Below are 104,985 nucleotides of genomic sequence, written 5' to 3'. Positions count from 1 at the left end.
TTTTCATCTTCAGCCTGTGTTGCCCTCTACTGGCTGAAAGTGAAACTGCAGCAAGAATATTTCTGAAGCGATTATCAAACAGTATAACATACATTTTAAATTGACTCTGATTGTTTTATCAAGATTACCATTCTGATAATAACACACAATCTTTTTGTTTAACCCTGCTGTTATGTTCGTTTTTTTCAGGAACATCCCGGAGGATGTTTAATTATCCAAAAGTGTCAGAAGCTAAAAAATCCCAATAAACATTGTTTATATTGCATTAATAACTCCATTACTAACCATTTCAATCAATATTTAGTGCAAGGGTGTTCTTTACCTGTCACAGACCATGGTTCAATGAGGATAATTCACTAATTTTTCTTTAAAAAATGCACTTTTTAATGTACATTGGAAAGACCTACATATAAAATACAATGGTTTTAGATGACTTTGAATTGTTGTTGTTGTTGTTTTTGTTCCGATTTTTAAACCTCGAAATAGGTCAGTTTGACCCACAACATAACAGGGGGATAAAAATGGGCTTCCATAGTTTTATTTTCTCATCACATAGATCTGCTGACGTGTCAGCACAGACGACTGAGGTATTTGACTCTGCTGCTGTCAGTGATTCCTCCTCATTGTCCAACTTGTCATATATAATTATGACTATAATTATAAAATTGAACCTTCTGAGCAGTGTCTTTTGTTAGCAGGCTGTGACACGATCGTCTGTTGGACGACTGTGGTCCCACCTGGTAAACTGTTAAACTGTAATTTTCCTTGTCCTGAATCAAAACTATTTAGATTTGATGAAGGGAAAGTCTGCTTTCAGTACAACCCACAATGCAAGATAGTGTGGCTTTTTTTGCTTTCACTCTGGTATTTTTGTCCTGTAGATGGTTGCCACTCCTGCCATTAAACAGGTTTGAGTGTCATCTCTAGTTTGTCAAGTCTGTCATAATGACATTGTTTGTGTGAATCTTATCTCAGCACTGGAACTTTTTAATAAGTAGCCTGTCGCCTTCAATTGAAACACATCAGTTTGTCCTTTTCAGGACATATTGGCAGCTGGACATGAACACTGTTGTGTTCTCCCTGCCATGAGAGATCTAGAGTTAGTGACACTCAATAAATTAAAACAAAGTTGACTTAATAAAATTCAAAAATATGTGTTAGCCTTGTTTAACGTCTCTGAATCACTGCCCACATGTCCAAATTGATTTGAGTGACAGGTACTCCAAATACTCCAAAATACTCCAAATAAAATGGCAATTCAGACTGATTGTGAGGCTGATTTATTTATTTCATATACAGGTGCATCTCAATGAATTAGAATATCATAGAAAAGTTTATTTATGTCAGTGATTCAATTCAAAAAGTGTAAATAACACATTATATAAATCCATTACACACAGAATGAAACATTTCATGTCCTAATTTATTTAATTTCTTCTAATTATAATGATTATGGCTTACATTTAATGAAGACCTAAAATTCAATGTCTCAAAAAATGTAATATCACAAAAGACCAATATTAAAAAGTATGTTTAATATGGAAATGTTGGCCTCTGAAAAGAACTCAATACTTGGTTGGGGCTATTTGACGTGAACTACTGGAAATTGACTTTTCCATGACGTTCTAATTTATTTAGATGCACCTGTAATTTTACAGCAACTACATTTCTATGGATTTCTCATAAACTGCAAAGAATTAAGCTTCTATTTGCAATTCATTTTTTATACAATGGAAATAAAACAATTAATTGTGTAGAATGTCAAAGAGAACTGATAAACATGACTTTACATTTATGTATTTAAAATAGAAATATGTTGCATGTAACTGGATGCATAACCTGTGTGTCAACTGGAGTATACTGCAGTAATCATTCCACAGCTCTCACTACAATGGCACTTAGCTTTCAGGTTTAAATTAAGGTATATTATTATTTGGAGCTTTGAAATCTAGTAACAGCCCCCCGACCCCCGTTTAATATTATTTTCCATAGGTTTGTTTTTTCATGCTCGCCAAACAAACAGAAGAAACAAACTTGAGAGTTGAGGTTTCAGACTTTGGTGATGTTCTTCACTATTAGACTGAAGTCCAGACCTGGTCGGAGCTGCTGGATTATACTGGAGAGCTGAAAGACACAAAACACATTAAACTCATCATATTCATGTCTGTTTTCACCCTGCAGTCACAGACGGATTATTAGATAATGGGCACCCTTTCTAACAAGACAGACAACATACCCAACATACCCGTCAGATTAAAAAAAATCTATTTTTAGTCATTTTGTTTGTTTCTTTGTCTTTGTTTTTTGGTACATTTGCTTCTATTTGTGGTAATTTAGTGATGGGTTTACTGTCTTCATATCAATTTCTACATCTCTAGTTATTTTGTGTCTTTTTGTGGTAATTTTATTGTAATTTTATGCACAGTGTCACCCATAAAGTTGGAATAAAATATATATTTCCATGAAGCAATTGTGACAATGTAAAATTAGAATAAAATATCTCTTGTCATGAAATGATTGTGACAATGTGATTCATTCTTGACAGATAGAGTGTATATCTTCTCAAAACGTTATTAATAAATCTCTTCCAAACATATCACAATGAAAATGAAACCACAACTAACAGAGGATTGTGTCTGAAAACAAAATGATTCCAACTTTATGGGTGACTGTGTATTTTTAGTCATTTTGCACCTCCTTACAGTTATTTTGTGATAATTTTGCGTCTTTGTGATTGTTTAGAATTTATTCTTAACTGTTATTTTGTGTCTCTTTCTAGTAACTTTTGTTTCCTGTAATCATTTGCATCGGTTTTTAGTGACTTTATGTTAATTTGTGTTTGCTTTGCATCTCTTTCAAGTCATTTTGACTCATTTGTTATCATTATGTTTATGTTTTTGGTCGGTGTGTCTCTCTCTTTTTTTACTTATTTAGCGGTCTGTTTGTTGTTGTTTTGCATCTCTGTAGCCATGATGGGTCACTTATAGAAGTTTTGTTTATTTTGTGGTCATTTAGCATTTCTTTGTGATAGTTTTTTTAATTTTTATAATAATATTGGCCCCCCTGGTGCCCAGTTGGCCTGCTTAGTAATCCGTCCGTGATGACAGTGTGTTATCAGATTGTGTTCTGCACAGATTATATCAGACAGCTCAATCAATGTTAAACTGGTTTTCTTAAAGACAGAATTAGACATAAATGGGAGACAGGGCTTTCTGTGCTGCTGCCCCACGGCTGTGGAACGCCATTCCTGGCACCCAAAGGGCACCACAGTCCACAGACACTTTTAAAAAAGGACTAAAAATCCTTTTTAGCAAAAGCTTTGGTTCCTCCCATCTAGATGGTTTTTAGATTATGTATGTATGTTTTCTGTTTTTAGCTGTTTTTTCCTTTTTTATCCTTTTTATAATTAGACTGTTATGCTTTTAACCTGTAGCAATTTCCTGTAATGTAAAGTGCATTACAAATAAAATGTATTATTATTATTGTTATTATTATTAAATGTAGATTTGTGGTCAGTGAGTTACCTCCTGCAGAATTGGACCTATTGTTGTTGCATTCAGCTCACGAGTGGACTGAACAGCTGTCAAGAGGATTGCCAAAGCTATGGTACATTTAAAAAGAAATCCATTAAAATCCTGTTAGACATCCAGTTGAATTGTATTGTGCGAGTTTAAAATGCACCGACCGTTGTCTGTTGGATCAGTTTCTGGCACGACTGATGTTGCCTGGACTGATGTTGCCTGGATTGATGGTGAAAAGGGGGTCGGTATCTCCGTGTTGGAGGAGGGAAAGGACGCTGGGGAGACATTACAATAAATTAGTCCACACTTTAAGTCTAGACGGTGGAACTCCTCACTACATACTTCAGCTTAATACATTTACTGGCATGACTTTAAATAGAGCAATGATTTCAGCCAGTATACTCACTTGTCTGTGCAGCACATGAGGCCAAATATCCTGCAAAAAGTATTAACAGCAGCATGTTGAAGCTTTGATCCACAGATAAGAGTGAACTCTGCTGTGGGAAAGTGTCCAATGAGTTCCCACAGTGTGTCTGCATACTTTTCTTCTGTACAAGGAAGTGTTGCATGATTCAGGGGTGTGGCTATAAACAACAATTGGTTGAGAAAGAGTGGGGTGGAGAAACTTAGGCACATTACAAAGGTCAATACAAAACCTGTCCTGTTCAATGAAACATGAGAAAGAAGCTCACCATGCTGAGTCTGTCAGGTATGTGGTCTCTCAGGTTGTGATTTGTCATTTTCTTTCTCGACAATATTTAAAGTTAAACATCCCCTAAAAATAAAACAAAAAACAACGCGTGCAGCACATTCTGATGCACTCAGATTTACTTTGCTATATTTTATTGAGATGTCTTTGTGTCAGTTATATTTCTAACCCAAAAACAGGAAAGAAAAAAAACAAGGATCTTCCTTTTTTTGTACTATAAAAAGGAAAAGGTTTTAGATTTTTCTCAAACTATATTCTATCTTCCTACACATTGACAGCAGATCTCATATTTTTGTGATAATCAAGTTTTCCTTTAGATCACATTTACATGAATAAATATAATAACTAAGTGGAATGAATCAAATAGATTTAAGGATAATACTAAAATGATCAATAACAGACTTTTTAATGCACTAAAATACATTAAGACACCAAAAACATCATGAACATATTTTTACAACTTTGAAAGCACATTTTAGAGTTGTATCCATTGTGTGATGAGACAGTTATTCTGTGCAACTATAACAAACTATAAGTAACTTGAATCCTCTTTCTATTGTTCTTTATCCACATCAGTAAATAAGGAACGATAATAAACCAGCCGTCACTATGGATTCTTTAACTTCCTGCTGCTGCTGTTGCTGCTGCTGCTGCTGCTGGCAGAGCTGGAGCGTCTGGAGGTGGTGAGAGGAGGGGAGGTCACGGTCAGATCCAAGCCCATTTGAACAGTCTTCATCAGGGGGGAGTGGAGTGCAGAGGTCCTGGGGCTGCTGCTGGCTGAGGATGCAGGAGACCTACAGCGCAGAGAGAGGACAACATAAAGATTTCATTTTCATTTATCCTCTATTTATTTTCTCGGGGAATCATTGAGGGCAACCCCTCATTTGCAATGATGTCGAGAGTACAGAGAAAACACAAAACAGAGTACAGAGAAAACACGAAACAGTACAGACAAAACACATGCAAAAACATTAAAAACTGTTACAGTGAAAAGCAGAGTTATTGATTATCATAGTTTTGAACTGGCCCATAGTTATAATTGTGTGGAGTTTGAGTGAATGTGGTAGGAGGGGTAGGACTAGATACGTTTTTTTACTTCCTCCTACCCCCTTTAAAGCATGTAGAAAGTGACTGTTTTTTTAATTTTTTTGCTTTTTTGTTTCGTTTTTTATTTATTCATCTAGTAATATTTAAACTTGTTTTTTTATTGCTTGCATGTTCGAAATAAAGACAATCAAATCAAATCACGAATGTTGTAAGATGTTCCAGATAGATGCAGCAGAAAAATTGAAAGCAGTTTTTCCAAATTCAGTATTAGTCCGGGGAACACTGAGCATTAAGCAATCGTAAGATACACAGGAAGAGCGGCATAATCGAGTCTCCGATCTTTAACATGACAAGTACACAGGGTGACATATTTTAAAGGTGTATTCATACAGATAAAGATTAGGAATACTTCTCAACCAGTGGAGAAAAACAGTGCAATGACAAGAGCAGTATTCAATTGTTTTCCTCATGCATGCTTTTGTGGTAGTCTAAATAGTTCAGAATCATGATCATCTGACAATACGCCTTCACTATTTCTCTAACCTCCACTGTCACCCTTTCTAGAGAAGAGGTTTTATTAAAAACACAGTGTGTAATTTCTGCCTTAAGGGGTCTCCCGTTCAAAACAATAACAAAAAGATGGATTTTTATGTCGCTGTAAAGTAGCATGGGAGTTGTTGTCTCCATTGTAAAACAACAACCATTGCAGACAAAAATGTATCTAACATGATTCAGGCAGAAATAATGTTTTTACGGACAAGGTAATGTTTTATTCTCTTTTATTTAGTCACATTTATTCACATTATGTCATTTAATTCTAATGAAATAGCCACACGTAGCATTGACTAACATGATGTTAACTTGAGAATTTACCATTTAATGAGTAAACCACCTACACAGCTGTCGTAGCTAACATTATGTAGTAAATTAAATTGTGGGGAAGCCCAGCACCGTCATCTTTGGGTCAGAACTATCATGCTAAAAATGACCTTATGTGTGAGTTGTTGTAACATTATAAGTTTAGTGTACGCGTTAGCTTTGTGGCTACCATGAGCCACTCATAGTAGCCCGTAGAAAGCTGGATCAATTATGAAATATCAAACAAATATTTTAAGTCTACTGGATTGCTGTGTTGCAAATGGCAGCAATAAACAAAAACAATTATGGTGTGTGGCAGAATAAATTATAAGAATAAATGCTGTTTTACTGTTACTATAATTATATATAGTATAATTATGTGACATTGTCATCAAAAAGTTCCAGCAACTAGAGGGGATAAATGTTATATGAATCCATTGATAGACGCCAAATTAAACACACCATTACCTTGAATAAATTCCAACATTTATCATAGGTCTGGTCATCTTTAGACATTTTAATGTGTAAATGTAAGATAATATATGTTTAACTTCTTTTAAATCACGTCTTAAAACCCACTTTTATCGACTTGCTTTTATGTGATGCTTTCTATTTTACTACTCCTTTTTACTTCTTCACTTTTTTATTTTTTATTCCTTTTACCTTTTATTTTATGTGTATCTGAGAATGTGTTGTGATTGTTCCTGCCCTGTCTGAAATTGTTTTTCTTTTAATGTAAGAATTGGTTTTAGCCTTATGACATCATTCTCGTTGTGATTAATTGCTCTCTGTCGAAGCACTTTGTAAGCTGCTGTTTGTAAAAGGTGCTATATAAATAAAGTTATTACTATCATTACAAGAATCAATGAAATGTGACCTGAGAGAGGCAGAGCTGCGGGAGGAGCTGGTCTTGGAGCTCCGATTGCTTGACGGAGTGGAAGACGGAGATGGAAGTGACATATTGGCCTGAGAGAAAAAAAAATGTTAAGACACATTTGTTTTTGTAACTCCATAAATCACATATATTACGGTAAAAGGGTCTGGGTATATTAATATATATAAGTATAATCTTGTTTCTTAAAGTAACCCCCTTTATCTGTTTTTTTCATACTGAGATATATTAGTTAATATAATTTAAACGAAACTTATATGTGATTGTGTACGTGTAAATGTGTATCGTGGATGTGTGACTGTTATGTTTTATGTTCAAAATGAGAAAATTAATAAAGAGAGTTGAAAAAAAAAATTACGGTAAAAGGAAGCCTATTTCTTAATTCCTAATTAATCCTCTAAATACAAATACAACACACTGCCAGTGTTTTGTTACCTGCAGGAAGTATTTGTCCAACACCGGTCTGAGCTCAGGTTTGTCCTCCATGGCCTCATTCAGCATCTTGTTGATACTCTTATTGAATTCTTTCAGCTCCCTCAGCTTGATGTCCTTCTCCTCAAAAGTCTCAGTTTGTGTGTTTTTTGCTGAGCGGATCTCTTTGGTCAGCTTAGAGCACTATAGGAGACACAGAGGCATTATGGTGACTGTTAATAAATGTTTGTTTTCAACATCCCTCACTACCGACTGCCAGTGTTTACAGAAAGTGGAACATCAAACCTGCTTAGTGGCTCTGTTAACCTTCTCCTGCTGGGAAGAGATTTCTTTGTTCAGTTTACTGATGAGTGACTGTTTGTGCTCTATCTTATCTTTCTCCACCTGTTCTTCTTGCAGCAGACTCTCCAGGGTATTGTTCATGTCCTGGAAATGGAAACGGAGAGCGGCACACAGACACAAATAAGCAAACAAAAGAAAGACACAGAGGTGGATCCATGCCAGGTCAACTTTACCGCATGACTTAAATAGAAAGAGTTGTTGAGTGAGTTTATTGGCGACTCAATACTCTCGCAGGGACGCAGCTAAATAATACAACAAACTACTTGTATTATATAGCAGAGTAGGACAGATGGGGATAAGAGAGCATGCTTTACATACTGTACATACTGAAAGAAGCAGAAAATGTCAAAGATTATTCCCAACAGTATACAGTGGAAAGGTAACGTGTTTTAAAAAGGCTTTGTTACAAGTAAAAGCCCTGTTGTATAGCCCCTTGTATAGTCAAGTATTTATATACATATATAATGCCGGTAATATATATATATATATAATTATTATACTGGTCTTATTATGAGTATTACTGTACTATTATCATATACTGTCTAGTCACAATTCTATTATTACCATCATATCATCAGTATAATTACCATCATCTTGCCACTGTACCTTACCTACCAGCTTATCTTTTTTTTTTACTTCTTAAGTGTCCTTGTTGTATTCTGTGTTTTTTTTCTGTTGTTGTTTTTATTTATTCTGCCTCAGTATTTTATTCTATTGTATTTTAGTGTACTTAAATAATTGATAATAGCCAAAATCATTATCAAGAAAACCATGGAAAATGGCTAGGTATCAGCTCTTAAATTAAACTCTTATGAGCTATTTTTTTTGTTATCATTATATTTGTCCCAACAAATGTACCTTTAGTTGAACCAGGCATTAAAATGAACAAGAAATTAGAGGAAACAAGGGTGGTCTAATATTTTTTTCCATGACTGTATATTCAGTCATTCTGAATTTGATTCATTCATTCTGTTTTAATTTATATTTATGCACAGCATCCCAACTTTTTGGAATCAGAACTGTAATAAATGCAGAGTAGACAAGAAATGTGGCATTGTCAACAACAGACAATAGCATGTTTAAACTGTAGGCCGACATCTGGATTAGTATCCTCAATATTGTAATTGGATATTTGACTGATTTGAGATGAGAAATTTAGTAAACAGGAACAAACTCTGATGAATTAAGAAAAACCTGTAAATCCTGTTGGAGCTCTTGGACTTGTCTTTTCTTATACTTCAGTGTTTCCTCAACTGCCCTCAACTGCTCTTCTAGCTTCAGTTTTTCCTGGTGCTCCGGACCTGAAAATAAAACACTGTGAATTACTTATCAATGATAGCTGCTCTATTGATTTTAGCAGACGACAATAAAAAACACACAAAACACTTCCTGCTGGTGATCCTAGATAAGATTGTGCTGCTGATTCATTATCATTCAGTCATACGTACTGGACTCGTTGACTTTGTTGAGGGATTTTCGAAATGCTGAGTTACTGTTGTTAAACAACTGGACGGTGTTCTCCAGAGCTCGATTCTCCAACTCTGTCTTGCGTATTTTAGCATCCAGAGAGTCTCCCTTCCGCTTGAGCTCCTCTTTCTCTTGTGCAGCCTGATGAAAAGCACACAGCAGTGATTCAAAGTGCTGGTGCACACTGCAGGAGCAAATCTAACCTTGTTAAACTTCAGCAAACTTTACAGGTGCATCTCAATACATTAGAATATGTCAAATAGCCCCAACCAAGTATTGAGTGCATAAAGATGGACATACTTTTCAGAGGCCAGCATTTCCATATTAAACACACTTTTTAAAATTGTCTTTTGTAATATTAATTTTTTTTGAGACACTTTATTTTAAGTCTTAATTAAATGTAAGCCATAATCATTAAAATGAGAAGACATTAAATAAATTAAGACATGAAATGTTTCATTCTGTGTGTAATGGATCTATATAATGTGTTATTTCCACTTTTTGCATTGAATTACTTACATAAATAAACTTTAATATGATATTCAAATTTATTGAGATGCACCTGTATATATATATGTAACAGGATGGTGCGTTTAAAGACCTCTAACCTTTGTGATGTAATAAGCCTGCGATTTCTCCTCTTCCCCGTCAGGAGCCGCCAGCGAAAGCATCACGATCTCGAAGCGTTTCTTCATCATGTCGATCTTGGACAGTTTCTCATTCAGTTCAGCACTGTCACAGAATTAATAGCTTAATAAAGTGATCTTTTTATTTATGTAAAGTCTCAAAGTCTCACAGTCATGCAAGAACAACTGATTGCAGCATTGTATCTATTTGACCATACAGACAGTACTCAGCCAGATGTGCAAAGGCAGCAAAAAAGTGAGATATGGGGTCACAGCTGTTTATTTTTTACCTGAGTTTCTGTCTCTCCTGCTCGCTGATTTTGAGCTGCTGGCTGAGCATTTCTCTGAAGACCTTGACCTCTTCCTCCCTGTCCTTTATGGCTTTCTGCAGCTCCAGCTTCCTTTTCTCCAGAGACAGCACATTGCCCTCCTTGTTGTACAGCAGATCCCTCTTACGTTTGACCTCTGACTTCAAGATGTTGTGATCCACCATGTTGTCCTAATGGAATCAACACAGTTCAGAGGTTTGTTCTGTGTGCAGATGGTGCTCATATTCAGATACATGGCATAATGTCTGCTGAATTATTGTGTAAAAAACACAGAAGTAGATGTAGCCTCCAAGTAGAAGTACCTTTCAGTTACACTCTCTCTAATGATGTTGCAATTCCTAAAGCCTGTGAATCTTGAGTTAAAAATGCCAAACATTTGCACATTCCTGCTTCTCATATGTGAATATTTTCTATTTTTCTATTTTCTATCCAAATAAACACCATTAGTAAATGATTACTAGAGACATTATTAACGACTTACTAATATATTAACTAATGTGTAACTTAATGCTGATTACTGCATACTTAATGATAACTAATTACATTATTCAACCTTTATTAATGCTTAATAATGTATTAACTAACTTTGAGTAGTAAGCATTAACTAACTGCTTATTAATACATTAACTAATGTGTTACCTAATGCTAACTAATACATAATAATGATTTTTCATGTATTATTAAACAGTTAATTAATTCTTAATAATGCACTAACTAACGTTAATTAAGGGACCCTTATTGTAAAGTGTTACCTAAATACCTTTCTAAGCTGAGATTACGTGTTGGGACTGTTGAGTGGGTCACCTGAAAACTGTGATGATATCTTAAAATTAAAATAAATATTACTTATTTTACTTATAACTAATATTTTTTTATCGTATAAGAAAAGAGAAGAATAAAAAATAACCTTTTACAAATAAGTGGCTGTGACTACTAAATGTTTTGTAATTTTACTTAATAAATTCCTTTTTCATTGTTTTTTCCATCTCTGACTTAAAAACAAACAATATATAATAATAACAAAGTGGACACTAGAAAAAAAAAACAACCATGCAGATCCAATAAAAAACTAGAAAATATTACTGCTTGGCAGTTACATTCCTTAGTTAATGACTTTTAATTCAAATTTCTGCAAACCAATTATTATTTCAGCGATATGAAGAATGACCTTCCAAAGTGAGATCTAACCTTGAATCAAATTTAGTGAAAAGAAACTCAATTTAAATGTTCTAGCATAGTTTGAACACAGAACCTCCACATGTTCATGACTCTGTTACCTGTTTCCTGAGCCTGAGACTCTTCAGCTCCTTTTCATTGGTGTTACCGAGAAGCAAGAGCTCCTCCACCTTCTCCGTCAGACCTCTCTTTTGGGTCGCTGACTTCTCCATGTCTTTCCTCAAATAGCGAATATCATCCTGTCGGAGACATAGATGCACATGAAATTGAGATATTTTGGTTGTACAGTGGGTGAAAATAGACAGACAGATAGACAGACAGACAGACAGACAGGCAGACATACAGATAGATAGATAGATAGATAGATAGATAGATAGATAGATAGATAGATAGATAGAACTTTATTAATAAGTTTATTTATTTATTTATTTATTTATTTATTGCAGCAGCACAACACCAATACAATTAAACAGAATAGAATAAAGTAAATAATATACAATATTGAAGAAATACTGTACGATATTGAGAAATACTGCACATATTGGGAAATACTATACAATATTGAAAAAATACTGTACGATATTGAGAAATACTGTACGATATTGGGAATACTGTATTATATTGAAAAAATACTGTACGATATTGAAAAAATTCTGTATGATATTAAAAAATACTGTAAGATATTGAGAAATACTGCACATATTGGGAAATACTATACAATATTGAAAAAATACTGTACAATATTGAAAAAATACTGTACGATATTGAGAAATACTGTACGATTTTAAGAAATACTGTACGATAGTGGGAAATACTGTACAATATTGAAAAAAATACTGTACAATATTGGTAAATACTGTACAATATTGAGAAATACTGTGTGATATTGGTAAATACTGTAGAATATTGAAAAAAATACTGTTAAATATTGAAAAAATACTGTACGATATTGAGAAATACTGTAAAGTATTGAAAAAATACTGTCAACATTGAAAAAATACTGTCAATATTGAGAAATACTGTACGATATTGAGAGAAATACTGTACGACATTGAATGCAGAGTAGTATGGTGACAAGCAATCATACTGACCTCAGACTCCCTGAGTGTGTTGGTAAGCTTGTTGGCCGTCTCCTTCTTCTCTTCCAGGGCTTTGGTCAGCTCAGAGATCTTTAAGTCGAGGATTTCTTTTTCATCTGAGTGAACGTCACCCTGCAGCTGTGCCAGTTTTCTACCCAGTTCAGCGATTTGGGTCTCCTATACAATGCAGAGAAATAAAAATGAAAATCAGAATGTTCTGGTATTGCTGAGTCTAGCAGCAGACTGAGGAATGCTGGGTAGTTTCATGGTAAATAGTCACAATTGTGTGTGTTTTATGGTGAGCGTGCCTGTGAACTCGCGATCAACTGCTGTCTCATCAATTCCTTCTCCATTTTTCTGAGCTGGCTCTCCAAGTTGTGGATGGTGGATTTATTCCTCGAAACCTGGGCGACAGAGTTCTTTTCTTTCGTCTTGAGGGCCTGCAAATGCTCTTTACGATGAAAAAGCTCCTCCCTGCAGTCACTTAGCTGGACATCCAACTCCTGAAGCAAAGAATAGGGTTTTAATGGTAAAACAGCACAAATTGTTTTGTTATATTTATAACAGATTCCTAAAACACGTTTTTATCCTTTTATCGTTTTTAGTCCTCTGAATTCTCTGAATTAGTTTTGAGTTTGTTTAGTTAGTAACACAGTATTTTATGGTCTCATCTTTGATTGATAGTCAATTCTAGTGGTTTTTTTAGGAAAAAATTATAATATCAAGGAAATATGTTTTTGCTTGCATATTTAGTGATTGTATAGTGTCTCTAGCTCACATCATGTACAGCGCTAACAATGCCATTTAAGTTAATATTGAAAAAGAAATATGCCTGTAAATTTTATAAATATGGCTATGAAATAAATCATAAATAAATAAATGAGGCAATACATATACAGATATATTATTTTCGTTTATTTCAGGAGACTTTTTATTACATAATTCCACTTTTATCTATTACAGGGGGACTTTTGTGTCAAAAAAGAAATTAATAAAAAGTTAAAATAATAAATAAAACTTACCTTAAATAAATAAATGTGATATTATAAAATAAAAGCACCTGAAATAAATATGGAATGATGAAATAAAAATCCCCAGTCATAAATATGTGTAATTATAAAATAGAAGCTTACTGAAATAAATAAATAAATAAGGAATATAAAGTAAAAGTCCCCTGAAAATAAAAGTAGTCCTTTCAAAAGTTCTATTATCGATAAAACTTTATTAAAATATATTAACTTATTTAAATATTGGTATTTATATTGATTTATACATAAATTGCTGTATTTATACATTTCAGCATGTATTTAATTGGAATAGATATTTATTTATTTATTTATTTGTTTGTTTGTTTAATTGCATTTCTTAACTAACAACCTCCACCAACCACAGGGTATAAAGTCCTGTATATTGCCTGAAAGGCGTGATCCAGGGTAATAATTTGTTAAGCAAATTTTAGTGGAGCTGTAAATTCATGACTACACCAACAAACAGAAGCTGTGTCCAAAAGCAATAATTAAAAGGTGCAAAATGGTGCTGGGTTAACAACTGGAGAGAAAAAAAAAGTCACAATGTGTACAACAATAGCAAATAAACAGCTTGAGGTCGAGGACTGTGAGGCTGCTCACCTTGATTTGCTGCTCTTCATCCTTGAGCAGGTTGTCCATCTGTGCAGCTCTCTCCTCCTCGGTGAGGGCAGTCTCCGTCACAACGCACAGCTTCTCTTCCAGCGCAACATTGTAGGCCCGGGCCTTTTTGAGTCTACAACACACACACATACAGACAGAGCTTGTGTACTAAAGCTCGAGTGGTAATTTAGAAACAGACGCATGTTCTCAGATTTCACTGACTTGTCATTGTTATCCTGGATGTCTTTCTTCAGTCTGGATATGTTAGATGTCTCAGAGTCCACGTCAGAGGTTGCTCTGTCCAGTGTTCCTTTGCAACTATCCAGCTGTGAGACACAAGAGATCAATTCGCTCACTTTTCAGCTATGCCCACAACCAAAATATTTGTGAACAGGGTTTTTTCCAGTGGAAAAAGTTTGGTAGTTTAAAAACTTTAAGAAGTTGACCTCATCCTTCAGTCTCCTGCAGTTATTCTCCTGCTCCTTCAAATCCTGCCGCAGCTTCACCGCCTGTCTGTTGGCCATGGTGATCTTCCTCTCACTCTCCTTGTTGTTGTTTCTCTGAGTGTCCAGCAAATGCTTTTTCTCTGTAACTGAGGCATTTCTTTCCCTGATGTTGTGGTTGGCTTGGGCAAGGTGCTGGATGATTAAAGAATCAAGACAGGAACACAAATACTTGTTACTTAGGTGTACCAATCAGGGTGAGTTCACATTCAGTTGGCTTTTATTGTTCAGAGGGTTATATGCTTTAGTTGGAGTCAGCATGTCTTTTATCAGCAGAGAGTCACTTTACCAGAGCACACTGCTGCATCTCAGCGTCTCGTTGCTTCATCTGCTTGATGGTGTTTTCCCACTGGTGGATGAGCTGCTGTGTCTCCAGATGGGCCTGCTGCAAGTTTTCTGTAGTTCTATCCAAAGCAATCTGTTGGGAAAGCAGAAGAAAGGTGTTTTCTCATAGACATTGTCACAATCAGATCTTAAAATATGCAATGGTGGAATGTAACTTAGTATATTCCACCACTGCAATAAAACTTGAGGTACTTGTACAGTATATTACTTAAGCACTTTTATTTTATTTTATTTTATTTCATTCATTACATTTGTTTGACAGCTTTAGTTAATTTTCAGATTACAGTTCTCCATACCCTTTTTGTACAGTAAAAAAAACATGTATCTCCAAATTTGATGATTTTGTGATAAACTGAAATGTTTCTTTGTGTGTTCCAAGAAATCTTCAACATCTTAAGCTCAATAAACTATTAAAAAACCCTTTTCATCAGCTGGAAAATGCATCATCACATAGTTGAAAACAGGGCTGTTTTTCTGAGCTCATGAAAGCTGATCTTTTAGACCAGCAATGCTCAACGTTTTGATGACTTTACTTACTGTAACAGCACTAAAACTGATGACAGAGACTTGTTAGGGTGGCACAGTTTGACGTACTACATGGCATATTAAATATAAGTCATTATACTATTGAAATGGACAGCAGAAGTCCAATATATAATGCAGGCATTTCATGCAATCAATGGCCACACAAAACAGTTCTGAAGGCCACCATTGGCCTGCAGGCTGCACTTTAAATAACCACGTTTTAGAGATATGTGTTTTTTTGCAGGACATCAATGTAAGAAACATGATGATCTTATAGAAGATTAATCTACCTAACAGTATATAAAGTACTCACACCTAATGCAACCTTAAACATCTACAGATCTATTTAAAAAAAAAGATATATACATTATATATTAATATTTATTTGAAAACTTCATATATAATAAGAACCACTGGTAAAGAATATCTACCCTACAATGAATACTTTTACTTGGATACTTATACATTTTGCTGATAATATTTACATATTTTTAATTAAATAGTGGAGACACAGTATTAGTGCTATTGCTTAAGTAATGTATCTGAATACCTATTCCATCACATAAACAGTCAGAATGTGCAGTGTTTTATTAAAGTACCTGTGCAGAAATAGTCTCAGTCAATTCTTTGTCAAGTACTTTGCGCTTCTCATTGGCCTCCAGTGTCTTCTTCTCTATAGCCAGAGTGAGTGACTATGTTGGGAGATATAAAGCTGTTAGCTCAGGATAGATTTCAACAATTAAGTTTGTTGAAAACAGAAAAGGCGTAGCAGCCTGTATATACCTATTTAATCCAACCCTTTTCTCCTCACCTTGATCCTCTGCTCATCTTGCTGCGCATACTTGATGATGGACATCGTGTCCTCGTCTTTGCGTGCAGACTCTTCTAAAAAGGCGTCCATGGTCTGCTGGTCCCAGTTCATCTGTTGCCTAAAGTCCTCTAGCTTCTGTTTAGCCTTGAAGATATGGTTCTGAGGGTGTGGATAAAGGGTTAAGTGCCACATTTTAACAACAACAGCTATAGTTGTTTCTATGGATGGTACAGACCTCTAGGATGTTCCTCCTCTCTGCTAAAGATCTATGGTCATTCTCCATCTTAGCCATCTCCTGTGCCAAGCGACCTGCCTCTCTTTCTGCCAGGGCGGTCAGGTGTTTTTCCAACTCTTCTTCTCTTTCCTTTGCCTTGCACAGAGCCTATGTGCAGAAAAAATCAAGGGAGAAATTAGTAACACATCCTGGCACTGTGACTATAGCCCAATTACCAGAAGAGATGCCTGTCTGACACAAAAAAAATATACAAGGTATTCTGATATACTTACCTCAGTAATGTCCAGCTCTTGTTTAGCATTTTTAAGGAATTCGGTCACTGACTGCTTATTATCCTTGTTTTTCTCAAGTTTGTGTTCCAGTTGCACCAACTCCGCCTCTTTTTTACGAATCTGTTGTTGAGGAAGTGATCAGATTAAAAGCACAACATATATGACATACAGTCTGAAGCATGTTTGTTCTTGGCTTGCATGGTTTGCCCACCACTACATGCTACAACTTACTTGTGACACACAAACAGATTCACCATTTACCTGAAACACTTTGCCAGCTGCCCATTGTTTTTTGATGTAAAACTTTTCAACGTGTGAACAAAGCTATTGGAGCCATGCACTCTAGATGCTTATAGTGTAATTATTATAATATGGTTGCAGTGTACAGCAATAGTTATGCAATAGTTCCTATGCATCCTATCCTAGTTCCCCATGTTATAATATTATCATCATGTATTTGTTGGTTATATTTGTTGGTTACAGTAATCTGGGTCCAGAAAGTAACTAATTTAAGTTATAGAATAAATGTAGTGCAGTGAAAAGTGCAATATTTCCCTCTGAATAGTAATAAAGTAGCACAAAAGGGAAATACTCAAGCAAAATTGCACTTGAGAAGATATATATGGTAACGGTCCCTAATTCAATTCAATTTAATTCAGTTTATTTACCAGATTCAGACAGGACAGATAAAAACAAACAAGAAAAAGAAGGAAAAAAACAAATACAATAATTAAAATACATATAGACATTTCAGCCAATGTACTCTCAGTCTGGATGTGTACCTGGAGCAGCTCACAAAGGGGTTTGAGAGTACCACCATGATACTGTTGGTGGACTCATCCAGACGTTGCATAAATTTAAACATCAAATTTCTTAAAATTGCTTTCAATGTGCTAACTCCTACAGATACAAACATTTGACGAGCACTCCCTCCTCTGGGAACCTTGAGTAAAATTCTCAGTGCATCATTGAAGGCAACTTGTAACTTCTGCATGCTGGATTTTTTGTAAGAAAACCACTTACGTGCTATGGAGTTTGCCTGTGCATGCACCTAACGATATATAACTTCCAATAAGTGTCACACACCCAACTAGTTTGTGCACATTAGGTTAACACACGGCACTATTAGTTACTCCGTTAATAAAATAAGCTGTATTAGCTGTGTTCACATTGCTAACACAAATCTTACACACTCACCTCTTCTATCAAAGCCTTGTTTTCAGCGTTAGGTTCGGGGATAGCAAAGCGCTCGTCCCAGCCCATGTCAGATAAAACTGTATTCATGATGCTCGACATTTCCCCTGGGCTGTTTGACTAAAGCTGTGAGAAGTAACAAAGTAATAACTGTTTCCGCTGCATTAAATTCACCTGCTAAGTTAATATCAGCTGTTCCTGTTGCTAACCGCTGTCTGTTGTCAGTCGCCCTTGGCAACGACGCCACCTGCCTTCTGATGTCGTCACCACAAGGAGGCGTTGACCCCCAGTAGGGAAAATACAGACCATCTCAATAAATTAAAATATCATGGAAAAGTCTATTTAAAGTCGAATAGCCCCAACCTAGTATTGGGTGCATATAAATGGACATACTTTTAAGAGGCCAACATTTCTATATTAAACATCGTCACCCTGTTAAAATAATCGCCTAACTATTTTTTTCAAGTTTTGCAGGAAACACAAAAAACTTCACCAAAAGTGTAACATAAGACATTTATTGATCATTTCACTTAAAAAGGATGTTACACAGGATGGCTATTGGCATAGTAATAACACTGTTTGTATGTAACTTAAGAGAAATAAATGACTTAGGCAATTTTTTTGAACATGCCTTTGTGACTTAAGCAAGATATGGTAACACTTTATTTTGAAGGTGTCTACATAAGAGTGACATGAACGTGTCGTAAACATGACATGGCAATTATCATGAGCATTAATGTTACTTCAAAGTGTCATTAATGTTCATGACACATCCCTTGTCATGTTTATGACACGCTTATGTCACTCTTATGTAGACACCTTCAAAATAAAATGTTACCAATATTAGTGTCAACAATAAAACACTGATAAACTAAACTGATAACTAAACAATCTCCCTCTAGCTCTTCTTTGCTGGGTTCTTATCTGATGCCTATGAATGTGGCAAATTGTCAAAGAAGTGATGATCTTAAAGGGGTAAAATCACATGATCTGATCAACTGAGGTTGTAGACGATTTTACCATAGGTGGCCGGCGATAATTTTAACACTGTGACGGTATCTTTCCCAAATTCAGTTGACCCCCAGTAGGGAAAATACAGACCATTTCAATAAATGAAAATATCATGGAAAAATCAATTTCAAGTCAAATAGCCCAAACCTAGTATAGGGTGCATATAAATGGACATACTTCCAAGAGGCCAATATTTCCATATTAAACTTACTTTTTAAAAATTGGTCTTTTGTAATATTCTATTTTTTTTGAGACACTGAATTTTAGGTCTTTATTAAACGTAAGCCATAATCATTATAATTACAAGAAATTGAATAAATTAAGACATGAAATGTTTCATTCTGTGTGTAATGGATCTATATAATGTGTTATTTCAACTTTTTGAATTGAATTACACACATAAATAAGCTTTTCTATATTTTAATTCAATGAGATGCACCTGTATATCTCAATACTTCCTCAAAAAAATAATAGAGCTATGCATGCCCTGTTTCAAAGAAATATTGTCTCTATTCCATATGTCATGCCATACTAGAATCGATTCATAAATTAGATCAATCAAATCAAAATTACTTTATTTATCCCCAAGGGGACATTCAGTTAGTCTGGTAACTCTGGAAAAATGAGACAGCCTGATGGTTGTAGGTAGATGTGTTGGAAGGTTTGGATGCTTCCTCATAAATACACGGTTGTTAAAACAGTTAATGGGGTGTCCTTTAAAATTATTCACAAATTGTATCCTGTCAATCACTACCTGCAGAAATATTTTGTTCTCTTTCTGTGATGACTGTGACTGTGATGATACTTTTTTTACATCTATTTTTGGCATTGTTTTCACACCCCACAATTATGGCAAGACCTTTTACAGTTTTTATCATCTACCATAGTTTAAAGACTTTAATTCATTATGGGGAAATGTGTTTGGTTTCTTTAAATACCCAAGATAAAAGTCACTACCCTACCCTATCTAAATGTATGCAAAGATGCAGTTTGTGTATTTTGTTATAAGGTATTTCCTAAAGAAAATAAAAACCTTTACAGACTTTTCCAAGTTAAAAGAGAGTTGTAATAATTAAGGGGGAATTAACTGCCAACCTTAAACAAGAGTTCCAATAAATTAAATGGTACTTTTATTGCAGTGATAGGATCTTCTATTTTTGATGGCCTTTTGACCAAATTGAACTCAAAACATCCTTCTAAACTATTAAAAGAACATACAACATTCACTAAAAATTAGAATAACTTATTTTTCTTTCCTTACACAGAAACACACAGAGGCCTGGCAGCTTAAAGATACCAAATTGAAACATTTATTTTATCTTTATACATTTGTGTTTAAACAAACAGCATTATGCTTAAAAAATTACAATCAATGTTTTATACTGACTTGTTGCACAAATGTATCATAAAACAAAAACAAAATCAGGAATGCACGCAAGAGTATTAAAATTCAATATTTAAAGAACATCCCCTGGCGAACCCTCGTGTTTAGATTACAATTCAAAAGTGTGTCTAACTGCTATTGAGCGGAGCCCAACCACGTCAATGAACCATGTGGGCCTAGAGGGTGACTCCTCTCTAATTGGCTTGAACGCACACAAAAACCCCAATACTTTAGATAAAAGTTCCAAACCACCACAAGTTGACCAACAAAGAGATATGCCTTTTTTATATATGTAAATACACACACACATATATAAAGTCTCTGCTGTGTAAAATATTTCAGTCCTGAGGGTTGAAAAGGCAACATAGTTCTCAGCTCAGTGCGGTCCCCTTGTCCTCTGCTCACTGCTCTCTCTGGTTTTTTTAGAAACCTCACATGGATGGTTCTTTAGGGAGAGCAGCCCTTAAACAGCCGTGCTTTTGGTCCCAATGTGTGGTCGTGCAAACTCCACAAAGTCATCAATAAGGACAGGCCATGCGCCTATTGAACGAAACAAGCAAAACTTTTTAAATGCATTGACATGATTATGGACTACAACTAGACTGAATTGTAATACTTTAAAATCATTCTGGACCTGTGTGAAGCAGGGTACAGGCACTTAATCTAATAGGGTGTGAAGGAAAAATGACACAATGATAAATAGGTTCATTTTCAGCTGAGTGTCTATACAAACCTTCCTCATCATAATTCGACATGTCATCTGTGATCATTGTGCTGAAGTCTAGTAAGAGGTTCCATGTGTCCTTAGGAATTGATCTTTTGTGGTGCTCCTGCAAAAAAGGAAAGCAAAGATGGAGGAAGCAGGTCAATGAGAAGTAATATGGTTTGCATTTTTAGAGTCATCTTGAGTGTAATTATCGACTTACAACTAAAAAATTGTTCCACAAGTCCAGGAACTTGAATCTTCCAGCTAGTACTAAATTCCAATATGCAATTGCCATTTCTAAATCTGTAAGAGAACCAGAAGTAGGTCAACATACATTCTACAAACAAACAGTTGACAATAATGATTATTAAAAGATTCTTACCCAAGCCTTTCTGTCCTGGATTCTTTGCAAAATTAAATGTAAACTGGTAAAAGTCCTTAAATTTCCCTTGGTCCTTTAACTCTTGCTCCATCTTTGGCAGCTGAGCTTTAAGCTTCTCTATGCTGTCACACCTACAGAAACACAGAGCACAGTGGGGTTTTTTTTGTTGGACAAAGAGGAATGTTTTATCAGAAGAGCGCATTAATCTTTCTTCAGTGTAAAACTAAGAAATGTATATGATGCATGTGCACATATAGAGGTAACATTATAGGTTTAACTTTAACAGAAAATTAAGTAATTGTGTTATCTTTGACATCTTCTAAACAAAGCCTAGAACCTCTACACCTAGAACCATACAGCACACACACACACACACACACACACACACAGTACAGTAACTCTGGAAGTTTGATGATGAAGTCGACCTTAGAAAAAACAGAGTTTCAGGATTGGTGGAACCATCTGAAAAAACATTCTCACCCCTGTTCTGCCATGCCCTCCATGAACTCCTGTTTTGAAAACTCGCACTGCGTGGCTGCCCTGAACTTCCAGGCTATGAGGAGGACACTTATACTGGCTGGGTCCAGAGCCAGGTCGTCACAGAACTGCTGGATCCCATCAATGCCAATCTTGTTGTCATCATGAGGATCTGAGAATTGGAATGTAAAGAGTGCTTTAATTCATTACTCATCAGCCTAAAGGAATAACACTAAATACTTGAAACGTTGCACTGTGTGATAAAATCTGTATCAAGCTGAAAATGACATTGACTGTGGGGCTTTATTCTCATACATTAAAAAGGTTTTCCATACCTCTATATCTGTTGTACAGCTGATCAAGCTTCTTTTTGTCTAAGGCCCCCTTTAGATTTGATACATAGAGCTCTGGATTTTGGAAAAACTTGTCAGTGGCAACATCTAGTTTCCAGTCATTCTGTGACAGACAGGTCAGTGCAGTCTTCTCATTGGACTGTGTGAAAATCATGAACTGACGAACTTTATCCTTCTGTGAGGACTTCAGCTTGTTCTGCACAAAGACACACAAAACACACACGAATAGACTAATGTGAGGGACACCAATAGCAAAATAAAATACAATATGAGCATATTGCAATATCCATTTTTAATCAGTCAAAAGAGGAATATTAAATTACCGGACTCTTACAATCCAAAATTCCCCCCAAATAACCCTGAAGTGAAGAGAACTAGCAATAGCATATCGTCACACTGTTGAAATAATCGCCCAATTCATTTTTTGTCAAAATATTTTTTTTTGCCTAAATCATCACCTACGTCAAAATAAATTGTGACTTGGGCATTTTTTTGAACATGCCTTTGTGACTTAAGAAAGATATGGTAAAACTTTATTTTGAAGGTGTCTACATAAGAGTGACATGAGAGTGTCATAAACATGACATGGGATGTGTCATGAACATTAATGACATTTTGAAGTAACATTAATGCTCATGATACTTGTCATGTCATGTTTCTGACAGGCTTGTGTGACTCTTATGTAGACACCTTCAAAATAAAGTGTTACCATATCTTGCTCAAGTCACAAAGGCATGTTAAAAAAAATTGCCTAAGTCATTTATCTCTCCTAAGTTACATCATTTACACATAGTGTTATTACTATGCCAATAGCCATCTTTTGTTACATCCTTTTTGAGTGAAATGATCAATAAATGTCATATGTTACACTTTTGGTGAAGTTTTTTGTGTTTCCTGCAAAACTTGAAAAAATGACTTAGGCGATTATTTTAACAGGGTGACGATCTGCTTTCTTGACAGCAGAGACCGAACTTGCTGTTGACTGGCTGGCTAACGTTAGCTGGCTAATACCTTTACATTTATGATAACACAGAACAAACAAGCTGGTCATTAAATCATATCGACACAATTGATAGCTTACGTAGCTGCAGTATGTGTAACGTTAAATATTTTTGTTGGTCAGTTGGCTAGCAAGCTTAGCTCGCTAACTAGGTGAACTGGCTAGTCCTACCGTGAGCTAGTTAGCTGATGCTAACGTCGCTAGCTACGTTTGTTTTCATTATATCAAGGGAGTATAAGGTCATCACTGTAGCTAACTGTCAATACTAATCACCCCAAAGTCATTTTTGATGTTTGCAAGCAGTGTTTACATGCGCATTGTGGCACAAGAATAAAAAATAGTTATTTCTTACCATGTTTGTCTTCGCCCGACTCCCTTTCCTCCCATCCAGCTGGATAATGCGAGTGAAGTTTTTCCGGTTGAAATCGCGTAAAAAGTTTTTTCCGGTTGAAGCATCAGTTATGAAAAATAAAAGTACAAAATGAGTCTCTACTTTATTATGCCATATCCCAACATGTTGCTTTGTTCATGTTTTTCATCACCTAACACATTATACGCATTTATCATAAAGTGAAAAAAAGTTCTCAGACGAATTTGGATATATTAACGGGTGAGCTTTTATTTTGAAGCAACTTTTCGGAAATGCCTCTAAAATCTATTAGAGTATCAACTCCATATGTAACAACCTATTAGAATAACCTTATTAATAACCTTAACTGGATAAAGATCTGGAATTTACCTGCTAGATATATAATCAATAATAAGGTTAAAGAAGTATCTTTTAAGATAATTCACAGAAATTACCCATCTAAAGTTTTTTTTTTTTTTTACAACGATTTAAGAAAGACATAGACTTAAACTGCTCTTTCTGTGAAGGACACCCTGAAGATATTTTTTATTTATTTATCTTGCCCTTTCTCAACTAAATTATGGCAAGATATTTGTAACCTGACTTCTTTTTCGATCGAACCTCATTTGTCCCTGTGCTTTGAACATATACTGTTTGGTTTCACTGACTTTCCTTTTGCAAAAGAAAAACAATACTATATCATAAAATCTCATGATGCAGTTATGAAAATATGAAACCTCAATGTCATATTTGGCTTTTTTGATCAAAAAAAGAAGGATGATGATGCATATTTTCTTATAAACTTAATTTTTCTTTTTGCCAAATAATTTTCCAAATAAAAAAACAAATGTCTTTTTGTTGAAGTCAGAGTTTGAACAGTATATCTCAACTCTCTCCTGTCTACAAAACAAAAAAGCTGTGAAGACATATGAGACATAAGACAACACATGCACTGTGCTTAATGTCTTTAACATGTAATCTTGCGTCTGTTTATTTTATTATTTATTTATTTGTTTTTGTTTTATTATTTTCCATTTAATTATTCTTCTATTTTATTTTTTAAATATTACTTAATTCTAATTATTTTTTTTGCATTGTTTATCTTTCCGTAACTCGTTTCTTCTTCTTTGTAACTGTGCATTGTATTGCTGTTTGATATAAATAAATAAAATAAAAAATAAATTAATAAAAAATGAAACCAAACAATATCTTAAGTCTATTCAGAAATCTACCCACATGAAAGCTATGTATGTATGAAAGCTCGCCTCTGTTGTTGAAACTCCCTGACGGCGTTTTGCTGGTGTATTGTCTTGTATTGCACCATGTTGCTTTAATAAAGTTTCAAAAAAAAAAAAAAAAAAAAAAAAAGAATAAGCTGCTTCCTGTCCGACCCGTCAGACGGCGATCCGGATGTTTAGAACTGTCCTAAAAAGATTGCAGAACAAATGGAAATCGTACAGACACAGGTTTGTACCTTGGGTCGTACTTAACCTGTCTAAAAATGAGAAAACTCTGCGGAAGGTGACGGAGCGCTCGGAAGACAAACTAGTCCCAGATGAGGAGGTATCAAAGAGCCTGCTGCTGCTCTTCAGAGCCTTGCTCAGGAGTCATGGGGCTAATCATGAGGAGCACCGAGTTGCTCAAACTGACCTCAGGAAGGTGCCAAGTAAAGAAGACCAGCGGGGAGAATATCCACCGAGTTCACAAAATGTCATGTTACAGTCTCTGGGATTCTGCATTGACAGGAAACCTAGCACTTTGCCCTTTGCAGGAACAGGAGTGTTTGTGACCGAAGGATTTGTACCCAAAGGAACTACAGTGGCCATGTACCCTGGCACAATCTATCAAGCTCATGAGCCTATTCTCCTCCAGTCCATCAGAAACCCTTTTGTATTCAGGTGTATTGATGGTGTCTTGATTGATGGAAATGACAAAGGCATCTCCAAAATGGTGTTCAAGTCATGCAGTGGTAGAGACAGAATAGGGCCATTTGTGATAAGTGACACCAGCTGGCTGACAGCAACTCCACAAAACCCACTTGCTGTTGGTCAGTATGTTAACAACTGCTCCAACGAGATGCCTGCCAACATGTGCTACCAGGAGTATGACGTGCCGTACACATTTCCCTTGGAGCTTTTCCAGTATCTGCCGAATGTCAACTACAGCAATGACACTCCAAGGCCTCTACGCTGTGTTGTCCTTGTGTCACTCAGAGACATTACAGCAGGGGAGGAACTCTTCTCCAACTACTACACCATTGTGCATTAGAGTCAAAGTATACTCCACTGTTCTGATTTGGTGTCCGAACTGAAGAAAAAGTACATTTTTCAAATTCAAGCAATATTGTAATGTGCGGCTTCCTAAAGAGAAACATATTTAAAAAAAAATATTTCCTTTTGTATAATAACCATTGCACTGGAATAAAGGTAAAATATATCTTACTGTAATAAACTGCTCTTATTTCACAGTGTTGAAGGGTGTCTCATTGATATACAGAAAGACCTTAGACCAGGGATGGGCAACTTAAATGCTGGAGGGGGCCACAGTTTTTCATGGACACTACCACAGGGCCACATATAGAACTGTGCATTTAACCAGATATGATGAAACTGCAATTTTAAATATGTTAACAGTGCAGTAACTTAACATATTTCATGCTTAAATGCATGTATAACAGTATAAATAGGAATACAAAAGGTTTGAAGCAAATAAAAAATAACCATTTACTGTGATTTCTGTGATTTATCAGTGCAAGAACAGCAGACCAACATTAATTGCAAGAAGTAATTTTGTGCATTTTTACACTGCACTTTTAAGATTTCATGCTCAAATGCATGTAGATGTACTGAGGGCCACTTCAAGTGAGGGTGCGGGCCGTATGCTGCCCCCGGGCCTCCAGTTGCCCATCCCTGTCTTAGACTAATTGGGTCAGGGAACCAGGCAACCTAGGATCTGCATGTTCCTCAGCATAGATGTTGCATTGGGATGTCCACACACGTCTTTGACTAGGGTGGCGCCAGTTGGCCACTGACTTATGCAGTATGGGAATATTAATATAAATGTCATGTCCCCACTAATCATATCTACTTTGAGCCTTTACCAACATAACAGTATATTTAATTTTCTTACATTCCTGTTAAATGATCCATTTGAAATGACAATTTAAGAGATAAATAGGTCTCTCACATTAAAGACTGAATTGAAACTAAAAACAGAATTTCAGGTTTACTTGTCAAACGGTTGCTTTGAGCTACATTACTGTCTTTGGAAAAATATCTGATCATTGTTTAAGATAATTGGTTGACAACTGCAGTAGGGATGTACCAATACCTACATCAGGTTGATACTTAGTCAAATAGATATCTTTGCTGATCTGGTCAATTCAATGCTTTTTTGCTATTATTCATGGCTGTACACAGAAGAGCATATCAATTTCTTGTACACAGCTCTCAACATGGCAGACCTGTTGCGAGTGTGACTTCATTGTCTGCTCAGGATGCCATTACTCCACTATCTTTCCATAGTAAATAGTTGATTACTGCTATATTAATACTCTGAATTAAGTTAGGAAAGTAATGTTTAAGTCAAGCCAGATGTTGCCTTACACATGACAGAATGTGAGGCATATAGCTTGTACATTAAACAGTGTTATTGGATCATACTCTGTTTCAGCTGATACAATGTCCAGGTATTGGGACTGAAAAAGTTGGCTCTGTGCATCCCTACACCCCAGGCCACTCCTTGGAGAAAAGGATAGGGCACAGTCACTTGCCTGAATTTGTGGATGTGTAACTCTACCTGTATGCAAATCCTTTACTCAAAGTTATATTCTGTGATTCAAGGTAAGTGTTTTTTGCAGTGTACACACACAGAATGAGCAGTTAGCAGACCATTAGAAGATATTCACAGAATTCGGCTAAAAGTGTAATGGATTAGAATGGCTAACTGCACATTTAAGAAAAAACAGCAATACTGCAGTTAAAGTACCCCTACAAGTAAAGGTTCTACATTAAAAATGTTACATGAGTAAAATTCAAAAGAGTTATCAGCAACATGTAGCCTACTAAAGTATCCAAAATTAAGAATCTGCATTATGCAGAATAACCATTTTTTAGAGTGATGTGTTACTTATCACAATTTAAAATCTATTTTATATGACTGGATTGTTCCAACTGATGTATTGATGCATAAGAAGCATGCTGTGAGTTGTGTGTGTTGCAGCAGAGCAACTGCTGGGTATGTTAATCTATAATGGTGCATGATGTTTTGGATAAAACCTTAGTAAGTACAATTAAAATCTAAATTGTACTAATGTGTTTATTTACATTCCACCACTGCCTTGTAGTGGAAAATTACCTGAGGACGGATCTGTGTACTCAGCAGAACTGGTCATAAAACTAATGTTGCTGTGGAGGGAGGGATAAAATGTTCAGATTCAAATCCTGAGTAATTCAGAAGCTGATTCTTAAATACAAAAAAACAAACTCCAAATGATGGCAACAGAGAAGAGACCCCAGACACACAAACGGCTGGAAGTTGGAGATCACAGGGCTGTACAAAAACAAATCGGTCATGTTTATTGGTCACAGTAGGTTAAATTTGCACATTCACTTCACATAATAAGAAAACAGAAAGAGTATAAGGCATCATGTTGGTTAATAGTGTAAGAGATCAATGTGAAAAAAAGAGGTGGAAGGAAAGCTGCAGAGAAAAAGCTAATGAGGCCAAGTTAGAGTTACACAAGTGAATAGCTCATGGAAGTTTACAGTATAATAATGAGTGTCAAAAAGCAAATCTTGCCTAATTTTTTTCACCATGAGGCCACATTAAGACTGGTGAGACAAGTTTGTCTGTCCAATCAGGTTTCTTGAGGGTGTGCCATGTGCAATGTCTCTCTCGGCTCCACACCCCAGTTACATATGTTAGGGATTGTGTACTTGAAAAGAACCAGTCCACAAATGTGATAAGCAGTTATGGATCATTGTTAGCTCACTCACTGCGATACCATATACCACAAAGAAGCTTGAATCACATAAAATATAATGCATGAACAAATAATCTATCACGGCTTTGACTGCTGCATTCCCTCCTATTAACTTCCTGTCAACAAAAAAGTGTCTTCGTGATGGAGATATCTTCTTTTTCAGACAGTAATTCTTTTCCTGATCATAACATAAAATGTATTTTAGAATCTCCATATCGTCACAATAATCACCTAAGTCATTTTCTGTCAAAATTGGGTTTTTTTGCCTAAATCATCTCCTCATGACGCCGGCCTACTTGTCATGTCATGTTTCTGACAGGTTTGTGTGACTCTTATGTAGACACCTTTGAAATAAAGTGTTACCATATCTTGCTTAAGTCACAAAGGCATGTTCAAAAAATGGCCTAGGTCATTTATTTCTCTTATTACATTATTGTTACATAATTTACACACAGTGGTATTACTATGCCAATAGCCATCCTTTGTTACATCCTTTTTGAGTGAAATGATCAATGAATGCCATATGTTACACTTTTGGTGAAGTTTTTTGTGTTTCCTGCAAAATTTGAAAAAAAAAATAGTTAGGCGATTATTTTAACAGGGTGACGATATGTTTTAATTTTGCTTTAATGTATTAATTATTTATTTCATCGGCCTCAGACGAACCCTCTCACGCCAAAAGATGTTGCACAACCTTGTGGACGAGTTTTGACCCGTCAGAGACGCTGTAGCAGCCCAAGCACTACTTATTACTGCAATATCCTGCCGCGGAGAAACATAGTCTGGATTCATTTTTAACATTTTAATCGGTTATTGAAATAAACATTTGTATACAGCAGATGGTGAATGCAATTTAGTGTGATTCAAAGATTAAGTCGGGCCATTGTGGCTATTTTGTGAACGAAAGCGAGAATTTTAAGTTGATCAGTGAAAATAGTCCGGCTGCATAAAGGCAGTTGGCAGCGCCAGCAGCGATCTTTCCAGTCCGCGCTGAAGTTGGGAACGGATCATGTCTAGCGATTCTGCTGATTACAACAGGTAAAACTCCTGCATTTTGGGTTTTTTTTAAACACAATGATCGATGTTTGCATGTGCTTTAGTAGCACTACGTCAGTGTGTACGCTGTATGATGACGAATTATTTATTATCGAGCTAGTTAGCGCTAGGCCCCGACCACTGTGAGGGCGATGGGGTTGCTACACCGCATGTCCGTGTTGCCGTTTCTAGCCAGTTGGATTAAAGGCACATTATCTGACTACAGGCTGATATGACATTTATGAAAGCCGGGCTGTATTCTGAAAACTAGTTTTTGCTGTCTTGGTCTCTGGTTGTGTTAGTCAAGCCAGGCTACAGTTCGGCCTAGTTCTCTCAGCAGAAGCCACCACAGGCCCAACTGTCCGACATATTGGCTCACGTTTTTTATGCTTAAATTGCCGTGAATCGCAGAGGGCTTGTGAGCCAGGCTGACACCTCTCCTGGTTACATAACCCGGCATTATTTGAGGGGCAGGTAACAGAGCCGTAGTCCGGAATCCGACACGTGCGCCCAGCGAAGCCCCGGCCTCTGTAACCAGATACTCTGGGCGTAACCCAGTGACGTAGTTTCTACGTTTCATCGTTGAAATTTACGCGAAATAGCAGAGTATTTACTTTTATTTATTTATTTATTTTTTGGTAGTACACCCCGTAGACACATTTTTGTGATGGTGATACACGGACGATATTTAGATTTCAGGGGGGGGGGGCACACAAGTATCTTTAATAAAACTCTTTCAGTTCACTGTTTTCTAGTAGTTCTTCTAGTTTTCTATTGTTACTTTTGGCTTGACCTTTTGTAAAGCATGTAGCCTTCAGCCTCATGTAGCTCCTTCTGCATCTCTACTATCCGCCACCTGACAAAAATATATTGATGCATAACATGGTGCCAAATTGTCACTGTTCTTCAACAATCATCAATTTTGACGATACAGTTATAGAGGAAAAAACTTTCACAATTATCATGAGTATGGATGTATAAAATCACATTTGTAATCTGAGGTTTCAGCTGTTTACCGCTTGGTCCTAGACCCTGACGCTTCTCTTTTGGACCGTAAAAATGGCAGAGGACAAAAACGACCGTTTGAGAAAGTGCAGGGGACATGGACATGCCCCCCCCCCAAAAAATTACTTCCGTGTGGTGATATTCAAAGTTCAAGTGAAACAAGACCTGTGTCCTTTTTTTGTACTCAGCTCAAAAGATAGAGACCATGGGGGGCCAGATGGAATGGAGCCTGATGGTGTCATCGAGGTAAGCACATGGCAAAGAAAAAATTCACAGCTAAAAATGCACATGTATCATTAATTTGTCTACAACAATCACAAGTCCTTTTTTTTTTGTAATTTCAGAGCAACTGGAACGAAATCACCGATAACTTTGATGATATGAACCTGAAGGAGACTCTTCTCAGGGGAATATACGCATATGGTTTTGAAAAACCATCTGCCATTCAACAAAGGGCCATCATACCTTGCATCAAAGGTACATCGAACATATTAAACTTCTAAGTTTTAAGATTGATTGTTTGAGTGAAGTGATGCTTTACCATCTTTCGGGACTTACCCATTAATGGGGATACCTTTTTTCTTACTGATCACTCAATACTGTCCACGCAACTATAATATTAAATAAAAGAATATTGGTAGCTGCAGCGAGGCAAATGAGCTCGACATATTCTTTAATTAATCATGATCTTAGAGTAAATGAGTTGGAAGAAATGTTTTCTTACTGTAAGTAATATTTGTCCCTTTAGGCTATGATGTCATTGCCCAGGCCCAGTCGGGCACTGGCAAGACGGCCACGTTTGCCATCTCTATCTTGCAGCAACTGGACATTGAGCTGAAGGAAACTCAGGCTCTGGTGCTGGCTCCTACAAGAGAGCTGGCTCAGCAGGTATGCTGTTTCTGAGGTCACTGTGACCTCAACAGTATGTCAGACCTAGACAGCATAATGAGGACACTGATTCAAATGCGAAGGTACCATTTTTTTCAAAATTTCTCAAATTCTGAAATTGTGAAGCACTTTTTTTTTTTTTTTTTAAGATTGGGTGCAGTCTTTGTCCATGGCTGCATCGGTCTGAAATCTGGCTTGATTTGAAATGATTGTGGTTAAACTCCCTGTTACTGTGGAAAACTGCGTGATATGATGGTAACCATCTTTCGGGACTGACTCTATTATGGAGATTTCTTATTCTACTGATCACACTTACCAGTTATTCCACACAGTGTTGAATTGTTCTTTCATCCAATCTGTAGCACTTTATCCTGAAGTTGGTGTTTTTTTTTTTTGTTTTTTTTTCCCCCTCCCCTTCGGTCTCCCCTCAGATCCAGAAGGTCATCCTGTCTCTGGGTGACTACATGGGGGCAGCCTGCCATGCCTGCATCGGAGGGACAAGTCTCCGTACAGAAATACAGAAGCTCCAGGCTGAGTCCCCTCACATAGTGGTGGGCACACCAGGCCGTGTGTTTGACATGCTGAACAGAGAACATCTGCGTAAGTATGACAGCCTGATTAACAGAAAAGCAATTTTTAAACTTGACTAAAATAAGATTGACCTAACGTCACACTTCTACACAGGTCCAACATACATCAAGATGTTTGTTCTGGATGAAGCTGACGAGATGTTGAGTCGTGGGTTCAAAGATCAGATCTATGAGATCTTCCAGAAGCAGAGCACAAACATTCAAGTAAGAAATTTTTTGGATACAAGCGCAACACTGATTTTTGAAGTATTTTATGGAACCCTTCTGCATGAACAGAAGTCTGCAGTAATTGTGTGATCCAGATCTGATCTGTTTCACGCAATAATGCTAGCAGATTATTGCGTGGAAGGAGATTATAATCCACTGTACTGAAAATGAGATGTGGTCGAACCTCTTTCTTAATGTTCATTGGCCTCTGTCTCAAGGTGCAGTGCCACATATGCACCTGCATTTAAAGTCTATTTTTTTTGTTTGTTTGTTTTTTTTTTTAGAAACGCTGCACCAGGGTTTGGCTTGATTTAGTCTCTTGGTTCTAATTTTTGTATGTTGTGTCTTCAGGTGGTCCTGCTCTCTGCCACCATGCCAGCAGAGGTGCTGGAGGTGACCAAGAAGTTCATGCGAGAGCCGATTCGCATCTTGGTGAAGAAAGAGGAGCTTACCCTCGAGGGTATCAAGCAGTTCTACATAAATGTGGAACGAGAGGTGGGCTTACTTATTCAGAACGCTACGCAACACTAGTCTGTAACATCAGCAAGCTGCTTCTCGCTGGCAGGAATGTCAAATGACTCTTCTCTTTAAAGCACCCTGCTAAAACTGCAGGAGCCAAGCCTCACAGGTTTAGCTCATGTGGCCGTGTAAGCATGGGTACACCAGGGAAGGAGATTAATTGCACAGAGTTGAAAATGAGACTTGGAGGGGACCTCTTTCTTAATGTCCAGTGTTCTTTGTCTCATGATTCTGTGTTACACATTAGCTGCTCCTTTTTTATTAAAAAAAATGCTTTGATAGATACTTTATAAGCATGCTTGCATTTTTAATAGCCAGGTCTTAACTTGTTTTAGTTGAAACTGCATTACTTAGAATAACATTTAGTCATTTGTTTCCAGGAGTGGAAGCTGGACACCCTGTGTGATCTGTATGAGACACTGACAATCACCCAGGCCGTCATCTTCCTCAACACCAGGAGAAAAGTCGACTGGTTGACTGAGAAGATGCATGCCAGAGACTTCACCGTCTCCGCTCTGGTACGTTCTGATCTCGGCCTGTTGGGCTCTACAACTTTTCTATTAGATCAGTACACTGTTTTGCTTGTCAGGGCTTATTAAGGCTGTGCATTTTGCTGACTAATATAATTCTGTTCACAGCACGGTGACATGGACCAGAAGGAGCGTGATGTCATTATGAGGGAGTTCAGGTCTGGCTCCAGCAGAGTGCTGATCACTACTGATCTTCTGGTTAGTATGAGCTCTAATGTGAAGTCACTATGTAAAATGTCCAAATGATCAGTTTTAAAGCCCAAATGTTTTTTAATCCTGCAACCGTCCTAAAATGGCCAAGCAGTCAAAACTTTGGGAGATTAGGGCTCGTTCTCCACAATGGATTCTTGTTCTGTAGAAGTCTGTTACTTTATATACGAGCGACAATAATTTGTGCACAATGACTGGCCACCTGTCTCAGACTTGAACATATTTGAGGCAAATTTATGATCTAGGGCTGTATAAATTCAATTTTTTATTTTTTTTTCTTAGGCTCGTGGGATTGACGTTCAGCAGGTTTCCCTGGTCATTAACTATGACCTTCCTACAAACCGAGAGAACTACATTCACAGGTAAGTCGCATCATATAATTGTACACTAGAATGTGCACCCTTGTCGCCTCTGACTCTAATGTGGCCTCTTTCTTTCTGTGCTCCAGAATTGGTCGTGGTGGCCGTTTTGGCAGAAAAGGAGTTGCTATCAACTTTGTCACCGAGGAAGACAAAAGGGTTCTTCGGGATATCGAGACGTTTTACAATACTACCGTGGAGGAGATGCCCATGAATGTGGCTGACCTGATTTGAGCCTTGAGGTTCATTTTTTTTTTTTAAACGCAGTGATAGCGATCGTCCACTTGCATTGTGCTTATATTATTCGAGGGGGAAAAAAAACTTCTCAATGCTAAACCTTGGATCAGAATTTTGGGTATGTGTTAAAAGCGAGGTGACTTCTTCTATGGTGGTCCCTCTTGGACAGTTGTAGATTCTAACCTCGACAGTTGGCTGGTTGGAGCTACAAAGCCATGGGGTCTGTAAACTTAAAGGTTCTTATCAGGTATTTCTTTCCATGTTCGATTAAGATGTGTGTATTCGATGTTCTCCACCATTTAGTAACTTACTTGTGGACTAAAAGGTATAAGTGCTGTATAAAGTCTGCAAATTATGTTATGCTAACATATGTGCGATGTATTGTGGGATTGCTTATTAGAGGCACTTATGTTTTATTGTAGATTCACTTGCTTTTTATTATCTTTTGTGAATGTGTTAATTTAAATGTATCATATTTTATATCCCACTTGCTCTATCAGAATTCCTCACTGGTTGGCTATATTTTGCTGACATGTGGTTTTACCCTTACCAGAGTATATTGCTATCCCCCACCCTAGACTACTTTTGAGAGTTCCTCCCCAGAATTGTATGAATGTCTTAATAAACTAAAATTACTGTAAGTAAACTTGCTTCATTTGTTATGTGTGTAAAGTATGTTATTTGGCGTAGTTTGTGTTTGGACTAACACTTGGTGAACCTGCTGGTTTAAAGATGGATGGTGCAATCTGCATGGAAAAGCCACCCACACTCACCCATGCCTTCATGGCTGTGTTAAAGCATGTATAGTGCTTGAGACAGCAGCGAGATTCATTGAGCAGAGTTATGGAAGACTTGTAACACAGCACCACCTGCTGGCTAACACTAAACTCACCTCAGAATAATGGGTCAAATTTAAACTATTGGGGAAAATGCAGACATTTTGTGGAGAAGGATCCATAACATGTCAGCATTTCTACATTCACCTCAGTGTGCCAAGTAATGTTTTGTTTTTTTTGGTTTAAAAATACTTGCATTTTGAATGTTTATGTAGGAGGCTGGTTCTATGTACAAATGTGACATTTTGATACTTAAAACTACCTTTTAATGTTACAACTTTCATATTAGATATGAAGGTAAATAAAAAGTACACCATGTACAGGTGCTGGAAAAGTGCTTTATTTTGGCTTCAGAGAGATTAGAGAAGGAAATATCTAGTTCCTAAAAATGTAAATTATCAGTTATTTTAATAGTTAACCTGGTATTGCCTGACTGTCAGTAAAACATGAAGCAGATTGTCTATTTTTGAAGCTATTTCATAATATAAACTTCTCTGAATATACACACTAAATATATTTTCCTAGTTGTGAGACTGAGAAACGCATAAAAATTTGGGCGGCTCCTCAATGTGATTTTTAAAAGGTCTCAGTGGGGGGAAAGTACTTAGATCTATTACTGATGAAACACAGTAATACCACAGTGTAGAAATACTGCTACAAGTAAAAGACCTGTGCAACATTTTTTTTACTCAATTACACTTGCTGGAAATCCTTAAAAGCAGCTCAACTTTCATGCGGTTTAGATTTGAAAAGTGCTTGAAACTGCACAAAATTTAGGCTATACATGATACCAAGTCTACTTACAAACATGACACTTTGTTAGGTCTTCCTTTGATTTGTCACCCAGTTGAAAGATTTGGTCACAAAATGTAATTTGGATTTATAGCACAATAACATATTTAATGTGATGAAGTGAAATTATCAGTGTACTGTATATAAAAATGTCATTTTCTACAGCTTTAAAGTGCTGGAAAAGCTTTGAAATGCCTAAAAGTGCTTTAGACTTAAGAAAAAGTGAAGTACAACAGGTAAAAGTATTCATTATGCAGATGTGGTGATAGCGAAGGCTTATTCAACCAAAGATTACATAAAAACTAAATTAATTTTTGAGTCTTGATTAATGCCTCAAAAGCGTAAGTTAGGACAGAAGTTGCATATTTTACAAGCAGTCAGTGTCTGTTAACACATACGGGCCACATATTTGTCATGTTGGTCTAAGCTCATGAGCATTGCTGTAATGCCATCACACAGTAACTGGGAAACTCAGCTGGCTGTGTGGAAATCATGCACATATTTAGTTTAATTTTTAGTTGAGTTTCAAATTCAATAATCACATTTCCTACAAAGGAGCAAGTCAAACTTCATAATTGTTTGTTTTTTTATCTTTCTCATTAGAAATACTTCGATAGCTTTGGCATGTTAATGTCTGTGGTATACATTTTGGCAACTGTAAAACTGTTTTCTTTGCAATTTGGAGGTTTAACCTCAGCTCTTATAAGTAAACAATAAACTGTCCATCCAAAATATAAACAAAAAGAATTAAGGAAAAAATGTCATGCAAAACAGTCTTCCTTTTACAGAGGTTATTACTGCTGTATTATTAGAGTTTTGTGTGCATTTTACAGTGGCATTATGTAAACATTATGTTAATAATGAACAAATATTGTTTTAGTTATGATTATGACTGATGTTGGTTAAAACATGTGTCTTTTGTGAAAGTGGAATAACAATATTAATACATAGTCATTTTATAGATTAAAGTTGTTTAAGGAGTACTTTAACCCTCCTGTTATGTTTGTTTCTCAGGAACAGCAATGATGTTCATGGGTCAATTTGAACCGGGGCATGTTTAATTATCCAAAAGTGTCAGAAACTAAAAACTCCCAATAAACATTGTTTATATTTCATTAATAACTCCATTACTAACCATTTCAATCAATATTTAGTGCTATGGTGTTCTTTACCTCTCACAGATCAATGATAATTCACTTGTTTTTCATTTAAAAAATGCATGTTAAAACTTTTTTTATGGAAAGACTTACATATACAATACAATAGTTTTACATGACATTTATTTTTTATTTTTATAAAGAAATACTTAGATTTTTTAACTTTAAAATGGGTCAATTTGACCCACAACAGAACAGGATTATTAAAATGCACTGTTGCTCATAAAGTTGGAATACATTTTTTAAACATCTTTCCATGAATTATTGTTATTTAATTATTCTTGTTTATCTAAACCTGATCTACAATTTCCTCATGGAAGCATTACCACTTTTGTCCACAGGGGTCACTACAATCAAAACAAAGATGAACTTCCATATAGTTGCTTTTGTGCCTTTTTAGAAAATTCATGTAAACATTGTAACACTTTGAAGTCTTTTTTTAAAATAGATGAGCTATTGTTTTTTGTTACCATATGGCTCAGTAGGTGCACTTCATGCATGTGGCATGTCAACCTTGTCTACACTATTATTTTGCAGAGGCACCTGTTTGGAAGTGAAAGATGAGCCTCATTGTTTTGAGAACCAAAGCCAACAGCTGGCTCTTCATGGACCAGCTCTCACTAATAATCACTCATAGTAAATCTAAAAATAATTAACCTGTCTCTGTCTTTTAGGTAAAAGAAGAAACAGCATATATTGTTTATGACATCAGATCCACTTTACCTTAACCTTTGTTGTCTTACCTTTTATGTATACACCACTTGTCCTAAGGGTTAAAAATCACCCACCTTCACTAAACCCCTTAAAGAAAACCAACAAGACCCAGCATTCGTGATATGCATGCACTTCAGGCTGTGCAATTGGGCAATCAGTTGAAAGGGGTGTGTTCAAAAATATAGCAGTGTCTGCCGTTGACTTTACAAACCATTTTGTGCAAACTTTCAAAAGCAATCCTGTGAATCACTAAACTAATATTCAGTTGTATGACCACAGTTTTTTTTTTTATAACTGCTTCACATCTGTGTGGCATGGAGTCAACCAACTTGTGGCCCCTTTCAGCTGTTATTCCACTCCAAGATTCTCTAACAACATTCCACAATTCATTTACATTTCTTGGTTTTGCTTCAGAAACAGCATTTTTGATGTCACCTCACAAATTCTCAGTTGGATTAAGGTCCAGGGATTGGGCTGGCCACTCCATAACGTCAATGTTGTTGGTTTGGAACCAATATTTTGCTGGTTTACTAGTATGTTTGGGGTCATTGTCTTGTTGAAACACCCATTTCAAGGGCATGTCCTCTTCAGCATAAGGCAACATGACCTCTTCAAGTATTTTGACATATGCAAACTGATCCATGATCCCTGGTATGTGATAAATAGGCCCAACACCATGAGTGAGGTCATGAATTTACTACTGTATATATATATATGTGTGTGAGTGTGTGTGTGTGTGTTTTCCCTCTTCACAGTGCAGAAAAACTTGATTTAATCAATGTAATCCACTTGTTTCAATTACAACACACCTGTCATAATTTGTTTACTGTTTTTCTAAAGAAGGGGTTTATTTGTATTATTTTTATTGCTTAAGGTACTGCACAGGTGTAAACATATTTTCCTACCAAGCATACATGTGTATGTGCGTCCATGCATGCTTGGTTTTTATGTTTTTTTTGTGGTCAAAAATGACCCCTAAAACAAGATTTGTACCCTGTTGGTGTACAGCTTTCATGGAAATATGAACAAAGGTAATCTTTTTCTTTTTCTCATGTTGGGGTCATTCTAGGAAAAGTCATCGAATTTCAAGTTGAAAAGAGATCTTAAAGGGGGTTTCCTCTGCTGTCAAACAGGTGGCGGGTCATTTTTGGCCCCTAAGACGACTCAAGGGTTGACACCAGCCCACAGTGAGTTTCAGCCGTTTAGTGAACAGATATAGGCAGCTGTTTGTATTTTTGGGCCCGTCTACATCCTTTGTGTGAATTATTCTTCTTTATGTGTTGCCTTGGAAACAGAGCAGCTGTTTGGAGAACAGCTAATCCAGGCAACATCACATTTCAGGATGAGGTGCCATAAATAAACATATTGACAATTTACAACAAGTCGAGAAGAAGTGAGGCGGGAGCGATGTTTCCGTGACCTTAAAGTGGAAACGTTTACTTAGTGATATTGGAAGAAAAGCGGATATTAGCCATGATGAGATTTGGTATTAAATAAATATTTCCAGAGGAAAACTGGCTGTTGCAGCAGTCTGAAATGGTAATTCATGTTCGGTTTCCCCCCCTGGCTTTTCATTTACACGAAAAATGACCACCAGTTTTATTTTTCTGAAGGTTTATGACATTTATCTGCTGTCTGTTGAGCCCTGACAGGGACCAGCCTCAGTTATTACTGAAAGTAGCGTGGCCAGATGCCTCCGTGGATCAGACACCCCTAGGACGATTTTTCTGGCCGATGCCGGGGGTATTTTTGGCTCAACGGATCACATGTCAGATGGAAAACTACATCAAAGTCACAGTGAGCAGTATTCCAGCACACACGCTCTGGCAGAGTCCATCCCTTCACTTGTGAAGATGTGTTTTGGCCGTACACTGTGGAGTACTTTCTTGCACGATGTTTTCACTTGTACTCTAATGAGCCCTGTGCAACAACTCCATCCGCTCTGCAAACTGTTGCTATGGAGAGGAAGGGCAAACACATTGATTCTTGTAGTACGTGGCGTCTTACACACAGTGGCGTCTTACCACTGCAAGGTACATAGGGTTAACTACAGGATGTGGACAGTGGTGAAAGCTTTAGTCATGACTGATCACAATCATTACCTTTAGGTGTCAGGGGAAACTCCATCTTTATGCACTCCACTATTGTTTACTGCAGCGTACTCTTAACTTTAACACTTATCTGCTCTACTCTACTGCCCTTACTTTTTAACTATGCAATGTTTGACTTGTGCTTTTAGTTATTTTATCTCTTTTCTTATCCTGCTGTATCTTATTTCTATTTCCATGTTTTAATTGACTGTTTTTACTGTTTTCAATTGTGTCTTGCTGTTTTAATGTTTACATAAAGCACTTTGAATTACCTTGTGTTGAATTGTGCTTTACAAATAAACTTGCCTTGCCTTTATGACGTTAATGTCTTATTGAATTATTAGAAATAAATAGTAATTTGATATTTTGGAGTCACTTTTTTATGATATAGTCATGGGAAAAATTATTAGACCACCCTTGTTTTCTTCAGTTTCTTTTCATTTTAATGCCTGATTCAACTAAAGGTCCATTTGTTTGGACAAATATGACAACAAAAATAGCTGATAAGAGTTTCATTTAAGAGCTGATATCTAGACATTTTTCATGGTTTTCTTGATGATTTTGGTTATTATCAAGAAAACCATGGAATATGGCTATGGTTTAATAATTTTTCCATGGCTGTATTTGTATTTTTTTGTTCACATAACGTATTGTATTACATCATAGATGTTAATTGTTATGCAATATTTTAGTGATTTTAGGGGAATAAACGTGTCCTGAAAGTCCTACAAAGTCTGAACCATCTGAGGAGCAAGTGAACGCACCATGATTCACTGCATAATTGTAACAAATTCCAGTCACACCTAATTGCATTAATTGGTTCCTTGTTGTAATTTTTTAGCCAAAGTAATGCAATGGTTGTTGTGAGTTTCTGGTGTCCTTAAAGTTGTAATGAAACAGTTGCACAGAGTTGCGCAGTCAATCATTGCTGTTTCCCAACAACCGTTTCCTGACCTCATGTTTCCAGGTCAACAAACTGCCATTTCTGATGACTACCACCTCTACGAATAATAAAAAACACTTTGACGTTCACTTGGTAGATTTATTTCATTAGAAAACCTTTTTTGTCCACAAATTTAATTACAAAAAGAAAGCGCTCATAACAAGAAAATATTCAATTTTTATAGCCCACACTTTGTTGCTCATCATAACATCACCATTATTTCCAGCACAGAAACTGTTTGAAAAGTCTCCCCAGTTACACATCTATTCTACTTCACTGTGAGGAATTTTGCACTTCATGACACAGAGACATTTTTAGATCTGACACATCACTGACCTGCGTATATTTTTATTACACATCAGGATCACCAAGATGTGTTACTTCTGCAATTTACTGTCAAGGTAATGAAACCGGTAAATGCCAGTGGGAGAAAAAAAAATGTTGGGGTTACAAAGTTGTGGCAACAGCAGTGGAAGTACTTTCTTAATCAACTGGCTGAGATGAAGAATAAATTAGTTGATCAATTAAAACCTCCATTTGTGAGCATGATGGGTTCGAGTTGGGACGACATGTAAACAGAATCTTTTCAGGACCTATTTGAACACATTCTGCTGTCAATGCAAAGCCAGTGTTATAACATCATTAACAGTGACGAACATGAAATGTCTGGACTCTGGAAACACAGAACATTCACTCCTTTGTTTTAACATGGGTGTCCGACTGAAAGGACTGAGGTAATATTGACATGATCCTCCTTTCATTATAACCTATGACACACTCCCTCGTCACACACACACAAACCTGATGTACTACAAAAATGCTGCTTTGCAAGGGTAGGTGTTAAAATAGTATGGTTGACAGAGTAGAGCTATTTTCACGGCTGTGCAGTAAAGCCTCCCTGTGAGTCCAGAGGTCTTCTGCTTCACCTGCGGGTGTGTCGCCGCCTTCCACAGGTCGTGAATGTCCTCCACGTGGCCGTGTGAGGTCATCATCTGGTCGTAGATGCACAAGTGATACGGCGCTTTGCCCTCACCTGAGAAATAGGCGTGCTCCTGTGGTGACACGCCAACAGCGTTGGCGCAGATGCCCATGAACACGTCGTCTATGTAAAGAGAGGCGTTCAGGGTCATCGTGGCTTGGTAGATTTTGTCCGCCACGTCCCTGGAGACGACGTACCCGGCCCCGGCGGTGTAGTCGGGGTACGACAACCACTGGTACATCTCGAAGGGCACGTAGTACTTGCTGTCTTTGCTTCGGATCGGCGGCGCCCCCCTGTGCACTCGGCCCACCCAGAAGTCGGTGGCGCCCCTGCTGCTCACGTCCTGGAGGTAGCTCACCAGGTTGGGCATGTGGACGAAGATGTCGTCGTCCGCGGTCATGAGGAAGCGAGCGTGTGCACAGCGGCTGTGCATCCAGTGGAACTGCAGGATCAGCTTCAGGGTCAGGTTGTGGAAGGAGTCCAAAAAGTCTTGTTGGATCAGATCGCCGTGGATGCGGTCCTCATTGATAAGCCTCTCCTGAACCCCGCCCCTCCTGCTCCGTGAGGACTCCTTTCTGGGCTGAGGCGCCCCTAAGGCGAACACCACCTTGACTGTCACTCCCAGGGCGTTCTGGATGTAGGTCTCATTGCCCCAGGTGGATCTGATGGCGTTTCGCCTCTCAATGTTCTCCGGGGACGTCTTGACGAAGAGGAGGAGGAGGACGTCCTCGCCGGCGCACTTGTCCGGGTGATCCAGCAGGTAGCGGAAGTTGCTGAAGCTTCTAGCCTGCTCACGAGGAATGGTGAGGCTCTTGTTGATGTAGGTAAAGCGGTTGACCAGGTAGCGGTAGGAGTAGGACTTGACGTGGCTGACGACGCTGTTGTCCAGCTGCTCCCAGCAAACCATCACCACCGACAGCACCAGGCAGGTGGTCATCAGCTGCACACACTGGCATTTTCGTATCCGGCGGAAATTCACAAACATCCTGGAAATCTTGTCACCCGGTGGCCCCCGTCTGGTTGGCGGTGAAGCAGCTGGTTGTCTGTGCGAAGGAGGAGGCGAGGTGGTTGAGGTTGTGGAGGGCGAGAGTGTTGTTCCGGTGCCTCAGAGCAGCATTTGGTGGGTCTTCCATCCTAGGTGGTCCACATTCAGCAGGAGGCATAGGCAGCGGCGGGAGTCACTGGGTCTGCTGGGAAACGTCCTCTAGTCGCCGCAGAATCACGCACACAGTCAGCCAACAGCTGGAGATTCATCTTGCAGCCATGAAACCGTGGTCCTAGAGTACTGAGAAGACAGAGCACACTTACTGCTGGGGCACAGTTTGAGGAATACTACAATTATAAGTGTTACTTTGCTTCCTTTGGTTTCAAAAGGAGGAAGTAAAAATGTTAAAATACCACATTTTCTCAATGTCCGCTGACCAATATATATCTTCCGTATCTGGAACCATTTTTTCTGTTCTAAGATGTTGGGCAACAGTGACCCAACATGAAACGGCAGATTATGTCCCCACAATTTGTTAAAAATGTTCTAAAAAATAGCTTGCACCAAGTAATCTTAACAAAATGAGAAGATTTGAGGTTTTATTTGCACAAAAAACAAGCAATGCAATGAACATATAGGAGAAACAAACGTGCACTGCAAGGCAAGCTAAAAAACAAAACAAAACAACAAATGAAGCTGAGCCCACTGATTCTACTAACTGCCAGAAACATCCATGTGGAAATCAGCTGCAGCTGTGGATGTGATGCATATGGATGACTGTGCAGTTGACTTTGTTGTGTTTTAAGCAGGTTAATTGTGTTGTCAGCTCTGTAGTAAAGCTGCAACAATAGTGGATTGAAAAAACAATCTGCAACTACTTTGATAATCGGTTAATTGTTCAAATGATTCTTCATGGAGAAAATTCTGTTTTCAGCCTCTCGACTGGAGATTTAATGCTTGTCTCTCTTTTATATCAAATTAAAGTGAATATTTTTGGGTTTTGGACTGAATCAAGACATTTAAAGACAACTTTAACTCAAAGTTTCCCCCCAAAAGATGAGATGAACTCAAAGCTAAAAATCTCTCTGTAAAAGTCAGATTTTAATTAGAAGACATTACTTATTTTTATACATTCCTTTAATGACAGATGTTAGATTTTTCTGCATTTACTGCAGTCAGATCCTTTAATCTAAATCCAGTGATAGGTCTCTCCGTTTGAACAAACATCACTATGAAGTCTAGTGGTAGCAAATCATCTGATGTCAAAATCATTTTAGAGAAGAGGTGAAAAGTTTTGTTTTGAACAAAATTCTGAACTGAGCCATGTTGGTTTTTGAAAAAGCTGACTCTTTAGAATGAAATAAATAATTTTTAATTGTTTGTTGCAGAAATGTTTTTTCATCTGAGCTCTAATGTCCTCACCACCATGTATTTTTCCATGACATGCTGACTCATGCAGAATTTGGTAATGACCATAAATAGATTATTTGCCATCATTTTAAGCTATTAATCACCTCATAGCGCATGTTTATTCCAGTAAAAAGGACTCGACAGTGACATTGTTTCAGCAGCAGAACAACTGAAGCTACGCTAAACTTTGGCCACACCCGCATGCATTCAGTGTTTCTGTGCAAGAGCAATAACGTTAGCTGAAAAGTCAAAAGTTAGCAGGCGGGGTGAAAGGGACAGGGTCGACTGAATACAAAAGCCAACGCAGCAAATTTGGCAATGCAAGCCAGCTCATAATGGAGGGGTTTAAGGCGCAGACCCACTGAAATCGCTGAGAGTCATGGAAAGCATTGGGATACAATGGACGACGTCAGAATGGTTCGGCAGCACAATGCGGGACGAGAATAGCCTGCTTCCGGCCGGGCTTGGGCTAAAAGCGAGGGGGGATCATGATGGGCCCGGGGCCTGGGACTCCCACCGCACCCCGAGAGCTTTTTAAACATCATTGGATGGCCTGTGTCTAATGGGGTCACTGGCTCAGAATGGCTCTGTTTTTCTCTCTGCCTGATAATGAGAAACTCTGGCTCACCTCTGGTTCACATCAGCCTCTTGCCTCCTCACAGAAACACTAACTGTTAAGCCACAGTCTTTGTTCTGTAGTCCATTTGCAGATTACACCTATACCTTAGTTTACAGCCTAAATGACTACTGCTGTCAATGATTTAACCAAAGCCGATAACTTTTTAATAGCCAGAATGCAGATAAGCACACATATGTGCTGGACTATGACCTATGAATGCATATAGGAATATAAGGGGCAACATAACAGGGCAAGACAGCAGGTCATGCCGGATCCTTAGAGCGATGTTTACGGTGAACATCTCTCATGTTATCTAATCATGCAGTGTGGTTGGGTGTGTGTGTTTTGAGATATCGGCCTCTGAGCTTAGAACATGCATAAAACTGAAACTTTGCTTCCTTCAGTAGAAAGTCGTTGCAAAGAAAATTCGACTACAGGTAGTAACAAGAGACACTGGTTCCGGAAAAACAGGTTGCTGTTGAATTTTGAACACTATACGCACTGCAAGTTTCATTCTCCTTCTTTGTGTTAACATAGTGGCAGAGACACTTGACACAAATATCTCAAAACTGTCTACATTGCTAGGTACCAACTAAAGTGCATGAGATGTTTGTATTTTATTTGTGTGTACTGGTCCTTGGGGGAACACTATATATCCAGCTGTCCAGGTCGAAAACATGCCTTTTTTTGTTGCCTGGTGCCTTTATAAACATATAAACGCCATATTTTCATTAATTCTTTACAGAATAGACAAAATGCCAAACAATTAAACCGGCTTGACTTTTTCTTGAGCGCATAAAAAGGGGAAATGTTTAAAAACAGAAATATATTTTTGCAAATGAACTCTGAGATAGATGAGCTAACTTCCTGAAAATTTGCAAAAACGCACAAAATACCAGACGGAACTATCTTGATCACTCAACTGAAAAACCAACAAGGCAAGATAGCGGATTGAATTGTCTGATTAACGCGCCTGTTAGTCAGAGCTCATGTGAAAGGTGCAAAGTGTCATCAGGCAACAATGTGACTGTGCTCAAGCAGAAGAGCCTTTAGTGTGATAGTCTGTAATACTTTGTTTTAACCCTCTTTTTAAAAAAAGAATCTTTAGTTTTCCTGAGATAAATATAATTTTTATTGTGTGTTCTGTGGTCTGACAATTGCTTCAGTGCACAAAGGTGACAAGTAGTTATTCAGAATTCATATGAGATTATTGACTGAAGGCGTTGCTACCGTCATGTCCTGGTTACTGTCAATCACACTCTACTACACTGATCAAACACCAAGTGTTGATCCTCACCCCTCTGTCTTAGCGGCATCTAAAACAAGCGCTGTGAAATTGAACCGGCATATTTCCAAAGTCACCATTCGTATAAATAGATTTTAAACACACAGAAGGAGGGAGGGAGAATCATACCATCACTCAAATTGATTACTCAAACACTCACCGGTAAAAAAAAAAGAAGAAAGAAAGTGTTTGAATCCAAGCAACAGTCTCCCTTTCCCACTGAGTCTTGTCCTCTGCTTCACAGATCCTCCTCCCTGCTTGAAGTTTACTTTTCCTTAAGATGACAGAAGAGGAAATAAAAAATCCTTGGTTAAACAGTCAAACCCTCCTGTGTGATATTATCTGGGTGTGAGGTTCTCTGATCCTTCCTTTGCCCTGTGTGTCTGTAGACTGTAAGTTACTTGTAAATGTGCCGGTTGCCTTGGTTCTTCTCTATCCCCTCCCACCCTCCCTCTCCTCTGTCAGTGTGGGGGTGGTCTATGAGCCCTGTGTGGGTGGTTGTACAGAGAGAGAGGGTGTAGGAGATGATGAGAGGAAGACCTGCCCTCTAGGGGTGACCGATTCTACAACATTTTGGTTTGATCTGGTTCCAAGTAATTTTTATATTTGTGTGTTTTCTTTCCAATTCCATTAAAATAATTCAAAGGGCTGAATATATTATTTCACTCTCTGAATATAGTCTGCTGAATTAAATCAGTCTGCTAAAGTGATCACTGATGGATTACTTAACAGGTCTACAGGACACAAAGTGTCTGGGTCCCAATGTCCCTCACCTGTCCTCCGAACAGACATTTACAAACCAGGAGGAAATGCTAAACTACCACAAAGACACAGAGAATGACTAAAAAAGACACAAAAACAAACAAAGCCGCACAAATGTCTAAAAAAAAGACACAAAAGAACTTACTATCCCCAAAGAGATGCAAATTACCACAAAGAGACGCACAATTACCAAAAAAGAGACACAAAGTTACCACAAAGAGACACAAAGTTACCACAAAGAGACACAAAATTACCACAAAGAGACACAAAGTTACCACAAAGAGACACAAAATTACCACAAAGAGACACAAAGTTACCACAAAGAGACACAAAATTACCACAAAGAGACACAAAGTTACCACAAAGAGACACAAAGTTACCACAAAGAGACACAAAGTTACCACAAAGAGACACAAAATTACCACAAAGAGACACAAAGTTACCACAAAGAGACACAAAATTACCACAAAGAGACACAAAGTTACCACAAAGAGACACAAAGTTACCACAAAGAGACACAAAGTTACCACAAAGAGACACAAAGTTACCACAAAGAGACACAAAGTTACCAAAAAGAGACACAAAGTTACCACAAAGAGACACAAAATTACCACAAAGAGACACAAAATTACCACAAAGAGACACAAAGTTACCACAAAGAGACACAAAGTTACCACAAAGATGCCACAAAGAGACACAAAGTTACCAGATACAAAATTACCACAAAGAGACACAAAGTTACCACAAAGATGCCACAAAGAGACACAAAGTTACCAGAGATACAAAATTACCACAAAGAGACGCAGAATTACCACAAAGAGACGCAAAGTTACCACAAAGAGACACAAACCATAAAGCCTGACTGATCTGTCATATTATCAGCCAGTGTTGGCCAATCACAGACATACTGATATCTCCTGGTATCAGTGTATATATGTTGTCTGATATGCGTCGATATTGCTTGGGGGTGACTTGGACTTTCCACTCGTGGATTAATAAAGTAAGTCTTCAACCAGCGGTGGAAAAGTATTCAGATCCCTTACTTAGGTAAAAGTACTAATTCGACACATGGAAATTAAAAGTGCACACTATGTAGAATGGACCAACTCAGATTGTTATATTTATTCTAAATATATTATTGAATTATTATTATTTATGTTAAATTTTGACCTGAAAAGTAACTAAAGCTGTCAGGTAAATGTAGTGGAGTAGAAGTATACAGTTACATATGTGGAAATACCAAACACAAAATTCTGTGCAGAAAGGTCAATGTCTTGGTTCTTATGTTTGATATGCAAAAGACATTTAAATATCGTTGCAATCTTAGGCATTAGCTGCTGATTTGCAAGTTAAATAGAAGGGTGACCATTACTTAACAATGAGCTTCAACAGGTAACCTATTCATCAGTGTGTTTACATTACAACAGTTATTCATGTGATAAAAACATGATCCTTATCTGACCATGGGGTTCAAGTAAAGATGGATGTCTGCTGCAGGCGGTACTGGGCCAGCTAATAAAATGGAGGGACCTGTCCGTATTGATTCTATTACTGGATCATGAGGATGAGTCCTGTAATTTCAAAATAATTTCCTGTACGAAATGTGCCACATGCCTGTAGGGTTGCAAAGGGGTGGAACATTTCCGGGTTTCTAAGTTAAGATGGCGAATTTTGGAAATATTCAAAATAAAAATGACATTTCAACAATTTTTTGTAAGTAGAACTTTATCAAGTTTTAATTATTTTATTGAACAGTGTGCTGTGTGCATGTGATTGAGGAATAGCAGATATTCATGTGACCTTGTATGAAATCTGGTTGTTTTAGTCAAAATTCAGCAAAAATATATTTTCCCCAACTACATTTAAGTTCCCTGTTAAGGGCCACCTTTCAATTTTGTGAAATTCCCGGCTTATTCCCATTTATTCCCATGAATTCTTGTTAATTCGCATGGAAAGTTTCAAACTTTGAAAATTCCCTGAAATTTGCAACCCTACTTGCCTGCTACTGGTAGCACTCTAAAAATAATGCACACGTCATTACACAAAAAAGGCTGCAGTTTCACCAAAACCACTGATCTAGATTTGGTTAAAAAAGAAAAAGAAAAAAAAGAACATCCTAGTTAGTATTTGTACATCATTTACAGGAACTGAAGTCATAATTTACAGTTACATATTAGTTCCCTTCCTGGATAATTTAGGCCATTATGGGACTTTTAAAATAAAGTGCTTCTGGTAATTGCTGATAATTAATTATGTAATGTTAAGTTGACCTTGTTAATACCGTTGGGACAATTCCTGGTTTGAATGCTAATCTTATTGATCATAAGTCATTGCTTTTAAAGTAGCTTTCCTTCTTTGTTTCTTGCTTAAACCGATAGTCATATACTTTGTAGTGCATTGTAATCTTTTGTTGTGTCTTCATTTATTGTATGCGTATATGTTTAAAAAATTATAGAAATGTTCATTCACAATTGTCACTTCTAGACATTTTGCCATCTCCCTTTAAGATGATGCTTTTCCTACCACTGCCTGCCTGAAACCTAATTTTGCATTTGATTCACTTAGGGATGTTTTTGGCTTTATACACACACACTGACATTTATCCATATTCTTGTTTTACCAGAACATTGCTAAGTCATGATACTGCATTTACATGTCCTAATGTGGTTACAGATTTGTCAGCATGTTTGTAAAGACAGAAGTAGCTCAGTGTGTGAAAACGTGGTGGTTCATCTCCACTTATCTTCCATTCAGTGCAGAGATCTGACACCTGATTTAATCACATTTGATATGTTTTGTATTAGCATAATCATTTTATTTTACTTTTAGTTATTCTATATACCTCTGTACACATACATCCGCCTAAACTAAGATTCTCCTAGCTGTCGAATTGAATTCAACTTGCTCAAACTGGTGAAGAAAGAAATCGTTCTTGGACAAACAAGCAGCCTCCAAACAGTCAAACCTCTTTCAACGCAGCTACTGAGAATTTCAGCGAGAGAGATAGAGAGAGAGAGAGAGAGAGAGAGAGAGAGAGAGAGAGAGAGAGAGAGAGAGAGTTTGGCAACCAACTGGTACACTAGATGAATATCTAAAAATACACTGAGTGACCTGATTAGAAGAAATGCTTGTCAGGAGGTCACAGATGTAGGAGACTACAGTAGAAGACAGTCAGATCCTGCTGAGCACATGACTAATGCCTCATGGGACGTCTCAGGAAAAGTGTAAAAAAAGAGGTATGTCAAGCTTGTGTGCACACAAACTCACAGGCACGCAGAAAAACAGCCATGATAGGCAGAACTTCCTTCCAGTTGATCATTACCATTAGAATGGCTTAGGTTTAGAAGACAATATATTCAATGTTCAAACCGGTTCAAACTGATACTTTTTTTGTAAATTGTAATCTGAATTTGAAGCACTATGCATTTGTTTACAATGCACATTTTTTGTACAATAAGAGAGGGGGATCACAATCACAACTCTTCTGTGTAAAAGCACATTTTTAAGTTAATCAGAAGAGTCAAATCAGCTGGGTATTTTCCAAAGTTACAGTCTTTTCAGCATGGAATTCCATTTATTTTTTAAATTTTTATTAAGCTCAATGTCAGACTATGTAACATAGGATTCCTCTTATTCCCGGGTAGAGGTTATTGAGATGAATTTTGAAATTGCTGATTACATATATTACATGACATACTGGCATATGTTGCTATCAGTTCCCATGTAAGATTTTTTAACAGACTTATAATGTAGAAAATGAGGATTGTAGAAATATTGTTAGCTATTTATTTTGTTTTTAATTGTTATTTATTAAAATGGCAATCAACTGACTAACCCTAAACATACAATTGACACTGTGCCACAGTTGCCTATTTAGTGAGTACATGCTTAACTCTATGAAGTCTTGGGCTATTTTGTCCATTTCTGAATCATTTTCATCCTGCCTGTAAACACCACTTAAAAATGTTTAAATGCCATGTTGGTATATTTTTTTCAGCACAACCTCACCTATATATGACCTAATAATTTTTTTTTTATTCTGACTTACTGGATCAACATTTGGAACCAAAAAGAAACAAAGATAAACCAACATAAATGTGATCTTGTGATTGTTTGTGATCCTGTCATCCAACTCTGGTTTTTATTTTAGTGTGACTCTATTTTATTTGTGTCTTGTTTAGCGTAACAATTTTGGTCATTTTGTGTATTTTTTAGTCATTTTGTGTCTTTATGGTGTCTTTGGTCATTTTGTGTCTTTTTTTTAAATTAGTAATTTTGTGTATTTTTTGGTCATTTTGTGTCTTTTTTTTTTTTACTTTCAAAACACTATCATGCTCAATAAAGAATTTGAAATGTTGCAAATGTGAACAAAGGTTGCAAATATAACATAAGAGGGTTACATTCAGTTCTATTATTTTATACAAAATATATTTGACCTTGTCTCCAGTTTTTCTTGGTATATCATCATCAAACTGAAACTGGCCTCATGGAGTTTACAGCCAGAACTTTAGAGGTAAATTTACAGTAGGGCTCCACGCTGCTTTGTTTTCTAGTCTGGATGTCATGAAGAAGTCATGCTTTGGCACTTTTGGAGACTCCAGGGGCCGGATTCACAAAAGTGTTCTTAAGATAAAACTTAAGAAAAACAATAGGATGTTCCCAAGAATGTTCTTAAATGCTATTCACCATTTTTTTTCTTAAGAATTGTATGTCTTAGGAACTTCTTAGTTTTCTCACGTAGGACGTTCTTAGATTTTTAATTTAAGATTACTTGCATGGTTTCAGTAACTTGGCCTACTTAAATAATATGTTCATAGTGATTAATTAAGTAGCCCTAGTATCAAATACAACAACTGCCTCCGTGATTTACTAAGGGTACATTGTAGTGTAATCTAGAAATAGGTCTACATGTCACACAGACTGAAAGGACATTTCAATTAACTGCCAAAATAAGCTTTATATGATACATTCACACAAAAAAACTACCCTGACCAACTTCAGTGAACAAGTAAATACAAATCAAGACAAACGTTTTCAGTGTATCTGTTTTAAGACTGGTGAGGGCTTCTCTTAAAGTTGTGAAGAGGTATGAGAAGAAACCTAAGAACTTTGTTTTCATGAATCTCATTTGTTCTCAACTTCTATCTTAGGAAAAAAAATAAGAAGAAAGTATAGAAAACAACTAAAGAAAGGATAAGAATTTCTTCATGAATACCAAATCTGCTTAAATTTTGTTTAAATGTTTTGTTTTCAAAGTTAAGAAAAAAGTGGCACTTAAGAAGCACTATTTTCTCAATAATGCTTTGTGAATCAGGCTCCAGAGGATGAACACATGTGAATGAGTGAGGGAGTGGTACGGCGGATTGTATATCGCATCTGATTTGACCGGTGTTACGGATTAAAAAGCGACCTTGTCAACTGGCAATTTTTAGCCGAATGCTTCTACCGTTAACAGCATTTTACCCTCTAGGTTAAAAAGGGCGGCATAGCTAATCTACGTGACACACGCATACTCAAACAAACTCCAAAAATATATTTAGACTTTTTAATGAACGACTAAACGAAGAGGGTAGCTAGGTAATGATATTATCTTCCCTTTTCATCGGCTGCCGTTGGGACTTCAGGGAATTTGGCTTGAAGTCGCCAGGTAACACGGTCGCTTTTTAATCCGTAACACCGGTCTAGACGGTCGAGCGATGATAAACCGTTAACGTCGCATTTCCTTTTAACTATATCTGACAAACAGCATCTACAAAGTCAAACATACGACTGTACATTTCCATGTAAGTTTTGTGTTGTTACAGCATTACTTACCTGGAAGATGTTGTGGAGGCCAGTGAACGGCCGCATAGCGTCGATACTTTTCAGGAGTAATTTGCTTTCTGAGCCAGGGCGGCACCCGTAGCCACTAATTCGGTCAAAGTCACATTTAATTAGCGCCACCTATTGACACAACAAGGGCACGACACGACACCTGTTCTGAGTGTCCCCTCTAACCAGGGGAGGTTCTAGCCCATTGGCTGCCCTAGGCGATATTGAGATTTTGCGCCCCCCCCCGAACCACATCCATTCCATGTATTCATTCTGATATAGGTACACTATGTTATATGTATTATGCTGTACACTAATATTCGATACATGAACTACAAGCAAGGTAATGGTCTCAGAACATTTTTATTTTTCGAAACTTTGGAACTTTACCAACAACTGAATTGAAAATACGAATAAATAAAAAAAAACACAGATCTTCATCAAATTAAGAATGGCAAAGACTGAAAATAAATAAAATGTAGACATACAAATGCAATAAAAATAAACACAAATGAAATTTAAATTGCCCATGCTTTTTAAAAAATGTTTCGTTAATGAATGTTGTTAAAACAAAGATGTATGCTTGTGGCGCCCCCTGCCAATTTGGCGCCCTAGGCAGCCGCCTTGGTGGCCTGTAGGAATAACCGGCCCTGCCTCTAACTAAATTAAATTCATTCATTCATTCATTACCATTAACCGCTTATCCGCACTCGGGTCGCGGGGGCTGGAGCCGATCCCAGCTGTCATTGGGCGAGAGGCGGGGTACACCCTGGACAGGACGCCAGACTATCGCAGGGCAGACATATAGAGACAGACAATCACACTCTCATTCACTCCTACGGGCAATTTAGAGTCATCAATTAAAACTAAGTGCATGTTTTTGGACTGTGGGAGGAAGCCGGAGTACCCGGTGAGAACCCATGCTTATTTGTGAAATTCGTAGCGACTGAAAAATGAACTGACTTTAATCGAGTCTTTAAATGTTATGTTGCTTTATACTTCTGCAGTTTACAATATTTCACCCTGTCTAGTGAAAACCATGCATCTCCTGATATACAGTCATGGAAAAAAATATTACTTGATACTTTTGGTTATTACCAAGAAAAGCATGGAAAATGGCTAGATATCAGGTCTTATATTATTATTTTATTATTATTAGTTTATTTAAAAGGGGACAGTGCAATTTCATAAAACACATGATTACACATGGTTAAAAAAGCCAGAGTTAGCCAGAAGGCTAGTTTCCATCTGTAGTCCCCTGGCCATGATGTAAAAAAAAGCAGAGAATTACGAAACAAAGAACAAACAAACAAAATAAATAAAATAAAATAAAATAAAATAAAACTCTTATCCGCTATTTTTGTTGTTATCATTATATTTGTCCAAACAATGCACCTTTAGTTGTACCAGGCATTAAAATGAACAAGAAATTGAAGAAAACAATGGTCTAATCATTTTTTCCATGACTGTATTTGTAACAAACAGAGGGATGAGGTGTTCCTTTATGTGTTGAGAAGATTCATCTGCTTATTATCCCAAATGAACTATCTTTAAAACCCCTCTAGGATCAACTGGAAAATAAATTGTCGCAAAGCACAAGTCAAAACTGCTTTTCTGACACCATAAAAAGTTGACTTTTGACAGATAGATGGTTCTCACAGGCATTGCTGTAGATTAAACTACCCAACAGTACATGTCAAATATGTAAGTCCTTAAATTTCTACGGCAGTAATATTAAGCCAAAAAGCATCACATATAATATTAAAACACTTACTGCCAGTGAACATTTTACTGCACAGTGAGTACAAGTTATTTTGCTGATACATGCTAAAGCAAGGTTTTAAATGCAGGGCTTTTACTTGCAGTGGTGTATTTTCACAGTTTTGCATTTGTACTTATACTTCAGAAATTATGTAAATACTTATTCCACCAGTGGATTTTTGTCACACAAATTGTGTATGCCAGATATTTCCCAGAAAATAAACAAAAGAGCTGTAGTACTTGTCCTATGACAAATTTGGCAAGATGGAAATCAAGAAGCCTGAAACCTGTTGGCTCAGACACAACATTAGTTTTATATTACGATCACCAAACACAGATATCATAGTCAAAGTGATGTAGTGTGTGTGTGTGTGTGTGTGTGTGTGTCAGTAATGGGACGTCCACAAAAACAGTCCTCTATGGGTTTTTGTAGGTAAGAAAGTTTCAATATTAGATTTTATGTGTTCAAAGGGCTTTTATTTTACATAAAGCCACAATTGTGGGATAGGCTATTTTTCACTTATTGTAAATAAATAAATAAGGATGATTTCAACACTATTTTTAGTTGTTTGTATCCTATATTAAATTGAGTATCTTTTGATTTCCCCCTGACAGATATTCATCTTAAAATCCATAGTGACAGCATACTTTTAATTTCAAGTACAGGTGCATCTCAATGAATTAGAATATCATAGAAAACGTTTATTTATGTCAGTAATTCAATTCAAAAAGTGGAAATAACACATTATATAGATCCATTACACACAGAATGAAACATTTCATGTCTTAATTTATTTTATCTCTTCTAATTATAATGATTATGGCTTACATTTAATGAAGACCTAAAATTCAGTGTCTCAAAAAATTGAAATTGAACAAAAGACAATTTTTAAAAAGTATATTTAATATAGAAATGTTGGCCTCTGAAAAGTATGTCCATCTATATGACTCAATACTTTGTTGGGGCTATTTGACATGAAATACCGGAAATGGATTTTTCCATCATATTCTAATGTATTGAGATGCACCTGCATACCACAGTGCAGGTAGATACAGAGCACATTTAAGGCAACGTTAGAATTAGAAACCTGGTGAAAATATGAGAAAAATAAAGCAGATCAACTTTGTCTCTCCTAAGTGCTTTATAATCTCAATGACATTCAAAAAGGTTGCTGCTGTAACACCTTTATTCTAATGGACTTAGAGGGGTTTTTTTCTCCATATTCCAGTCTTGAATGTTAACCACCTCATCATATTAGTAATAGTTTTGAGTTTTTATGCAAAACAAATATTTGTGTAATAATATTTTGATTATGGGCAAATGTTATATGAATCACTCAAAGCTTTGTAGGATTTAAAATGACTAAAATCATTTTTTCCCCAATACTTGGGGGAAAAAGAGGAGTGCTGTAAGACTCTTTGACTTGTTTTATACTGATTAAGGGTTTCTGTAGGTAAGAAACAATGTCAAGTTTTAATATGAGATTTTATGTGTTCAAAGGGATTTTATTATTATACATAAAGCCAAAATTTTGGGATAGGCTATATTTCACTTATCGTAAAAACATTTTAAAAAAGGATGATTTCAACACATTTTTTACTTGTTTGAATCCTATAATAAATTGAGTATCTTTTAATTTCCCCCTGAGGTATCCTTCTTAAAATATTTGTGTAATAATATTTTGATTATTAAGTTATTCCAAGCTTTGCAGCGTTTAAAATGACTAAAATGTTTTTTTCCCCAGTACTTAAAAAACTGAAAAAGAGGACTGTTGTAAGACTTGACAACTTGTTTTATAACAATTAACCCCCCTTAAATTCAAGTTATTTTTTTTATTTTATACCATAAAGCCTTTTGTTTTCGTTTATTTGAGAATTTTTTGAGACACTGAATTTTAGGTCTTTGTTAAATGTAAGCCACAATCATAATTGGAAGAAATTAAATAAATTAAGACATGAAATGTTTCATTGTGTGTGTAATGGATCTATATTATGTTTTATTTCCACTTTTTGAATTGAATTACTGATATAAATTAACTTTTCTATTATATTCTGATTTATTGAGATGCACCTGTACTTCCCCCAAGAGACATTTTTTTCTAAGAGCCCCTTCAATAAAGAAACAGCGTTAGTGCAGCAGCTTGGGAAATCAAAAGCAAACACGTCAATATTATCAAAATAGATTTTATTCTAGACCTTGAAATCTGAGTGATATTACAACAGTCAGATCAGGAGGCTGCAGACTGCAGCCGTGTGAGTGAGAGAGAAAGAGAGTACAACATAGGTGAGGGCAAAGACAACACAACAAAAAGAAATCTGCAAATTGGTATTTACATGTTCTGTGTTATAATACATCGATAATTAAATCCAGATTTATAATTTTTTTTGTTCATTTCGTGTACTTAGCTACAAATAATTCAGAATTACAAAAGTTTTGAGAAGTACAAAACCTTCAAGGGCTCTCCAACATAGCAAAGATAGAATTAACGTTAGTACTTTCGGTAGGAACAAAAGATAGCAAACACACTTGAATGCAGTGTAAAAAGCTTATCGTCTAAAAACAAAACATTATAAAATACCATTCCACTGTCATAGACATCATTTGAAATAGTGTCTTTGTGGTACAGTCCAATCACTTCGACTGTATTAAAGCAAACTTCAAAATAGTCTTTAGCTTTAGTACAAAACCTTTTAAAACAAATAACATTCGGAGCAAAACCTCTGAAATGTCCGACAATGTGTGTATACGTGTGTGTGTGTGTGTGTGTGAAGCTGTTGCCTGTTAGTTATGGCTGCGAGATGAGACCTGTAATGCCATGAAGTTGGCTTGGTTTGACTTTGTTGTACCCCGAGGAGTCACACAGGACACTATTTACTCTTATTTACCAACTGCACACTTCCTGCACCGATTCAGATTCTTTTTTTAAGAGCATTTTTAATCAGATGTGTCTAGAATGGCTTCAATAAACACACCTCCCTGTTTCTCCATTTTTAGTCTAAAGTGCAGGAAAAACACCCATCAAAGGGCTGCTCTTTTTATTATTTCTCTATGACTGTTTAATGGTATTTTATAAAACAAAACAAAACAAAACAAAAAAACCCATTCCTCATGGTCACGACCCCTGGCGATGCAAACATCTCCTTACTGTATTTCAAGCGTCTTCAAAAAGTAACTTTTAAATCCACCCTTAGCGTAAGAGTGGCATAGAAAAGAGTCCCCTGTGATAGCACAGATATATATTTTATATATATATTATATGCAGATACCATGTTACATCAAGTCATATGCTGCGAGTCTGCTTTTTAACAACTAGCACAGACTTGCTTCAAAAACGCCGACTCTGAACACTACAAACAAAAGCGCTGTCTATCCGTGCATAGGCCTGAACATAGCCTGTCTCCAGAGAGTGTGCGTATGTGTGTGTATGTGTGTGTGTGAATGCTGGGCGACAATTAACCAAAGCAGGGACTGTAGTGTGTGTACTCGCTGCTGCACAGAGTGAAATTTAGGGACGTTTTTTAAACCGACTGCTCAACATAACAAACAGTGATATGAACTCCAGCCGGGAAGTGATACTCCAGATGATGATGCCCTTATGTTTAATAATAATAATTAAGCAGGGGAAACAGGACACAATTAGAGCGGCCTAGTCTGATTATCATTTAGCATTGTTCAGCAACAAGCAATTATTTGAGGAAACAAGCACAATTACGGCCATTAATTGAGGGAGCGGTTATGGGCCTGTTTTCCCGTCTCTCTCTCTCTCTCTCTCTCTCTCTACAGATCCCAGAAGCTGCACCAGCGACAGAAAGCAGGCTACTCCTGTGCCACGTTACCTCACTACTGACACAAAAGCACAGCCGCCCTCTGTTTGTAAGCTTGAGAAACAGATCTGGGACGAGTTCGGTGACAGAAACCTGAAGCTGGCTGCACAGCGATGTCTTTTCTGCCCAGCACACTGTTAGAACATGAGATCGACAAAGACTTTCTTTCACCCTAGAGGTTTTGAATTCTTTAGAGCTCTATTTTAACCTGATGAATTGTGAAACACCTGAAAAACCATTTCTGAGGATAAAAGTTGCAAACACAAAGGACAGTTCGGCCTTTGATTAACTGCTTTATACTTAAAAAAAAAAAAAATGGAACGAACCTATTGGATAAAAATAGATTCGACAAAAGTTAGAAACCATTTTCATATTCTAAGCTATACTTCTGCATTTTTGAACCTTAATAAAGACTGCAGAGAAATTGATGAATGGATCTTCAATGAACAGCTTTGAACACCCATCGTAGAAAACTGACACTTGAGAAAGCCTGTTTCTATAATGTATTATAAACATACTTATAATGCATCAAGATCTGCTTCTAGGACTGTATAATTATAGTTATACGCACTTAGAAATATTCATAATGCTTTATAACAATAATCAAAAACACATTATAGAGCATTTCATAATGACTAATAAGGTCAAGTATCATAATACTTCAGACTATAGTGCATTATGAGTATGTATATAATGCATTATAGACATGGGCTTCATAGAGAGTGTTATCTAAAAGACAAATGACTCTCAACCCCTCCCCCCCTCTTCTCTCCCACCCCACATGTAATATAAAACCCGCAGATATCAGTAAAATCCAAATTCAGAACAACAATGTCCACAGGACACCAAATGCTGACATATGCAATATGCACACACCAACAGAGAACCAAAAAAAAAAAATCTTTAGAATTCTGGTACAAAGGATAAAAAGAGGAAAGCGAGAGGAATCCTGGTGTTTTGGTTTGTGACGGGTCCGACGAGTTTGTACTGTGTGACGACAGAGAAATGGTTCTTTCTGCAGGTCCGTGAGAGCGGCACAGGTGTCCATACAGACCTGGTGTATGTCTGACGCATGTGCATAACAACTGTGTGTGGTGAAGGTGTGGTCCATGTGTGTACATATGACAGAGGGGGGGAGGGGGGAGCGCTCCGTTTGGCTGTGATGGCGGGCCATGGCATCTGATGGGACTACAGCAGTGTGGCGGACAGGCAGGGACAGTCAGTCATTTTGGCTATGTACACATTCGTAGTCGGTCCATGGCTCCCCCAAACGAGTGTCATTTCCTCAGGTCTAATACGCAAACCTGAAAAAAAAAAAGAGGAAGGAAACAGTCAGCCACAACTTCTATTTTTCTGCAGTTTCAGTTTCTGCCACGTCAGGTCTTTTACTGGCAATGGCAGGAAAGATGCTTCATTGCTCATGAATGAGTTGTGAGTTGTAAGTTGTGAGAAAAGTTTATTCATGTCAGTAATTCAATTAAAAAAGTGGAAATAACACATTATATAGATCCATTACACACAGAAAGAAACATTTCATGTCTTAATTTATTTAATTTCTATTTATTTTTATTTTATTATTTATAATGATTATGAATTAGATTTAATGAAAACCTAAAAGTCAGTGTCTCCCAAAAAAAATTGCAAAAGACCAATTTTAAAAAGTATGTTTAATATGGAAATGTTGGCCTCTGAAAAGTATGTCCATGTATATGACTCAATACTTGGTTGGGTTCTATTTGACTTGAGCTACAGGAAATGGACTTTTCCATCATATTTAATTTATTGAGATGCACCTGTACATTCAAACTGAAACTGTCATGAATAGTTTTGTGATTTCCCCTATCTAAACCAGGTGAAATTATTACTACAGTTCTGCGTAACGGCAATGTAAACTAAAGGGTTGCTGGGTCGTGGCAGAGGAGACAAACCAATCTCTCCCTTCTCAACCTCTATCTACTCTTTTTTACTCTATTGATCTGTCTTGTACAACAACATCTATTTCACGTCTGTCCGTCCTGGGCGGAGGATCCCTCCTCTGTCGCTCTCCCAGAGGTTTCTTCTTCTTTTTCCCCTGTTAAAAGGGCTTTTTTGAGGAGTTTTTCCCTTGCCGATGTGAGGGTCAAAGGACAAGGGGTGTTGTACCATGTACAGTCTGTAAAGCCCTTTGAGGCAAATCTGTGATTAGTGATTTTGGGCTATATAAATAAAATTGACTTGAGGGGCCACACTTGTGACTTGTTGAACAATTGTTTGGTACAAGAGTTTAATATTTGAACAGCGGCTTTTTTTTTTTCATAACTGTGGAAAATGGACAGAGCCCTCTGAGAGTACATAAGTGGGCACTTTGGTATTTAAAAGTCATAACCGTCTCCGAGACAGTTTCATCTTGTGCTTGTTGTGTGTGTTTCAGACAGGCCTGGAATTTTGTCATTTTAGGGGCAAGGCCACTTGGCCTTTTGTGTTGTCAAAACTTTGAGGGCACAAAGGGCAAAAGTCAGGGCACCAAGGCCATAAAATAAAACAATGATTTTAAGTCCACGTTCATATTGAAACTAATTTAAGGACTAGCAATGACTCTTCTGAGGAAGATTGGAGTCTTGGTTGAAACTGTCAAGCAGGTAACAGGTAAACATCTCCTTGTAAAGTAAAATGCATTAATCTCATGCTCTCTGAGAGCTAAATGAGAGCAAACACCTCACATTACATTATTCACAGTCGGGAGATACCGTATTATAGAATCTTTGTTATCCTACTGTGTCATTTTTAATTGCTGTCAACATGCTTTCCACTAGGACATGGAGCAGCCAGCCAGTGTGGAAAAATTGAAAATGGCCCAAATTTGGTGCCTCTCACACATTCTAATGCAACTATTCCATCATATACACTGATCTTAATCATTGCCTATTTAAGAATTATTTTAAAAGGAGAATAAAGGTTCTTGTATATTTTATTTAAGGCATCTTATTTTGACAGTCTTCTTGTAAATTCTGTGGTCGATTCTGTTAACACACTGCGCTCTTATTTTGAAAGCTGCATGCGTTTAGCGACAGGAAGTTATTCGAAACAGTAAGTCACAGTTTAGTGTGATTAAAACAACTTTAGAGGTTAGCTAATGTTAGCTCGCGGCTACCGAACGGCATATGCAACAGTGCATTTGGACCTCTGACCGCCCGGACAGGTTGATAGTATTTAGTTCGGCGCGCGTTGACAGTGAGACACGGAGCGATCATGTGGGGACGAGTGCGTGTGTAAGTGTGTGAATGCTCGCATGTCTCGGAGGAGGACCGAGAGGTGGGTCGGGGTTTGACTGACTGACGGGTGACACTCTGCTGAGCAGAACACAACGCCAAATAACTTTATTTTATAGATCATGTAAAAATACTTTAAGTAGCTTGAAATATGACTTTAGCGCTAAAATAGAAAATTAAAAATATATATAAAAAGGCTAAATTGCTAGGGCATGAGGGCCACGGCCATCTCGTGAAATTCCTGCCCTGGTTTCAGACATAAGTTCATGCTCATTTAAATTTGTGAAGTAATTGGAAGGTGGTTGGAAATGCAATAAATAAGATGTTGATGGGTGGTGTCTCTAAAGGCTTAAAATGTTTGGTTGAAAATGTATTGTCCTGTATGTACTGTACAGGGTCACAATCTGGTTGAGGGCATTGTGGGAAATATGAGGTATGAAACATATGCATACTATCATATGAAATATGAGGTCAGGTCAGTTAGATTGTGGGTCAGAACAACATGGTTGTAGGTGAAGGGAGCATCACTTCAGAGTGGCAAGTCTGTATGTGGTCCAGGTGGCGAACACGGTTTTCCTTCTGTATGTTTCATGTTTATATGAGTGGGAGTTGTATGTGTTTTTGAAACCTTTGTGTCTTTATTTTTTGTTGTAGTTTTCACAGTGTCTGTTAAAACACAGACAGAGCAAATCAACCTTCAAAGACATGAATCATGGCCATTATTTTACTGAACCTGTGTAGTTATAGTACAGATTCTCCAGTCACACAATAACACAAACAAACTAAGCAAGCCAGCGTTAGACGAGGCAATTCTTGTGTCCTGCAAGATTAAATTACTGTTTACGTCAATGGAGTCTGGTGGCTTTGAAGAGAGCCTGTTAGAAAATGTTATGTTAATTTATAAAGAGTGAGAAAATATATTTTCCATTACATTATATTACCTGGACAGTAATGATTATTTCATTACACATAACCATTCCTTTTTTTATTATATCAGATAAAATAATAATTCAAAGCCACCAATATTGTTTTTAGTGAAACTTTAGCTTCCGTCAGACTACTCAACCATAAATTCCTGCCTGGTGAAGCGTTGCAATCAGCTTCCTCATCTTTTCCCTTCTTGCCTGACTGCTGTGTTTGGTCAAACGCTCCCTGGGTCAATGCTTCTATCCGGTTTACATCAAAAGGTTTTATGGAGCTTTTTTTTACCGCTCGTAAACCTTATTCAGAGCTTGATATGCTTAATTATTAGAGAATTAACATGTTGATAGAAAGCCTGAAAATGTACGTGTGTGTTTGATTATTCACATTAACAAATACGAAAAAGGGTCTGAATATTTTCCTTTTAATCACAGGCTGTTAATTATTAACATCCTCCACTCAGCGGCCACTTCACAAGGTACACAGGTTCAACTGTTTGTTCACGTAAATACCTAATCAGCCAATCACAATGACAGCATCTCAATGTATTTAGGCATGTTGACATGGTGAAGACGAGCTACTGAAGTTCAAAGTGAGCATCAGAATGAGGAAGAAAGGTGATTCAAGTGACTTTGAACGTGGTACAAGTAAACAAGTGGTACAGAAACTGCTGATCTACTGGTTAGGGATGGGTGTTTGGAAGAAACCTGCCAACTTGAGCATCTATAACGTTAATGATCAATTAATTGATTAATCACCGTTTTTATACATACTGCAGTATGTATAAAAACCTGCATACTTGGGCAAAATAAAAAAAAAATAAAAAAAAAATATATATAAAAAATATACACAGTACTATGCAAAAGCCTGTTTTGATAACGGACACTTTTATTTTGAAAGGACCAAAAAGAGACTTGATCCTGTCAATCAAAAAAATAAATCCATGAGATTAAACTGTAAAGATAACATCAAGGAGTTCAATGTTTTATGTTTTAGCCCCTGGAGAGGCATGAGATTAGTGTTCATAGTAATCAGTAATCTTGAATATTTAAATGTGTTTTGTGTTTGAATAAGTTTTGGATAAAATTAGACTCAGTAATTCATGCTAGCAAGGTTTGATACAGAGAGCTAGTTTTGCTCAAATTAATACTCTTTTATAATTGTTATTACACCTTTCATTTTGCCAACTGTAACTTTATCCAACTTTATCCAAAGTCGATAGATAAAATAAAATAAAAATAAAAATACACAGATCGGTTCCCATCCCTACTAATGGTATTTTATCTAGGATTTACAGAGAATGGTAAAAACAGAGAAAATATTCAGTAAGCAACAGTCCTCTGGGCCAAAATGCCTTGATGATGCCAGAAGTCAGAGGAGGTGGTGGTCTGTGGTTGTGTTTGTTTGTTGTTGTTGTTTTTTGTTTGTTTGTTTTTTCAACTCATTTACTGAAAAAAAGGAAAGAAAATAACTTAGGGAGTGAATTCCTGGCCTTGATGGCTGATGAATGAATGTAATCCTCCCTGTCTGTAATATTTGTTTGATACATTTCAATAAAAAGTTCATTACAAAAAAAAGAAGTCAGAGGAGAATGACCAGACTGGTTCAACAGTAACTCAAATAACCACTCGTTACAACCAAGGTAAGTAGAAGAGCATCTCTGAACGCACAACACGTCAAAGCTTGAGGCAGACGGTCGACAGTAGCAGTAGACCACACAGCTTTATTATATCTAATAAAGTGGCTGGTGAGTGTATAGATGGTTCATTTAGTGAGCTGTAACTAATTTTTCAGACACTAATAGCTCTATCTAGTGTTAACTACTGGCACTGCAACATTAACTGTTAGGGTTACATTGTCATTCAATTTTTAAAGGCTCAGTTTAAGTTTCCAATGTGACCACTGCTGTTTTCAAGTGTTGGTCAGTCAATCTCGTCAACATTCCTTCCCCACACTATTACCTGCATTAGTCAACATCCTCATGTGACTGAATGCACATGTCCTTTACGCTACATGCCATAAGTGAAGCACTTAACTTTCATCCGCAGCAGAACCAAAGTTTGACCTCAGCATGAACCCTGACTCTGACCAGAGGCATTTTATGGTGTCAGCTTACATGGGTCAGACCTTTTATACACACGGCTGACACACAAACTTCCTGGGTCAGTGGACTGGAGGCGTAGCAGTTATAGTATACAGAGGTGGAAGTGTGTGTGTGTGTGTGTGAGTGGCCGGTAGTTTCAGTAGTGGTTATGATGTGTGTGACGGAGTGCTCGGGTGGAAAAACTCACTGATCCATCTGACGCGCTGGCTCCCACTTTGTCCCCTGTGGCGTTCCAGCACACCTCGAAGATCCCTCCTGTCCCCCGGTAGCTGTGGACTAAAGCACCAGTCTGAAGAAACACACACACACACACACACACACACACACACACACACACACACACACACACACACAGATATACACACACACATTAGTCGCATTTGTACAATTATAAAGGCTGTTAGTGCTCATGTGGTTAATGTTTTTAAAAGTCTTATCTGTACCTGTGTGTTCCAGATGTGGACACACTTGTCGAAGGAGCCGCTGGCGAGATGCCTGCCGTCGGGGCTGAAGGCCACGCTGTACACGGGCTCCTGGTGGCGGGTCAGTGTGTGGATACACACCCCGCGCTCCACGTCCCACAGACGCACCGTGGAGTCAAATGATGCGCTGGAGAGAGAGAGAGAGAACGAGGAGAAAAGTGAGCTACACGTTGAGTTGAATTGAAATTATCTGCAATTTAGCACAACCGTGAGGTACAGTATAGGTGCGTTTCCACTATAGTCATTTTTCATTTATCCTTTATTTTTTTCTCGAGGAATCATTGAGGGCAACTGAGAGCACAGGGAAAACACAATGAAGAACAAACAGCACAGACAAAACACTTGAAAAACATTAAAAACAGTTACAGTGAAAGGCAGAGTTATTGGTTATCATAGTTTTAAACTGGCCCATAGTTATAATTGTGTTGCGTTTGAGTGAATGCTGTAAGATGTTCCAGGTAGACGCAGCAGAAACACTGAAAGCCATTTTTCCAAATTCAGTATTAGTTGGGGGAACATTGAGCATTAAGCATTCACTAGAGTGTGTTGGGTATTTACTATGGGACCAGTTTAATAAAGTGCTGCGGTATGGTGGCATGTCGCCTTTCAAGAATTTATAAATGAAAAGGAACCAATGCATGTCTCTTCTCACAGATAAAGGTGCCCATCCCACCTTGTTGTATAGGATGCAATGATGGGTATAGTAACTGTCACCAGTGATGACTCAGAGCGAGGGTGATAAACAGAGTCCAGTGAGGTGAGAGTGGAGGCAGAAGCATGTCCATAGAGAATATCTGTATAATCCAGAACTGATAGAAAGACAGCCTGAATGATCTGTTTCCTACAGAACAGAGGGAAATTTGTTTTGTTTCTGTAAGTATTCTGATTTTTTGTTTTTTTAATTTACTTGCAAGTATGTCAATATAAAATTTGAATGTCAAATACCCGGAATGAGGTGGGTCTCCCTCGCCGAAACGCCCCTAATTTGAATGTGAGCCGTCCCTAGTGGAAGAGCAGGGCCATTTTTCTCCCATGAAAAGCCTGGTTGCTGATTGGCTAGAACGCTAAGCGGGATGTGACGTAGTATTAGACACCACATGTTTAAAAAATCTCTCCCTTTTCATTCCTATCGAACTGCTCTTCAAGGATTTGTCTCCTCTCATCCATAATCATTGCCGCCATGTGTGTGAAAACAGCGACAAGAAACACAGCAGCTCTGCTCCTTCCATCTCCGTGTCTACTTCCTGATTGTTTACGTTTGTTGCGTCTCCCGTGTTAAATCCGTCGCTTATGTGAAGTCACGGTCGAAACTGTCACAAACTGATTACGCGACGATCGAAAACCATACGTCACCTCCAGAGTCTTGTAAATCCCTCTGGGGCCTTTTTTTGTAATGGAGACACGCCTAGTGAGCGGACATTTGAGAGGGCGTGGCCTGAGACTTTCCCAGAGGCCACTTTTTACCCTCATGGAAACGCGCTTTATGTCAGCTGGGCATGAAAGGAAACAACCTTATCACTCCTTTGGCTATGCATCAATATAGTTTTTCCCACTTTATGTATCAAAAGTCTTGCAATCTGCGACATTTCTTGGAAGGCAAACATGGCACAGCTGCTGAGACAGAGATACAGAGATAGCAGTGACGGTTTGTCAATTCTGCTCAGGCACGTTTAGATGTTCGGGGTTGTTCAGGTGGAGCGCCCACTCTGATCTGCTTGACCCTGTTATTTCCTCAGGGTCAGTGAAGCCACTGTGTGATCCTTTAGAGGCTCATCCAGAGCATGAAGTTGGCAGTGTGGTAACTCACAACAGTCACAGTCAGCCAACAGCTAAATACATAACAAATATTAACTTGTATGGCGAGTCAAACTAAATATTGAATTAGCAACACCACTGAGGTCAGTGTCAAATATATTATTGAAGAGGTTCTATGAAGGAATGGGAGTGCTGCTGAAATCTAATCAGAGCAATATTGAACAAGTTAACGCAAATTCCCCTCTGAACACAACCCAAGGTATGAAAGGCATGTGACACCATTTATCATAGGCAGAAACTGTAAAAACAGAAACTATCGTCAGACAGTCCTTGAAGAAATCATGTCTGACGTCTGGCTTAAAATAGTGATATTTCATCATCACCACTTCATTTTACATGTCTCATTTACAATGTTGCCAAAAATAAAGTGTTTTCAAGAACCAGGTCTTGTAAAAAAAACCTCATAAACTCAATTTAGGAGGCCATGGATGACTCAACTGAGACCAAGAGTCATGTGACAAAAACTGACTGGACTGCAGACTGTTTACCCAGAGCAGAGGAGAGGCTGGAAATTTTATATAGCATGTGGAGCCCCCATTTCCCCCCAATATTTAACAGTATATTGTAGTATAGTTGGAGATATATATTGATTTATTTTACAAGTATTAGGGGAAAAATACAAAGACATTTAACATGCTCTTTACTTTTTGTTCATGATTTATGGCATTGTAACTGTGTCATACTCACAAATTATAGCCACGATTGTGCAGTTTTGAATAAAGGTGCAGTGATTGTATACTGCAGTAATAAAATTAAACCAGTGAGTAACATGTGACAGGAGCAATACAAAATAAAAAAAAACCTGCTGAAATTGCTCAGGGTTCAAAGGGTTAAATAGAACAGAAACTGATGATTTAAGCACATAGGACTCAGTGTACAGTATCTGAGTCATCTCACCTCTATAACCTCAAAACTATCATAAGCATGATGTTCAGGTGCTGCTTTGTGCTCTCACCTGGCCAGCATGAGGTTGGCGCTGGGGTTGTTGGTCCCGGGGCCTGTGGGGCTCCACTTGATGGTGTAGATTTCTTTACTGTGGGCCTGGAGGTCATGGACACATGAGTCCTGTTTCATACTCCATATCTGTGCCAGAGAAGAAGAAACCAGCTGTCAGTATGTGCTTTGTTTCACAATGTTCATTGACACATTCAAACAGAAATTTGCCCCTTTTTTTTTGAGCTCCTCTTGGCCATATGGTGACATCTGTGATGTGGACTGACCTTCAGTGTCATGTCATCGGAGCAGGAGGCCAGCAAGCTGCCAGTGGGATCCCACTTGATGGCATTCACCTCATTCTACAATGAGAAACAGCATATGTGACTGATTTACACAGGCAGTGATAGAAGTATACTGATACTTTTATTCCAATTTAACTTGAGGCTTTACAATAAATGATGTTCTAGTGCAGGGGTTGCAACCTTTACTAACAAAAGAGCTATTGTTGGACAAAAAAAGAGAAATAATGTGGGAAACGGAGCCGCAAACCTTATTTTCAGCCTCACAATGAAGATGAAACAGTCTACTAAGTCTAAATTAGCCAACCAACATTACTAATAAGTAATAATGAGCATTTATTAATATGATTTTCTCAGAATACAGCGAGGAGCCAAGTATAAATGAGAGGCTGGACACCAAAGAAATATCTCAGGAGATGTGGAATCGAAAGCTAGTCTAGCTAGAGAAACTCAAAACCAGACTTGAAGTTTGCAAAATGTAGATGTTAAGGTGCTGGGCGTTAGCTGTTTTAATACAGTTTATAAGGAAAACAGAAATAACTGTTCATGTCGTATGATTTTTGTCACAGCCACAGGGAGCCCCAGCAGATGGCCTTAAGAGCCACATGTGGCTCCGGAGCTGCAGGTTGCCTATTACTGATCTACTGCAATAATCATTTTCATCAGAAGCTGCAGCGAGTCGATACCAGAATTCATATCAGCTATCGTACAATGCTTTAAAAACTGAACTCTATTTAGCCAGTAAGCCTCCCTGTGTGAAAGCAGCGCAGGAGTCCTGTCTCACCGTGTGTCCCTGGAAGGTCTTGACAGGTCTGTCCTGACCTAGCTTACACACATGGATGCACATGTCTGTGCTGCAGGAGGCAAACGTGTTGTTGCTCTGCCAGTCGACGTCCAGAGCAGGTGCTGTTGGGAGGCAGGGAAAGAGCTTTAGAGTCGCTGCAGCAGTGAGGAGGTATGGAGACGGACTGATGATTCACTACAACAATACTTTATGCTTTCTGCACATTCATTTAGGGGTCATTCTCAAATTCCAATAAACAAAACAATGCACAGCAAAGCTGTGTAAAGAAAAGTTGGGTTGAATGAGGCATATCCATCAAAAATGTATGACTGGACTTTATTAATACGATATCGTATCACTAACGTGTCACTACAGTTCACCAAAAGGTGATAAAACAAAGTCTGCTGCATTGAAAGTCATGTGGAACAATCCAGCTGACTCGTGTCACTCACCCGAGTGGAACGGAAATTGTTGTTTCGCCTCTCCCGTATGGGCGTCCCATATAATTGTGGTCTGTGTGAAGGAGAACATTTTCATTATCTACACTAAACTAACACTGTTAAATAAAACCAACACATAAAAAGGTGTTTTTCCTGTTTAAAAATACTGCAAGTACTCAGTTGACCTGAATAATGTGAAGGTGGCTATATAGGGAAGTTAATAAATCACACAGATATGCCTTTTCATACCTCCCGGCATCCGCACTTCAGCATTACAATGTATGCTAAAGGTGACACTGTGCATGCCATATACTTCTGTACACTAGATGGCAATGTTGAACAATGTCCTCACATTGTTGTCATTCTGTGACAGGAGGGGAGATGTCTATCTGACATTTAGAAGTGGGAGCAGACCTGACATGTAGGTACATACTGAGGACAGTGAGCAATACCTGTACAGACTTGTCTATGGTCTGCATGCATGCCATCAATCCTTTTTGCCTTTTTTTAGCACAACTAATGGTAACAGATATATTACTTTAATATTGCTTGTGTTATGTTAAGGCCACAAGGCAAAATGCCATAAACAATGAGCTGATTCTAAAACCACCCATAGAGCTGAGGGGAGCTGCAGGGACATTGGGTAATTCTGTGTGTTCATTGTTATAATTGACCCCTTTCACATTACACACACACACACACTCATTTCATCCATCAGTAAAATAAAAAACATTTATTGGTGCAGTTTTACAGCTTTATCTTTTACATTACAGCTACAAAATGTAGGGATGATGAAAAAAGGATGAATAAATGTAAAAAAAAAAAACATCACACATTTCTGAACAACAGATCCAAACTGCTTATTCTGAGCTACCACTTTAAAGGGACAATGAGCTGCAGTAGTCACCCAAAAACATTTACATGAGACTTATTCAACGTCTATAAAGCTTACCTTGTCTACACCAGCACTGAGGATAAAGTTGCCTTTCTTATTCCACTTGAGTGCAAATATAGGACCTTTATGCTGACCCAAAGTACTCGCCAAGTTACCTGAAAATATTAAAAAGCCAACTCAGCTTCGAAAGAAAGCAGAAATGTTTCATCATCAGTACATGCTTGCAAAGCCCTAATCTTACCGTCTTTTGTCCATATTCTAGCAAAGCCATCGTATGAGCCTGTCGCTAGCAACGTTCCCTCGCTCTGAAAGAAAGACAGCGATTATACGCGTTAGTTAGAATGCCATTGCATTTAGCCGGTCTCTGATTCAGGCAGAACTGGGCCTGGTTTTACTGATATATTCCACTTTTTAAAAAAATTATTAACGAGTAGGTATGAGAATAATTAATCGATGATCGATTAATGGCCGTTAAGAATTTGGTCAATCGCGTGGAATTTTTAATCGATCTGTGTATTTTTTACTTTTAATTTTATCCGACTCAGTACTCAGTAATCACTGCACTGAAACACGGCCGAGCGTTGAGTTCTGCGGCCGTAGATGAATAAGCCAATGAGCTGAGAATGAAGTTGGATAAAGCTACAGTTTGCAAACTGAAAGTTGCAGTAACGATTATAAAACACACAGAAATACAAGAGTATTAATTTGAGCAAAACTAGCTTACTGTGTCCAACCTTGCTAGCATGAATTACTAGCTTTAATTTAATCCAAAACTTCTTTAAACACAAAACACATTTAAATATGCAAGATTAGTGTGAAAACTAACCTAATAAATATTGAACTCCTTGACGCCATCTTTACAGTTTAATCTCACTTGAGTTAGTTCAATGATTGACAGGAAGTCTCTTTTTCGTCCTTTCAAAATAAAAGCGCCATCAAAACAGGCTTTTGCATAGTACTGTGTATATATCTTTCATTTTGCCCATGTATGCATGTTTTTATACATACTGGAGTTTGTATAAAAACATAGTGATTAATTAACTGATTGTTAACGTTATAGATGCTCGAGTTGGCACGTTTCTTCTAAACGCCCATCCCTATTAACAAGACTCATACTATGAAGTAGTAAGTGACAGACAAAATATTAGTGCTGATCTGGTGTTGTGTGCTGACTTAGACTACAAGGAAAAAATAGTTTGCAGCTGAGCAGCATGAAAAGCCTTTTCCCCCATGGGAGAGACTCGCCCCCATGTATCTGGTTGGAAGGAATGCCTTCAGCAGAAGTAGTGGTCACAGGAATGAATGTGCACACACGCACACACAGACACACACTACTAGATTAGATTACTCAAAGCTGCACACACACACACAAAAGACACACTCACATTCCAGTCTAGTGAGGTGACGTCTTTGTTGCTGGGTACGTCCTGGCCCCCTTCCCGTATGCAGTGCCTCAGAACCAGCTGGGTGGACCCGCCTGTGCTGTTCTCACTGAGGTTCCAGATCCGAGCTGTTGAGTCCCCGGACCTGCCCGAGTCAACACACACACACACACACACACACACACACACACACACACACACACACACACACACACACACACACACACACACACACACACACACACACACACACACACACACACACACACACACACACACACACACACACACACACACACACACAATCTCACATTAAGCACATAACATGGCTTTGACTCATAAAAACAGTACTGTAAATGGTATAAAACTGACCATTGTTGCTCTTGAGTAGGGTTGGGGTTTGAAAGCATTTAATCGAACCTGAACCCAGTATCAAATCTGAAATCTTTTTAATTCCCTATCAAAACTTTTCACGTCATCTGTTGAAGAAAAAGGAGAAAGAAATTTTACAAGCACAACACTCATTAACTTTAACGTGGCCGATAATGCAGCGCTCTAAATTTACAGGACTGTGCCAGACGTTAATGCATTTTTCACTTTTTTCGTTTCAATTTGAGGGGTGTGCTCTTGCTTAGGAACAGGACTGAATATACAGTAGGCCCTATATTTACCTGGTTTAATTGGGTTGAACACTTTTACAATTGAGCACTACATTCTTGACTATGGCAGGAGAAAGTTTGATGACATTTAAGAAAAAGTATCAATCATTTTGGTCCTTGGTTTTGTTTGACAAAGTTAAATAAATTCTTCCTGCTGACAAAGGCTTCGATCCATGTGCTTAGAAAGCCACTACTGTATGGTGTCACACTTTAATGTTAACAGTGGCCATTTTAAAGTCGGACAAAGCTGATCCTAGGATGGGTGTTGAAGGGGCAACAAACTTAAAACACAAATTTACACTAATTTCTCACACGTTAGTAACTTTTTTCATTGTTATCTATTGCTGTTTGAGCTGACAGAAAGTGGCCTGTTCAGGGGAGATTAGCTGGTGCATCTTGTCAAATAATCTGTATTTTACTTTGCTTCCATCTCTCTTACTTCTCACAAATGTAGGGGTCTTCCCTGAGCCACGCTGACAAACTGGAAAGTATGTGTAACAGTATGACATCACTGAAGGAGATAGTTGTTCCGTTTAGAGGATTTGTTTGGATTCAGTACTAACAAATCAGTGTGTTTTGATTACTTTGACCCTCAAATGAAATGAGAATAAAAGTGAAATGCAGTCATTTTGGTTTGGCCCAATCAGCTAAGAGGTGCACAGTGTCAACGGAACCCAACCCTACTCTAGAGGCTATCTGTCTGGTTTTTGCTAAAGCCAACAAACAAATAGTGCAGACTGCTAAAGATGGTGCAGGCATGTGATTGACAAAAGTCCAAAAAGCAGAAAAATATACAGCGAGCCCGCATCATCCACCACCCTCATGTATCATATTGTTTTTTGTTTGTTTACTGTGGAACTTGGAGGAAGCAATCATTTCACCCCTACAGCACCACACGCACGGCTCCATATGAAGCTTTTTCATGTTTGTCGAGGATAACCTGGAGGCTATTATCTTAAGACTATGCAATTTCACATCACCTTTGACCATTTTTAGAATATTATTAAATCATTGTTATTTAATTATTTACACATATCACAGCCTGTCTGAAAATCAAAAAAGCAGATTTAGAAAACTAAATAATGTTTTATTAGTTACAATGAATCACATTAACATGGTTGTTTGTATGGCATTAATAAACAGCCATGAAAGTGTTGATTTATTGAAGAATGTGTTGATTTCACAGTGAAGTTTACTTTTCACCTTTCAAATATAAACTGTGATCCCTTCATCATTTTTATCCTACTAGACATTTGTGTATTCTGCGTTATAGTCACCTTGACCTTTGACCTCCAGAATGTTATCAGTTCATCCTTGAGACCAAGTGGATATTTGTGCCAAATGCGAAAAAAATCCTTCCCTTTGTTCACGAGATATCCCGTTAACAATAATGGGAAAGACAACCTAAAAAAAGAATGTCTCCACCATGCCTGTCACCAGCAGTGAGGCATAAAAAGTTCTGAGGAACAGTTTTTACAAAAAGCAGCTTGATAATGGTAATAGCCTATAACCCAGACCCCTGGGTTGCCAACTGCCCATCATTTTATGATCCGCTCATCCAGAAGCTCTCCGCATTTATTTCATGTTCACGCAGCTCAGGTAAGGTGCAAAAAAAGTTAGGCTGATGGCGTAAAAAACCCTGCAAGACGGTTTCCTAAAAGCTTTGAACCATCCATGACTCGTAACAACTGCTGCTGAAGTTAAGCGACTGTTGTCAGTGTGTGACAACAGTGTTTTGGTGTCCCACAGTGGTCTCTGCTGTGGGTGTGTGCTGGGTCGTGTTACCAAAACAAGAACGAATGACACTTTTCCATGATACTTTAGACACTGCTTGACCAGTGAAGACCGCAGGGAAGGTGAGGGATGATTTGGGATGATATGGAGATACTGACCCGGAGGCGAGGAGGTCGTTCACTGGGTTCCAGGCACAGATAAAAACTTCAGATTCGTGGCCCCTCAGGACCATGGCTTTACTCTGGGGGATCTCCACGTCCCTGTCCACCTCCATCATCTCTGGGTGGTGATCTACAGGAAAGAGTGCGAAGCAAAACCTTTAACTAAAAGTCTACATTACAGGAGTCATTAGCTTCTGTCCTGTTCTGAGGGAGGATAAGGAGAATCCAAGGGTAATGGAGTATAAACAAGATGTGATGAATCACCGCTTCTTGTAAAAGAGCCTATTAATTTTGGAACGCCAGTGTTGCCCTTTATTTGGGTGGACCTTAAAAGCATATTAACAAACACCCATTTTAACAATGGCAGAGGCTCATGAGGACTGTCTGACTTGATCTGATTTGCTGCAAACCAGACCAGTTCCACAGCAGTGCACATGTGCGTCATCGTCTCATCTTGTTAATTCAAACAGAATGGCGACGCCACCGTTTCTCGAGAAGGCTGAAGTAAACGTGGCTGCACTGGGTGAACAGCGGTCTGAACAGCTGACAGCTGTGGAATTAAAGAGCAGGCTGTGCTTGTTGTTGAATGACCAAGAGTGTTTGGACCAAACTACAGCTTGTCTGAAAGTAGACACTGTGCAAAATACAAGTTATCAAGCCCAAGTAAGACACTGTAGGTGAGTAAGGTTGTGTAGCCAGTGAGAACCTGAATCTACCCCTCAGTAGCACTCTATAATTTGATTCTGAGGCCCTGTGAGTTATTGTGATTAAAACACGTTGGGAAAAACAGGGAAAACAACCAGACCACATTTTTCCTTTTTATGCTAAAACAAACAATTGTGTGCTAGGAGAAGGTGAGTAGAAAACATGGAGATGGTGCTCCACAGGAAGGAGAAAACCAAGAGGAAACATGTGTGCTGGTGTAAGGAAAACACCAGAGTAGCTTTATGTAACACCAAGCAAGCCACAGACATTTTACTCAAAACTAAATCCAAATGTAGTACCGCAGCTGTCATGAGAAGACAAAGAGCAGACACACACACACACGCACACAAACACGGAGGTGGTAAGCTTTAACTCCATGCAATCTCTTACAAGCTTACACTTCATCCAAATCACCTCCCATGGAAATTGTGACAAAAACTATATACCATGATCTTATCTTATGCATATTATTCAAAATATACTTTGCTTAAAAATGAGACCTAAAGAATCCACTGGTACCAACCAGTGTTGTGATATCTTTTCTGATGTTCTAAAGTTATGCTACATTTAAGCAAGGGGGGAAAACAGACACTGACCTCTGACCTCAAGATATCTAAAAGTCTCCCCTTTACAGACCTGCCTACTTTATGCTACTGCTTTTTCTCATGCTGTACAAATGTGGTATTTACGACTATTGTATTTGAATATTTCTGCATAGAGCCAATAAAATAATCACAGCCTCGTGAAACTTTACGACCACAAACAAGAGACGTAGAGCATTCAGAATAATATATGTCTTTCCTAGGTATACTGACAACAAGGGGGTTTCTCAAAAGTTTCCAGAACAGAAGTGCTCGCCATCAAACTGCCGAAAAATGCAATTCTCGCAGAAATCTTTCAAGCGTAATTCTAACCTTGAAAAGATAACGGTTAAATTAAGCAGTTTCCAAACTGTCAAGACTTTGTGCAAATCCTGTATTGAGCTGCCTGCAGCATTAACTAGATTTACATCCCTGACACACATTTAAGCAAGCGTGAAACAAAAACACACAGGAATCTGATAAAGGGGTGAATGCCAAACAGCTTACACAGCATCTTATAAATTTTAATCTGATTATGTCAAAGCATTTAACGTTGCAATCCTACATAAGAACATAAAACATTTCTGGAATTTGGCTGACCATTTTTTTTCTCCCAAGCAAAAGAAAACACATCTGTTTGTCAAAGGGCTGATTTAGAGATTGTTTACAACCATGAGCTTGCTTACTTGCTAATGCGTGGGATCCGTTTTCCTCCCCGTTGGCAGCGCCCTCTCCATTCTTGGTGCTTCCTTGGGTCCCTGTGCTGCTGCCACTGCCTGCCGCCTGCTGCTGCTGCTGGGCCAGCTTGTCCCTGTAGGCCTGTTGCCTGGTTTGGACTACATCTGGCATCACGGCATCGATTAGAGACAGAGACTCAATGGGCCGCCCGTCAAATAGGGTCCCATCCTGCAGAGGCAACACAAGTTATATAATCACGTTATTTCAGATCATTTACCAAATTCACTCCAAATAGAACCCAATAGACAAACTTGAGTCAAAACAGAAAGCTGACAGTGCGCCTCTTCTTGCCAGCATGCTGTAAGGTTACACTAATTAGTAGTTGCCGATTAAAAGATGGAGCCTGACCTCATTGATGCTGACTTCAGCCTCCACGTACTGCAGGCCCTTCTGGATGATGGAGATGAGGGCAGCAGGGGGCACCAGGGCTCCATTGATGTTGGACTGGCTGATGTGGCTCTCTATGCCAAAGGTGAATGCTGAGTGGGAAAAGCCTGGAGGAAGCATGGATAATTGGGATGGTAGGAAGGAGTCAAAGTTCAATTGCAGAGAGTCCAGAGAATGCTAATATTACATTTGATACATTTAATAGTAGGAACACAAGTGCAATTCACAACATTACACTCAAAGAGGTAACTATTTAGCTAAAAAATGTAAGACTTACCTGACTCTTGCAAGTATCTGTAAACCAGGAAATTGACTTCATCACTGCTTATGCTCATTTTTAGTCCTGGTGATTAAACCATTGGGTCAGCACAGGATAGGAGCCTGTAAAAGCAAACCACAGAGCAGCTTGATTAAGAGTTGGTGGTATTACATGCCATAGAACTGAGCTGAAATGAGGCATTAGTATCTAGTATCTTTAAATTATCTTCATAACTCAGATGCTGGGTGATGATAACAGTAAGATGACATGCAGGGGCACTGAGCCAAAAGTAAGAGAACCGTCTCTCACTCACACACACACACACAACAACAACAAGGATGGGGTTACACTACGAGCTAGCTACAGAGTTCACTACCAAACTGGCACACGCTGTGAAAACTGAGAAGAGGAAGAGGTTAAAAAACATCATCACCTAGCGTGACCCAGATCGTGCATCTTCCAAACAGAGAAGCAGGCAAACACAAGCTGTGATCTGCCATTTGATATATAATGATGCCTAGTTCCTCTCTAGTTTTGTTGGCTGCAGAAGCCTACTGGCTCTCGGCAGGGCACCAGTTTCCATTCATTAACCTACAACTGGAAATAATTACGAGCTGCCTTCATGAGGCAGGGTGGGTATTTTGGACTGAAACCTCTGGAATAGATGGGCTTTAAAACTCAGCAATAACAGATCCTACCGTGCTTGCATCCGGGCTCCATATTTATTCATGCAGAACCCGCACTGTTTAAATGGGACTGTGGAAATAAACAAGGGGTCTGGACGGGGGACAGAACCTCTACTGTTTCCATCATGCCAGCCCGCTGAAAAAGTCAACATGTCTCTTGCCGCATCCCAGAGGCTCAGGTCCAAAACCAACTGTACCAAGAGGCCTGGAATCTAGTAAAAGCCCGTCAGCTATCCCTAACAAGGTGGTCAGAAAGTCCTGGTGGCTATTGTTTCTCACACTGAAGAATTACCACTAGAACTCTGGATGACAACAACAATAAATGCCAACAATCTGTGTTCATAAAGCTCAAAATTATTCCAACAAAATGTGCTTTCCCCCCCTGCACTCAGGCTCTTTTATTTATGTTGTGTTTCCCATTACATTCTGTTTAGGGGTCATCGCAGTCATGGTGCACTACAGGCAAGCTGATGTTTTGAATTGGTGCGGGCAAATGTCATCACTGTGCAAGTGACACAGAATCAGTGAACGAGGTCAGAGCTCTCTTACAAGAATCGGTCGACCAATTCATAATGTCTGACATAACGTCAAAGCTCTGACTGTTTTATGAACTTGATCGTTGACACACAGCAATTGCTTAATTTGAAGCCTTTTTTAAAGATTCATTCTTTACCCATCATACCAGTGGATTTAGTTGTGTAAAATGCCACCATCATTCCTTTCCATCAAAATTATTTTAAAACGAATACATTACATGCAAAACCACTAACTTGGCTGCATGTCAAATTAATCGTAAATAATCCTTGGGGTGATTATCTGTGAGACAGGTAATACAAATAGTCTTTTTTTCTAGATCTGGGTACAAAAAGGAATTGAATGCAAGTATCGTTTGAGTGGAGAGTCGTGAAAATTACTTGGTACTGGTCTATACCTAAAAAGGTATCAAGTATCCAGCCTGACACAGGAGTTACACGTGCAAATTCCATAATCTCACCTATATACATACAACATACACCTATATACAATATTTGCAGCTTTAAATGTGATTAGAAAGCATGGGGCATTTTACTAGCACTTAGCAAAGTAGAAGTGGCCTAAACAACAAACATGTTTAGAATTAGTCAGTTAACTGTTAAGTATATGCTATAATATTTGCACACTTATCAACTTTATAGCTCAGAATTAAAACGTCCAAAAGATTCAGGGATATAAAGTAGCTGTCTGTCAAACTATGATTGGCTCAAGCAGCTAGAATGAAGAGCTTTAAATATGTTCAACTCATTGACATGAGTCTCACATTACTAGAAGGCCAGACTACATTCGAACTGTGCCAACGTAGGCCTTACAGTGAGTGAGTCTGCGTCTCTTATTAACATCACCGACTGAGAGGGATGGTGGTGCAAATCTGTTTAAGTGGTAAAACTCAAAACATCTAAAACATTCTATTAGAAATTGGTTAGAAAATGGTTTCACTTCAAGTTCACTTTTAAATCAGCAAGATTGTCTTTTCACTGATGAGCATTAGTAGATAAATATGAACAGTGTTTGGCAGAGTATCAAGTGCACTTCAATATGTGATTTAGGATTAAATTAAAACTGTTTTTGCATTTAGAAGCACTATTGAATGTTGTGATTGTGTCCTATGTCCTATATATCTCATCCCAGTTCTGTGTCCCTTTTAGCCACCACAATAAAACTGGACTTTCAATAACAAGCCATACTGATGGACTTTGAGTAACCCTTACCACCCACCAAATATTTCTTTATAGTTCAAACAGGTGTCAAAATCAGTTTACAAATGAGTGAACTGTACAAACAAAAAAGTCTACTCAGAAAACCTACACACTGTTGATTTACAATCCTATAAAACCAGTGTGCTCTTTGAAAGCCCCATGAGATTCAGACGCATGTTCTAAAAAGAAAAACAATCACTGCACCCCTAACCTACATAAGTTTAGTTTGAAAAAGCCATGGTTACAATAATGGGGTTTCCACACACATTTCAACAGAAACCCAAAGTATACTAAACCACTGGCACACTGACTCCACCAAACCTTGACTACTGTAAATACATCTTCAGTGGAACCACCACACCAAAAAATGACTCAGACCAACCTTATGATCTCAGAATTAAAGAATTAAATATTACCAGTGCTGTGCTTTATCAATAGGTGTTGCTCTCAATTCCAGTTCAAATAGGATTCATTCTAACCACAAGCTCACTCACACTTAACCAAAGCCTCAACAACCCCTTCTGCTACACATAACCTTAGCGTATTGTTAAAACAACAAAGAATTACATTTACAATAGGCCTGTATGATACTGGAGAAAAAATAAGATACACTACCCATGTGATCAAGATGTCTTCAGATGCGCATCATAGCTGCGTTGACCTCAGCAAGAACTCTCAGCCCCTGAGAGGAGAAGAAAGAACATTATAGCACCTCTTCCAACTCCTGAACTATAAATAGTAAACATCAGGAATGGGCATCACATTTGGGTCATAGGCTACATCCACACTGATACGGTTTCATTAAAATAAATGTTTTAAAAAGGTTTTAAAATGATCTCCGTCCACACAAGTGTTTTAGCCCACATCAGAAATAATCTTTGTCTGCCTAAAAAATGCAAATCACATCAACATTCACATACATGCACAAGTCTGTGTAAACAGGAAGCACAATGTTTAACATTACGCTGCGACTGAAAAAGGGGAGACAATACTACAAAAGAAAAACAGCAATGGCGAAAAGTAAAATCGGATTCCATTGCTTATTACAGTATTACATGAATGTGAGGCAGCCAAGGTGGCAGAAAACACAGATTGGGAGTCATTGCAAAGCAAATACGGCAACATATTACAGCAGTACCGGGAGCATTGTCACAGAAAGCCATAGCAATTGGAAAGGAGTAACCACGCAGGTATTGACCGATAAAGTGGGTGCCTGTGTAATCTTTTCCAAAAGTCTCTGTTCCCGCCCATCCAGACTAATACATAACCATGTTTTTTCCATACTTAAACCGCATCTGCAGAATTTTCAAGTCTCCATTTTAGGGGGTTGGAAATGCTGGAATGGTGTAAATGCAAATGTTAATGTAGCAAAAGTTATGGGTCTTAAAATAAAAACTTATGATTGGCTCTAGCTACTGATTGTTTCTCCAGTGTATAATCATATGGTACAGTCATAATGTGAGGAAACTTTTCTGTATTGTGTACAACTACTATTTTAATTACAGCCGTACTGTCAATAATTTGATTTTTTTTGCATGTTTTTTTACACTTCCCTCCACCATGTATTGAAATTTAATAATCTGTCCAAACTTTCCAAGCAATGTTTAAGTAACACTTATTAATAAATTATTAAATACTTAAAGCTTGGTTAAGCAGCACAAGAACCATATAGATCAGGCATGTCCAAACTATTCCACAAAGGGCCGTGTGGCTGCAGGTTTTCGTTCCAACCAAGCAGCAGCACACCAGACGACTCAGTTAATCAACTGATCTCAGTCTTCAGACAGTTGATTGGTCAAACTGTGTGCTTTTGCTTGGTTGAAACGAAAACCTGCAGCCACACGGCCCTTTGTGGAATAATTTGGACATGCCTGATATAGATAATGCCAAATATGTCTATACGTTCTGTACCTTAATTAAAATGGACATTTTAGCAGTAGTGTGTCAGTGAGTGGGTTAAAAAAGGCTGCCAGAGGAAAGTGTTATGAACAAAGGGGCGTGACACCAAACAATGAAAGAAACTGGGTCAGCAATGTAAAAAGCCAAAACAGCCTGTGGATATTTGTGCTATGCATGGTGTAACTATGCCTGAAGGCTTGTAATTAAAGGGGAAGTCTACTTATGTATTGCATAGAGTACATGAGACAGGCGTGCCATTGGTCATTTAATTTGGTAACCACACATTATAATGCTTGCCGCCTACTACATTAAGCAACACCTAACTTCTGGTACTGGATTGGGGCCAAGCACTGTAGTGTTTCAGACCGTTTTGTATGTGGTCATATTTCACTGTTCGGGTTGTAACTTTTAACAGAACAAAATTTGCCTGTGTGACTGTTGGGCCTGGTTCAGCAGTCCCTCCTCAGGTCGGATCGACTTTGTGCAAGTTAAATGCTTGCAAGTTAAGTCACCATAGCATGGTGTACATCTGCATTGAACATCATGGTACATTTTATGCTTACCTCGTATACTCTTCTATAATCATGTAACTCTTTTGTAATCATGTCTTGTACTACTTAATATATATTATAATCATGTTAATATACATTATAATCATGTTAGGATGAATGGCTTTATGTTATTCTCTGTATAAATGCTGTAATGATGTAATTGTGTAATAATTGTTTGATTTAATGTGGACCCCAGGAAGAATAGTCTTCATCTCTATGAAGACTAATGGGGATCCAAAGGATACAATAAACAATCAGCCATGCTAATCTGCCGGTAGCTAAATTAGCAAGATAGCATAGCAAGCTACTTGCGGAAACACAGTGCCCATCCCCCACATGGTGGCGACTGAATGAGCTGAATGAACTACAGTGTGTAACGTTACGTTAACCGACATGCTGGTTGAGACACCAACCCCAGTTTGTGTCGATCAATGACTCAAAATGCACTTTATTACTGTAAGATAAGCCTGAGTAGGACGCCAGTTTTCTGCCACTGCAATAAATTGCAGCAACGTTACTATAAAGTGTAAATCATTTAACTTAGTACAGTTGTACTGTAATGCTAGGCTGACAATTGCCCACATGTCATGGCTCACTAAGTGGATATACGGGGGATTGAGAATGGGGTTTATCGGCGCCACAATCCTAGGTAATTATCAAGTAAACACTATTTACTTGCATCGTCTTATTTACCCCGCAAGCCAGTGTACCGTAATTACCCATTTATTTACAGTCCATTATAACGCGGTGCCCCATCTGAACCTCCATGAGCTACGGGACGTTAGCACCCGAGCTAGCATGCGAGTTAACCCTCTGGAGTCCATCTATTTATTGAAAATACACGTTTTATTTACAGTGATAACTTTATTTATATATGATATGTAGACAAGCTGAGAAAGCAAATTGAAAGTGCAACCATAGGAGCTTTCACAGTGTGCCATTAATGTTTCTAGACCATTTTTAAATTGTGAATTTTCTTTCTACAATGAAAACTATTACTATATTTAATTTACATGCAAATAGACTGTTATGTAGTTTTATTATTTTGCTGTTTTTGCGTGTATAAATGGTTAAAATGGTACATTTCCATAGACACCTGTGTCTTTTGTTTGTATTTTGGGTTCCTGGCAGCTTTATACTTTGTTAATTAAAATAAAATGAAAAATCTGACTGATAGGCAAGTTTGTGTGGAGAAAAAGGAGCCATGCATGTGATGTGAAGACAGACTGAAAGATGCTAAACAGAGACAGAAATGAATGCATAGGAAGTTGACAATTTTGAACCCAAATCTCCTGGACTTCAGAGGTTTAACACTAGTTTTACATTGGCGGTCACCACATGCCAGTCAGGCATTTCGCTCCAACACTTCGTTTAACTTGATGCAGCTCACCAACAGCAAACAGCTACCAGGCTAAGGCAGTTGACGTGATATGGATTAGCGTAGCTTTCAGCTAGTTTATATAGAAACTGGCTACAATAACGTTGAATTAGCTTCTTTTGAAACGAGTACAGTGAGCTCGTCGGCTTCTATCACTCCAAACCTGCTAACACGCTAGCTAGGTGGCTAACACTAGCATGCTATGCTAACGACAGTGTTTGCTATAATCTCGTACCTACTTGACGATATCTTCCACAGCTCTTGTGTTCAAGTCAGACCATGTTATCTCTTTAATCGATTGCAAGGCGGTTCGTTTGCGCACATGTATTAACTATGGATATGTAATAATATTTAAACTAAAGCCAGGCGGTAAGAACCAGCAACGGCTTCAGACAGTCGACACAGTGGAGTGACCCGACATGAGAAAATGAGCTGCCTGTAACTACTGTTATTTCAAAGCGCCACTCGCTACAGCAGCTCAATGTACAATTAACCAGTGGCAGTGTACAAGGTATTGACCGTCTCCTCGGTCAAATACAACAGAGTATGATGGGTAATATATACAAGAACCCTCGCTAATAACATTTCGTCACCCTGTTAAAATAATCGCCTAACTAATTTTTTCAAGTTTTGCAGGAAACACAAAATACTTCACCAAAAGTGTAACATATGACATTCATTGATCATTTCACTCAAAAAGGATGTAACAGAGGATGACTATTGGCATAGTAATAACAAGGTGTGTAAAGTATGTAACTTAAGAGAAATAAATGACTTAGGCCATTTTTGAACATGCCTTTGTGACTTAAGCAAGATATGGTAACACTTTATTTTGAAGGTGTCTACTACACAAGCCTGTCAGAAACATGACATAACAAGTATCATGAGCACTAATGTTTCTTCAAAGTGTCATAAATGTTCATGACACATCCCATGTCATGTTTTTACCATGGGTGGCCGGTGTCATGAGGAGATGATTTAGGCAAAAAAAAAAAAAAAAAATTGACAAAAAATGACTTAGGCGATTATTTTAACAGTGTGACGATATTTACAAGAACCCTCGCTAATAACACATATTTACACAACAACAGCATCATATCACATGTATACCAAACATCACCAGGATATAATGCTATACCGATGACTAACCTATTTTCCAAAAGCACCAAACAACACCTCGCTTTTAAAGGTGAGAGCCGCCCTCAAGCGTTGAGTGAATATTAGCCTCTTATCCGTTTGACAGGTTCACAGCAAAATGGAGCCACATTTCCTCGTTGAAACCGACCAATGAGAAAAAAATGCCGAGGCCTCTGGAAGTTTGTCCCGCAGCCAAGCACCAGTCATAACAACAGTGTCCTCGCCCATCCCCCACTACACCCCATTTTCGCTTGTCTGGTCATCACTAGCCATGGATTAATGACACCCCACCCCCTATCCTTTGCTCAGTCATTCAGACTGGGAAAGTCAACAACAAGCTTACATCATCATTGCAATCTGTGTTTTACACAGATTTTTTTTAGCTGTATACATAATCCATAATCATATTAATTTCTCCAATGTTCCCAACGAAGATGATAGCCTGAACATATTCACGCTGTACCCTGGTCATGTGAGAGTAAAAAATATCAAGGATTCACTTGAGTAAGATTTGTGTGCTGACCTTCAAAATGATTGTATCACAAGTACCTTGTTTGGGGTGATTAGTGACTGTCCCCATTTAAGTGGCTGCACTGCCTCAGCCTTTTCCTATGTGAGATGATGACATAGCATGAAATGTTGAATTGGGGGGCCATTAAATTAGTTGCGCAACACCAGCAAGTCTGCAGCATTCAGAACATACTTTGTTGCAGTGGTTTTTCCTTATTCCTACAAATTTAATCACCACTGCTGAGAGCATAAATGGTCTTAGACTCTATGCATCATCACAGACAGAGAACAACTTCAAACTAATGTGTGCAATAATTTATCATTGCATAAACGGCCTGGCATGAGCCACGTTAACTTCCACAATATAGCTGAATTTGCATGCAATCAGATTGGAGCAGTTGAAAAGGCCAGTCTATCTGATTAACCGTGTAGTTGAGTGATGGATTTGGCTGTAGCAGACACTGCAGTCCACTGACTTTTTGCCTCTGCTACCCCTCAGCCTCTGAGCTGTTTGTTCCTCCCACTCCATTATATCAGTGCTGGCCCTTTGTCAACATCCTTGCAATTTGTCCACTAGAGAGAGCTCTGTCTAATAACTGGTGCCACACATTCTCCAATACAGATGGGTGGGATAGGATGTAACAAAGCATTGCAATTTCTTTAGGGAGTGTAGAAGTAGTCTCAATGTAAAAAGCCCAGTGATGGGAATGTGAATCAGTTTCGGTTTCAGTGCTGTTTGTCTCTATTAGTTCATTTACAGGCAATTTCCCACATTCTGCCTCTTGCTTCTCTCTCCTCAAGCCAGGAGAAACAGAAATATGTGTTCCATCACTCCCACTGTGTGAGGGTGTTTTGGCTGCCAGTGAAGAAATGTGAAGCAAATTCCTCCTCTCCAATGCCAAGCTTTACGCAATATATGATTCACTCATACAGGGCGAATATTGTGAATTGAATGACCTCTTCTCTGTGACTGTAAATCCTACTCATCCTTTTTACATGCAGCATGCAAATTCTGCATTATTAATGTAAAAAATTGTGAAAATCTCTACATCATAAGTCTTATTTGTGTCAACATTGTATTGTATAGTTCTCCATACAAAGCATCGTTTCCCTCCATAAATGTGAGACTAGAATACAGCAGTATGGTATCTGTGTGGGGGTGGGGAACTAATCTGCAGGACAATAACACGAGGTTGCTAGGGATGTGAGCACAGCAGCAACACTGATAAATATGTGCTGGACCTGTTGGCATTGTGTAATTGCTTGGATACTGCCACACAAGTGGCAGCAAGCTATATCAACTGCCTTAGCAACAGCAGCATCGCTTTTTTTCCATTTCTGTGTGTGAAGAAGAGAAAATGAGCAGGAGATTAGTGGCTACATCTAAGATTAGATAAGATTAAGTACTTTAAGAGTTTCATCTTTTTATTTAAAGAACAGATTTCAAGCTACGAATCATAACCGGATATCTGTAGCTTCATATTTAAAAAAAAAAAAAAGTACTTGTGATCACCTGCTGCAAGTGAAAATGCAGAATTTGACAATGCCATTATATGTGTTTTCTTGATTTGCCCTTACAGGTGATGGTAATTTATCAAAATAAAATTGTATATTTCACAAAATCCAAAGTCTGATCATATATATGTGCATGTACATTGTAGAGTTCCCACTGGGAGCCACTATGTTTCGTCACAGGGATGCACAACACATGTGATACTCTACTCAATCACCACATTAATAAGACTCCTTGTCCAAGCTACACATTATACGTTAAATTACAGCGATTCAAATACAACACCAGACCTACTTGACCCAATAATAGCTGCAAAACATTTGAGCCCGACTCACATGCATCATTAACATGATGTATTATGTCTGAGAGAGAGTGAGAAGCAGAAAAAAGAGGGAAAAGGAGCAAGAGAGGGGACTGCAGCTCAGCTCCACTGCCTGCTCAGCAAGTGCTATTTTTAGATCCCGAGAAACAAAGAAGCAGAATCGCCTTTCATCCCTCCACCCCCCGTAACAATGTTGTTTCACCTCCAAATGTGATACTCGAAGACAGTCTGCACCTCTTTGTAGTTATGTTTAGGCCCAACCTCAAATAAATGCCTTTCCATGTGCCCTTGAGTCATTTTTTCTCATCCGGTTATATTTGTTCACATGTTTCCAGCTGTCTTACTGTATGAGAAAGGGACTGTTCTTTTTTCAAGGCTAAATCTGAAACCAGGGTATAATAAAAGAGGAAAGCGTCTGAGCTAAGAGGCAGAGAAGAGCTCTTCTTGTGTTATACATTTATCAGGCAGTGAAGGTAAAGAGATAAGATTTACACACACTTCAAGCAGAAATACATCTGATGCTGCAGCTATATGGGACAGACTTTGATTATCACGCGCACCAACAAGGGGGATGAGTAAAGACTGCAGCCAAGATGGCTCATCCACTGGGGTCTGCAAGGGAAAATCCTCCATCTGGTCACACCAACACTGAAGAAGTCACATTAGAATACACCATAACACACAAATAGCATCTAGAGATTAAATTAATTTTTAATCTGTAGAAAATGGTTGTTATTGCTTGCTGACAAGACATATACTGATTCTATTTAGGATTTCTAGGTACAAGATATTGCTTAATGTAGTATATTACCCACTCAAAATACCAAAGATGGTTATTACATATTAAATTTAGGGTAAAATTGACAATAATATTGCAATATAAATGCACATTAAATGTATATATTATATAGTATACATTATGAGATTCATGATTGAAATTTTATCTCTTAGAGCTGTAATAATTAAAGTTCTGAGTGGCGTCATTAGACCAGCACAGTTGTCTTACAGGTATTATTTTGAATGTAAAACACTATTGGTTTAAAAAAAAAGAAACAAGGATGATAAAGATAAAGTAAACCCCTAGGCTCCAAGGAACACAGAAAATATGAATAAAAATTGTTACTAAAAAGTAAAAATAATGAAAAGGTAATATGGCAAAGTATTAAAACCATAAGAATAAAAAATAATAATTAAAAAAATACTGAAAAAAAACACAACAACTAAAATTTAAAGCAAACAATCAATTGAAAATAATAATAATTGAAAGCAACATTATTGTTAAACATTGATCATCATTGACCTAACAATAAAAAGGGTTAGATTGTTATGCATGGTATTCCAGGTTGAATTTGCGCAAAAAGACAAACAGCCATTGTTTGATTACATTTCTTGTCCTGGTAGACTCGCGTCACACACACACACACACACACACACACACACACACATGCAGCTGCAATATTAAATATTTAAAAAATATTTAAAAAAACAGCAATAACGTAATGCAGGGGGTAAAAATAAACAGGAAGTGGATATATAAATGAATACTACTGCCACTGTGACGACAATCATTAGTAATAAATCTTCCTAACTGACCTTTAGCAAGATTTGTTTGTTCCAACATATTTTCAAATTATATTTTACCAAAATAAAAGCACCACCAGCATTCCACGTGATATGTTGCCATTAATGAATCAAAGAGGAACCCCCCTAATGTTCCCAGTTTCTGAGGTTGCAGAGCCACCTTGTGGCCAGACACTGCTATGTTTCCTTGTCAGCCTGGGCCTCCCAGTTGTCTACACATACTGTAAACTTGTAAAACAGAAAGGCAGCAGTGTTTTGAAATAACCGCTCCTGAATACCTCTGTGCATGTGCAGCCGGGCCTGCAACAAACATAGCGACAGGCCCACAGTCCGGGCCGTCAGAGCCAGTTATTTGGAGGTACAGTGGAGATTCATTGTGCTGCAGCAACTCATTTTAAGCATGACGACATTGTGTGGGGAACTCATATTACTAACACAGGTATGGCAGGCATTCTGTTCACTTGGGGAAAGAGTTTAAATAAGAGGTAGCCAGCTGCTGTCCCTGGGGGAGAGACCATGTTGGAGAGCCACTGCTGACAGTTGTAGCCCAAAGTCTGGATTATCGTAACAACACTGCGACAAGAGGTAGGATCTCACAGATTGTGTATATATATTACCACTGCTGTTTCAACTCTAGTCACACACATAAGATGGGGCTTACTGTAATTTGGATGTGCAAAGACAAGAGATTATTACAGGCACCACAGAGAAACACTGAAATAATCCAACCCACAAAATAAGGCTCAACACAGCACTGAGCTGGGAATACAAGAGTTTTAGTCTCATGTATGTGCTGCAATTTATTTATAAGGATAGATCAGCAGTGTAAGAAAGTGTTGGAAACATCACTGCATACAGCCTCTTGATTAATTATCACTGGATGATAATCATAGGAGCATGATGTTCTTTAACAAGACAGTAAACAAGTGAAAAATGCTCATTATTCAATTATGAATGGATGACCGGGTTTTGACATTGTGCACAACAATATATACTGCATGTACACTATGCTTGAGACGTGCAGTTTATAATGCCTTGCACTGTTTATGTGCTGCCTTGGCAGTGCGTGCATGTCAGGTAAGTGTTTACTGCTCTGCTGTACCTCTGTGGCGTGCTGTGCATTGGAGCATGTGACTTCTTAAAGGCACTATAGGACACCTGACAGGGAAGCAATAATCACTGGAAGGACAAGGCAAAAAATACACCTTGAGACATTCTTCATCAAAGAGCGTGTTGATAGCAGGCCAGGCTTTAAATTCCACTGTGCTGTAAAGCACGCAAGGTGAACATAAACACCTTCTGATTAAAGCTAAATTTGCAGGATCACATCTGAGCGCTCAGACTTAGTCTCCATATGTTACACATAGCTTTTACTCTATAGTTTTACAACCTACATATCAAATGTGCATGCAGCATGAGCTCAATAAAATCCAAAGGAAGGTAAAAAATAGTCACTTAAAGTCCTGGACAGATTATGAGACAATGGGCCTTTTTGTCGTTTTTTCATGTCTTTGTGGTTGTTTTGTGTGTCTTTGTAGTTATGTGTCGTTTCACATTTCATTGTAGTTATTTTGTGTCTTTGTACACTCAAAAAAATGTTTTGTTGAATGAACATAATTTTATTTTGACAAGTGGTTGCACGAAATAATTTGATCTGAATCTAGATATTTTTATTATGTTGACTGGACTTATACCTTTTAAGTAAATTTTAAAAATATATATTATGTAATTCTTTCTCAATTATTTTTTAGTTCATTTTACTAAAATTTTCTAAGTAAATCCAATTAAACCCACTTTAAATTAACTTAAATAAATAGTGTATGTTTTTTTTAATATATTGTGCTCTTTCAAATCAATTAAAATGTTTAAATTGTAACTTTTTTATTAAGTTGATTCTAATTAAATCTTTTTTAGCTATCATACATGACAGAGAACCACAAGATATGTAGACCACCAACTTTAATATGATACAAACAATACAACACAAGAAAGCAGAAACACACTGCTCAGATTCTGTCAACTATAATCATAAGGATAGAATGAACAGTCTAAACTGAAAAAACATTTTGAAATTTGGATGAACTTAATTTTTTAGAGCTACATTTGATTAAATAAAATAAGATTGTCATAATTCTGACAATATATGTTGAAATGACATGTATTTCATAAGTGGAGTTAAATAACACATAACTTTCCATTAAAATACGCTTAAATAATATATGTAACATTTACCTTAAATCTAAATCAAAAACTTTTTTCAGTGTAGCTGTTTTACATTTCTTAGTAGTTTTTTGTGCTGTTGTAGTTGTTTTGTGTCTTTGTGATTGTTTTGTATCTCTTTGTTGTTGTTTTGAGTCATTTCACGTTTCTTCATAGTTATTTTGTGTCTTTAGTCAGTTTGCACCCCTTTGTCGTTGTTTTGTGATCTTTTAAGGTTTCTTGACAGTTGTTTTTCTGTCTTTCTTGTCATTAAACAACCATTTGTGGTTGTTTTGTGTGTCTATTTGTAGTCATTTTGTGTCGTTTCACATTTCATTGTAGTTATTTTGTGTCTTTATAGTAATTTGTGTCCGTTTGTAGGTGTTTTACATTTTTTTTTAGTATTTTTTGTGCTGTTGCAGTTGTTTTGTGTGTCTTCATGGTTGTTTTGCTTCACTTTGTCATTGTTTTGCATCTCCTTGTTGTTGTTTTGAGTCGTTTCACATTTCTTCATAGTTATTTTGTGTCTTTAGTAAGTTTGCACCTCATTGTGGTTGTTTTGTGTCTCTTTGTTATTGTTTTGTGTCATTCACATTTCTTTGTAGTTGTTTTTCTGTCTTTGTCATAATTAAACATCCCTTTGTAGTTGTTTCCTGTGTCTTTGTACTTGTTTTATATCACTTCACTTCACTTTTTTTTATTTTTACGTTTTTGGGTCCTTGTTGCCAATTTACATCCCTTTTTTAATGGTTTTTTTTGTGTCTCTTGTTTTAGTTTTGTCTTTTTTGTCATTTAGTATCCCTTTGTGGTTGTTTTGTGTCTCTTTGTTCTTGTTTTGTGTCTATGTTGTCATTTAACATCCCTTTGTTGCTGTTTTGTGTCTATTTGTTGTTGTTTTGTGTCTCTTTGTTGTTGTTTTGTGTCTTTGTCATTATTTAACATCCCTTTGTGGTTGTGTCTTTGTAGTTGTTTTACGTTGCTTCACATTTCTTTGTAGTTATTTTGTGTCTTAAGTCAGTTTGCACCGGATCTTGGTTGTTTTATCCATTTTGTTGTTGTTTTGTGTCGTTTCACATTTCTTCATAGTTGTTCACTTATTATCTCACACTGAACATGAAGAGACGTGTTTGCTCGAGGGTCCCCTGACCCTGGTCGGCCTCCATGTGATCCATCCATTGATAAGATAACACCTGCTCTAAAGTTATGTGGTCTGCCATACGCCATTTTGGTTTATCACTCCCTCAGTCACATTTTCACTCTCACAATATGGGAGAGAGGCAGCTGGAAGAAATATGAACTAAGGACACAGCCATAAAGAATATACAGTGAGGTCGGCTGATCCTATCTGCGTCTGGCTCAGGATATGTAGTTCATTAAACTGATAATAGGAAAATGTGAACAATAAGTTCCTGCTGGAGTAAGCAGTTTCACACTAGTGCATCTGGTCCGACTCACAGATTGTCTCCTTCCACTGCTTCATGTGGTGACACTGCAGACTCAGTAGCTTTTTTAATAAGCCAAGATATGAAGAAGGACGCAAATAATGACTAAATCAAATTTTCAAGTTGTCATTCAGAGCCACTTTTCACCGTAACCATGATAGTATTTCTGATTCCATTAAGTTTTTGGGCAATTTACCTCAATATTTCAGGTTTCCAGGGGTCTCATAAACCAGTGGTGAAATGTAACTAAGTACTTTTACTCAAGTACTGTACTTACATACAATTTTGAGGTACTTTTACTTTACTTAAGTATTTTCTTTTTATGTAACTTTATACTTCTACTCCACTACATTTTGAAGCAAATATTGTACTTTTTACTCCACTACATTAAGCTGACAGCTTTAGTTACTTTTCAGGTGATTTAACATGAAAAACATGATACATTTAAAGCAATTAGACATTTGCTTTTGAACAATACCTCATAACAGTATATTCGGTAGTTAAAATGAGCCCTGTCTTTACAAAATTCAAACACTGGTTACATAAATGCATCAATAATAATAATCCAACAATATCTTTAGAACATATAAAACAATTTGAGTGGGTCCATTCTGCATAACGAGTACTTTTACTTTTGATACTTTAAGTACATTTTGATGCTGATACTTCTGTACTTTTACTTCAGTTATTTTGAATGCAGGACTTTTACTTGTTGTGGAGTAATTTCACAGTGTGTTATTAGCACTTTTACTAAGTAAAGGACCTGATTACTTTTTCCACCACTGTCATAAACTTCACTGCTATTAACTTTTTATCATCTTAAATTTAATTAAATCAATTGATTCATTCATCAATTGCAGAAAATAAGACAATAATCTTTAATAAAACCAGTCTGGATAATGGAAAATATAGATTTTCTACATTTTGAACATTTGGTTTAAATGCTCTTTCCTTAATTTAAAGCTAACTTGGAAGGCCCTGCAAGGTCAGGCTCGGTCAAGCTGTGAGACTGCCTGTCACATAAATCATGAAGGACTGTCCATTCCTTATAAGTCATTAGGTAGGAAGTCACCTGCCTCCTTTTACATTTCTTCATAGTTATTTTCGTGTCTTTAGTAAGTTTGCACCTAATTGTTGCCGTTTTGTGTCTCTTTGTTGTTGTTTTATGTTGTTTCACATTTCTTTGCAGTTTTAGTTTGTATCTTTATTGTAGTTTTTTTAAGCTTTTTGTAGTTGTTTTGTGTCTTTGCCTTCACTTAACATCCCTTTGTGGTTGTTTAGTGTCGCTTCACATTTCTTAATAGTTTTTTTGTGTCTTTTTTTGGCATTTTACCAGTGGTGGAAAAGGTATCCATATCTTTAACTTAAGTAAAAGTACTAATACCACACTGTGAAATTACTCCACTACAAGTAAAAGTCCTGCTTCCAAAACTTACTTCAGTAAAAGTACAAAAGTATCAGCATCAAAATGTACTTAAAGTATCAAAAGTAAAAGTACTCGCTATGCAGAATGGCCCCACCCAGACTGCTTTATATATTCCAACTATATTATTGGATTATTGTTATTGATGCATTTATGTAAAAAGTGTTTTAATTTTCTCAAGGTAGGCCTCATTTTAACAACTTATTTTGTGTTATGAGGTTTAATTTAATATCGAATCACTTTAAATTGATCATGTTTTTCATGTTAAATCTTGAAAAGTAACTAAAGCTGTCAGCTGATGTAGTGCAGTAAAAAGGACAATATTTGCCTCTAAATGTAGTGGAGTAGAAGGATAAAGTTACATAAAATGGAAATTAAAGTAAAGTAAGTGTAAAGTACAAGTGACACAGTACTTGAGTAAATGTACTTAGTTACATTCCACCACTGCATGTTTCATACTTACTCAATCAAATTTTCAATTTGGAGAATGTTTCTTCGGAAACGTGTTTCATCCCGAGACTGTGATTGTGTTTCTGATGCAGTAAAGTTTTGCCAATTTACTTCAGTAATTTCAGATTTCCAGAAGTCTCAGAAGTTTCATGGTTATCAACTTTTTAGGTGCCTCAAATGGATGAAATTTCCACCACTGTCAATTGCAGAATATCAAACAAAAACTTTGAAGTTTGTCATTCAGAACCACTTTTCACCCTGTGACTATGATAATATTTCTGATTTAGTTAAGTTTTGGGGCAATTTACCTTAATAATTTCAGATTTCCAGGGGTCTCATAGACTTCACTGTTATTAACTTTTTATCGTCTTAAACTGAATTAAATTTCCATCACCATCAATTGCAGAAAATAAGACAATAATCTTTAATAAAACCAGTCTGGATAATGGAAAATATAAATTTCACCCGTTGACTATGATTGTGTTTCTGGTGCAGTAAAGCAAATAACAAATTTCACTGCAATCAACTTTTTTAGGGCCTCAAATACATGAAATTCCCATCACTGTAAATTGCAAAATATAATACCAAAATCTTTAATAAAACCAGTCTGGATAATGGAAAATAAATATTTTCTCCATTTAATTTAACCCTTTATCAGGCAAAGAACTATATTTGGTAACTTCAGGTAATATTTTGAGAAAGGTTCCAAATTTATTAGATTAAAGTGGCAAATCTACAAGAAAAAAAGTCACAGATTTAAGAGATTTAAAGTGGCAAATCTGGGCGAAAAAAGTTGCAGATTTACGAGAAAAAAGTGGGGGGAAAAAGTACTTTTTTCTTGCAGATTCACCACTTTAAATCTCATAAATCTATGCATTTTTTTCTCATACATTTGCCACTTCAATCTCGTAAACTTTTTTCTCAAAATATTATTTTCATATGTTTTTTTTTTTTTTTTTTACACATTCTGGCAGTATGTAATATCCTCCAATATTCTCTAGGGTTGAAATTTGGAATTTGCAAATATTTCAATGAGGGCCCTATTAAGGGTTGAAGCTAACTTGGAAGGCCCTGCAAGGTCAGGCTCGGTCACACCGTGAGACTGTCTGTCCCATAAATCACAAAGGACAGCGTCACTGTCCATTCCTTATAAGTCATTAGGTAGGAAGTCACCTGCCACAGTAAGTCCGGCCTACATGACTCACAACCCTTTAAAACGTTGGTACAAGGAGTAAGGCGATCTATCTGAAGGTGTGTGTGTCCATGTTTAGCTGAAATCAATACAGTTATGTGTGGAACTTGAGGCGCTGAAGCAATAGTCAGCGTGCTAATCCGGAGGAGAAAAGTTGTCAGACAGACCATAAAACTGTAAGTGGAAGTGTGACCCTTTGTTCTGCATGTAAAGCCGTGGTGGGATGTTGCAAAGAAAAGCAAAAAAATGTAGATAACATTTATGTTTTCCTTCAGATTTCTTTTGTCACACGGGGGTTGTCTCTCAGAAACATTTCCCCTAAGCAGCTGGGAATGTAATACAAAGAGGAAATTACTCATCTAACAGGAACTTTGTTGGCTTGTTTTCTAACTATTCTGCTCCTCTCTCTGTGGTATGGTTGTTATCCCACACATAATGAAAGCAGCCTGCTTATTGTACTTGGATTATTGGCTACAGATTGTTCAACAATATCAAATAAAAAACTATATTGAATATTCTGCAGCTGAAGAGAGTCAATAAATGATATGATTTAATTCAGGGTTGAACAGTAACAGTTACCAGGTTGCAGTGGTGGAATAGTATTCAGATCCCTTATTTAAGTAAAAGTACTAATATCACACTGTTAAATTACTCCAATACAAGTAAAAATCCTGCATTGAAAACTTACTTAAGTAAAAATACAAAAGTATCAGCATCAAAATGTACTTAAAGTATCAAAAGTAAAATTACTCATTATGCAGAATGGACCCACTCAGATTGTTTTATACAATATATTCCAAATTTAATATTATTGTATTATTATTGGTGCATTTATGTAAGCAACATTTTAATTTAGTCAAGGAAGGGCTCATTTTAACTATTTAATATACTGTTATGTTAGGTTTAATTAAAAAAAGCCTAATTACTGTAAATCATCATGTTTTTCATGTTAAATTATTATATATTTTTTAATTATTAACACTTTGTTTAAACTCGTAAGGCACTGAGGGTTCCCTCATTTACAGTGACGACGAGTACAATTACAAACAGTACAGAAATACAAATTCAAAATACAGATAACAGACAGACAGATAAATGAATGAGAAAAAAAATGCTATTTAAGAGTGCGAATAAGCGGATAAGGATAAGGAATGAATGAAAAATTGGAGCAACATACATAATATTGCTGTTACAGTAGGAAGCGTACTGGTATACTGTATAACAGCACTTAAGGATGGACTCATTAACTAAAAGGGCTCCCCCCTCTGAGTCAATTAGTCAATTAATCAGTCTTTTTTCATGATGAATTACTTAATTACAAGAAACTTATGAGGCCGTCTCTGGATTTAAAGTGATGATTTTGCAAATTTCTGAAATTCTTTGAAGTATTAAATAAACCACAAACTTCAAATCAATTTGATCAGTTAATGTATTTAACCCTCCTGTTATGTTCGTTTTTTTAGGAAAAGCAATAATGTTCACGGTTCAGTTTGACTCGGGCCATGTTTAATTATCCAAAAGTGTCAAAAACTAAAATATCCCAAAAAATGTGTTTATATTTTATCATTAATTCCATTATTAACCATTTCAATCAATATTTAGTGCAATGGTGTTCTTTACCTCTCCCAGATCATGGTCCAATGAGGATTTTATAAATTTTATAAACTTTTTTTTAATGTACATTGGAAAGGCCTACATATAAAATATAATTGTTTTACATGACTATGATTTATTTTTTAATTTTACATTTCAATTTTCTTTCATTTTATGAAAAAATACTTTTAACTATTTTTGTTTGATTTTAGTTCAGCTTTAGTTATTTTTCAGGTCGAGGTAAAACATAAAAAAACATGATAAATTTAAAGTGATAAGACATTAAAACATTTTTTTAAAATCTTATAACAGTATATTAAGAAGTTAAATGAGCTCTGTCTTTAAAAAATTAAACACTGTTTACATAAAAGCATCAATACAAATAATTTAATAATATGTTTAGAATATATAAAACAATCTGAGTCGGTCCATTCTGCATAATGAGTTCTTTTACTTTTGATACTTTAAGAACATTTTGATGCTGATAATTTTGTACTTTTGTATTGTATGTAATGTAACTAAGTACATTTACTCAAGTAGTGTTCTAAATTTCACTAGTCACTTATGCTTTACTTGAGTATTTCCATTTTATGTAACTTTATACTTCTACTTCACTACATTTAGAGGCAAATATTGTACTTTTTACTCCACTACATTTAACTGACAGCTTTAGTTACTATTCAAGATTTTACACAAAAAACATGATCAATTTAAAGTGATTAGATGTTAAATTAAACCTCATAACAATATATTAAGTAGTTAAAATGAGCCCCACCTTGAAAATTAAAACACTGTTTATATAAATGCATCAATAATAATAATATAATAATATAGTTGGAATATATTTTTAAAAAACACCTTAGTGGGGTCATTCTGCATAATGAGTACTTTTACTTTTGATAATTTAACCCTCTGATGCACAACATATTGACCCCCCTTCTAATGCACAACATGGGTCAAAAATTACCCACATTCATTCCCCATGTTATTTCATGCTAGCTGTGTGTTTCTGTGATCTATCTTTTGATATCAACTTATTTTATGATTGAATATTCCAAGTATTCTTTAAATATCTTGTTTTTGATAACAACAGATCATTATTTCCATTTTGCTTCTCATACTTTATGGAAAAAAAGTTTTGTATTATTACAATGCTAACTATTTGACTAAGTAGCTAGCTATTTAGCCAAGAAGTTAGCTAAGTAGTTAGCTTAGCAAGCTACTTAGCTAAATACTTAGCCAAGAAGTTAGCTAGGTAGTTATCTTAGCAAGCTACTTAGCTAAAAAATGGATATGGGTCATTTTTGACCCATGTTGTGCATTAGAAGGGTAGTGACACAAAAAGGAATATTAATGAAATGAATAAAGGAAAACATGAAAATTAGGACATATGAAGATCATAACAAACTAATTGAGGAAAACCTGGAATACTGAATGATGAAAATAATTTATTGCAAAGATATAGAACATAAAAACTCTGTCGGGTCACTTTAGACCCATGTTGTGCATCAAAGGGTTAAGTACATTTTGATGCTGATACTTTTGTACTTTTACTTCAGTAAGTTTTGAATGCAGAACTTTTACAGTGTGGTTTTAGTACTTTAGCTTAACTAAAGGATCCGAATACTTCTTCCACCACTGGGCTAATGTTATTCTTGGGTCCCGAGCTGCATGTGAAGCATTGAATTATGTGTTTTCTGCAAATGTAAGGACCAGCAGGCGGAGAGCGAGAGGAGGCAAGGTGTTGTTGTTGTGCCCAGAGAGGAACCAATGACTTTGTGTTGACAGCAGAAGTGTTCATGATCCAGCAGGTAGGTTTTTCACGAGCGCCTCATCAGCATTAACACCTTTCATCTGTCATCTTGTTTACCCTCTTTGTGTGCAAAATGTGATGTTTACCTGGTGGAGAGACCTCTATATCACATGTGCTTCCTGTCCCAACACTGCATAATACTCTGATCATCAGGAAGTGCTGCTTGCAGGGTTATCAGGAGAGGGATATAATTATATTAAACAGAATTGGATTTATTTGCAAAGTTTGACAGCAACTATGCACCAAAGGTAGAGTATGATTTGTTGCATATTGCTTTGTAACCGGTGTGTCTTTGATCCTGGAGCTGAAAGTGTTTCCGGACAACTTAACATGGCAACAAACTATAATTCACAGGTCTTTTCAGCAATCCTTCCGTTCCGCTTCAGCGAGCAAAGGAGGACGAGGGTCATCAGGAAAGATGTTTTTTGTGGCGGGGGCCAAAAATACATCAGGAGGGGGCGGAGGAGGTGAAAGGAGGTAAGAGGTTCATACCAATTCAGGCTTATTTGCCTTAATCCTCCTGTTATGTTGCGGGTCAAATTAACCCATTCCAAAGTTAAAGGGAAAAAAATAGTAAAAAGACTTTTTTTTTGGGATGAAACTTTTTCTGCTTGGCTTAATAAGTGCAATCAACATATAAAATGAAAATGGTTAATTTCACATATTAATGTGGTGTAAAAATCCAACAAAAATAGTTTAAATTATTTTTTCATTAACGAAAAAATTAAAAATGTAAAATAAAATTTGAAAAAAAATCAATGTCATGTAAAACCATTGAATTTTAGATGTAAGTCTTTCCAACATTTCATTTAATTTAATTTTATTAAGGCATTAGCTGATGCCATAGCAATCAGCTAGTCTTCCTGGGGTCTGTAACACATACAACATACAATACAATCACAATTAAGAACTATACAAAAACAAAAATATCAAATAAAAACAAAACAAGTGCATACAATATAAAATAGACAAACCCACACAATAGTTGACAATATAATAAAATTACTAAACCTACCCAAAAACTAAATACAGCTGAGTTATATTAAAACAGATCATTCCCACAACACACCCAACAGATGAATTACTGTTTTAACATTATAATTCATAAAATGAATTTTTTTGAATGAAAAAATTGTGAATTACCCTCATTGAACAATGATCTGTGAGAGGTAAAGAACACAATTGCACTAAATTTTGATTGAAATCGTAAGTAATGGAGTTAATCATTTCTGAGAAACGAACATAACAAATTTCAAAAAGGGAAAGAGAGAGCATCCATGGCCTCAGGAGAAACTCTTACCTGCACTTGGGTTTTTTTATGTCATATTTGAAAAAAACATACAATATTGTCCTCTCATTTTCTTCATCATTAGATCAATCTACCAGAAATTCCGTGAGGTAGATTTATTGGACAAGAAGAAGACAGTGACTGCTCTAAAACCTGGTGAGGATCGTGCCATTATGCTGGGGCTGGGGATGATCCTCTCCTCAGTCATGATGTACTTTGTCCTGGGGATCACTATATTACGCGCCTATGCAGAAAGGTACGGGCCTGTTGTTCCAATTGTCCTCCTACACTCTATAAATGAGTTATTGCTGCTATAAGCATGTTTTATTCATCAGATGTGCTTGTTGACAAACTGCTTTCAGTGCTCTCTCAACCAGAAAAATTGCAAAAATGAATACTTTATGAAATTTCAGGAACAAATTACACCTCAAGCCGATTTCATACCATAAGATCCTCGAAATGTGTTCTTTTTTTTTTGTTGCATTAAATTGGATCTTCATTTAAATGTCAACACAGTGTGTGGACAGAGGAGGGTGTGTGTGTTATACTCAACTCCACGGTCACAGCAGACATGAACTGTTCCTACAACTGTGGGTCAGACTGCTGGAGAGTCTCCAAATACCCCTGTCTGCAGGTGTACGTGAGCGTCAATAACACGGGCCGTGTCAGCCGTTTATCTCACAATGAGGAGACCCAGGACACCAGCTCTGAAGTGAGTACAGTGCCAGAGGGAAAATACTGAGAATTACTGAACCGTTTCAAATGTTGACACCGGCTGTCAGATGTTGGCCTGATTGTAGATTTACTCTGCTCCTGAAATGTTAGTCGATAGGATTTTTCCTGGTCAAGCTGAAAGATGATACATGAAGGGTGATGTATTCAATAATGTGAAATAAAGGGATGGTTAGGGTTTAAAATGGGGATACATGAGGTAATTATCATAGTCAGTGTATTGCCTAGAGGAGATAGCAGTTGGTATGCTCCCAGTTTGGAGAAGCAGGCAGAAGTACCGATACAGAAACTAAGTGTTGTTCTGCTGTGGACCAAGGTTTTAATAGTTTTGGATTTTTTATTAGTCTTAGTTTTAATTTCATTTTGAATTTTTGTTTTCAAATTCAGTTAGTTTTAGAGTGAGTTTGCTAGTTTTAGTTAAGTTTTTAGTTTTTGAAAATGCTTAGTTTTAGTTTAGTTTTTATTAGTTTTAGTTTTTTTTAATGTGCTATGTGTTGGGTGCGAGATTCAAAGAGGTCATAATAAATTTTGCCTTTATTTCCTTTGCCTTATCCATGATGGTTAGTAATGGAGTTATTAATGGAATATAAACAATGTTTATTGGGATTTTAATTTTGGTTTCTAACACTTTTTGATAATTAAACATTGAACATTATTGCTGTTCCTGAGAAATTAACATAACAGGAGGCTTAAAGCCTGAATCTGTTCATTTGCTTTTTTTATTGTGTAACTGGTGAATCTGAACTAAACCTTTAAACTGCTATTGATTTATTAGGTAGCTAAAATACATTTTGCTGCTGGCCCTGTCCACAGCAGTACATTATGGGTGTTTCCATTACAGTCCAATACCCGGAATGAGGCGGGTCTCACTTGCCGAAACGCCCCTAATTTGAATATGAGCCGCCCGGAGCGGTCTTTTGACCAGACTTTTTTTTGGCCCTGTTGGAGAGTAGGGCCGTTTTTCTCCCCTGAAAAAAGCCTGGTTGCTGATTGAATAGAATGCTAAGCAGGATGTGACGTAGTACTCAACGCCACAACAACACGCGCCATTTGTAAAAGCCGCCGAAGTAGCGAGTAGTCACAAGCAACAAGAAACATAAGTCCCTTTCATAGTGTGGTCCCACAAATCCCTGTTATATTGCTGGAAATATCTGTGAGAGCTCTTCACCTTAGGGTGTTCATAGTGATTCTGGGAAGGCGTGATATTCTATTTCATATAGAATGGGGCCTTTTTTTGTAATGGAGACACGCTGAGTGAGTGGACATTTGAGAGGGCGTGGCCTGAGACTTTCCCACCAGCCACTCTTCCCCCTAAAGCAGGCATGTCCAAACTATTCCTGAAAGGGACATGCTGCTGCAGATTTTTGTTCCAACCAGTCAAGAACACACCTGATTCGACTGATCAGCTGTTTGAACCCTGAGATCAGTTGATTACATGACTCGTGCATGTTGTGCTTCTGCTTGGTTGGAAGGAAAACCTGCAGCCACATGGCCCTTTCAGGAATAGTTTGGACATGCCTGCCCTAAAGGAAACACGGCTATTGTTTAACTTCTGTGTCTGTAATCCTGCCTACTACTCCAAACTGAGGGTTTCCTGACCGCCATCTACGGTTGGGTAATACACAGACAACAACCCCACAAAAAAAAACCAACCTTATTATACCTTTTAAAAAAAGCTAAGCAGCCATCACCAAAACAAAAAGTACCTGATTGTCCTCTAGATAACCTCAGTGTCCTTTCCTCTCGGCCTTGCAGTGTGTCTACGTGCCCAGGTGTCAGAAGGACAGCACGGCCATGCACGTCATGATCATGAACATCTCGGAGCGTCTGAAGGTGAACCAGCAGGTCCCCTGTTACTACGACCCCAGCGAGCAGCAGGAGACGGTTCTCCTGACGCGGCTGTACGACCACAGCGTCGTCTTCCACTCGCTGCTCTGGCCCTCGTGCACGCTGACGGGAGGGGCCCTCATCATTGTGATGGTGAAGCTCACGCAGTACCTCTCCAGACTGTGCGAAGAGATAGGCAAGATCAAGAGGTGAAAGAGCAGCTGTCAAATCCATGTGGTGGTTTGCTGATAGACGTATGACATGAAAGGGATTGTTTCGACCAAACGATCTTGCCGTGACCTCTTGAGAGCTTTACTCTGCGGCGGAGACATGTGGAACAGCTGACTTTCACTCCGGATCGAGGATGTGACTGTTTAAAAAAGCGAACTGAGTGTTTAGAGGCGGAAAACTGTCAGACATGTAACTGGCTGCAGGGAAAACTATGACTGGATTCTGCATTGGTGTTAAAAATTGTAAAATGTTAATGGATCTTTGTTTACAAGTGTTTTTTACACTTGTAATCTGAGCATGTACTTGCTATGTCACATATGATAGACATTACAGTACCCAGATTTAAATTGATGGGGAAAAAACACTGTTGTCTGTCCAAAATGTACTGAAGAGGATTGGGGCCAGGTAGGAGAAAAAAATGATGAGAGGAGGATTTTTTTTTTCATTATGCAGTTCGAGAAATGAAGAGAATAAAGTTAACTTTTTGTGTTCTGTGAAGTTGGAAAGATATTCACGAATTTGTGTTAATAAGTCATCAGAGGAACATTGTTTTCAGAGAAATGGCGTCTACCTGAACAGTTAGGTAGACTGCAAGCTACAACCTGATTTTCATAAATGTCATAAAATGAGCAATAACCACAATATTTAAGGGTATAGTAGAACTAAAATCCCCCGACACATAAATGAGCTATTTTGGTAGTTGGCTTCCATAAATATTGTTTTGGGGAAAATCTGCTTTTCTATGTAATTTATTTGATTTTTTTTAGACATACAGCTCTTAAAAAAATAAAAGACCACTGCAAAATGATCAGCTTTTCTGGTTTTACTATTTATAGGTATGTGTTCGAGTAAAATGAACATTTTTGTTTCATTCTATAAAGTGCTGACAACATTTCTCTAAAATTTAAAAAATTAAATATTGCCATTTAAAGCATTTATTGGCAGAAAATGACCACTGGTCAAAATAAGAAAAAAAAGATGCAGTGTTTTCAGACCTCGAATAATGCAAAGAAAACATGTTCATATTCATTTTTAAACAACACAACACTAATATTTTGATTTGAGAAGAGTTTAGAAATCGTTATTGGTGGGATAATCTTAATCTTTAATCACAGCAGTGGTTTTTATAATCTTCCTCATAGAATAAGATTTGGTTCAGGCGATCAGCTGATCAGTGTCTCATTAAGCAGAATGAGGAGGCTTGTGTTGGAATCCAACAAACACTGGAATGGACCGGCTGCCATAGATGTAGAGATGCTGATTTAAGAAACATTTGTGGGAGTGGTCTCTTATTTTTTCCCAGAGCTGTATATTGTGTTATGTTTTTCTCTACATTGTATTTCAACTTTATTCTCGACATTGTATTTCGACTTTATTCTCATCATTTTGACTTTTTTCTTACTTCTTTCTTCTCTTAATAATGATTTTTTTTCCTTCTACCTGGCCCTAATCCTCTTCTGTAAGAATGTCTTCTGTTCGTGGATTTTAATGTTGAGGAACAACTGCCTCACACCTGCCTATATTCTGCAGAGAGGTGGACTCGAGTCACGTAACTTGGGCACAAGTCCGACTTCAGTCCAAAATTGATGCCTTCAGGTTCGACTTGACAAAATCAACAGAGGCTTAAAACTTGTTTTGGACTATAACAAAAATGACTCATGACTTCACTTGGACTTGGGCCATGTTATATGCAATGAAAGTGCAATGTCAGCACAACATTTGTTATGATTAATTTGCACTTGTTTGACAAATAAATAAAAACTTTAAAAGTGTTAGTGGTTATTGTAAATTGAAATTTTTTTTTTACTCTGCTGTCAAAATGGCATTACATATGGTGAAGAAGAGTGCATTATGACTTGTTTAGGACTCAAAATTTAAAGGTTACCACTTAAGACTTGAGTGCAAAGACATGACAAACAATGACTTTGTCCCACCTCTGATATTTTGATGATCACATGTGATTGTTTTATTTGAAACAATACTTTCTTATTTGATATCCCAATAATATGTGTAGGTCTCCCATAATTAAATGTGTTTCATGAATGAATGTAAGGTGTACATAAGCTGACATGATTTTCGAGAAACTATTGCGGAAATACACAATGAAAATATACATGGTAAATGGTCTGCACTTGTATAGCGCTTTTCTAGTCATGGCAACCACTCAAAGCGCTCTAACACTACAGACTGCGTTCATTCACCCGTTCACACACATGTTCATACTGGCGGCCAGGGTCACCCTACATAGTTCATTCACACACAGTATCGGGAACAATTTCACTCTTCACTCAGTGTCTTGCCCGAGGATACTTCAACATGTAGGCTGCCATGGTCTGGGATCTAACCACCGACCTTCCGATCGTTGGGCGACTGCTCTACCAACTGAGCCACAGCCTAGTATATATTCTTTATTTAACCAGGTAAAAGTCTCGTTGAGATTAAAAAAAATCTCTTTTCCAAGAGAGAGCTGGCCAAGAAAGCAGCATAAAAAGTGACAAGTTACAAAATTTAAACACAGTTACCATAAACAATTAAATACAATTAAATACAAATACAGCCATCACAACAACAGTGAAGGAGCCTCAGTAGAGACTTCTATGGAGCAGTCACACCGACCAAGAGAAATTATTTCTTTATCCATTAGAATCGATTTAAATTCACAGATTGTGATCAACTCAGACAATTTCAATTATTTTTCTTTTTCTTACCTAATTCAGTTCTCACTCACACATTTATAGATAAAAACTAACCAATGAGACTGCCTGCGAA

At 37.4% G+C, this 104,985-nt stretch overlaps 7 protein-coding genes and 4 non-coding genes across 15 annotated transcripts; 7 read left to right on the top strand and 4 right to left on the bottom strand.

Moving 5' to 3' along the window:
• Positions 1-4,453: 4,453 nt before the first annotated feature.
• On the bottom strand, positions 4,454-18,176 carry ccdc39 (coiled-coil domain containing 39). Its single transcript, XM_059344764.1, has 20 exons — positions 17,995-18,176; positions 16,798-16,917; positions 16,526-16,672; positions 16,291-16,449; positions 16,079-16,171; positions 14,899-15,027; positions 14,553-14,744; positions 14,329-14,432; positions 14,107-14,239; positions 12,787-12,981; positions 12,491-12,655; positions 11,501-11,638; positions 10,185-10,393; positions 9,877-10,000; positions 9,250-9,409; positions 8,996-9,102; positions 7,745-7,885; positions 7,463-7,642; positions 7,013-7,101; positions 4,454-5,024 (listed from the first exon to the last, which is right to left on the bottom strand). The coding sequence occupies exons 1-20, from the start codon at positions 18,091-18,093 to the stop codon at positions 4,838-4,840; spliced, it is 2,871 nt and encodes a 956-aa protein (XP_059200747.1). The 5' UTR covers positions 18,094-18,176; the 3' UTR covers positions 4,454-4,837.
• A 2,124-nt stretch (positions 18,177-20,300) lies between these two features.
• Positions 20,301-23,865, bottom strand: dcun1d1 (DCN1, defective in cullin neddylation 1, domain containing 1 (S. cerevisiae)). Its single transcript, XM_059344592.1, has 7 exons — positions 23,657-23,865; positions 22,287-22,500; positions 21,955-22,123; positions 21,475-21,605; positions 21,313-21,395; positions 21,120-21,216; positions 20,301-20,926 (listed from the first exon to the last, which is right to left on the bottom strand). Exons 1-7 carry the CDS (start codon positions 23,657-23,659, stop codon positions 20,850-20,852), a joined length of 774 nt encoding a protein of 257 aa, XP_059200575.1. The 5' UTR covers positions 23,660-23,865; the 3' UTR covers positions 20,301-20,849.
• A 1,177-nt stretch (positions 23,866-25,042) lies between these two features.
• On the top strand, positions 25,043-26,220 carry setd9 (SET domain containing 9). The gene has a single exon (XM_059344883.1). The coding sequence runs from the start codon at positions 25,064-25,066 to the stop codon at positions 25,919-25,921; it is 858 nt and encodes a 285-aa protein (XP_059200866.1). The 5' UTR covers positions 25,043-25,063; the 3' UTR covers positions 25,922-26,220.
• A 3,370-nt stretch (positions 26,221-29,590) lies between these two features.
• Positions 29,591-34,863, top strand: eif4a2 (eukaryotic translation initiation factor 4A, isoform 2). Its single transcript, XM_059344881.1, has 11 exons — positions 29,591-29,675; positions 30,866-30,923; positions 31,022-31,154; positions 31,426-31,565; positions 31,997-32,165; positions 32,250-32,359; positions 32,714-32,857; positions 33,262-33,399; positions 33,520-33,609; positions 33,904-33,983; positions 34,070-34,863. Exons 1-11 carry the CDS (start codon positions 29,647-29,649, stop codon positions 34,212-34,214), a joined length of 1,236 nt encoding a protein of 411 aa, XP_059200864.1. The 5' UTR covers positions 29,591-29,646; the 3' UTR covers positions 34,215-34,863.
• Positions 31,200-31,272, top strand: LOC131981163 (small nucleolar RNA SNORD2). The gene has a single exon (XR_009395289.1). It is a non-coding gene; the product is annotated as a small nucleolar RNA SNORD2 (small nucleolar RNA).
• LOC131981162 (small nucleolar RNA SNORD2) lies at positions 31,808-31,877 on the top strand. Its single transcript, XR_009395288.1, has one exon. It is a non-coding gene; the product is annotated as a small nucleolar RNA SNORD2 (small nucleolar RNA).
• Positions 32,414-32,596, top strand: LOC131981161 (small nucleolar RNA SNORA81). Its single transcript, XR_009395287.1, has one exon. It is a non-coding gene; the product is annotated as a small nucleolar RNA SNORA81 (small nucleolar RNA).
• On the top strand, positions 32,941-33,125 carry LOC131981160 (small nucleolar RNA SNORA81). Its single transcript, XR_009395286.1, has one exon. It is a non-coding gene; the product is annotated as a small nucleolar RNA SNORA81 (small nucleolar RNA).
• A 6,213-nt stretch (positions 34,864-41,076) lies between the features above and the next one.
• Positions 41,077-52,709, bottom strand: b3gnt5b (UDP-GlcNAc:betaGal beta-1,3-N-acetylglucosaminyltransferase 5b). 3 transcript variants are annotated; one of them, XM_059343830.1, is made up of 3 exons: positions 52,604-52,709; positions 46,188-46,301; positions 41,077-43,013 (listed from the first exon to the last, which is right to left on the bottom strand). In XM_059343830.1, the coding sequence occupies exon 3, from the start codon at positions 42,711-42,713 to the stop codon at positions 41,559-41,561; it is 1,155 nt and encodes a 384-aa protein (XP_059199813.1). In that variant the 5' UTR covers positions 42,714-43,013; positions 46,188-46,301; positions 52,604-52,709; the 3' UTR covers positions 41,077-41,558. The 3 variants fall into 3 exon arrangements, with proteins under 3 accessions (XP_059199813.1, XP_059199814.1, XP_059199816.1); XM_059343831.1 differs by lacking the exon at positions 46,188-46,301 and having other exon boundaries at positions 52,604-52,671; XM_059343833.1 differs by lacking the exons at positions 46,188-46,301; positions 52,604-52,709 and adding an exon at positions 49,632-49,649.
• Positions 52,710-56,529: 3,820 nt separating this feature from the next.
• Positions 56,530-84,245, bottom strand: tbl1xr1b (TBL1X/Y related 1b). Of its 3 annotated transcripts, none has more exons than XM_059344419.1 (16): positions 84,113-84,245; positions 79,751-79,817; positions 76,735-76,838; positions 76,419-76,564; positions 76,019-76,238; positions 74,044-74,176; positions 71,496-71,637; positions 70,352-70,415; positions 70,168-70,265; positions 69,228-69,288; positions 68,776-68,897; positions 67,977-68,051; positions 67,712-67,839; positions 64,903-65,068; positions 64,647-64,748; positions 56,530-59,490 (listed from the first exon to the last, which is right to left on the bottom strand). In XM_059344419.1, the coding sequence occupies exons 3-16, from the start codon at positions 76,790-76,792 to the stop codon at positions 59,464-59,466; spliced, it is 1,542 nt and encodes a 513-aa protein (XP_059200402.1). In that variant the 5' UTR covers positions 76,793-76,838; positions 79,751-79,817; positions 84,113-84,245; the 3' UTR covers positions 56,530-59,463. The 3 variants fall into 3 exon arrangements, with proteins under 3 accessions (XP_059200402.1, XP_059200401.1, XP_059200400.1); XM_059344418.1 differs by lacking the exon at positions 84,113-84,245 and adding an exon at positions 83,203-83,409; XM_059344417.1 differs by lacking the exon at positions 84,113-84,245 and adding an exon at positions 83,199-83,408.
• A 14,311-nt stretch (positions 84,246-98,556) lies between these two features.
• Positions 98,557-103,491, top strand: kcnmb2 (potassium large conductance calcium-activated channel, subfamily M, beta member 2). The gene is made up of 4 exons (XM_059345012.1): positions 98,557-98,615; positions 99,512-99,682; positions 99,943-100,138; positions 101,914-103,491. The coding sequence occupies exons 1-4, from the start codon at positions 98,557-98,559 to the stop codon at positions 102,196-102,198; spliced, it is 711 nt and encodes a 236-aa protein (XP_059200995.1). The 3' UTR covers positions 102,199-103,491.
• Positions 103,492-104,985: the final 1,494 nt, after the last annotated feature.

This window comes from Centropristis striata, chromosome 11, assembly GCF_030273125.1.
Source record: "Centropristis striata isolate RG_2023a ecotype Rhode Island chromosome 11, C.striata_1.0, whole genome shotgun sequence".
Classification (NCBI taxonomy): Eukaryota; Metazoa; Chordata; class Actinopteri; order Perciformes; family Serranidae; genus Centropristis; species Centropristis striata.
This window is presented reverse-complemented; position numbering and strand designations above follow the sequence as displayed.

Excerpts from the sequence above, each read along its gene's own strand:
- ccdc39 (XM_059344764.1), bottom strand. The coding sequence starts at position 18,093 with ATGTCGAGCATCATGAATACAGTTTTATCTGACATGGGCTGGGACGAG. Across the intron at positions 10,394-11,500 it reads GTCTCAGGCTCAGGAAACAG|GACAACATGGTGGATCACAA; the intron begins GTAACAGAGTCA and ends TGATTCCATTAG. Across the intron at positions 5,025-7,012 it reads CGCAGCTCTGCCTCTCTCAG|GTCTCCTGCATCCTCAGCCA; the intron begins GTCACATTTCAT and ends TCTGCGCTGTAG.
- dcun1d1 (XM_059344592.1), bottom strand. Across the intron at positions 21,606-21,954 it reads GAGGGCATGGCAGAACAGGG|GTGTGACAGCATAGAGAAGC; the intron begins GTGAGAATGTTT and ends GTGTTTCTGTAG. Across the intron at positions 20,927-21,119 it reads GTCGAATTATGATGAGGAAG|GCGCATGGCCTGTCCTTATT; the intron begins GTTTGTATAGAC and ends TTCGTTCAATAG.
- setd9 (XM_059344883.1), top strand. The coding sequence starts at position 25,064 with ATGTTTAGAACTGTCCTAAAAAGATTGCAGAACAAATGGAAATCGTAC.
- eif4a2 (XM_059344881.1), top strand. The coding sequence starts at position 29,647 with ATGTCTAGCGATTCTGCTGATTACAACAG. Across the intron at positions 29,676-30,865 it reads GATTCTGCTGATTACAACAG|CTCAAAAGATAGAGACCATG; the intron begins GTAAAACTCCTG and ends TTTTGTACTCAG. Across the intron at positions 33,984-34,069 it reads CGAGAGAACTACATTCACAG|AATTGGTCGTGGTGGCCGTT; the intron begins GTAAGTCGCATC and ends TCTGTGCTCCAG.
- b3gnt5b (XM_059343830.1), bottom strand. The coding sequence starts at position 42,713 with ATGTTTGTGAATTTCCGCCGGATACGAAAATGCCAGTGTGTGCAGCTG.
- tbl1xr1b (XM_059344419.1), bottom strand. The coding sequence starts at position 76,792 with ATGAGCATAAGCAGTGATGAAGTCAATTTCCTGGTTTACAGATACTTG. Across the intron at positions 69,289-70,167 it reads TCAGTGCTGGTGTAGACAAG|ACCACAATTATATGGGACGC; the intron begins GTAAGCTTTATA and ends TCCTTCACACAG. Across the intron at positions 64,749-64,902 it reads TCCACATCTGGAACACACAG|ACTGGTGCTTTAGTCCACAG; the intron begins GTACAGATAAGA and ends GTGTTTCTTCAG.
- kcnmb2 (XM_059345012.1), top strand. The coding sequence starts at position 98,557 with ATGTTTTTTGTGGCGGGGGCCAAAAATACATCAGGAGGGGGCGGAGGA. Across the intron at positions 99,683-99,942 it reads TTACGCGCCTATGCAGAAAG|TGTGTGGACAGAGGAGGGTG; the intron begins GTACGGGCCTGT and ends ATGTCAACACAG. Across the intron at positions 100,139-101,913 it reads CCCAGGACACCAGCTCTGAA|TGTGTCTACGTGCCCAGGTG; the intron begins GTGAGTACAGTG and ends TCGGCCTTGCAG.